Here is a 136,631-nt window from a genome sequence, read left to right on the forward strand (position 1 = left end):
CGACTGAGTGACTGAACTGAACTGAACTGAACCTGGGAAATCCTCGGGTCGTATTTACATTAGTTTTACCAGCACCTGGACATGTGCTGGCACAAAATAGACCCTCAGTTAGTGTTTACTGAATGACCCAACAACAGTGAGTAGTTACACTGCCATTCCGCAGGAGTTAGTAAATACAGTTCAATTCCAATCCATTTGCTAAGGCAAACTAGTCACAGAGGATGGATTTAACCATCAGTAAAAGACTCCAAGAGGAAGATCCCCTGATGTAGGAAAGGGCAACCCACTCCAGTATTCTTGCCTGGAAAATTCCAGGGACAGAGGAGCCTGGTGGGCTACAGTCCATGGGGTGGAAATGAGTCCGACAGGACTGAGCACACAAGACCTTTGCTGCAGATCATCAGTGTGAAAAGACTCCAAGATATCATCTGCACAGGAGGGGCTGATAAGATTTGGGAACACCCAAATCTAATCTCGGCTCCACTGTATATCCACTGAGAGTATTCTTTAAAAAGTTCATCTGATTATACTACACTCACCTGCTTAAACCTTTTCTAGGCTTTCAGCACCCTTGGGATAAAGTCTCCCAACTTTAACTTGGCCTCTAAGTCTCTGAGTCAACTGGGCTTCAAGTTTGGCCTCCATTTCCCCCTTCCCGTCCATACATGTTTTCAGTTCTTCCAACATACCATGATCTTCCCCCAGTCATTGTCCTACTTGCTACTCCTTCTGCCTGGAGCACTCCTCTCTCCCTCCGCCCCCAACTAACTTCTAGTGTTCTTTCTGCACTCAGTTTAACTCTTAACTCCTGGGGAAAACTTCCTTCTCCAACTCCTGAAACAGGAGTTTCTATAACCCTGTAATTATTCATTCAACTTTTGTCTTCCTCCCAAATTGTAAGCTCCACCAGAGAGAAGATGTGCTGTTCTTAACTTGCTTCTTTGTCTCCACTGTCTTCTAGGGTGCCTGACTCATAATAGACACTTGATGAAGGTTGAATGGATGAATGCATTACAGGTAAGCTGGGAGTAGGAGGAATTGTAGGATTCATTAAGAAGTCTGGATTTTATCTTGGGGGTAATGGAAGTCATTAAAAGATTTGGAGCAGAAAAGTAAAACATAAAAGGCTCAATCAGTCCCACTAGGCTGAGATGAAATATTCAGATAATCGAACAATAGAAATTGCACAATGATTACACACGTAAAAAGTGTTAGTCACTCAGTGTTAAAGTGTTAGTTCAATTCTTTGTGACCCCATGGACTATAGCCACCAGACTCCTCTGTCCATGGACTTCTCCAAGCAAGAATACTCGGGGGAAAAAAAAAAAAAGAATACTCGAGTGGATCACCATTCCTTTCTCCAGGGGATCTTCCTGACCCAAGGATCCAACTCAGGTTCCCCATAGTGCAGGCAGATTCTTTACTGTCGAACCACTTTTCACTTTCTTTTTCTTTTCTTTCAGATAATTAGACAATAGAAATTGCACAGAGATAAACACATAAGGAGACCCTAATCTTGCCTGGAAACCCTGAACTGAGTTGGAGTTCATAATTCTTAACTTACCTGTGGGTCTTTTAAAAACCACTCATACAAAAAAAATAAAAAAATAAAAAATAAAAACCACTCATACATGACCCCACTCCATTCCAATTATATCAAGTGCCTCTGGGGTTGGTTGAGGGTCAGATATCTATACATTGTTTTCAAAGTTATTATAAAATATTGATTATATTCTCTGTGCTGTGTGTTACAATCCTGTGACTTATTTATTTTATAACTGATAGTTTGTACCTTTAGGTATCCTTTGCCTCTGGTAACCACTAGTTTTTTCTCTGTACCTGTGAGCCTCTTTCTGTTTTATTTGCCTGTTTTGTTTTTTAGATTCCACGTATAAGTGAAAACATGCAGTACTGGTCTTTCTCTGTGTCTATATATTTTTAAGGCTCGTAAAGTCATTTCAATGTGAAGCCAGAGTTGGAAACTAGTTATAAGGATATTTCAGACAGAGAGCAAAGGCAAAATAGCTAAGTGTTGCTAGACACTTAAGTTCTAGACATAGAGAGACTTGGACTTTATCTTCTAGATTATGGAGAATTTTGAAGTATTTTAAATGGGAAAATGAGAGGCCAGAACATATAATTATTAATTTTTTTCAATCTAGGTGCAAAGAGTCAATAAGCTAATCATATTTTTTGGTTCATAGTGAAATAGGAAGGAAGACTGTAGGGCACAATCTTTAAAAGAATGACATATTATAGCTATGAGGTTAGAGATATGTTGTAGGAAGGGGGACCCCTTCCAGGGCCCCAAGAGTGGGCTCTTGCCTAACACTCGGAAAAGAATTGTCCAAGGACACACACTTGCTGACAAAGCAAGAGACTTTATTGGAAAGGGCCCCCTGGGTGGCGAGCAGTAGGGTAAGGGAGACCAGAACTACTCTGCCTCCTGGCTAGCAGTCTCGGGTTTTATGGTGTTGGGATTAGTTTCTGGATGGTCTTTGGCCAGTCATTCTGAGGCAGGGTCCTTCCAGGTGGTGCATTCATTACTCAGCCAAGATGGATGCCAGCAAGAAGGATTGGAGGAGGTGATCAGACACGTGGTGTCTTCTTTTGACCTTTCCCGAACTCTTCCTATTGGTGGTGGTTTGTTAGTTCCACGTTCCCTACCAGGACCACCTGTCATAAAATAGCTCACACAAATGGTTACTATGGTGCCTGGCCAGGTTTGGTGGTTTCAGTCAGTGTGCTTCCCCTAACAGATAGATGGGCCCCTGCCTGGCCAGCTGATGTTTGTCAAGTGAAGTAAAATTAAAGCTTTGTTCTCACCCAGACACTTCAAGGACAAAGCTAGTGGCAGAAGCTGAGCTCTGCTGAAATGAATAGATAAGATGAGCACTCCTAAGATCAAGGAAACCTTCCCTGTCTACACACTCAGGAAGGCTCCTTGAGGGGTCAGAAAGGGAGGCAGTGCAACCCCATAATAAGTGTGGACATACCCACAGGCCTCTGCAGTGGGATCCATTTTAACAAAAAGTTGCAAATGTATATTGGGGAGAAATCCTAGAACAGATTAGGTGGGAAAAAAGAAACAAGATAATTGACCAAAGGTAAAGAAAAACCTTGGAAGGACTATCTTATATAAAGGATTTTTTTATTTTTTAAAAAATATTTTTATTTATTTATTTGACTGCATCAGGTCTCAGTTTCAGTAGGCCGGATCCTTTAGCCGTGGCATGTGGAACCTAGTTCCCTGACCAGAGACTGGACATGGGAACCTTCACTGGGAGCGCAGAGTCCTAGCCACTGGACCACTATATAAGTCCTGATATAAGGTAAGTCCCTATATAAGAGATTTAAATCATCTCTTGGGCTTTCCTGATGGTCCAGTGGCTAAGACTCTGCACTCCCAACGCAAGGGGCCCATATTTAATCCCTAGTCAGGGAACTAGATCTGGCATACCACAACTAAGTTTCCATATGCTGCAACTGAAGATGGAAGATTTCACGTGCTGTAATTAAGACTCAGTGCAGCCAAATAAATAAAAATTTTTTTAAAATAAATCACCTCTTTACTGCACTCCACCTCATCAGACAGGATGCCCATACATTTCTCTCTGGATGTGTATTACTGCCTTGCTTTTTACTTAAATAAAACAATCTTCTTTTTAGTGTGTTCTCACACTTGTAATGTGTCTCTAATGATGAAGTTTTTACAATTTTTGCCTGCTTGAAACAGTTTTGCTTTCAAACAGGGGAAAGAGCCGGGGCCACTTTGCTTCTAGCCTCTAGCCCTTGGTGGTTTAGTAGCTAGGATTCCTGGTTTTCATTGAGGCTGCTGCTGCTGCTAAGTTGCTTCAGTCGTGTCCGACTGTGCAACTCCATAGACGGCAGCCCACCAGGCTCCCCGGGCCCTGGGATTCTCCAGGCAAGAACACTTTAGTGGAACTGAGATCTCTCTTCAGGACTGCTCACTGTAGTTTCTTCAAGATCAGTTAGAACCAAAGAGGTTCAAGATAACAGAAGATGTAACATCCAGTAGACCTTAGGCCTCATTATACGCTCATTGTGACACCTTTGTTGTTCTTGTCGTTCAGTCGTGTTGGACTTTTTGCAGTCCCATGAACTGCAGCACACCAGGCTTCCTGGTCCTTCACTATCTCCTGGAGTTTGCTCAGACTCATGTCCATTGAGTCAGTGATGCCATCCAACCATCTCACCTTCTGTTGCCCCCTTCTCCTGCCCTCAATTTTTGCCAGCATCAGGGTTTTTTCCATATGTGATACCTTTTAGCATATGCTAAATGACACACCCACCAGTGGCATGACAGCTCTGAGGCCAACCATGAAAGGCCACAAGTGGGTGGTGGCCCGATTCCTAGAAATCTCCGCCCCTTCCCTGAACTAACTGGAATAATCCTCCCACTCAGCCTGTGTTCTGGCTGGGTTTGAGTTCCAGCCTCTGGGTTCAAGTCCCATTTGAGGTGCATGGTTTTTCAGTAGTACACTATTGTGACAGTTAATAAAGAGAAACCTCATTCAAAATGGGGTCTGGAAGTGAGAAGAGGGAGCTCTCATACCCTATCACTTACTATTATCAGCAGGAGGAAGAGTTTCTCCTTGCCCAGCAACAGCTCAGCCAATGACAAGCCACAGCACTCAACTCCCAGCGTCCCTCAATAGACTCTTTGTAACAGGCCCTCTCTATAAAGTAGGGGTCCTCTCCTCTGTAGTTACCTGTGGGTCACCATAGATTGCAGGCCACCATAGATTGCTTGTCCTGAATTGCAATTCTTTGCTGTTTCAGAACAAACCTATTTTGATGGTAAAATAACTATTTTATTGTTTTAGGTTAACACTGTCATCATTTGAGTTCATAAAAGACCCCTCTCCATTTTATTTTTTTTCATATTTTTTCTTCATTCCTAAGCCCTCTCCCTCCCCCTTATAAGCATCACTCTAATGTATTTCTTTGTCCTGGAATATATATACATGTTTGTTTTGTGGATGTGTTTAATTTGCATGTAGAATTTAATTGTGCTCTAAGTGTAATTGTTTTACTTTTATCACACACATGTTAATATTTATCCATGTTACAACAGATATATCTAGTTCATCACTTCTGTTGCACAGGCTTCTCTTAGGGATAGAGAAAACACCTTCCCAATACCAAAAGGCTTTCATTAATATCCTCACACATGTTCCCTTTTTTTTTTTTTCCACATGTTCCCTTTTGTTCCTGGCAATATTTTCTCATGGTGATAGTTCTGAAATAAAAATGTGGTTGAAACTTCCATGGAGATCCAGTGGTTAAGATTCTGCACATCCATGGCCTGAGGCATGTTTCAACCACTGTTAGGGAACTAAGATCCTTGCTTGTGGCACCACCAAAAAAAGACAAAAGTGTGTGTGGGGGGGGCGGGGAGAAACGGAACAATACTTACCTAATTGATAAGGTATTTGTAAATATCAAATGAGTTGCTGCAGGGGAAGTGCCACTATAGCCTGTGAAACCAATTTTATCGATAGACTGTCTTTTTTTTCCCTCTCCTCACAGTAAGCATTACGTTTATTTTAGCTAGTCTTGAGAAAGTGAAAGTGAAAGTGAAGTCACTCAGTAGTGTCAAACTCTTTGTGACCCCATGGACTGTAGCCTGCTAGGCTCCTCCATCCATAGGATTCTCCAGGCAAGAATACTGGAGTGGGTTGCCGTTTCCTTCTCCAGGGGATCTTCCCAACACAGGGATCAGGGATCGAACCAGGGTCTCTCACACTGCAGGGAGACTCTTTACTGTCTGAGACTTGAGAGGAGTGGTGTAAAAATGTGGGTGTTAGGGACTTCCTCAGCGGCCCAGTGGTTAAGACTCCATACTTCCATTGCAGGGAGTGCAGGTTCCTTCCCTGGTGGGGGAACTAACATCCCACATGCCTCATGGTATGGGAAAAAAAAATATGTCTAGTAAGGAGTGGGCAGTCCACCACAGATGGACTCGGTGTTGATTGGGTATCATGAATGAGAAGGCCAGAGGTAATGAGGGTCAGACTAGCAAGGTTTAGAGCAGGAAGTATGGGGCCCTGCCCATTCATCTTCTCAACCTCCGTAGGCTTCATGAGATAAGAGGTCAGGCCTTTATTTATTTATTTATTTATTTATTTTTCATTTATCTTTGTTATCTCTTACAGTGTTTGAAATGTTTGGGGACAACAGAGGATGAGATGGCTGGATGGCATCACCATCTCCATGGACATGAGTTTGAGCAAACTCTGGGAGTTGGTGATGGACAGGGAAGCCTGGCCTGGCCCGCTGCCATCCATGGGGTCAAAAAGAGTCGGACACAACTAAGCGACTGAACTGAACTGAGCTGAACAATGTTTGAAAGAGGCTCAGAGTAGGTACTCACTAAATGCATGTTGATTCCTGGAGAGAATCCAGATTACACCAGCCCGAACTCTAGACAGTAACCCTTTTCCGTGTCCCAGTTGCTGGTAAACCAGTGTGCATTCATCCTCCCAGTTTGTCCATCCACTCCTTCTCTGGGAATCTCCCTCTATCCCCACCCACTGATACCTCTTTTCCCCCCTTACTCTCTAACTCTTCCACTCATCCTTCAACTTTCTACCCAGAGGTCACCTTCTCTGGGTGGTGACCTCTGGGTAGAAAGTCTCCTCAAGAGTAAGCTGGGTACTGTTTCCCTAGTGTTTAGCACTGATAATAACAGTTATGTGAGTAGTGAGTGCTTAGTCATGTCCGATTCTTTGTGACCCCATGGACTGTAGCCCACCAGGCTCCTCCGGTCCTTGGAATTTCCCAGGCAAGAAGGCTGAGTGGGTTGCCATTTCCTTCTCAAGGGGATCTGCCCGACTCAGGGATCGAACCCATGTCTCTTGTGTCTCCTGTCTTGGCAGCCAGATTCTTTACCACTAGCACCACCTGGAAAGCCCCATCAGCTATGTGGCAGACAGTGAATTTTATTCCTTCTATTTAAAAAAAATTTAGGCTGTGGATTTTTATATAACATCTTTTGGGTGGTCTATGAGAGTCATTTACTCCCATTTTACATTCAGGCAGACTGAGGCTAACAGAATTTGCACAACTAGCAAGTGGTGGAACTTGAATTCACACCTAACTCTGTCTGACTTTTAAGACAGCATGCTTTTACTACCCCAGACTGACTGCCTCCATATCATAGGATGTTTACCAGGTTTTCTTCTACTAGATTGCACATTTCTTGTAAAATGCTATTGTGGACACTTCTAGCACATATCTAGCACATAGTAGATGCTCAGGGAATGTCTGTGAAAGGCTGGAAGGCTGGTGGGGGCTGCAAAAAATAGACCCCTGCTTGCTGAATTTTGGCCTAGGAGTCTGGACACTTTTAGACCTTTGACAAGGGTCTTGCCTTCTCTGAGTCAAGACTGGCGGGGAAGGTGCAGAACCAGTACCATAACCCTCTGAGGATTCTTCTCACTCCAGCCCTTACCTTGGCACTGGCGGCTCTGCTGTTGTCATCTGCAAAAAGTGCCAGTGCTCTGGCGGTGTGAACAAGCCCTGGAGAGTGGGGGCTAGATCCAGTCATTGGGCAGCTCACTCCTGCCACCTGGTGGTACTGAGCAAACTTGATCCCTCTTCTTTCAGATCTTAGGATCTAGAAGTCTTGTCTGAAAAAGGGTAGAAGCTACTTGCACACTTCCCTTACCACCAAGGGTCTTTCTTTCTCTGGAATCCCTTCCCATTTGCAGAACACACTGCACTGACTTGGGCGGAGTTAAGACTTTTAAAGATCATAAGATCCAAAAAGATTATGGTCCGGTGTACATCTCTAGTAAAATAGCTTCAGGATACAAGAAAATACTAAGTGCAAGTAAGGATGTGACACAAAATTCTGACTTCTCTTTTGATGACTACTTTAATGCTTTTATTTTTAAAATGACAAATTATCTCAACATTTCCGTTTATTTTAGTGTCCCTGCTTTGCTGCCCTGTGTACTAAGCACTACTGGGTATTGCTAGGTACTAAGTAGCACACCACAGACCCCGCTTCAAAAAAGAGAATCTTCCTAATTTAAGCCTGCGAGCTACTCGAAGGTGAGTGTTTTTGTATTTTACACATATTTGTCTTTCCTGGGACCCCACAGTCCCTGGGAGGTGATAAGTCTGTGTGCACTCAGTTGCTCAGTCATGTCTGACTCTTTGTGACCCCATGAACTGTAGCCCACCAGGATCCTCTGTCCATGGAATTTTCCTGGCAAGAATATTGGATTAGGTTCCCATTTCTTACTCCAAAGAGTCTTTCGGACCCAGGGATCAAACCCAAATCTCTTGTGTCTCCTACATTGGCAGGAAGATTCTTTACCACTGTGCCACCTGGGAAGCCCCAGGATATAATAAAAGATAATAACTAATGATTTTTTTCTTTTAATCTTTAACTGAAATGCAACCTTGGCTGGCCTATTGTCAGGACACTTGGGAGATCATCTCTACTTGGTCACAGTCTATCTGGGTGTTTAATACCTACCTGCCTATCTCTCTGCATCTTTAGCTTTTCTCTTTGCAAGTCAGAACCCTCCCTCCCGACCCCAAGAAACCTGATCTCAGTTCCAAGAAAGGATTTCAAACCCCTAGAACTTTAGAGCTAGAAGGAACCAAGATACTAATAATCCCCACCATTTGTTGAATATGATTTTTTTAAAGTGGATTTTATTAAGAACAGTCATTTTTCAGGGACTTCCCTGGTGGTCCAGTGGTTAAGAATCCGCCTTGCAATGCGGGGGACACCGGTTTGATCCCTGGCCTGGGAAGAGTCCATGTGTCAAGGAGCACCTAAGCCTGGGTACCCCAACTCCTGAGCCTGAGGGTTCTGGAGGCAGCGTGCCACAACTAGAGAGTCTAAGGCCTGCAACTGACACCCAGTGCAGCCAGATAAAGTTTTTTTAAAAAAAAAGAATAGTCATGGGGTGGGGACAAAAAAAAAAGGAAAGAATAGTCATTTGGGGGGAATTTTCCTGGTGGTCCAGTGGTTCAGACTCCAAATTTTCCAGTGCAAGGGGTGTGGGTTTGATCCCTGGTCAGGGACCTAAGATCCCACATTCTGCACAGTGCAGCCAAAAAGTTTTTTTTTTTTTTTTTTTTAAACTGTCATTTTGCTTTTTAAAAACAAATTTTTTGGAGAATTTTTACTTTTTCTTAAAAAATTTTTTTAACAGTAGCCATTTTTAATTTCGCCAAATGTCTTCTTAGCATCTATTAAATTGATGATATGACTTTTCTTATTTAACATGTTAACATGCTCTTTATTAATGACTTTTTAAAAATTTATTTATTTAAATTGGGGGATAATTATACAATATTGTGATGGTTTTTTGCTATACATCAGCATGAATCGGCCATAGGTATACACGTGTCCCCCCCCATCCGGATCCCCCCTCTCTATTAATGCTTTGTATTATTAAAGGCCTATTCTAGCATTCCCAAGATGAATCGGAAAGGAAACTTAGTGCTCGCTGAAGTCAGTGTTTCTCAGTGAGATGTAGCCAAATTTGTTTATTTTCAAGTGAGGAAAATGAGGAAAGTGGGTCATCTATGCTTTCAAACATGGTCCCATGTTTTTTCACCTTTTTTTCTTTTGCTCTACCTAGGTTGTTAAGACAGTAAAGTGCAAGCACTAAGGGTTCTATGTAGCATTTTCTCTATAATATTTCACCCAAGAGTCCACTCAATAAATCCTACCAACTACTAAATTGATGAGTAGGCTTTTATTACTGGAGCTAGAGCAAGAGGATGAAATGGTTAGATAGCGTCACTGACTCAATGGGCAAAAATTCAAGCAAACTCGGGGAGACAGTGAAAGACAGAGGAGCCTGGTGTGCTGGTCCATGGGCTCACAGAGAATTGGACACAACTTAGCCACTGAACAAGAGCAAGAAGTTGCAGGTTAAATAGGTAGATGGAAGATAGTAGCTATACCAAATAGAGGACTTCTAGATAGTCTAGAGGTAAACCATTAAACAAGTGAATAAAGATGGCTTGAAGCATACCCTCCTCAGGTGAGCCTGAGGATATGCCTTCTAACTAGGCCTCAAGACTGAGGAAAGAACTTAATGACTTTTGGCCAGGCTGATGAGCTTTGATTCTTCCTACAATTATCACATTCCCTCATCTTCTTCCACCGTACTATAGCGTTTCAGGAATTTTGCAGCTTCAGATATTTTCCTTAAACCAATGAGATGTCTCAGAAACAGCAGACAATGTATCTCCATCCTCAACTTTTCCAATGCTCTGTCCCATATTGTATCCATGCCCAAATCTGTACCCTTCTTAGCAAAAGACAAACACATAGGATGTAACAATTAGGCTCTTGAACCAGGCAGTCGGCAGAAGAGGGTAAGGCTAAAGAATGGGCTGAGTTGAATATAACAAAAATGATACAGAGAACAAACTAGTGGATACCAGTGGGGAGAGGGAAGCAGGGAGTGGCAATACAGGGGTAGGGGATTAAGAAGTACAAACTATTATGTAGTTTGTGCATGTGTGCTAAGTTGCTTCAGACATGTCAACTCTGTGCGATCCTATGGACTGCAGCCCACCAGGCTCCTTTGTCCATGGGATTCTCTAAGCAAGAATACTTAAGTGTGTTGCCATGCCCTCCTCCAAGGGCTCTTTCCAACCCAGGGATTGAACCCATATCTTTTATGTCTAATCTGCATTGGCAGGTAGGTTCTTTACAACTAGCACCACCTGGGAAGTCCATTAGGTAGTTTACTTACTTATGACGTAAGTTACAAGAATATATTGGGAATATGGCAAATATGTTATAATGACTGTAAGTGTAGTATAACCTTTAAAAACTGTGAATCACTATACTGTACACACAATCAGTTAGCATGCCTGGCTATTAACCGAAAGACTGGTGGTTTGTGCCCACGCAGGGACACATCTCAACCTGGGGCTTCCTTGGTGGCTCAGATGGTAAAGAATCTGCCTACAATGCAAGAGACCTGGGTTTGATCCCTGGGTGGGGAAGGTCCCCTGGAGGAGGGAATGGCTCCCCTTTTCCAGCCACAGGTGCCCAGGTGCCCAGGCTCCTGAAGCTCCTGGAGCTGCACCTCCTTGCCCTCTCTTTATCTCTTGGCTGCCATGACTGAGTCCACTGGATATCACATACTTCTTCTGCAAGGATTTGGAAGTACCTAGAAGATGCTTGGAGGGTAGCACTGAGGGGGAGCATTGCCGTCTTCCCCTACCCCAGTTCTCGAGACCCTGGAAAGAGGGGTCAGGCCTGAAAAACATCCAGAAATGGAATGAGGTGGTGGGTGCTGTCTATCAGGGTTGGATGTCTCAGTCTGTGCCCTAACCTCTGTTACATAAGGCCTGCCTGCTCTGCTATCCAGTATTCTTGGATTCCTAAGGTCTCTTAGATGGCAGGGAAGGCCCAGGGCCAAGGAGACTTCAGAGGAGTAAGGGAGTGGAAGGAGAGAGGGAGTGTGTGTGATCATCCATGTGTGTGTTGAATGTACTTATTTGACTTCTATGTACCCCTCCTTCTAAGACCTGGCCCTTGTGGCTGTCAGTGTTGCCATGAATGCCCATGGGTGTGTGATGGTGGCATGCGGTGTGTGCCTTTGTGTGTCGGGGCAAGGGCTCCCTGTGGTGTGCATGTGTGTTGGGAGGGGGTGATGGTGAGAGCCTGGCTCCCTCTCCTCCTCCCCCATCCTTGCTCCCATCTGGCCTTGATCAGTGGGTCCCTGGGGAGGGAGCCGCGGTTTCGGATACAGGAAAATGTTCCAGGAAGCGGCCACTGTGCTGGGCCCTGCTCCGGCTCCCCCAGCGGAAATTGTTCCAGGAGGGAGGGGGAGAGTGTTGAGATAGGATTAAGGGAGGAGGGGGTGGCTCTTGGCTTCCCTCTCCATTGGATAAAGCAGGATAAATTGATGGGAAGCTCAGGTCAGCCAGGAACCTGGATGCTGCCACCTAAATGTGTAAGAAAACTGAGAATCCGCAAGAGGGTTCCTTTATCTCTTCATAGTGAAGTTTAAGGATTGAGATCTGGTTGGTGCCTGGGAGACGAAGACCCCTTTTCGGGCCCTGCTAGCCTGTACCCAAAGCTGGGGACTAGAACACCTGGGTCTTGTCTGAAAGTGGTGTAGCTTGATGGGGTGGGGGTGGGGGGGGCGTAAGCGTCAGCCCCTTCTCCTCACTGAAGGGGCTTTGAAGCTTGGATCCAGGACTGGGAGGGCTGCCTAATTGGGATAATGGAGGTTAATGGGGCGCCTGGAGGGGGTGGCCACGCTCCTAGATCAAAGAGGCCAGCTCTTCCCAACCACCACAGCTGGAGGTCACAGCTGGAGGGGGAGGGGCAGGGGCTTCGGGCCAGCCAGCAGGGGGTGCTCTGGCCCCTGAATGCCGGTCCTTTCGAGTCTCTGACCCATTCTTCACTTGGAACTTCTTTTGCCTAGAGAGTGCTTGTGGGAAGCGGGGAAAGGGCGGGTAGAAGTCCTGAGACTCAGGCTCCTCTTTGTGTGGGTGGATGGGGAAGAGAAAGGGCACGAAAGGCTGGCAGCCTGGGGTCAACGGGATGTTAGCGCCTTCAGGATCTCGGGCCCTGCAGGGTCCAGAGGAGGACGCCTGGGTTGGGAAAGGACTCCGGTCCCAGGTTCAGGCCACGGAGAGAGGTCTGGGCGTGGCAGCGGGGGGCGCTGACTGGGGCGGAGGGGAAAGGGGCACACAGAGCTCCCCGCCGCCGCCGCCTCCCCCCTTCCCCCGGGTTGGCGCTCCCTCTCGGGCTCTAATCGGCGCGGCGGCCGCAGCGGGCAGAGTCAGCGCCGCCAGTCTCCGGGACGCGACTCCCAGCAATTGTGGTCGGGACCGCAGATATGCAGCTGCCTCCTGCCCGGGCGCCCGGCCCGGCCGGCCCCGCCCGCGCCCCGCCCCTCGCCCCCCTGCCGGCCCGCCCCTCCGCCTCCCAGCCGAGCGCGGGGACACTGAGGCACGGCCGGGAGGCCCCAGGCCTCGCGATCTGCCGGTCCAGAGGCACCCATCCGCGCAGCAGCTGGAGATGGGGCTGAGACCACCAGACTTGCCTCGGCTATACCGCTCGCTCGTCCTCACCCGTCCGGCCGAGAAAGTCAAGCGGTGCTTGCTCGGGGATCCAGCGGGGGGCGTCCGACTGCGGGTGCGTGGGGAAGTATGGCTGAGCCTCAAGGACTCCCATTAACCCGGGCAGTGGAGAAACGAAGGATGAACGGTGGCCTGTGCAGACTCTAAACTTACAGAGAGTTCCTCCTATAGGAGAGGAGAACAGGGGTGGCGGGGTGGGGACAGGTTGAAGGGGGTTGTTGGGGGGTCGGGGGACAGGGATGGGTGAAAAGGAAAATAAAGAGAGGCTAGGGCTGAGTGTGTATTGGGGACCCTTCTGGGAGGCTGGAAGCAGGTCCTCAGATGCAGCATGGCCCTTCACTCTGTGGACCAGGCACAGTGGCTGGCTCTCAAGGGCCACCCTCAGAATTGAATAGGTACCTCTCACATGCTCACATGGCCTGTGTGCACGTGCCCGCACCAACACACTTAGCAAGAGAAGTCATCCTTGATTGCTTGGTCTCCCTCACTTCTCATAGCTGATCTTTCACCATGTTCTCTCTATACCAGCTCCTTAAACATCACCTTTCCATTGACTTTTCCGCATGCCCTCTGCTGCTGCGGGCCACACCTTCTCACCTCTTGCCTGGACTGCCGTGGTCAACTGGTCTTGCCTCTGATTTTGCCCTCCTCCAAACTCTGACAATACTATTAGGCACCATTTATGGAACAGCTACCACTTGGAACAAGTGCCAAGCCCTGTGGTAAGAGTTCCACACGTATTATTCCTAATCCTTATAACAACCCTGGGAGGTTGCTGTATTAAGTTTCCCCATTCTAAAGAAGAAGAATCCAAGGCATCAAAGGTTAAACAGTGTGCCCAACCTTACACCATAGTAAGTGGTTGATCTGCCCAGAACTGCTTGGCTCTAAGTCCCTATTCCATTCTCTCCTGTGCAGCCAGGGTCATCTTTCGAAAATACAAATATTCCCATATGTTGCCCTGAGCATCTGGCTCAGGTCCCTTGCACAGTTGATGAGACCTTCTCCATCAGCCCCTAATCTTCATACTCTAGTTGCACTCAACTTTCAGCTCCTCAAAATGTCATTAATCCCTCAGACTTCTGGGCCTTTGCATACACTCTTCCCCTTGCATATAACACTTTTCCTCTCTTCACCTGATTGACTCCTTTTCATCCTTCAGTTTCTTCTTTTATTTTTCTTTCTTCAGTTTCTTTACCTGTGCATCCCTGCTTCCAGGAAACCTTCCTTGATTCTCCCAACACTGGTTTAGATTCATTTTTTTGGTTCTCTAATAACATCCGGTACTTACTCTCTTAAGATACTTCCCACTCTTTAGGTTGGTTGTAGGTTTGTGTGGCAAAAGACTGGGTCTGTCTCATTTGTGATTGCAAGCCTAAGTCTAGTCCTGCTATGCCTGGTTCAAAGTAGGTGCTTGCTAAGCATTTGTTGAATGAATGAATGTTCCTGGATCTAGTCTGCATTAAAAAAAACTGTTCTCCCAAGAAGAATTTAAGCAGGTCAGAGAAATCAAGGGGAGTGCGGTGGAGTATGTCAAAGATTTTGAAGAACCATTGCCTTGAGTTGTTCAGCCTCATCACTAAGGATAGAAAATGTGATCAGGACTCTATAACCTCAAGTTCTCTTTGTTTAAAGACAGTAATATATGGGACTTCCCTGGTGGTCCAGTGGCTAAGACTTGGTGCTCCCAATTCAGAGGGCCTGGGTTCGATCCCCGGTCAGGGAACTAGATCCCACATACTTCAACTATGATTTTGCATGCCACAACTAAAGATATCTTGCATGCCACAACAGAGATCAAAGATTCCATGTGTACCAACTAAGGCCTGGCACAGTCAAATAAAGAAATATTTTTTTAAAAGACAGTAATATATTTTGTGTATCAGATTCCAGGGTATCATTCTTACACAGAAGCACTTGCTGGTGATAACCAGAGTCTTTTTAAATTTTTAAAAATATTTATTTGACTGCATCAGATCTTAGTTGAGGCCTGTGGAGTCTTTCATTACAGCATGCAGGATCTTAATTTCATAACCAAGGATCGAACTCATGTACCCTGCATTGGAAAGCAGATTCTTAACCATTGGACCACCAAGGAAGTCCCTGGCCAGCGTCTTAATTTTACGCTGAGCCTTTCAAAATGCCTACCCAGTACCGGTTCCTTTACTCCCAGATCATCAGGCCTCTCAGTGTTACCCTTCCCTCTTTGTCTCTTCTCATCCTTGCTCCTTTCTAGCCTTACCAGCATATTTCTTCTGATTCTTGATCTGCCTCCCCTGGAACTGCTGTATTATCTCCTATCCTGGGGCTCAAATGTCAACTAAAGAGATTGAGGCTCAGAGCAGAGAGGAACCAGAGCCAGCAAGAGGAGTCCTGCCTTGTAACCCAGGCACTGGAATCCAGTGGAGAGGGAGGGAACTGAGATATCACAGACGTGTAAATATGTTTATGTGAACCTTAGGGTGGGGAGCTCCTTTTTCAAGCAACCTTCTATAGAGAGGTTGGGGCTTCCCAGGTGGCTCAGTGGCAAAGAATCCACCTGTCAGTGGAGAAGCCCCAGGAGATGTGGGTTCAATCCCTGGGTTGGGAAGATCCCCTGGAGGAGGGCGTGGCAACCCACTCTAGTATTCTTGCCTGGAAAATCCCATGGACAGAGGAGCCTGGCAGGCTGCGTCCATGGGGTCGCAAAGAGCCAGACACAACTGAGCGGCTGAGCACTCATGCACACACATACAGAGGCTGCTGGCTTCCTAAAAGTTTCCCTTCTTCCCTGTATCCTCAGCTTTGCCTCCCACAATGGGATTCTCTTGTCCAAGCTTCCTGAGCCTAAGCTCAGAATGTCAAGGCATTGGGCAATGTCCACATCCCAAGGTCATGAGTGGACCTTCCCCCCACCCAAGGAGCACATTTCTCAGGTCAACAGCCTTATTACTTTTGGAGGACCCTCTCAGATTAGCAGCTATTCTTCAAGGTCTCTGATCTGTATCCCTACCATCTCAGTTCTTCCTCTTTTCCTTTGTCTTTCTGTTTTCCTGACTCCGGGTGCCTTCTTTCCTGTCCCCTGTGTTCTCTGTCACTAGTGTATCCACTGGAGACAAGGGTTGGGCCTGGGTGCATGGGGGTGGGTAGTGGCCAGACTAGGGGCCCGGGACGTGAGCGCAACTTTCCAAGCTTCTCTTCCAGGCCCCTGTGGTTGGGGAGCTCCAGAGAGGGAGAGATGAGTCAGCGGGCCGCAGAGCAGGGGGGGGGGTCTGGGTGGGGGTGGGGATGCCGGGGTTCCCCCAGGGCCAGGGAGTTTACTGGGACCATGTGGGTCTCTGACTTCTGGTGGATATGGAGGATAAAGGATCAGCAAGTCCCCAAAGTTACCCGCGAGTTTCCTACACTAGTAGGAATTGCAGGCAATAATTTGTAGGACTGGCAGTGCCTGCCACATCATCCTTATGTCCAGATTCTTATACGAAGAAGAGTTCCTAAATCCCCTAGATTTCTAGAGCTGTAAGGTTGTGATGATAGACCTGTGTGTGTATATATATGTGATATTTGCCACATATGTAAAAGTGTGTACTGAGAGGCTGTGTGAGTCTCTGTAGGTGACTGGGTCTATAGGCATGTATAGGTGCTAGTGTGTGCATTTTTGTGATTGGAGGTTAGGGTCAGTGTCTTGGTGTGAGCATCATCTGTACAATGTATGTATATATATCAGTGTGTGTCAGTGTGGATGCCTGCAGACTGTATGTATGTTCATAATTCATCGCGTGTGCAAGAGCATATCTGAAAGTGATACAGACTCATTATGTCTGTATCAGAGAACGTATTGATCTGTATCTCAGGACTCTGTTCGCTGTTTGCTGGTGACTCTCTCTAGGGTAGCCAAACCCATGACAACAGCAAAAGAAGAGTTAGGAGTCCCTTTGGATTGGGGCTCTCAGAGGAAGCCCAGGGTGGGCAGAAGGTAGCGGGGTGGAGGAAGCACTTCCCTGAGGAGCAGGGAGATAGAAGTCTCCCACTCTCCCAAGGGTCCACTCACCCCACCCCCACCAACCTTTCCAAAAACGAGCTAAAGAAAACTGAGGCAGGTTCCAGATTCAACCCCCTCTAACCTAGAAATCCCACCCTGCTTCTTCTAGGGAAGGGAGGCAGGGAGGGAAGGGAGCGTCCCTGTGGTTCAGCTCGGTCCTGGGGTTGAAAGATCAGAAAGGCACCATCCCACCCCTTCCTTCAGGGGCGTCCATCTCTGGAGCTCAGTGTCTGGGTGGCCATGGGCGGAGGCTGAGGGGCCCCCAGGGTGGTGGGGGGTGGTGGATAGAAACCAGATGCCTAGGGGGTTTATACTGGAAGGACCAGAGCCGCAGCCTCTACCCGCCCCTGCCACATGGCGCCTCTGCCTGGGCTGCCCCACCCCCTGGGAGGCCGGGCTGAGGGAGGCCTGAGAGAGTGGAGGCAGGTCCTTGGTCAGGGCTCCCAGTTGCTGACCCCAGCCCCTGGGGGCGCTGGGAAGGGCGTGTGTGTCTGGGCCCAGGAATAGCAGGGTCTGGACTGCAGGACTGTCTTAAAAAGGGTGTGGAAGGAGTCAGAGGGGTCCTGGGGAAGGGAGCTGGGAGCTTCAGGCAGCCCCTCTGCCCTGGTTTCAGCACAGACGTTTGGGAGGGGGCTGTGTGTCCAGGCATTATCCTACTGGGGTCGACACGTCAGGGGCCCTGGCTCACATCTTCCGGGGACCCTGCTCCTTGATCTTCCCTAGCACTCCTGCTCCTCCCCCGTAGGATTAGGGATCCAGATCCCCAAAGGAAGTGGAGAAGGCTGACCATACTTGTCTCCCCTTACCCTCCTCAACCCCACACCTCCTCTCCTCCTGCTTCCTTTTCCTTTTCAGTTGCTTCCTTTCCTCCCCAATCTAGTTGGAGCCCCAACCCCTCACTCACCTACCCTCTCTTCTCTGGAGTCTAGACTTTTCTCCTTTGCCTCAATTGCCTGCCTGATCTAAAAGCGGGATGGCTTTCTGCTGGTGATGTAGTAACTTGCCCAAAGCTTCCCCTTTTCCTCACCAACTTCTGAGCTGGGTTTGGGGAAGGGGGCCCAGAAATCCATTTGGCACCTCAGGCTTAGAAACACCCCCCACCAGGGGGAGACTTCGAGGTCATGGGACACCCCACCACGGGCACTTCCTCTTGGGCAGACGGGTGGGGTGGCCCGTGTAATCATCGGACACAATTATGGACTATTTATACTTCATCCCCGCCCCCCACCTGCCTGGCGGCTTTAACCCTCTGCCTCCGCTGGACCTGGCCAGGCCTCTTGCAGTTCTCCCTGTCCTGTTCTTCCGAAGCCATTGTCTCCTCATCTTTGTTTCTCTGGGCCTATTTCTTTTCCTTTTTACTGTTCTGTGTTGTTGTTGTTGTTGTTTTAAGCCACGTTCTGGTCTTGTGTTTTCCTCTCTTCTCTCCCTATTATTTCCCTAGTTTCTCTTCTGATTTTATTGGATTGTTTCATTTGCTCTGTATGCCTCTCAGTCTTTCTGTGTTTCTTCTTTTGCCTTCTTTTCCTTTGTCTGCCAGTCACCTTGCTTCTCTAACCCTCTCCTCAAAAGTTGGGTCTACAGGGTTCTGTTGGAGAAGTCAAATCCTGGGACTGGAAACCCTAACTCCCCCACCATCCTTCCCTAAACATTGACCCTACCTGCTGGTTAAACTGCAGGTAACTCTCCCAGGACTTCCAGCTGCTCCTGCCCCCTCCCCAACTTTGCCTTGAGAAGCTGAGCTGGGAGAGTCTGAGGAGCCTGGAGGTGGGCACCCAGGAAGAGCAAGTGAGGGGACTGACTGGGGAATAAGGAGACCGGGGAAGGACCAGGCTCCATTCCTCTGCTGGGCAGGGCTGGCCCCGGGAGAGGGGTGTGTTGGGGAATAACTTGCAAAACAACCTCGGCTGGCTGGGCCCCTCACTGGGAGAGATGCTGGTTCTTCCACTTGGCTGCGCAGTCCTCTCTCTCCCATAAACTTACCTCAGGGTCCAAGTTTCAATTCATAGACTTTTTTGCATTCCCCTCTTCCAACTGGTTGACTTTCTTTTCTTCCCCATTTTGATGAGAAGTCAAAGTTGGGAAGTCCTGCCTAAGCTCTAACTTCAATTCTTCCTGCTGCAGGGGGAATCGATGTATGACAGTGAGAAAGGGAACCAGGCACCCACTCCCAGGAGAGCATGAGCACTCATGAGAACTACCCATCAAAGGTTGGAGATTGGATGTGTGTGTGGCCAAGAAGGGCCTAGGGCTGGTAACTGGCAAGGAATGATGGTGTCTGGGGTCTGTCTTTGGGGGAAAGGGAATTGATCCAAAGAGGCCAGGCTCAGGCATGGATGAGCTGACCCAGTGACTTTCTACCTCCTACCCTCACTCCTGCCTGCCTTAAATTTTCTCAGATATGCAAGATCTAGCTTCTGCCCCACAAAGGGAGGTAGGCCTAGGTGTCACTTCTCAAGACTGAAACTGAGATACTGGGAGGAAGACTGGGGAGCCCCAAGCCTGTGCCAAGCCCTCCCCACCCTGTCCCTCCCTCCAGGTCTTGCTCTGGAACCTACCCCCCGTGACCCTCAAATACTTGGGCAGCAGAAAGCCTCAACCCCAGAGCACACCCTCCCTCCTGACTTTCACAACACACAGTCTCTCGAGGTGGGTGACTGGGGAAGCAGGCATCTCTGTGGTCAGCTCGGACGTGTGTGGGGGGCGTGCGCGCCTCCAGCCATGTCACTGCGATCATCTGTGTGTGAGTTTGTCTCTGTTCATTCATGACAGTGGCCATGCCCCGGTGGGGAGCCCGGCGCGCGTGGACGTGCCCATGTATTATCGTCCTGTGTTTGTCCATGAGTGTGGATGTCAGTGTGTTCCAGTCTCTCTGTGTGAGTGTCGTCCCCAATCCCCCATCCCCCTCCTGGATCTCTAATTAGTGGTTTGGGGTTTGTTCCTTTTCCCTCCTGTTCCTTCCCTCAGCGGCAGCAGCGGCGGCGGCAGGAGCAGCAGCAAGAGCAGCAGCAGGAGCAGCCGCCGCCGCCGCCACCCGCGGACCCGCAGCCAGGACTCCGGAGTCAGAGTAGGATTCTAGGATCAGAGCCTGAGTGGGAACAGGAGTGCAGCTGGCCTAGGAGAGGAGCGGAGCCCTCCCCGGACCCTCAGGCGACCCCTTGCCAGCACTCCCAGTGCCAGACCTCCAGAGAGGAGAGACTCAAGACACCCAGCCCCTTATCCCCCAGGTACAGGACCCTCGGGAGCTCTGTCTGGGAGGGATTCCCACAGCTGCCTATGGGATGGCTAGGGGCAGGGTGTGGGGCACCTGGGCCCACCCTGCATCTGCCCAGACCCTCAGCACCCCCCGGCATGCCCTGACAACTTGCCCTGTCCCTACCCCCTCCTGCTTCCCTGGGAGCCCCGTTTCTCCTCTCCCGCCCAGATCCCTTCTTTGGGGGAGCTCAGCAAATGGAGCAGGAAATTTGGACCCTCTGCCTCCCTCTCTCGCCCTGCTCATTGGATCCGGAGCCTTCTCCGCTGGGAAAGCTGTAATTAGAGGGTGGATCCCTACAGACAGAGAGCAGCCCCCCCACCCCCACCCCCTAGTCCCTTCTAACTTTAGATCTCTTCTCTCCCATTCTCCCATTCTCCCTCCCTCTCCCTCTCCCTCTCTCCGGCTCAGCTCTCTCCATCTGCCTGGCTCCCTGGGACCCGTTCCCCAGCCTCAGGATGGCGTCCTCCCTGCTTGAGGTAACTGCCCCCTCCTTCCCCCAGGACACCAGCCTCGATCTGAATGGTCCTAATCCCTGTCCACTCCCACCTTCTAACTCACACAGACAGTTGCCGCGGTGCTTGTCACTTCCAGGGGTCAGAGGAGGGGTGAGGGGCAGGGGGCAGGAGAAAGGGGAGGAGAGAGAGCAGGGCAAAGGGTCACGGAGCAGTCAGAGGAGGACAGAGGGGATTAGGTTAGAAGAAGGCATGGACCCCTAAGGTCAGCCAAGCACACCAACTCAGGAGTGGACGAGGGATGGAGAGAGGAAGGGGAGGGGAGTGAAGAGAGAGGAGTGGGAGAGAGATAAGCTGGTAGGCGACAGGGGGAGAGAAATAGGCCAGAGGACTGGCTGAGTGGGCATCGGGTAACAGTGAGTACATGGTTCTTTGGGGGTCCTGGCTCTTGGGACTCACCCTAAGCAGTGTCTTGTCTGGTTTGTAGGTGGGGAGGGGGCTGGGCTTCTGGGCTGGTAGCAGAGGAGGTGGGCAATGAGAGAAGGGAGAAGGCAGTCCATGCATGTGGGGGGGCTGACCAGAGGAACTGGGCCCAGGTCTGAGAGGCAACCAAGGAGGAGGGCCAGGGTCTGAGGCCGCCTGCCCGGCTCACAAATATTTAGCTTTCAGCCAAAGACAAACTCAGCTCTATTTTGGGAGTGGGAGGCTCCAGGGCGGACCAGGCCACTTCCCCTCCAGGCTGGGACCCCAGCATCCCTTGCCTCTGGCACTGAGGATGGAGGGAACTAGGGTACCATGGGGGTCAGGGCTTGGGGGCTTGAGAAACTGCTGACTCTGCCAGGGCTTCTGGAGGGACTCATGGCACATCGTAGTTGGAAAGGTGGACTCACAGTCACTCAGAGGCTGTCTGAATGTCCTGAGTTCTCCGTGTCTCTGTTACCACCTCTGCTTTCTGGCTCCCTCCACAGGAATTTGGGACCAGAGAGCCCTCCCCAAAGATCAATTCCCATCAGTGGCCTTGACCACTGATTCTTGGGCCCCTCTGAAGGCCCCATGTCTGCTCCCAGTACACTAGCTCAGGTCCAAGCTGACTCACTCAGCCCTGCAGGAGAGGTGTGTGTGAGATGGACCAGGAATCTCTTAACACCTGTGTTCACTGGCCTGCATGTACGTGTCAGAATGTACAGTAGCACACCTGCACGTGTGGCTGGCTTTGTGGGAGCACAGGTGTGCGTACAAGCTGGGTCACCCGAGTATCTGTTAGTCCAAGTGGGGGATGGTGTGTGTAAGACTGGTGGATAGCGAACCTGTAACTGAGTTTGAGGGAATGGCATGTGAGACAGTGGGGCAGACACCATGACCTACTTGGGGGTCCTCAAGGGCTGTGTCTACCCTCTGCTGCAAGGAGGCAGATTGCTCACCCCACCATCTCCCCGAGAGACTCTCGACTGAGCCATCACTGAAACGTTGTGCTTGGTCTTGAGGAAGCTGGAGGACTAAGGTGCATGGAAATCCTGGGTCCACCCAAGGCAGGGGCCGTGTCAATGGGCATGGGCTTCATGCCAGAGTTGCCAGCGTGGCACTGGGGCCTGCGGGAGTGGCTGGGCCAGAGGTCTGCTGGAACAACATGGGGTAGCAATTGGCAAGAGGAGCGTGTCCTGGAAACTGGGCTTTCTTGTCCCTCACTCCCTGTAAGCTGGAGATGCCCCTAACACCAAGGCTTCCAGCCTCTGTCTCTTTGATCTATTTTGAGGGGCACCTGGGCCCTCAAGCTTCTTCTTACACCCCCATCAGGAAGTCCTCTTGGACAGTGAGAAGAACTTGGGGGTTCAGAGAGGGAAGCTTGACAGGAGGCTCACCTGGGCTGAGTGAGATTCAGAGGATCATGGAGGAGGGAGAAATGGGGATGGGGGCTAGTGGGGATGGAGACTTGGAAGCTGGAAGAACTAAACAATTTGGGAGGAGGCTGAAAGTGGACAACTGGAAACTGGGACCTCAGTTGGCCAGTCAGCACTCAGATGTCCAAGTGAGCCTTCCAGTGCCAGGTCAGGGGAAAGAGGGCGGGGTCCCCTCCCCATGTGAGAGCGAGAGCTGGGACAGCTCCTTATCTTGTTCCTTCTCCAGAGATTCCCCCTTCAGTACTTAAAGCCTGTTTTGGTGTGGTTGTCGTTGTTTTCAATGGATGTGGGTGGAAGTAGGAGGAAAAACAACTTGAAGGTGGGCTCCAGCCCCTGGCTCCCCCATATGGAGACACAGACACACACATATTTAGAATCCTTAACCAGGATCCTCTCCCTAGTTCTTGGGAGAGCCCAAGCAGCAGGACAAGGAAACTGAGGCTGCGATGAACCTTAGCCAAGTGCCCGGCTCTTGGCCTCCAGAACCTTCTGAGCGGTCTGGTGCCCGGCTCCCCCTTCTCTGCCCCTCTGGGCCCTGGGGCCCTGTGTTCCCCAGGGCGGGGGTCTCCTGTTGGCCTGGGGCTGCTTGCCTTCTCTCACCCCTCCTTCCCGCCCCATGGTTGGGTGGGGTCCCTGGGCTTGGCTGAGGCCCCTGTGGCCACAGTGTGAGGGCCGGGCGGGGGGGACGGCGTCGGCGTTTTTAAAAATAAACCGACCGCAGGGAAACCAACGGAGCCGGGCCAGGCAGGCAGAGGGGGAGGGGGTGGTCAGGGGGGAGAAGGAGGGAGGAGTGGCCTGGTCTGGGGGTTTTCTGGAGCCCAGCACCATGGGGATTTTCTCTTAGGTAGGAAATCTGCCTTCCTCCCCCACCTCCCCCTTTTCTTTCTTCCCCTCCTTTCTTTTCTCTGCTTTCCTGTGCCTTCCTTGCCCAGTCTCTTTCCATCACCTCTCTTTCTTTGTTTATTCTGCTTTCCTCTCTCTCCCTCCTTTTGTCGCTTTTTCCTTCTCTTCTCTTTTACGTCCCTGCCCATTTCTGCCCCTGTGGGCCAGCTCCCGATGTTTTTACTCCCCCCCATCACCCCCCACCACCAGGGGCTTTGAGGTCAGGTTCTCACCCTGCAGGCTCCTCTGCTCTGGTTCTATGGGTCTCTGCCCCTCTCCTTTGCACAATACGTTTCGACCTTTCCTTTCCACTAGGATTTGCCTCCTGCCCCAGCAGCTGCCCTGCCTTACCCACTCTCCGCTTGGGAGGTGAGAGGCTCCAGGAACACCCTGGCTGGGAAGGATGCAGGGCTTCTGCCATGGCCAGATTTGAGGATGCTTTTGATGGTTCAAATTTGGGAGTCCATGGTGTCATCAGAACCTCAGAAAGAGGTCATTGGGCAGGGAGAACAGCAGGCTTCCATTTGGGAGCAGTGCAAGGCTAGCCATTGCACACATAGCCCTCACTGCAAGCCTTTAAACCTCAGATCTACCTTTAGGATTGGTGTCACCGGCACATACTGTGCACTAGGAGCTAGCATGCTGGCCTGGGAACCCTGGATTCTTGGGTTCTTTTTCAGTTTTATTGGGAAGGTACCAGGTACATTTTTGTTGTTGTTGAGGGCCCCTGTCAAGGGACTATACAAGGTCAGCTTCTGACTTGTTTTTGTGGGATTCTCAGTAGTGGATGCCTATGCATGCCAGCCAGAGATTCAGGAGGGCATCATTTCCTTCTGGGATGTCCCAGAGCTGACCCAAGGAGGAGTACCGCGAGCTCCTGAGGGATGGTGGTCTCAGGGGGGCTTGGTCTGGTAGCAGCAGCACGATGGGCATGAAGGGCATTCAGTATTCCTAAAAGACCCCTGTGGCCTGCGTCTACACACATTTCCCCTCATTCACTGTGCTGGAGGGGTCTCTATGTGTTAGGGGACACTGAGGCATAGAGGGAGGGGTGTGGCTGTGAGCCACCATCAGAGCCAATCCAATTCCCTGCCCTGGAGGGGTGTGAGGATTTCGGCTCTCCAAGCCCTCCCAGAGGGGTACCAGCTGGCTCCACAAAGCAGGAGGTGCCTAATGCCCGCTTGAAAGACATTCTTGCCTCAGCCACAGCCCTGGCTTGGCGGCAACCCTGTTCCCTCTCAATGTCCCAGTGTCTCCGCCGTCGCTTCCTCTTGCTCCCTGGCCCAGGGTCCCTGCCAAGAGAAAGAGATTCCTTACCAGGGACATGAGGACACTGCTTTAGGGTGACTAGGCCACTGCCTTAGTCAGGAGATGAAGCAGAGACAGGAAGTGAATAAGGGGTCAAGCTGGGAAAACCTGGAACGGGGGCAGCTACGGTCCCCTAAGACTTTGCTTCTCTCTACGCTCTTTCAGCCTTATCTTTCCTCTCCAATCCCCCCCACCATGGCCTCTGCTCCCAACCACTTCCAGGGGTCAGGATCCCTAATACTCACTGCATCCAGGTGCTGCCTTGATCCCCGGCTCTTCTCATAGCTATTTAAGAAGCATCTCCTGTTCCTCAGAGGCCCTTGCACACCCCCAACATCACAGGGGGTGATGCTTCCTGCCTGCTAGGTTGGGTGTTAGTGGCCCTGTCTTGGTCCTCTGCTCTTTTTCTAGACTTTCTGAGCTCTTCCCTGCGTCCCAGTCCTCACTGCCCACCCCCCTCCCTGACCTTCCTCTTCACCTCTTCCTCACCCCTTTGTTCTTCTGTTCTCCAGGTCTCCAGGGTGTGCAGTCCTTCTGCACATCTCCTTCTCTCCCCCTAAGCAATGCTTCTGTTTCCCCATAGGAGGAAGCTCACTATGGCTCCAGCCCCCTGGCCATGCTGACAGCGGCGTGCAGTAAATTTGGCAGCTCCAGCCCTCTGCGGGACTCCACGACACTGGGCAAAGCAGGCACAAAGAAGCCATACTCCGTGACCAGTGACCTTTCGGCCTCCAAAACCATGGGGGATGCTTACCCAGCCCCCTTCTCAAGCACCAATGGGCTCCTCTCCCCCCCAGGCAGCCCTCCAGCGCCCACCTCGGGCTATGCCAATGACTACCCTCCCTTTTCCCACTCGTTCCCAGGGCCCACGGGCACCCAGGACCCTGGGCTCCTAGTGCCCAAGGGGCACAGCTCTTCTGACTGCCTGCCCAGCGTCTACACCTCTCTGGACATGGCACACCCCTATGGCTCCTGGTACAAGGCAGGCATCCATGCAGGCATCTCACCGGGCCCAGGCAATGCTCCTACCCCTTGGTGGGACATGCATCCTGGGGGCAACTGGCTCGGTGGCGGGCAGGGCCAGGGTGATGGGCTGCAAGGGACACTGCCTGCAGGCCCTGCTCAGCCTCCACTGAACCCCCAGCTGCCCACCTACCCGTCCGACTTTGCCCCCCTTAATCCAGCCCCCTATCCAGCTCCCCACCTCCTGCAGCCAGGGCCCCAGCATGTCTTGCCCCAGGATGTCTATAAACCTAAGGCGGTGGGCAACAGTGGGCAGCTGGAGGGGAGCGGCGGAGCCAAACCCCCCCGGGGTGCAGGCACAGGGGGCAGTGCTGGCTACGGGGGCAGTGGGGCAGGGCGCTCCTCCTGCGACTGCCCCAACTGCCAGGAGCTGGAGCGCCTGGGCGCCGCCGCGGCCGGGCTGCGGAAGAAGCCGATCCACAGTTGCCACATCCCGGGCTGTGGCAAGGTGTACGGCAAGGCCTCCCATCTGAAGGCCCACTTGCGCTGGCACACGGGCGAGAGGCCTTTCGTCTGCAACTGGCTCTTCTGCGGCAAGAGGTTCACCCGTTCGGACGAGCTGGAGCGCCACGTGCGCACTCACACCCGGGAGAAGAAGTTCACCTGCCTACTCTGCTCCAAGCGCTTTACCCGAAGCGACCACCTGAGCAAACATCAACGCACCCACGGCGAGCCAGGTCCGGGACCCCCAGCCAGCGGCCCCAAGGAGCTGGGGGAGGGCCGCAGCGCCGTCGAAGAGGAGGCCAGTCAGACACCCAGACCTTCTGCCTCACCTGCACCCCCAGAAAAAGCCCCTGAAGGCAGCCCGGAGCAGAGCAACCTGCTGGAGATCTGAGCCGGGTGGAGGTCTCCAGCCCACCGGAGGCTGCCTTTCCAGCCTCTCCTGGCTCTGTGGACCACTCCTTGCCCCTCACCCCCTTTACCCCATGCATGTTGCCCTTTGCAACTCTATCCATCTCCCCCTCTTCCCACCCATTCTGGGCTTGGGTATCGCCCTGCATGCCTCCTCGGCTTACTTCCTCCCCTTGCCATGAGACCCTTCTGCAATCTCTCATCTCAGGCCGTCACCTGGTGCCTGATCTCTGCACTCAGGGCTTCAGAAGCTCTTTCCTCACCACTGCTCAGTTTCTCTCTCTGCTCTTACCTCACCAACTCACTTCCCCTCCATCTGGGCTCCCAACACTTCATTTCTCCATCTCACTAACTCCTTTATGTGCATCTTTTCTGCCTCCCAAGCTTATTTACCACTATTCCTTAGCTTTCAGGCTCCAGTCTTCTCAACTTTGTAGTCCACTGCCTTCTATGCTCCAGAGAGTTTTTTTTTTTTTTACACACAGTCATGATGATGATAATGATAATTTATTGCCCCCTGGTGGCCTCTTCATTAGGGACCAGAGTTGGGGGATTGGGGTAAGTGACCTGGCAGGGAGCAGGGTGCCAAGAGGGGGCAGACTGGTGGGGATCTGATCCCAAAGATGGGGTGACCCCAGGGTCAGGGAGGCTGCCCCCAGGCATGTATATTTAACCCCTATGTTCCAAGAGAAATGAATAGTAATAATAATAATTCTATTTATCTAAGTTATGATGACAGGTCAGGTAGAGTGAGCTGGGGAGGGAAGGGGGTCCATTTCTGCTATGGAAATTTTAGCCAAATGCATCTCTGTCTAGAAAAAGTGATAGTGGAGATCTTGTTAATAGAACTTCTATTATCAGGGTCTCAGTTAATGGTGTTTCTCTTAACAGAATCTCTGCTAATAGAGTGAATTAGCTAGATCTCTGTTAATGAGTTGATGGGGTATCTCACAACTAGGGATCCCTAATATTTCCAGCCCTGGCCAGAAGCTGTGAAAACTCAAGCCCTATGGAGGGGAGAACTGGAATGTACTCCAGATTCCTTGACCCCAGAGCAGGTTCTTCCACTGCCCCTCCTGACACCATGACCCCATTAGGCTAATCCCTTGTTGCCATCTTTAACAGAGCTTGCAGCTGCCATCTTAGACATGCTCTTTGGGGAAGCCCATCTAACCCAAGGAGGACATTAGTTTGGAGGTGTCTCTCCTGGAGAAAAAAGGCGGGGAAGGCTTCCTCTGGGATCAGATCAAGAAAATCGAGTATTTGTTGAGTGCCTACTCTGTGCAAGGCACTGTGATAGGCTGGTGCCCAGAAGTCATGAGAAAGAAGAATTTATAGACCTAGGAGGACAGAGGTCCCCAAGCTGACTTGGGGTTGCATCCACAGGCCTGCAACCTGGGACTTCCGATGCTCCCAACTCCACCTCCAGTGACTTTTAAAGCCGCTTCGTGCCTTTGAATGCCTTTCCTGTGACTTTGGATCCTCCTTTTCTATTTCTTGCTCCCTCAAGGCCCCAAGTTAAAGGGTTAAAGCCGCCGGAGCTTGGGGAGAGGGTAATATTGTGGAAGGAAGGGATCAAGCCCTCATGGAGTCTTTTTTTTTTTTTTTTTTTTTAATTTAATAAATAAAAGTTTGATTTTAAATTTTGTCATGCTGAAAAAAGAGGAAAAGGAGGGGAGAAAGGTGAGCCACAAGATTTCTCCTTGGCAACCCGGGGAGTCACCAGGGGCATCCTGTCGTGCCTGTTTGCACGTTACGCCCGGGACTTCGGCTGTCCGGCCTTGCGGCGGAGGTCAGTTTTTGACGGCCCAGAGCTCTCTGCGGAGTTGGGAAGGCAAAGAGGTTTCTTCCCCGGCTCTTCCTCGGGATCGGCACAAGCGGACCTGGCCCGGCAATAGCCGGGACGCGCGCGGGCCCCGTGCAGACTATCGCGCGGCCAGAGCCCTGCGCGGTGCGGCTCCCGCGGGCGGACCCGCCTGGCACGTAACCCGCCCCCGGCCCGGGGCCTGCAATCAGTCTTGCCCGCCACGGAGTTAGAGGCGGAACAAAAGGCACTCTGTGGCGTTCAGCCCCCAGCCACAATAGGGCTTTGTGCGGCCCCCGCCCCCTAGGGCTCCCCCGCCAGGCAGAGGGGCTCACCCGCAGCTCCCCCGGCCTGGGCCCGACTGCGGGCGGCGCCCCAGTCCGCTGGTACCCCTCGGGGGTTCGGGAGAGGCCCGCCGCGCTGCAGCGGGGAGGGGTCGGCGTGTCCCAGGAGGCGATTCGGCCGAGCTCGAGCTGCGGCCCCCTTCCCACCCCGCCCCCGTCCAGGTGCGAAATCTCCTGCCCTCGGGCGGGGCGCGGGGCTTCAAAGGCGCTTTGAAGAAGGATCGGAGTTCCGAGGACTCTCCGGCGGGCCGGGGGCCGCGGCGGAAGAGAGGCTGAAAAGGGGCGGGGGACGCCGAGGCTCGCGGCTGCGAGAGGGGGCGGCCCGAAGTGGACCCCCGGGCTCGGCGCTACCCCGCTGGGCCGGCTCCTCGGGACCCCCCAGGGCCTGGCCTTCTCGCCTGCCGGTCTCCGCCTGTCCGGTGCCAGCTCCCGCCCGCCGCAGCCTCGCGGTCGTCCCCTCCCCGGCCCCTCGGCCCCTTTCATCTTCTCTAGACTCCGCTTGGGGTTTTGCTGGTTTCTGGGAGATAAAAACCGCCTCAAATAGCGGCGGCGCGCTGCCAGGACAAACAGGGCCGGGCGGGCCATGTGCGCCTGGTTACCGGCCCCGGGCCGGGGCGCCGGGCTTCGGCGGGCCCGGGGAAGGGGCGGCGGGCCGAGGTCCAGGCACCCAGGCTCCCGTGATGCCTCCCGCCTCTCAAAGTAGGGGGCCCGTTTTAGAAGTTTCGAGCAGCGGCCGGGGCGCTGCCTCGGTTTCCCGCCCAGGTCGTAGGGAGGGGCCGGCGCGTGGAGACCGCCTGCTGAGCGCTCTGAGCCCCCGGGACTGTGGGTCTCAGTCACTGTGTCGCCGGGGCCACCGCGCCCCCTGGTGAAGTTAGTGGAGAGTGCGCTAGGCCCGGACTAACCTCCCAAGACTCTGCAAATTGTGAAAAATCATTCAACAAACTTATAAATAAGCTGTATGGGCTTTCCTGGTGGCTCGGACAGTAAAGAATCCGCCTGTAATGCGGGAGACCGGGGTTCGATCCCTGGCTTAGGAAGATCCACTCCAGTATTATTGCCAGGAGAATCCGCGTGGACAGAGGAGCCTGGCCGGCTACAGTCCATGGGGTCACAAAGAGTCGGACACGGCTGAGCAACTTAAGCACACACAGGGGAGATGGTGAATGTGTGTGAATACACAGAGCTCCGTTCCTTCTCTCCAGGTCACATGACTGGTGAGAGGCAGGCACCTAACTGATAATTATAAGGCAATCTGTTGGTGAAAATCAGGCTTCATTGAAGGGAGGGGGGAAGTTGCAGGCCCAGGCTGTAGTGAGTTTGGGGGGTTGGATGGTGCCAAGGTTAAGATACAATGAAAATGTTTGTGGGTGGGACTTCCCTGGTGGTCCAGAGGTTAAGAATCTGCCTGCCAGTGTAGGGGACACAGGTTCCATCCCTGGTGCAGGAAGATTCCACATGCAGTACAGCAACTAAGCCCCGTGTTGCCCCAACTCTGAGCCAGTACTCTAGAGCCTGTGTTCCCCAACAGTAGGAGCAATGGCAATGAGCATCCCAAACACAAGGAAAGAGTAACTGTGGCTGCCAGCAACTTGCTAAAGCCCTCACACAGCAAGGAAGACCTGGTGCAGGCAGAAATAAATTAGTTTAAAAAAACTTTGTGAGTGGCATCTCACTGCTCTCCACAGATCTGTCACAGTCACAGACTCCCACTTTTCCATCAATTCTATACTGCTTTCCTGTCTCACAAAGTGCTTTCTCAGCCAATTTCTCCAAACCACCCCCAGTTTTTATAATCTGCTCTTTTACACTTTCTGTGACTTCCCAGGCAACAGTGAACTAATGGGCGGAGAGGTTACTCAAAGTGTCTGTGCTGTATCACCTGGGGACTTTTTGGAACTACAGCTTCAGAGCTCCACCCCAGAATTTGTATTTTAACAAGATTCTCAGATGAGTCCTCTGTTTATTAACCTTCTGGAACCCTTGGTTTTCTGACTTGGGGTATAGCGCTCAAGGGGAACTTTTCATGTAGAAAGAAAGGGCAGACACAGACAAAATATTAAAGCAGAATGCCTCTCCAATGAGGCTGGTTGCTCTTGGGAGTGGGGACTATGCCATATACAGTTCTGTGTGCCCAGAGCCTGGTCCTTGGAATTGGTGTGTGAGTGTGAGAGTGTGTGTTTGTGTGTGTGTGTGCTCAGTCGTGTCCCTCTCTTTTCGACACCATGGGCTGTAGCCCACCAGGCTCCCTTGTCCATGGATTTTTCCAGGAAAGAATACTGGAGTAGGTTGCCATTTTCTTCACAAGGGGATATTCCCCACCCAGGGATCAAACTCTTGTCTCCTGCATTTCCTGCAGGGGGTTTCTTTATCACTGTGCCACCTGGGAAGCCCTGGAATTGCTTATTAATACTTGTTAAACGAATGAACCAATGTTCAGAGTCACCTAGTTTGTGGCAGAATTAGGGCTATTTATCTCCTATATCTTTGCGCTTTACAATTTATTAAATGGCTTTGTTTCCATTTTTTTGTATGGGAAACAACCATGTGTTAGGACCCTCTGCAAGTGAGGGAACTGAGGCTCAAAGAGTTCAGTGATTTTCCAAAGTTACACAGCTTTAGGAAGAGGAGCCTGCAATCTGCATTAGACTCCAATTCTATTAGTAACTCCATTGTTATGAATTAGAATAAGATAAATATCACTTAAAAATTGGAGCATAGTTGATATAAAACATTGTATTAGTTCTAAGTGTACAATTTAGTGATTTGATACTTTTATAGATTATACTCCATAAAAAGTTATCATATAGTATTGACTACTTTCCCTGTGCTATATTGGCTACAATATTATGTTTCAAGTGTACAACATAGTGATTTGGCATTTCTATAGATTATACTCCACACAAAGTAATTATAAAATATTGGCTATATTCCTTGGTATTGCTAAGTCATGTGTGACTCTGCGACCCCACGACTGTAGCCCTCCAGGATCCTCTGTCCATGGAATTTTCAAGGCAAGAATACTGGAGTGGGTTGCCATTTCCCTCTCAAGAGGATCTTCCCTGACCAAGGACTGAACCACAGGTTCTTGCCTCTCCTGCTTGGCAGTCGGATTCTTCACCTGCGAAGCCCTGTGTTGACATTACATCCGCGTAATTTATTTTTTACTTTGTAGTTTGTACCTCTTAATCCCCTTCACCTATTTTTGCCCCTCTCCTCTCCATCTCACTTTTATTCTGAAGTCAGAATTCCCGGTTTTGATACTTTTAAGGTCCAATCTCCCTGGTGCCTCACTTTCCTTTTGGTAGTATAACAGTACCCATCTCATGGAGTTGTCAAGATTAGTCAAGCACTTACCATAAGTACTCAGGAAATACTAGTTTCCCAACTGTTCCCACTTTTCCTTCCAGGAAGCCTAACCCTGTGGCCTTTAAGTTCTGGCGGGCGCAGTACTCTCCCTCCCAAGATCTCCCGCCTGACTTTCCTCCTCCGGGTGAGCGTCCCTCAACTTTCCAGCCAGCTGCCCGTGATAAGAGTCGGTATTTTCCTCTGGGCGATTCACAGTTCTGTTCTGTAAGGGTTTAATTAGGTACTTCCCTGAACGTGGCTTATTTTGGGCTTTTCGAGTGCTGAGAGTGAGTGGGAGACTATGCTGGGGAATTCGGAACTGGGAAAACAGCAGTCTCACAGGAAACAAAACAAAACAAAAAAAACCGCTCCAACTTTTAACTAGCGGTCAGCCCTGCGGACGTGTCGGCGCCGCTCCCTCTCCCGCCGCTAGGCGGCGCGCCAAGACGCCGGAAGTCTATCCCAGAACTGCGCATGCGTCCTTCTTCTCCAGTGCTCTTCCGTTTACTTTCTTTGAGCTTTGCATTGCCGTTTGTCCCAAGCGGCTACCCGTACGCATCCGAATCTAGCCCGGGAACTAAGAGTCGGAGGAGCGGGGCTTTGGGAGTTTGCCGATTCCGGACGTCCTCGGGACCGGCAAGATGTGCTCCCTGGGGTTGTTCCCTCCTCCGCCGCCTAGGGGACAAATCACCCTATACGAGCACAATAACGAACTGGTGACAGGCAGTAGCTGTGAGAGTCCGCCTCCCGACTTCCGGGGCCAGGTGGTCGGGGCGAGGAGGGAGGGGACCTTTAGGCGTGGGGTGTCGGAGGGTTTGTGGGAGCAGAGGCAGCGTGAAGGGAGGGGGCGCGTTGCGGTCCCCAGACTGGAGGATTGGAAACAACCTCTCCCAGGGTGGAGACGAATAGAAGAGATGGAATGTCTTTTAGATCTGGGATTGGAGGATGAGGGATGCTGAGAAGCTGTGGGGCGGGCCTAGCGGGCATGGAGAGAGTGAGGGCGAATCTAGGGGATGTCACTGTGCAGGAGGACTTATGAAAAGTTGGAGACAGTATCTGGGACAACTGGGAAGGCCCAACCTGGGGAGTTTTTTCCCCCGAGGTTTTGCTGGCAAGGAAAAGGAAGAGAAATAGACGTTTATTGAGCGTTTGCGTGGAAGAAAGAGGCTCTGAGTCAGGTGTTCTGCACAAATATTTTAATAATGTGATTTAATAATCACAGCATACCTATGAAATATTATTCTGGTTTTACCGATAAGGGAGATAAGACTTGTTTACCCAGTTCCACAAGGGTTTCTTTTGTGGAAATGGGAAACGGGGGTTCAGTAGAGATCTGGGAAGTAGAACTCACTCACTGTCATACCTCTCATTTCTGGCTATAGTGGATCAATCTTCCTGTCCTAAACCTGACTAAGGATCCCTTGAAGACCCCTGGAAGACTGGACCATGGCACAAGAACTGCCTTCATCCACCACCGGGAGCAAGTGTGGAAGAGATGCATCAACATTTGGTGAGACTTGGCAAAGGGTCTCCTGGGCCAGTGGTCTGCAAATCCTGGAGGCAGTGAGGTCACCACCTCTCTGCCCTGGGCTTCCTGGCTCTCTATAGCTCAGAGCTGTCTGTCATTCAACACATCAAATTATCAGTCCTTTCTGTGGAACTTAAGGCTGTGCAACGGTAGTTCGTTTCATCTCCAGTGACTTGCTTTCCTTTCTGGTTTAATTATGTAAACTTGCTCCCTCATGTCATTATCACTTTCTGAGCCTTCACCTGAAGCTCAGAAAGGATAGGTATAAGGTTGCAGTGAATAATCTCATACATGGGTCATAGATTTTACACGTGTAGGAGTGAAACCTGGATTCAGTTCCTGGCTGTGCCGCTTTTTAGCTGTGTGACCTTGAGCAAGTTACTTAATCACTCTGTCCCTCAATTTCTTCATCTGTAAAATGAAACTTGTCTTACAAGGTTCTCGTGATGATTAAATAAGTAAAACACATATTAATCCCTTTAAGAGTTAGCCATTATTAGTATTATCCTCATCATTGTGTTGGAGAAGGCAATGGCAACCCACTGCAGTACTCTTACCTGGAAAATCCCATGGACAGAGGAGCCTGGTAGGTTACAGTCCATGGGGTTGCTAAGAGTCGGACATGACTGAGCAACTTCACTTTTACTTTCATACATTGGAGAAGGAAATGGCAACCCACTCCAGTGTTCTTGCCTGGAGAATCCCAGGGACAGGGGAGCCTGGTGGGCCGTCCTCTGTGGGGTCGCACAGAGTCGGACACGACTGAAGCGACTTAGCAGCAGCAGCATTGTTTTAAGTAGGGGTTCAAAGGGTGTGTTCATTTGTAATTTCTTTTCTTTTTTTTCATTTGTAATTTCATGAGCTGTTGCCATATAATCCTCTAAGTTGTACATATTTATAGACCCACCAGCAGTGAGATAACTATGCTCCAATAAAAACCTAAAAATGAAACAAAGCCAAAAAAGGTGTATGAGAGTGCCTGTTTTCTAACACTTGTGCTATCAAACTTTGATATTTGATTTTGCATAACAGTTTCATTTGCATGTCTCCTTGAGTGAAGCTTAACATCAGGTCATGGTCTGAAAACCCATTCAGTCCTGGATTCTTTCTCGGTTTCTGCCTCTGTTGAGCTGCTACTTCCCTTCCTGCTGTCTTTCTTTTTTTTTTTTTTTTTTTGACTGCTTTGGGTTCTAGTTGTGCAGGATCTTACATCTTCATTGTGGCATTCGAGATCTTTTAGTTGCGCTGCCGGATCTAGTTCCCTGACCAGGGATTGAACTCCGGCCTCCTGAATTGGGAGTATGGGGTCTTAGCCACTGCATCACCGGGGAAGTTGCTTCCTGCTGTCTTTTATATGAATAGCTGTTTTTTTTTTTTTAAGTTCTGTTTATTTATTTTATTTTTGGCTGCGCTGAGTCTTCAGCAGCTGTGTGGGAGCTATCTCTAGTTGTGGCAAGCAGGGATTACTCTTTGTTGTGGGGTGCTAGGGCTTCTCATTGCAGTGGTTTCTCTTTTCACAGAGCATTGGCCCTAGGCATTCGGACTTCAGTAGTTGTGGTGCACAGGCTTAGTTACTCTGTGGCATGTGGGATCTTCCCAGTGCAGGGGTCAGACCTGTGCCCCCACATTGGCATGTGGATTCTTAACCTCTAGACCAGGAGGGAAGCCCCCTCAGTTCAGTCACTCAGTAGTGTCCAACACTTTGTGACCTATGGACTGCAGCATGCCAGGCTTCCCTGTCCATCACCAACTCCCAGAGCGTGCTCAAACCAAGGCCATCGAGTTGGTGTTGCCATCCAACCATCTCATCCTCTGTCGTCCCCTTCTCCTCCTGCCTTCAGTCTTTTCCAGCATCAGGGTCTTTTCCAATGACTCAGTTCTTCACATCAGGTGGCCAAAGTATTGGAGTTTCAGCTTCAGCATCAGTCCTTCCAATGAATATTCAGGACTGATTTTCTTCAGGATAGACTGGATGAATCTCCTTGCAGTCCAGGGGACTCTCAGGAGTCTTCTCCAACACCACAGTTCAAAAGCATCAGTTCTTCAGCACTTAGTCTTCTTTATGATCCAACTCTCACATCCATACATGACTACTGGAAAAACCATAGGTTTGACTAGACAGACCTTTGTGGGCAAAGTAATGTCTCTTTTTTTATAAGCTGTCTAAGTTTGTCATAGCTTTTCTTCCAAGGAGCAAGTGTCTTTTAATTTCATGGCTGCAGTCACCACCTGCAGTGATTTTGGACCCCAAAGAAATAAAGTCTGTCACTATTTCCATTGTTTCCCCATCTATTTGCCATAAAGTGATGGGACCGGATGCCATGATCTTAGTTTTTTGAATGTTGAGTTTTAAGCCAGCTTTTTCACTCTTCTCTTTCACTTTCATCAAGAGGCTCTTTAATTTTTCTCTTTCTGCCATAAGGGTGGTGTCATCTGCATATCTGAGGTTATTAATATTTTTCCTGGCAATCTTGATTCCAGCTTGTGCTTCATCCAGCCCTGGATTTTGCATGATATATTCTGCATATAAGTTAAATAAACAGGGTGACAGTATACATCCTTATCATACTCCTTTCCCAATATGGAACCAGTCTGTTGTTCCATGTCCAGTTCTAACTGTTGCTTCTTGACCTGCATACAGATTTCTCAGGAGGCAGGTAAGGTGGTCTGGTATTCCCATCTTTTGAAGAATTTTCCAGCTTTTTGTGATCCACTAAGTCAAAGGCTTTGGCATAGTCAATAAAGCAGAAGTAGATGTTTTTCTGGAACTCTTGCTTTTTCTATAATCCAACAGATGTTGCCAATTTGATCTCTGGTTTCCTCTGCCTTTTCTAAATCCAGCTTGAACATCTGGAAGTTCACAGTTCACGTACTGTTGAAGCCTGACTTGGAGAATTTTGAGCATTACTTTGCTAGGATGTGAGATGAGTGTGATTGTGCGGTAGTTTGAACATTCTTTTTCATTGCTTTTCTTGGGATTGGAATGAAAACTGACCTTTTCTAGTCCTGTGGCCACTGCTGAATTTTCCAAATTTGCTGGCATATTGAGTGCAACACTTTCACAGCATCATCTTTTAGGATTTGAAATAGCTTAGCTGGAATTTCTGGAGAAGGCAATGGCAGCCCACTCCAGTACTCTTGCCTGGGAAATCCCATGGAAGGAGGAGCCTGGTATGCTACAGTCCATGGGGTCGCTCAGAGTCGTGCACTACTGAGCGACTTCACTTTCACGCACTGGAGAAGGAAATGGCAACCCACTCCAGTGTTCTTGCCTGGAGAATCCCAGGGACGGGAGCCTGGTGGGCTGCCGTCTATGGGGTCGCACAGAGTCGGACACGACTGACATGACTTAGCAGCAGCAGCAGCTGGAATTTCATCACTTCCACTAGCTTTGTTTGTAGTGATGCTTCCTAAGGCCCTCTTGACTTCACATTCCAGGATGTCTGACTCTAGGTGAGTGATCACACCATCGTAGTTATTTGGGTCATGAAGATCTTTTTTGTATAGTTCTGTGTATTCTTGCCACCTCTTCTTGATATCTTCTGCTTCTGTTAGGTCCATACCATTTCTGTCCTTTATTGTCCCCAATCTTTGCATGAATTGTTCCCTTGGTATCTCTAATTTTCTTGAAGAAGAGATTTCTAGTCTTTCCCATTCTATTGTTTTCCTCTATTTCTTTGCATTGATCACTGAGGAAGGCTTTCTTATCTGTCCTTGCTGTTCTTTGGAACTCTGCATTCAAATTGGTATATCTTTCCCCTTCTCCCTTACCTTTCATTTCTCTTCTTTTCTCAGCTATTTGTAAAGCCTCCTCAGACAATCATTTTGCCTTTTTGCATTTCTTTTTTTTGGGGATGGTCTTGACCACTGCCTCCTGTATAATGTCACAAACCTCCGTCCATAGTTCTTCAGGCACTCTGTCTATCAGATCTAATCCCTTGAATCTATTTGTCACTTCCACTGTATAATCGTAAGGGATTTGATTTAGGTCATACCTGAATGGTCTAGTGGTTTTCTCTACTTTCTTCAATTTAAGTCTGAATTTTGCAATAAGGAGTTCATGATCTGAGCCACAGTCAGCTCCCGGTCGTGTTTTTGCTGACTGTATAGAGCCTCTCCATCTTTGGCTGCAAAGAATATAATCAGTCTGATTTCAGTATTGACCATCTTGTGATGTACATGTGTAGTCTTCTCTTGTGTTGTTGGAAGAGGGTGTTTGCTATGAGCAGTGTGTTCTCTTGGCAAAACTCTGTTAGCCTTTGCCCTGCTTCATTTTGTACTCCAAGGCCAAGTTTGCCTGTTATTCCAGGTATCATTTGACTTCCTACTTTGCATTCCAGTCCCCTTTGATGAAAAGGACATCTTTTTTGGGTGTTAGTTCTAGAAGGTCTTGTAGGTCTTCATAGAACTGTTCAACTTCAGCTTCTTCAGTATTACTTGTTGGGGCATAGACTTGTATTTGTGATATTGAATGGTTTGCCTTGTAAACGAATGGAGATCATTCTGTCATTTTTGAGACTGCACCCAAGTACTGCATTTTGGATTCTTTTGTTGACTATGAGGGCTACTCCATTTCTTCTAAGGGATTCTTGCCCACAGTAGCAGATATAATGGTCATCTGAATTAGATTCGCCCATTCCATTTTAGTTCACTGATTCCTAAAATGTCAATGTTCACTTTTGCCATCTCCTGTTTGACCACTTCCAGTTTACCTTGATTCATCGACTTAACATTCCAGGTTCCAGGTTCTGGACAATGCAATATTGTTCTTTACAGCATCGGACTTTACTTTCATCACCAGTCACATTCACAACTGGGCGTTGTTTTCGCTTTGACAGCAGGGAAACCCTCTGTTGTCTTTTAAATATTGATGTCCTGAACTGGACTTGCACCCACCTTGGTGTTCACTTGTCTGTTCAACACCCTCAGTCAGATATTCTACAGGCTTCACAAACTCAGCACGTTCAAAATCAACCTCTTTGTTTTCCTCTCTATGCCAGTGTCTTTGTTGTGTTTTTCATCTCAAGGAATGCCCTTCCTAGTCATATAAGAATAAGTGGCTTGAATGTAGGCTTTGGGACAGACAGACAGATTGAATCCTGACTCTGCTTTTTCTACCTAGTTCTCCTTTGATAATCAACCTTTCATACTCCCTGTTCTCTCATCTAAACATGCAGATGATGACTACCCCTGTTGTGTAGGGTTTTGATAATAGCTAAGTTAGATGTTGAGTGTGAAGCTGTAGCCCAGGCCTGGCATAGTGTAATCAGTGTTGGATGCTATAATTATCATCTAGGTGTTTCCCTTGATATTCCTCTTTACCTTACTAATGTTGAATTAGTCCTCCAATCCTGTCCGTTCTACTTCCTCAAGCTCTCAGACCTGTCCTCTTTTCTCAACCCCCAGTGGTTCTGTTATAGCCACGCTTTCTGGGAAACAAACTCACTCGGAGGGACAATACAGATAGTGGAGTGCAGTTTATTACACCGGTGGGCCCAAGGCAGAGTCTCCTCTTAGCCAAGGACCCTGACCAGCATTTGTGAAAATCTTTTATACACCATGTATACGTGTCCAAACCCACCACCCCAATCCCTTGATGCTTACAAAGGGAGGGTAAATACAATCACAGTAACGCCATCATTCACGTGTTATGTGTTCAAACAGTTAATAATAAGCCCGCGGTTACATTCCAACCAGTTAATAACTGATAAGCCTGTGCTTACATTCTGATAGATACTGTCCGGAGGCAGGGGTGATTAGTGTCTGTTTTCTCTTAGGTGATGAGTAACCTGGATATGATCTTCAAGGTTCCCCTGTCCGGAGGGGGTCTTATCCTTCCATTGTCGTTCCCACAGGCACTAAGCAGAGAGTTCAGAGTCCACTGGAGAGATGGCTGAGCACGACCAGCACGGACAGGCCTGAGATGGAGTCCAGGCCCTATGAATTCCTTCTTCAGTTCAGGCCACTTTGACCTTTCTTCTAGATTCCTGAAGTAGCTTCTTAACCTATTTCTTTCTCTCCATTCTTGTCTCCCTCTAATCTGCAGCCAGACTGATCTTTCTAAAATGCCAGTGTGATTAGTTTATTCCTTAACTGAAACTCCTTCATTGACTTTCCATTCATTGTCTTTGGGCAAGTCCTGACTCCTTGATCTGCACACAAAGCCCTGACAGACCTCTGAGCCTTAGTTGTCTCATTGAGGAAATGGATAGAATGAAAGGACAAGGGAAAGTGTTTGACATATAGTTGCCACTCATTAAATGGAAGTGCTCTTATTTATTTTTTAAATATTTATTTATGTATTACTTACTCTGCTGCAGCAGGTTTTCGTTGCAGTATGCAGGATCTTATAGTTGCGACAAGTGGGATCTAGTTCCCTGACCAGGGATCAAACCTGGGCCCCCTGCATTGGGAGTGTGAAGTCTTAGCCACTGCGCCACCAGGGAAGTCCCTGATCTTATTCTGAGTATGTGTTGAATGAATGAATGAATGAATGGAGGAACTTAGAGGGGAGAGTGAAGGGATCAAAGCTGTCTAACTCACAGTTCCCTCTCCTCTTCAGGCGTGATGTAGGCCTTTTTGGGGTGCTGAATGAAATTGCAAATTCAGAGGAGGAGGGTAAGTGTGTTTACCTCCAGCCTTCTCTAGTTTTGTGGTTGCCATCTCCCCTCCGTATTCCCCATAATTCATCCCAATACCTGTTGGCCCAGCGCCTTTCCCTTTAGCCCTGTATTCCTGGCCCAGTTGTCTCCACTGGTGCTATCTCCTGTCACCTCTACCTACCCCTCATCCTCAGAGTGGGTGTCCAGATCACTTGTTGGGTGGAAGGGCCTGGAGAGTGCTTCCCTTTGCTCAGCCCTCACCTAGGCGGGTGCCCAGTGAGAGCCCTGTGAACGGTTTAATCACAGCTGCTTCCTCAACCCCACAGTGTTTGAGTGGGTGAAGACGGCATCCAGCTGGGCCCTGGCACTCTGTCGATGGGCCTCCTCCCTCCACGGGTCCCTGTTTCCCCATCTGTCTGTAAGTTTGGCTTCTGCCGCTGGCCTTCCCTGCTGCTGCTCCTCCACTCCTACCATTTTCTTTCTTTCTTTTTTTTTTTAACTCCTACCATTTACTGTGCCTTAGGGTCAGGCTGTGATGGGAAGGCAGAGGGTGGGAATGGTCCAGTTCCCTGTGGGAGCTTTGAGGGGATGAGTGCCCTTTGTCCCAGTGCATCCTCTGTCTGCTTTGTTATTACAGCTTAGGAGCGAAGATCTGATTGCTGAATTTGCTCAAGTCACAAACTGGTGAGTGTACCAGCTCTGGGGCTTTTGTTGGAAGTCCTGAACCTTGAGACTTCTTTTGGGGAGAGGGAAAACAAGGCAGAGACTCCTCCCACCCCTTCCCTGACTGTTCCCCATGTTCTCACTCCTACCTTCCAATAAAGAAAGAAATAAACAAAAAAGAAACAGCAAAAAATGTAACAGTCTCATGTGGAAGGCAGCCTGAGCTCTGGGCCCAGGTGTGGTGAGGTGCAGTTCGGACTCTTCACTGTCACTCCTGCCCCAGGTCCAGCTGCTGCTTGCGGGTCTTTGCATGGCACCCCCACACCAACAAGTTCGCCGTGGCCCTGCTGGATGACTCAGTCCGCGTGTATAATGCCAACAGGTGCGCATGGCACCCTGGGTGGGCTCTGCCTCCTCAGTCTCCGTCTCTCAGTCCCCACTTCCTTCTCCAACTCCCGTGCCCAGGGAGTCCTGCAGTTCCTGAGCCTGGTCCGATGGCTCTTTTCAGAACTGGGGTCAGGGAGGCCCCACAACTGGATGCATCCTCTTTCCAAACCCAGCCTTTATCCTATCCTCTGTCCCACCGTACCCCCAGGCCCTGGATGATCTGCTTTCTTCTCTGGATGTCTGTCCTCAGTTACACTCAGGTCCCCTGTACCTCAGTGTCCCTGCTTTGACTCTGTCCCCTCCCATTTCACCCCAGCACTATAGTCCCCTCCCTGAAGCACCGGCTGCAGCGCAATGTGGCGGCCCTGGCCTGGAAGCCCCTCAGTGCCTCTGTCTTGGCTGTGGCCTGCCAGAGCTGCATTCTCATCTGGACTCTGGATCCCACGTCCTTGTCTACCCGGTGAGTCCCAGCAGTCTCTTACCTTGGCCCAAGACTGTGAGTTGGTGAGGCGGTCTGGGAGGAAAAGTTCTTCGTCCTCACAGCGCTTCCCATGGCTACGGGAGAAGCAGACCTGAGACCAGGGTGGAGGTTCTGCGAAGCAATAATCTAGAGAAAGGGACAGAACTAGGGGCTTCTGGGCTTGTGGGGAGTGTGCACCTGTGGATCATGAAGTGGAAAAACAGTCTTTTTGAGAGGACTGCCAGATTCAAGTTTAACAGAAGGGAGAAAGGCAATTAATGTAGATATGGGATTAATATGGATTTGAGCTGAAACCAGTGAAAATGGAAAAAGAATCCTCACAAGAACTAACTAAATATAAAACCAGAAACTGGTTCTTTAAATTTTGAATAAAGATTTTGGCTCACTTTATTAAGGCAAAAGAGAAAACCAAAGTATACTATTTTCAGAATGGGACAAGAGAGAGAACCATGAATATGGAAGAAAATAGAAGAATTATTAGAGAATATTTTATACATTTAGACCAGCACATTTGAAAATCTAAGGAAATGTTTGATTTTCTACCAAATATGTGTTACCAAAATGGATGAGTTGTACCACTAAAAAAGATGCCAGACTGATGATTTTATGGTAGTTTGTCTAATTGTCAGAGAAAAGATAATCTCCATGTTATTGGAACTAATCCAGATCATCATAGAAAAATTTGGAAGGCCTCCTGATTTGTTTCTTCCTTTTAATAAACTTTATATGGACATAAGTGTAGATTTTTGGAAAAGCTGCAAAGATAGTACAGAGGGTTTGGCTATACCTTCACACCATTTCCCCCATTGTTAACATCTGATACTACCATGTCACATCGGTCAAAACTAAGAAACTGACATTTGAACGTTGTTATTTTTTAACATTATTAACTAAACTCTAGACTTTGTTCACATTTCACCAGTTTTCCATTAATATCCTCTTTCTGTCCCACCCTGATTTGTTTTTTATAAAGTTAATGTGACCCTAAATCTGAAACCTGACAATAGGTAGTATAAGAAAATATTTGAGTACTGATTTTAAAATCCTAAATAAAAGACTACCAAATAGAATCCAAAAGCATATTTTTAAAAAAAAAATTTTAACCTAGTGGAATTTTCCAGAAATTAGAAACTATTTACCATTAGGACATATATTAAAATGATTTATTACATTGGCAAATTAAGGGAGAAAAATGTTTGTATCAATAAATGCCCTTGAATAAGCAGACATCCTGTTAAATGCATAAAGTAAATAGGAATACAAAGAGATGACCTAACATAAAGAATGTGTACTCAATATCAGTGGCTGCCATATTAAACTGTGAAATAGGAAATACTAAAAGTTTTTCCAGTAATGTCAAGATAAAGACAGAGGTATCTTTACCACCTTGTTAATCAACAGTAGTTTTGGATGTTCTTGTGAGTGCAGTAAGACAAAAGGATTTTGGTAAAGTCTTGAGAAAGAAGATAAAATTAATTTTTATTTGGAGATATTATTTTACACCTAGATAAAACAAGAGATTCAACTAAAAGAAACCTGTTTAATCTGGTAAGAAATATAAGTAGTACGGTAATTGGATCCAGGAAACTGAAAAGGTCATAGCTTTCCTTTGTACCAATAAGAAAGTGAAGTCGCTCAGTCGTTTCCAACTCTTTGGGACCCCATGGACTGTAGCCTACCAGGCTCCTCCGTCCATGGGATTTTCCAGGCAAGAATACTGGAGTGGATTGCCATTTCCTTCTCCAGGAGATCTTCCTGACCCAGGAATTGAACCCGGGTCTCCCACATTGTAGGCGGACGCTTTACTGTCTGAGCCACCAGGGAGGTCACTATTTTTTTTTTTTTTTTTCCCCAGGGAAGTCAATATTAAACAAGAATATTAAACAAAAGCTTAATTAATGGCGGGACATGCTGTATTCATTGATAGGAAAATTTAATCATAAAGATGTCAAGTTAAGTGTATTTCCGATTAGCATTCTACTGAATTGTTTGTTTTTGTGAACTGGACAAAGTCGTATTTAGAGTGTTTATGAAAGAATAAATGTGGAAGGGTAGCCACGAGAAGTTTGAAAAGGAAGCACATTGAGAGGAGACTTGCCTCTAGGTATTGAAATGTTTTATGAAGTTACAGTAATACAAAGTTATTGTCATAAGATCAGACAAACAGATCAATGTATCACAACATTCAGGAACAGATCTAGGAATTTATGGAAATTTAATATATGATGAATTTGGCTTGCATTGCAATAGACAAGTTATTATTTCTTTTTTTTTTTGTGGTTTTGACATAATTGGCTATCCATTTAGGAAATTATAGTTTGGCCTTGCTTCACATTTTATATACAAATAAATTCTAAGCTGATAAAAAAACTAAGTATAAAAATACATAATTTAAAGGACTAGAAAAATACATAGGATTTTTTTTTTGCCCGTTCAGAATGACAGTATTATTAAAATTGAGATGTTTGATAACATCCATTATTAGCAAGAGTAGGAAAAATGGCATAGTGTGGTACAAACTTTTCTTTTTTAAAAATTATTTTATTTATGTTGGCTGCACTTGGTCTTTGTTGCTGTGTGTGGGCTTTCTCTAGTTGCAGTGTGCGGGCTTCTCGTTGCAGTGGCTTCTCTTATTGAGGAGCACAGCCTCTAGGGAGCATAGGCTTCAGTAGTTGCGGCACATAGGCTCAGTCATTTCGGCTCCCGGGGTCTAGAGCTCTGGCCCAGTAGTTATGGTGCACTGGCCTGTGGAATCTTCACGGACGAGGGATCGAACTGGTGTCCCCTGCATTGTGAGGCAGATTCTTAACTGGGTCACCAGGGAAGCCCCACAAACTTTTCAGAAAATAATTTGTTGGCATATTTATCTTTTGAAAGGTGCAAGTCTTTTTTACCCACAATTCCATTTTAATACTGTGTTCTACACAAATAATGACATGAGTACATAAAGATATAAAGAATACTTTTGCAGTAGTACTTGTGATAAAAAAAATCACCAACAACTGAAATGTCTGTGGAGGCACGACTGAATAAATTATAGTTCATCTATTCAGTGGAATACAGTGAGGCCACTGAAAAGAATGAGATGGATCTCTGTAAACTGATGTATTGTAAAATTAAGGGAGTAACTTGTAGACTGGTGACCTAAGACCTCATTAGAGCTAAAGGTGGGTATATAGGTGGGAGGAAAAGGGACAGAGTAGCCTGCACTTTTTGGGCCAAGTTTGTCGCTCTGGAGATTCAGAGCTGACTGACACAGCTGGCGTCCTCAGTTAGTTCCCAGCCTAGTCAGGAAGGTCGCCACACACACCATCTTTGTTGAGCAGAAAACGAGGCAGAGCACCGAGGAGGGAAGGTAATTGTGATAAGGAAACAGGTTTGGGAGCATAGGATGAATTCTGAGGAGTGGCAGGTAACTCTAGAAAGATACGAGATTGGAACTGTGAGGTGATGTCATGGGTTACCCTGGCCTCCAGGCAGGATGGTCCTGTGGAGAGAGGGTTCTCATCTAGAGCAGAGCATGCATCTCCCCAGCCCAGCACCAGCTAGCTTTACTTGTCACAAGTTCTTGTCTCTTTCGGACTTCCCTGGTGGCTCAGTGGTAAAGAATCTGCCTGCCAATGCAGCAGACACGGGTTTGATACCTGATCCAGGAAAATTCCCACATTCTTCAGAGCAGCTAAGCTTGGGAGCCACAACTATTGAGCCTGTGCTCTAGAGCCCAGGAACCACAACTACTGAGCCCACGCGCCCTAGAGCCCATGCTCCGCAACAAGAGAAGCCATTGCAACGAGAAGCCCATGTACTGCAACTAGACAAAAGAACCCACACAGCCACAAGGATCCAGCACAGCCAATAAATAAATGAATAATAGTAAAATGAAGTTTCTGTCTCTTTCAGGTTTACTCCCTTTCACCCTTTCTGGACCTCCTGGTAGTGACTGCCTTTGCTTCCTTCTTGTTTTCCTTTAACTTCTGTGATTCTTATTGCTGAACTCAGAGGGGCCACAGGGATTGGGCAGTTATAGCAGGAGGCGGCAGGGATAGAACCACAAGGCTTTCTTCTTGCCGTCTGACCCCACACCGTTCCCCTTCTGCAGACCCTCTTCCGGCTGTGCCCAGGTGCTCTCTCACCCTGGGCACGCACCTGTTACCAGCTTGGCTTGGGCCCCTAGTGGGGGGCGGCTGCTCTCAGCTTCCCCTGTGGACGCTGCCATCCTGGTGAGTTGGTCCCCACGCCTCTTGGGGTCACTTCAGCCACACCCCTCAGACTCAAGGGAAGAGCTGCCTTTGCCTGGTGGTGGGAAGTATGCTGGGGGAGGAGAAGAGTAGTTATCCATTTAGTCTTAAACTTATCCAAGGCGCAGCGCCGGCCCTGCTCCTCAGATGTAAAATTCTGCTCACTGTTTCCTCCTGTTTCAACCCTTTCCCACTTCCTCCCCTCTCTGGTTCTTTATACCTCAGGGAAGGGGGTCTGTGGGGTGTTGGGGATACTGTCTCACTGTCTCCCCCCCTCTCCTAGGTTTGGGATGTCTCAACAGAGACCTGTGTTCCCCTTCCCTGGTTTCGGGGAGGTGGGGTTACGAACCTGCTCTGGTCCCCAGATGGCAGCAAAGTCTTGGCTACCACTCCTTCAGCTGTCTTTCGGTGAGTGGGGAGAGCGGGAGTGGGCAGGAAGGACATGGAGAAAGGCACTAGGCTCCTGGAACTTCCAGCTGCACAGCCTTCTGTCCCCATTCCCATTCCCCCGAACCTGGGACTGACAGGCAGGGAGGTCCGAGCTGTGACACCTGGAACTCTAAGCTGTGGCCCGCTTCTCTCTGGCACAGGGTCTGGGAGGCCCAGATGTGGACTTGCGAGCGGTGGCCTACCCTCTCCGGGCGATGCCAGGTAGGAGGGAGTGTGCGGTGCAGGAGCTGGGGAGGAGGTTGGCTCGACTTCCCCAGGCGTGTCCCCCTACCTCCACTTCTCTTCCTCCTGTGCGTCCTTCCTGTATTCCCATAGACCACCCTTTTCCTGCCCTTTGCTCCCTGACCCCAGACTGGCTGCTGGAGTCCCAGTGGAAACCGCCTGCTATTCACTGTGTTGGGGGAACCGCTTATTTACTCCTTGTCATTCCCAGAACGTTGTGGTGAGTCAGGGGCAACACTTCCGGATGCACAATAGCTGGGGTAGTCGGAGGGAGGAAAGAGCCCTGTGGAGTATGCTGCTCTGAAGGAAAAAGGGAAGGAAAGCAGCTCGGAAGACTTGAGAGGCGTTGATGCTGTGATGGAGAGGAGATGGGGCTGGGGGAGGGGGCCCTTTCCTATACCTAAGAGCACCTGCTCTGACCCACAGGTGAGGGAAAGGGCTATGTTGGAGGCGCCAAGTCTGCTACAATAGTGGCAGATCTGTCTGAGACCACCGTACAGACGCCGGACGGCGAGGAGAGGTAAGCTGGGTGGGTGAGGAAGGGGCGGAGAGACAAAGCTGGGAGGGACCACGCAGAGCCCCTCAACCTGCTGTTCTGACTCGCAGACTTGGGGGAGAGGCTCACTCCATGGTCTGGGACCCAAGCGGGGAGCGGCTGGCTGTGCTCATGAAAGGTGAGAGGTGGAGAGCAAGGCCTCTGCTGAGGCTGCACCATCTTCCCATTCATCAAGTGTATCCACATCCTGGCAGCAGTTCTGCTGTGCCCCTGCCCTGGGATTCGGCCTTCAGAGATCCTTCCTATCCCTCATCCATCTCTTATAGGCAATCCTCGGGTCCAGAATGGGAAACCAGTCATCCTCCTTTTTCGCACTCGAAACAGCCCCGTGTTTGAGCTACTTCCTTGGTAAGTGCTGGGTTCTTCACTGGCCCTCCCATACCAAACCCACGTCCCACTATACCTGCCTCCTGCCTCCAGCTGCCTGCTCACCTTCTCTTCTTCATCTAGTGGCATTATCCAGGGGGAGCCAGGAGCTCAGGCCCAGCTCATCACTTTCCATCCTTCCTTCAACAAAGGAGCTCTGCTCAGCGTGGTGAGTAGGCCAGCTGCTGGGCTGCAGGAGTGGGAGGAGCTGAGAGCCATGGCTGCTGGGTGGCTCTGCCATAAATACCCCTTCTTTGGGTCCAGCCTGATTGACTTTGCTTCCCTCTCTCTGCAGTGCTGGTCCACAGGCCGGATCACCCACATCCCTCTGTACTTTGTCAATGCCCAGTTTCCACGCTTTAGCCCAGTGTTTGGCCGAACCCAAGAGCCCCCAGCCGGGGGTGGAGGCTCTATTCACGATCTACCCCTGTTTACTGAGACATCCCCAACCTCTGCCCCTTGGGACCCTCTCCCAGGGCCACCCCCTGCTCAGCCCCACTCCCCTCACTCCCACTTTCAGTAATAAGTGTCCTTTATTGTTTTCCACTTAATTATGAGACTGTCTTTTCCAGTGACTTGCACTGGGGTACACTGAAGGAAAAAAAAGGCATGGACTTTGGGTTTAGATCTTGGCTCTTTCACTTTTTAGTCACTCCTTGTGAATCTGGTCGTTATTTACCCTTAAGAACTGGATAGTTTTCAAATGATTTGAAAGCAAAACTGAGAAAATACCTAGCACCAGCTGTGGCACATAACAGATGATGCACTTTCCCCAAATTTAAGCAAGCTCCCAGAATAGTGCAGGGCAGTAATAGAACATTATGTGGTCAGTATGAGATGGAAGAAGTTTTATTGGACTAGGGGATCTTGGGCAGGTGTAGGTGCTGGGCGCTGGGCCAAGGTGGCACGGGCCATGCTCAGGGCGCCCTCTCGGGTACGGTGCCCACCAATGAAGCCGCTGGCATGGACAAAGACGCAGCCAGGAATTCCACTGATCTGGTCCAGGGCCTCATCCCGAAGACCCCGCCATGGCTCTGGCAGGGGCAGCCTAAGAGTGAGCAGAAAGAGGGAGTTGGTGGGGGCAAATGGAGGTCGTGAGGAACTGGGAAAGGGGGAGCAGAGGCCTAGGTTAGTGGCTGCCTCCTCTGATGGGGTTGAAACATGCCTGAAGGGCTGCAGGGTGGACCCCTAGGCCCTCACCTGCTCTGGAACGAATGGGGCTCCTTAGGCACACACTGTACCCGCCACTGTCCAGCCTGGTCTGTGTAGATAACAAAGGCGATGGTCCCTGTGGGGGACAGCCCCGATTCCAGCTGATAGAGGTGCTCCTTCCAGGGACAGCCACCCTTTGCCAGTTCTATTATTTCCCCACTTGGGTCCACCTGAAAAGGAAGTGGAGCCGGGACAGAAGGCTCAGGGTAGGAACATAAGCCCAAACAGGCCAGCAGCCTGCCAGTACTCACTAACCAGGGCCACAGTGCCTCCTCCCAGGCGCATACCTGGAACCTCTTTGCCAGGGCCTCTTCCACCAGGGCTCGGGCTGGCAGCCAGCTGTTCTGGTAGAAATCTAGTCTCTGCAGAAACTCCTCTCGAACCAGGTCCATTGCACGCTTGAACCCAGCCTGGGAATGAGAACCATGGTGCTGGCCCGAACTTCTAACTCTGCTAGGGCTCAACAGGCCAAGACCACTCACTTCCTCCCCTGGTCTTCACACACCCCAGTCTCTTCTCCCCAGGGTCTCCTTACCTCAGTGTCTTGGTTTGGCTGGTTCCAGGTGGGATTAAGCCGAGCAACCCTGGCGCTCAGCGTGGTGGTCAGCAGGTACCGAGGCTCTCCCTCCTCCCATTGGGAAATCCCATTGTCCACTGCATCCACCTCCTCCACGAAGTTCTCATACATCTAAGGCAGCAGTAAGAGAAAGGCTCTGGAGGGCACTGACTATTTGCATAAAGCTTTATAGCTCTCAAAATGTATGCATATAGAGTCTTTTTTATTTTTTATTTTTTAGCATACACAGTCTTTAATCTTCACAAGGATCCTGCAAGGATCTCCCAACATTACTTGGACGAGGAGAGAGGGAATTGGGGAATTCAGCAACTTCCTAAATGGCACAGAGCGTACAGCACTGGGGCTGAATTCAGATCACCTGATTTCTGATCCAGTGCTCACTCTACTACAGCTCAAAGCCCAAGCCAAGGCCAGCATATGTGGGGAGGGGGCTGCTGTGTTCTGAACAAGGAAGGTCTTGAGTTCCATGACGGGCTCTGTGGGGTGGATCCTCATGGCTGAGGGCAGGTAAATCTCCAGGTGGGCTGAGCAGGCTATTCACTGATCCACTTAATGAACTACAGGAGGGTCTGGTCAAGCACACCCATCAAGTGGGAGAAGATGAGTACTAGACATCAAGGGCTTGAATGTGGTCCCGGGGAAACTCCTCTGTGCCCAGCACCAACTGGTCTGAACCTCCAACCCGAGGCTCAGTTAAAACTTGGTTGTAATTTTAATGTCCAAAACATACAAACAGCTGAGACTTCCTTGATGGTCCAATGACTAAGATTCTGTTCTTACAATACAAAGGCCCTGGGTTCAATCCCTGGTCAGGGAACTAAGATCCTGCATGCCGCAGCTAAATAAATAAGTAATAAATATTAAAAAAAAAAAAAAAACCAAAACACAAAACAGCTCATATAACTTAACATCAAAACCAAACAACCTAACTGAAATACAGGCAGAACTGAATATCTTCCCAGAGAAGACATACAGATGGCCAAAAGGCTATCAACATTACTGATTATCAGAAAAATGCAAATTAAAACCACAATTGAGATACTACCTCACACTTGTCAGAATGGCTATCATCAAAAATACCACAAGGAACACATTTGATGAGGATGCGGAGAAAAGGGAACCCCTGTACACTGTTGGTGGAAATGTAAATTAGTGCAGTCACTGTGGAATACAATATGGAAGTTCCTTAAGAAGTTAAAAACAGAACTATCGTATGACCCAGCAATTCTACTCCTGAGTATTTATCTGAAAAAAACAAAAATACTAATTCAAAAAGATATATGCACATCAATGTTCACAGCAGCATTATTTGCCATAGTCAAGATATGAAAGCAACCTAAGTGTCCATCAACAGATGAGTGGATAAAGGAAATATAGTATATAACAGAATGTGACTTAGCCATAAAATGAAAAAAATAATGAAAATTTGCCATTTGCAACAACATGGATAGACTTGTAGAGTATTATATTTAGTAAAAATAAGTCACAGACAAATACTGTATGATATCAGTTATATGTGGCATCTAAAACACTAGTGAATATAACAAAAAAAAACAAACTCACAGACAGAACAAATTAGTGGCTGCCATAGGGAAGAGAGGAGGAGCAAGATGGGGTGGGGTTAAGAGGTACAAACTACTATGTGCTAAATAAATAAGCACATCCCTGGTGATCCAGTGGCTAAGACTCCAAGCTCCCAATGCAGGGAGTCTGGGTTCCATCCCTGGTTGGGGAACTAGATCCCACATGCCACAACTAAGATCCAGCACAGCCAAAAAAAAATAAACATTAAACAAAAAAAAAAAAGAACATGCTTAAACAAGCTACAAGAAAATATTTTATAGCACATGGAATATAGCCAATATTCTCTAATAACTGTAAGTGGAGTATAATCTTTAAAAATTGTGAATCACTATGTAGTACACCAGAAACATAATAAAACCTTGGGTATAATTTAGTTCAGTTGCTTAGAAACCCCTCGGCAGTAGAAGGGAAAATTGACCCAGGCAGTCTAAAACCTATTCCAGAAGTTCTAACCTAAACATTCAGGGTACTCTTCCTACCCCCTTCTGATGTCTATGTCAGAAGCTTTCTCTATCTCCTTTATACTTTAATAAAACTTTATTACACACACACACAAAAATAAACATTCACATTTATTCAACTTTTTTGGATCACACTAATGCTGTGTCATAGAGGAGACAGACAAGCCAAGATAGAGAATAACTCAACAGCCCAGCTGCAAAAAACAGAGTTGACTGCATCTGAAGTTTGACTTGTGAACTTCACAGGAGCAGGGTCAAGTAGGTGACCTCAGAATCATGGATCCAACATGCATGTCAGGGCCACTAGCCCTTGTTGCTTGCCCAACCAAAGGCACCTGAACTGCCTGCAGGGGGCGCTGGTGGAACCTGAAGAGGTTTTCACAATCAAACCCTTTCCAGTTTCCCAACTCATTGTGCCTTTGAAAACAGCGGTGCCTGAGATCCGCTGCCCTCCACCTTCAGGGCAGCCAGCACCTTAGTCACATGCTGCCAAACATAAACAGCCTGGGCTACTACCAAGCTGTTGAACAATTGTTTTCTATGTATGTCAGGGCATGCTTTACAGTTTTCAAAGCCCTTCCCCATACATGACCTCATCCATGTCTCACAACCACCCCAGAATGGAGGCAGGAGAGATTACCCACCCCCTGTGAGAAGACGGGTTTGACTGAGCGAGAGGGTGGTGGGCCAGCACAGGTCAGGAACCCTGACCTGAGCGTGGTCTTGAGTGTCACTCTAGCCCACATGGTGGAGATGCACGTGGTGGGCATCTCTGTCCTTGGGTCCCCACCTTGTCATAGAGGGTGCCCACCATGCTGTCCTCTTCGCTAGTGCCCAGCAACTGGGCCAGCAGCTTGTGCCCGAAGTGCAGATAGATGAGTCCCGCACTGCTCAGCTTGGTCTGCCACGGCTTCCCAGGGGACAGGGAGCTCATGGTCTCTGTGAAAGACCTGAGGAGCACAGGGAGGTGGGGCTGACGCCAACCGCCCCAGTTCACCCACAGTGTGTGCACGTGCAGGCACAGTGCGGTGGGGAGGCTGGGGAATACCACGGGAACTGGGAGAAAGCCTGGCTAGGGAGGCTTTGGCTTGTCCTCAGGGGTCAACACGGACTTGAGTTTGGAGTTCCCATGCATCCACTGGGCTTCCCTGGTGGCTCAGATGTCATTTGACAAGGATTAACTCAGTGCTTACAACATGCCCAGACTTTGTTGTAAACATTAGAGATCAAAAAAAACTAAGACTGTCCCTGCCTTCAAGTTTGTCTTCCTAAGGCGGATGGACAGGGACACATGGACACATGGCCACACACACCCCCCCATGCACACTGACATGAACAACCAAAGGAATGCTCCAGCTAGTTATAAACAAGGAAAGGGGGAGGGAGAGGAAGGGGCTCAGGAGAACCTTCAGGTCATTCTTGGAAGATGAATTAGTGGGTGTTTGCCAGACACATAAAGGGGGAAGGAGAAAAGGCATTCCAAGTAGAGGGAACAACATGTATAATGCCTAAGTGAAAGACGTCCATGGAACTGCAAGAAAGCAGCTTGGGATGAGGAATGAGAGGCAAAAGATAAAGCAGGAGCTGGACCAGGGCAGGCCTTGAATGTTACACTTCAGAGTTTGAAGTTTATCTGTAGGTAAGGAGGAGCCACTGAGAGACTTTAAGCAGGCCAGAGCATGTCAGAAAGAGCACTGTGCCAGCCAGCATGGAGAAGAGATACAAGATCACCTGCAATGTTCCGGGTTAGTGAGGAAGACAGGGATTTGAACAGCCTTGGGACAGAGGGTACGGAAATGGTATGATAGTTTTTAGAATAATAGAAACCACAGCTGTAATTTCTAAATACCAGTCCATCAGAATCACCAAGGAAGCACATTTTTTCGTTCTAATGATTTTTATTATTAAATATTAAGTAAACACAAAAATACCTGTAAGATACTCATAAGGTATAAAGACTAGTAACAATAACATCCCAGAAAAGATTCAGGAAGAAGCAAAACTAAATAGTTGATACAAACAGATAAGACATACATGCTAAACTGTACACAAGAGCAAGCAAGGCCATGATGAATACAAAATTCAGGATGTCGCTTACTCTTGGGAAAGTGGGGGATGGGATGGGGAAGAGGCACACAGGTACAGGTGCTAAGGTAATGGTAATGGTCTATTTCCTCCACTGGGAGATCGGTTCATGGGTGTTCATTTTATGTTTTATATTCCAGATATATTAAATATATTGTTTTACATGTTAAATATGGCACAATTTTTTTTAAAGTATATAAAATCATCAGAAAAAAGGAAGCAGTCAATTACATCAAGTGCCACAAACAGGTCAGTTAAGGTGAGAGGGTGAAGGTGACAGGTCAGTTAACCCTCAACCAGCAACCTGAGTCTGGCACTGAGGTCACTGGTGCCCTTTCCAGAAGCATTTCCAGTAGAGAGATTGGAAAAGACCCAGCTGAATGAAAGATAGGATGGATAAAAGGAATGAACTGAAAGAAAAGTGGAGCCAGGATCAGCTCTTCTTTTGAAGAATGCCTGAGAAGTAAGGGTGAGATTAGGTAGTACACACCAGGAGCATTCCCTTCCCACATCACTTAGGAAAAGTAATATGTAAACTTAAATAAAAAAAAGAAAAATAGGGAGGGAAGGAGAGAGAGAAAGAGAGAAACAGACTTAAAACCTCCTCATGATACCCCAGAGATAACCACTTTAAACAGCGTGGTGTATGTGAGGGAGGGGGCTTTGGGTTTTTTTCAGTCCCTTGTTTTCAAGATGGGAGATGCGTAAGCAGAGTTTGTTTCTTCAGGCAAGAAGTAGAAATGCTAAGATACAGAGTCCCAGAGCAGGAAGTGATACATAGGAAATGGGGCAAACAGAAGGGTTTCCTGAATTGGAAAGAGGGAGTTGATTCAGGAGTGAGAAACTGACGAAGTACACACAGGAAAAGCTCAATTTATTTTGAAAGAAAAAAGACAGGATCACTCACTGAGAAAGTCTGATGAGGCAGGGGCTTGAGGAGTGGGAAAAGAATTGGAGAGGTACTGTGGATCTGCCCTCTCCGAGGACAAGAACCATTTCCCAGGGGTAGAGTGTCAATGACTTAGAAGACAACACACACCTGAACTATCACCACCTACCACAATCACGTGGGCCCAGCAGTCTTAGGTAGGGTAGCAAGGGTACATGAATGGATTAGTCCCTGCTGGGGTAATTCAGTGGGGGTAATGATAAGGCTGGTGGGAGAAAAGCCTGACTGAGCCAAAGTAGGAAGTGAATCGGAGGGGCCTGGGGGTGTCCAAGCGAGGCCAAGGCAGATGCGAGGGCTCAGGGATGCACTGCGTGCGGAGTAGGCGGAGCATTGGAAGCATGGGAGACAGTAGTCCCATGGGACTCAAGGATGAGGCGGTTCCCTTCGCTGACAAGAACCACGGCAGTGGCTGGGGCACTGAGGAGAGTTGAAGTCAAGAAAATTAAAGAAACGGTAGTGAGTACTCACCTCTGGTGATGGTCATATCGGTGTCTCTGAGGGTCGTACTCGCCACCCACGTCGACCACGATGTCACAAGCAGCCAGTTTCTCGGGGTCTCGGGTCCGCACAATCTCTGCATCCTGCAGGGGACACAGGAGGTGAGGGGGCTGTCAGGGTCGCACGGGTAGGGAATTAATGTTGGGCTTCCAAGGAGCAGAGGAGAGGAGAGGGATGCTCGGGCGGGACACCTTTAGGAGGACGCGGTCCACCCCGATTTGGCGGCAGCCCCCGGGTCAGTTTGCGCGGCTTGTACCTACCCGGTACTCCGGCAGGAGGCGCAGCAACGCGCACGCCAGCGCCTCATCGCAGTGGAAGGTGCCGTTGTGTGTCCCGATTCGGGGCGGAGCCATGAGGTGGCTGCGGGGTCGTTTGGAAGGTGAGACGGGCTCCAGGTTGAGCTTGAGATGCGGGCTCCGGCGGGGTGGCGGCAGCAACAGCACAGGCAAGAAACCGCGCAGGAAGCGGTGGCCCATGCAGCTTTCTCCACGAGGAGCCAGTAAGGGCGCCGACCCGGAAGGGGAAGCGCCCGCGCAGCCCCACTTCCGGCTGCCAGCTGTTCCTATGGCAACAGGCAGCGCAGAGAGCGCAGGCAGCCCAGCGTTGATTCCAGTTCCTGGCAGATTCCCAAGTGCAGCCCCCAAGATGAGCACTGCTTCACTCCTGCTTATCAGGCTCCAGGCAGGGGCACACCCTCTCACCACCGCCCTCCCACCTCATCACCAGTCCCTTGCCTAATGCAAGAAAAGACCACCACTCTGCCCAGCTGGCTCATTTATTAGCATTAAACACAGACCCTCTTCTTCCCCCATTCCAGGAAACCACGTCCACAAAGTCCCATGGCCCAGAAGCAGGCACCCTCTGCCCCATTTCTGAAACAAGCTCTCAGGCCTTGGCGGTAGCCTGAGCTGCTCCCAGGGTTGTGAGCTGCTGAATCTTCTGGCTCATCATCTCCATAACAGCTGTGGAATAAAAGAAGCGTCAGACGCTGGGCAGGAGCTGAAGGGGAGAGCCCAGAGTTAAGGAAAACTGACAGGTAGACTACTACAGTTAATTAACTTTCAACACAGAGATTCACTATAGAGGGCAAACACAACACCAATTTAGAATCTAAATTGTCAATAATATGAATGTGAAAGTCGCTCAGTCGTGTCTGACTCTTGGCGACCCCATGGACGAGAGCCTACCAGGCTCCTCTGTCCATGGGGATTCTCCAGGCAAGAATACTGGAGTGGGTTGCCATTTCCTTCTTCAAGGGCTTTTCCCAACCCAGGTCTCCCGTATTGCAGGTGGATTCTTTACCGTCTGAGCCACCAGAGAAGCGCATATGAGAATAATATGAGAACCACTGGGATATAAAAACGAACAAAATACAGTTTCAAATGAGTCAGATATACCCAGAAAATAACAATGTGGAAAAGATGTTTGCCTTTAGAACACTGGTTCTTAATCCTGACTGTATATCACACAGGGAGCTTTAAAAAAAAAAACAAACACTCTTCTCTGGAATCTCACCCTGCTGATTCACAGTGATCCTTGAACAATACCCATTTGAACTGTGTGGGTCCACTTACATGTTTTTTTTTCCCCAATACTAAATACTATAGTACTACATGATCTACAATTGGCTGAATCTGCAAACTTGAAACAGAGGATGCAGAGGGGCAGACTATAAATTATATGCAGATTTTCTTCCACTTCACTAAGGTTTAGCACCCCTAACTCCCACAGTGTTCAAGGGTCAACTGTAGTTGGTTTGGAGTGGCCCAGGTTTTCTTTTTAAATTATCTGGGTGATTCTAATATGTAGCCAGGGCTACAACTGCTAGTAGTTGGCTAGTTATGGCTATATTTCTTTGCTGTGTGTTCATTTATGTGCACCTGCTCCCTCATTCCATCCCCATTAAATAGGAACTCAAACACAAAAACACATGATTTCCTTTCTCTAAATTTCTCAAGCACCAAAGGCAGTGGGTATGTTAGACACAGAATCTAAGGAGTAATGCATCAAGATACCAAAAAGAAAACCATGGTTTTAATCCAGCAAAGGGGATACTCCCTCCCATGGTTCACACTGCAATCCATGTTTGTTCTTATGGAGGGAAAAAGGGTCTGAAGAGGTGTCCAAGGCCAAGCTTACCCTGTTTCATGGCGTGCTTCTCCTGCAGAGCTGGCTGGATTTTTTCCATTTGCTTGGTAAGGAAGTCTATCTTCCTCTTGAAGAAGTCCTTGGCATCCTCAGCTGTCTGCAGGGTCAGAGTGAATGAGAGGTAACCCATTCTGCACGCTAGCTCTCCCCTTCAGAGATGCATTCTTATGTTCCCTTCCACTCACCTTCTCTACATAGTAGCCAGTTCCCACATCGATAAGCACATGTTCCACATCATGTAGCTTCCCGGGGACATACATCTGAGAAGCAAGGATTAAGGGAAAACCAGCAGCAGCAGCAGCCCAGTATGAGTCATGATTCCCTGTCAGCTAGTTCAGCTTGACCTCCCAACACCCTCCTTTTCTAAAAAGGAGGCAGGAATTCCCTGGAGGTCCAGTGGCTAGGAGTCACTGCTTTCACTGCTGGGGCTTAGGTTCAATCCCTGGTAGGGGAACTAAGATCCCACAAGCCATGGGACGGAGTGAAAAAAAAAAACAAACAAAAAAATTAAAAGAAATAAGCTACAAGGCCCATCTGAAGGCCTACAAACTCCACATAAGGAGAGACAGGGAAGTTGGTTCCTTATGGAGAAAAATCACATATGCTGATTTTGCTCTGATCCCATCTGCCATCCTGCAAGCAGTTCTTACAATTCTTACCATTATTCCTTCCAGAAAGATTAGATATTAGAGCGATTAGAATGACAGATAGATCATTAGAATGACAGAACAACAATGATTTTTTCCCGCTGCTGTTGAGTAATAAGAGTGAAAAGCCAGCCTCACTTTCTCTTTAACACTTCCAAACACGAATGAGCTAATTCCTTATGGATTTAATGTTGATTATTTAAGTAATCCCTATTAGGCTGCTATTCCTGTGTTTCCTTTTCAGCCTGTCCATTCTCAGGTAGTTTATGGGTGCCCTATTGCCATAACTTGCTCACTCGCGTAAAACATTCAACAGGTAAGACACAATCCAGGTTTCTTAGTAACAACAGTTAGGAATAAGAGCCATAATTAAACTGAAATCGAGGATTAATAAACAGAACCAACCCCTTTGTTTCCATATCCTCTATTCTTCTATTGCTTATGTTTCCTAAGTTATAGTAAAAACGTAAACCACCAGTTCTACCTCCCTACTAGGTTATATCCTCAAAGAGCAAAGGGAAATAATCACACCTCAATTCTAAATACATATACCTGGGTGCTCAAGAAGCACTAGTTAGATGCTGGCCTTGGGTTAGACAGCAGAACTAAGCTTGTGTTAATAGCAGTCTCAAAATCATCTAGGCACTCTGGAATAATCAAAATCTCCCGCCCTTTTTTGAAGGTTAGGTGTGAGGGAGAAAACGAGAGGGCAGGGAAGAGGTTCCTGCGGAAAGGATACAGAACTCGTCAGTGGGACCAGTAATTCTTTCCCTGTGAAAGCAATTAAGACAAACATGTGGGGAAGGTTAGCAGCTCCAACTTTTAGGCGTTAAAGGGAGTTTCAAAACGGCACGGCGCCTGAAAACTATATGAAAAGGACGAAAATAGGGGCAACAGGAACAGAAAAATGTCCTGGACATTTCAACTCTAGATAAGCAACAATACGTAATGGACTGCTCTCTCGTCTCAGGTAAGAAAACTGGATTAGGAGGCGGGAAGAGAAGCCGGCAGGCCACATCTCCCAGGTTCCCTTCGCACGCCTACCCCGTACCCTCGTTGTTTTTCTTCAACACGTTCAGACAGTCCTTGGCTTCCACATACTTGGTCTGAACCACCTTGAGCTGGGCAATGGACGTGGACAAGAACTCCACTTCCTACAGAGAACAGGAACGAGAGTCAGGGTGGGGGCTCGCGGGAGAAGCGGCCACCGCTAGAGAAGGGGCGGGTCCTGGGACGGGGTGGGGGTTTCGCCTGGGAATGGAATTCTCCCCAAGAGGGGAGGAATGGGGGGCAAGAGAGTACGCGTTGGGGGGGAAGGGAAGTGAGGCGGGAAAGGGGTGTTTTAGGACACCATCCCCACCTGGTCCAGCTGGTTCTTGAGCATTTCTAGCTGCGGCAAATTCAACTCGGTGATGTTAACCGACTGCGCCATGTTGGGAAGGAGGGCTTATGAAGCGGAAACCCGCCGGGTGAGCAACGCTCTAGCCGCCTCTGCGTATCTCGATGGCTACGCCTGGAGGCCTCGCAGCGCTAGACATCTCTATGGTTCTTCAACCCAGACGAGAGGGAAGCTCGCGGCGGGGCGGGGCGGGGCGGGGGATGCGGATTCTTCTGCGTGACTCCTCTTGGAATAGAAAGGGTTGCGGCGTTTTCTTTTCACAAAATATCTCAAGCCTCGCATAATCAAGTTCTAACGAACGGGATTCTTATGCTCAAGAAACTTAATCTTACTCAGGCCTTGGGACTTCCCTTGTGGTCCAGTGGTTAAGAATCCGCCTGCCAATGCAAGGGAAACGGGTTCCATCCCTGGTGCGGGAAGATCCTACATGCCAAGGATCAACAAAGCCCCTTGTGCAGCAATTGCTGAGCGCAGCCCCCGCAAGGGGCAGCTACTGAAGCCTGGGCGCCTAGAGCCTGTGGTCTGCAACAAGAGAAGCCACCGAATTAAGCCCACACACCCACTATGAAGTGTAACCCCCACTCCCTGCCACTAGAGAAAACCCGCGCAGCAACGAAGACCCAGCACAGACGCACAGATACAACATAACTACAGGGTGGTATAAACCTGGTGACAACAGGCAAGGAGCCTGGGAAGTTCAAGGAGCAAGGGACAGGGGGGACAGTAGCATTATGAAAGGGATGCTTCGCGCAGATGAAGCTAGAGTCTGGCGGTTGAGAGAACAGGAAGGAGGCACATTATCAACCAGAGCACAGTGGTAGCTTTATTAATCAACACAGTGTTTTACCATGCGCTACAAGTGAAGGATACATGAGTGTAAGATACATAGTTATGAGCTTAACAATCTAGTTGGTGAGAGGAAAACCATACATAAGTAGCAAAACTTCCCAATACGTACGTGTGTGTGTGTGTGTGTTAGTTGTTCAGTCATGTCCAACTCTTTGCGATGCCATGGACTGTAGCCCGCTAGGCTCCTCCAGGCAAGAATACTGGAGTGGGTTGCCATTTCCTTCTCTGGGGGAATCTTCCAGACCCAGGGATTGAATCCAGGTCTCCTGCATTGCAGGCAGATTCTTTAACCATCTGAGCTACAAAAACTCCCCAGAACCTGCTGCTAAAGTGCATGGCACTGACAATTATAATAGCTGAATGTGGGGGAAGGACAATATCCACTTAGGAGAGGGCAGGGCAACTAAGCCAGTAAAGCTAATGTCATTCCCAGGATACCAGAGGCAGGAAGTCAAGATAGATATGAGTGTACCAGGCCAAGACATTCTCAATGGATCTATCTCTACCTTTCCTTGGGCGTTTGTCCCCACTTAGATCATTTTGATGCCCAGCTCTCCTTTAGCTTTGTCTGCTGAGGCCAAGCCAGTTCCATCTTTTTCCTGTGGCTTGCCTTTCTTCCCAATGTTCTCAGACTTGCTCTTGCAAGTTATTCTTATCTATAGTACCACATAGTGGGAAGTGGGCAACAGTCTTATCTTCAAATGTTCTCAGAGAAACTACACAAAACAGGATTTTAATGTATCTTTATTATATTAAAATTAAACCAAAAAGGAAATCTTTCATGTAAAACACTGGGGAAAATCACTTAAAATATTTATCTTCAGGGCCAAACCTAAGTTTGGAGGTAGAATAGTCACATAGCTTCTATCAGCAACAGGAGAGCTCCAAGGGGTCACCGCAGGGAGACAGGCAAGCCATAGGCTACAGGTGCAGCCCCAATAAGGTACTTGAGTCGGGGAGCCTGGCGGGCCTGGCTGACATAGTACAGAAGGGGGGCTCCTGAACCTGCTCTAAGCCAGCCCTGCAACAGAGCCTCTGTGTAGCGGTCAATGTCACGATCGGTCACATCCCAGAGGTTACCTAAGAACAGGGGGCTGGGAAAAGAGAAGGAAGAAATACAAAGTAAGGGCTCAAAAACAGAACCGAGGGCAGCATGATTGGTGGTGGTGAATGAGTTGAGAGGGATTAAACCAATGAGAAAGTCCCTTGGCCCATAGTTCCAGGAGGAGGATAGACGATGACAAAGGGATAAAGGCCCAGGCATGCCAGGGAACTAGGATGGGAGGAAAATGGGGCACAAAAGAGCAAGGATTTAGGTTTCAGACCTGGGAAAGCACTTGGGGTGGGGACTTTGAATAGACTTTGCCCCTCGAGACTCACCAGCCAGCCATGATATACTTGAGCACGATGCCAGCCCCTTCCAGGTTTCCGTGCACAGCCAGGGCCGCGCTGCTGCAGCCGAACAGCAGGGCCACTGCCCGGCAGCTCAGCCGCAGGACAGCCTGCCCGTCCAGGAAGCGGGCGCCGGCGCCATGCCCTGCATAGCTGAGGCAGAAGGAGATGTGATGGAACTGACCTTGCAGGGCCAGGCCAGGCCTCTGCGCTGCCTCCAGAGTTGTCCAGAGTCAGCCAGGGGCTCCGAAGCCCCAGAGCAGACCATGATGATAGCCACCCTCTGGGACTGTCCCTCTCCCCACCACCCTGCCCTGAGCACTCACATGTACAAGTCACGCTCCGTCAGGGCCGCCTGCACCTGTTCCGGGCTCGGCACCTCCCCAACCACCCCTTTCCAGCCAGCTTCACTGCAGGGAAAAGACAGTGAGAAGGGACTTGGCTGGAGGTACAGTGGTTAAGACTGCACTCCCAGTGCAGGGGGGCAGGGGATCGATCCCTTGTCGGGGAGCTAAGATCCCGCACGCTGTGTGGTGCAGCCAGAGTAAGATGGGTCATGTGGCCAAAAGGGCAGAAGGGACATTAGGAAGAAGGTGGGCTGCAACATTTGATTCTAGAGGAAAGGACATTTACCCCTGTGTTGTGTCTACCCTTCCCCACCACCCTTCTTTTGTTGTTTTTTTTTCCCACCACCCTTCTTACTCTTCTCCCCCTGACCTGCTAAAATGGGCTCGGAATTGCTCCTCTGTGTTTGACAGGTTATTGTGAGGGTTCAGGACGTAGAAGGTACTGCGAGGGTCCACTCCTTGGCTCAGCACTGATGAGGCCCCGGACTGATGGAGAGACACCGGTGGTGATCAGCATCCCAGTTTGGTCAGAGCACCGAAGCTCCAACCAACCCAAGTCCCTTTCCATTCTTAAGACCGCCTTCCTCTCTTGCCACGTCTCTCTGCCTTTTCTTGTCCAATTACCCATCACCCCCACCTTCCATTCCCTGAACCCCACACCTCTTTGATGATGGAGTAGCTGAGCAAGAATCGGAAGGAGGGCAGCCGAGTGACAGGCAGGGCCCGGAGGCTGGGCATGCTCTCCCACGGCAGCTTCTGTAGGTCCTGGGCAAAAAGCACTCAGACGTTACTGTCCTGAGGCAGGGGAATGCAGGAGGCAGAAGGGGCATGGTTGAGAGGAGGTGCCCACTGCCCACAGATGTTACCCACGTGGCCCCTGGCTCTTTACCTTGTCCAGCACTAACACGAGATGCCTACTGCTTGTTGCCATCTGACCTTGGAGACGCCCTACTGCCTCACCCAGAAGCTCTTGGGCTCGGGCTGGCCGGGCTGGGCACAGCCCATAAGCCAGGGCCTGCACGTCCTGCGGGGTGAGGGTACTGGCACCGCTGAGCATGATCTGCAGGGGACCAGTGGTCAGTGAGTACAAGAGCTCCCCTCTCCACCTGCAGTGGCAGGTGGGAAAGAGGTAAGGCTAGCTTCATCCTCTTCCCTGATTTCTCTCAACTCACTCTCAGCAGAGTGGGGTCGGGATATTTCCAGCCACATTCCTGTAGTGACTCTTGTAGATGGGAGGCCTCCTGGACAAGGCCAGGGTCCTCACTGGATGGCAGCAACAGCCCCCGCCAGCAGCCCAGCACGTACTTCTCTAGGGAAGTGGTGAGAACCTGGATGCAGAACAGAACCATCAGTGAGAGAGGAAGCCAAGTTTCTTTCCCCACAGGCACCATTTTGGAGACAAGGAAATGGGGTCTTCCAATGAGTGGATGTGTCTTATTTATCTTATGACCAACATAAAAGGCAAGAGAGGAACATTTTTCATTTGCTGAGACTCTAAGGGAGTATTGATAAGATAAGATTTTTAATAAATCACTACATTTGGATAAATACAAACAGGTGGGCAAAAGCTAAGCCAGGAAATGAAATGAAAATTATGGCTGGGAGCCTGATGTGCTGCTGTGTTTAGTTGCTCAGATTTGTCCAACTCTTTGAGACCCCATGGTCTGCAGCCTGCCAGGCTCCTCTGTCTATGGGGATTCTCCAGGCAAGAATACTGGAGTGGGTTGCCATGCCCTCCTCTGGGGAATCTTCCCAAACCAGGGATCGGACCCAGGTCTCCTGCACTGCAGGCGGATTCTTTACTGTCTTAGCCACCACCAGGGAAGGCCAAGAATATAGGAGTGGGTGGCCTATCCCTTCTCCAGGGGGTCTTCCTGACCCAGGAATCGAACCGGGGTCTCCTGCATTGCAGGCAGATTCTTCACCAGCTGAGCTACCTGGGAAGCCCTGGGAGGCTGATATTTGGCCTTAAATTCTTTTTCGTTTTTTTTTTTATTTCTACCACTTTATTGCTACCAACCCATCTCCCTCCACCCTCGTGCACACATGCTCAGTCATGTAATCCCATGGACTGCAGCCCGTCAGGCTCTTCTGTCCATTGACTTTTCCAGGCAAGAATACTGGAGTGGGTTGCCATTTCTTTCTCCAGGTGGCCTTAAATTCCTATTTTGTACTTATCTTTAAACATTTCATTGCTATAACCCCTTTAAGTCTCGGGCTCTTGTTTATTTGGTTTTTGTTTTATTGTTTGTTTGTTTTTTTGGCCACACCACATGTATGTGGAAGTGGTCTTAGTTTCCAGACCAGGGATTGAATCACTACCCCTTGCGCTCTTGTTTAAAGTGATTCCCAAGTAACCCAATTTTTATTTAGGCCTACACTTCCAGAAACAACAGTTAGAACTGGACATGGAAAAACGGACTGGTTCAAAATTGGGAAAGGAGTATGACAAGGCTGTATACTGTCACTCTGCTTATTTAACTTATGTGCAGAGTACATCATGCGAAATGCCAGGCTGGATGAAGCAAAAACTGGGATCAAGATTGCTGGGAGAAATATGAACAACCTGAGAAATGCAGATGATACCACTCTAATGGCAGAAATAGAAGAGGAACTAAAGAACCTCTTGATGAGGGTGTAAGAAGAAACTAAAAAAGCTGGCCTCAGACTCAACATGAAAACAACTAAGATCATGGCATCTGGTCTCATCATTTCAAGGCAAACAGAAGGGGGAAAAGTGGAAAAAATGACAGATTCTTTTCTTGGGCTCTGAAATCACTGCAGACGGTGACAGCAGCTATGAAATTAAAAGACGCTTGCTCCTTGGAAGGAAAGCTATGAGAAACCTAGACTGCGTATTAAAAAGCAGAGATACCACTTTGCTGACAAAGGTCCATACAGTCAAAGCTAAGCTTTTTCCAGTAGTCATGTATGGATGTGAGAGTTGGACCATAAAGAAGGCTGAGTGAGAAGAATTGATGCTTTCGAATTGTGGTTCTGGAGAAGACTCTTGCGAGTCCTTTGGACTGCAAGGAGATCAAACCAGTCAATCCTAAAGGAAATCAACCCTGAATATTCATTGGAAGGACTGATACTCAAGTTGACACTCTAATACTTTGATCACCTGATGTGAACAGCCAATTCATTGGAAAAGACCCTGATGCTGGGAAAGGCTGAAGAACAAAAGGAGAAGCGGGTGACACAGAATGAGATGGTTAGATAGCATCACTGACTCAATGAACATGAATTTGAACAAACTGCAGGAGACAGTAGAGGACAGAAGAGTCTGGCGTGCCACAGTCCATGGGGTCGCAGAGTCTGACACGACTGAAAAACAGCAACACCTCCAGAAAGGACTTGAAGTAGTTTAGCACAGACCTAGGATGGACCCCTGAGAGAGGAGATATTCGAGGGCAGGCCCAACCCCATCCCACACGGGGAACACACACCTCCATCCTATGATCCAGTTCTAGCCGACCTGTCCACCATTCTCGCTTATCAGTACAGCTGCTGTTCTCTTTCTGTTCCTTCTGGATGGCGTCAAACTCTTTCAAGGCCGAACTCACAGAAAGCTTTGGGAGATGGGGTTGTATAAGTTCTGCTTGTCCATGTGACCACCATCTCCATCCCCCAGGCACAGGTAGACCAGAAGCCTGCCCCAGCCCAACTCTGCTCCCTGACCCGAGGAAACCTACCTTGCTCTGGGAAGTGGGGATCTGTACAGTGACTGGGGGTTTGTCTTTTTCCAGCCGGGTCAGCAGGAGGGTGTTGCCCACGGTTCCAGGCTGGAGGGTGGCCAGGGCCAACACACACACGGTCACCCCTGGCACACAGGACATGTCCCGAGTTACTTCAGCTGTTACTTGGAATTCCTTCCACTGTCTTCTGCACTCAGTCCCTGTCCGTCACTCAAGACAACCCCTAGAAGTCCTCCCTGATCGCTGGAGTTCAAAGTGTTCTCCCTTGCTCTAACAAGTCCCTGTAGATAGACCATGTTTTGTGTTTCTTTGTGTCCCTACAGAAACTAACAAAATTGCCTCCTCTGACCTGCTCCCTTCCCCACTTCCCACTCACAGTGAGGCACTCAAATCAGCAGTGAACATGTTTCGTGTTAGCATAGGAAAACTCCAGACAGGAGTTTTCAGGTAGCTCAATTTGCAAGTAACTCAAATTTGAGATTAAAAAAAAAAAAAAAAGACTTCTAGATTTAAGGTTATGTCTATTTGGTGAGAGGAACAAAATGACTAATCAGTGGCAAAGTACGCCCTTCTACTATAAGGATCATAAATCTGTGTGTGAACTAACTAATACCTAAAGATCCTTCACCCAACTCTTTCCTAAGAAGAAGATGCATAAAAGAACAGCAGAGCCAATGATGCCTGCCAACATACCACTGGGAATCAGAGCAAGACGCTCCAGGAAACTGTCCTTCTCAGGCTGGGGGAAGTGGCCAGATCCCAAAGGCCTGAAGGAAAAGAGGCGCTGGATTTGTGCCAGAGGGATGTCTCCAGGCCTTTCCTGGAGGTGCAGCCCCTGCAACTGGTCTGCTATGTCCAGCGATCCTCGGCGCTTCTGGGCCTTGCTGTAGGCAACACAAGTGGAGGTGAGTTCTCCCTCCTTCAAAGTCTGGAGCCTCCCCTCTAGTCTGTTCCAGCACAAGCCTGAGGGATGGGGGGCACTCACCTGAGCTGCCTGTGGAGGTGGGTGAGCAGCTGGTGGCGACAGGTGATGGAGACAGAGTCGGTGACAAGGCAGGCGGTAGCATAGGGATCCCGGTGGCCCAGACACAAGGCCAGGAGGCGGCAGAGGTGGGTGTAGAGCCCAGTAGGAGGGCAGTGACTGACGCCACGGAAAGCACTGCTCAGTGAGTCACAGATGGAATCCAGGGTAGACAGACCTAAAGGAAGGACAAGACATAGATGAATCCCTGACTTCCTGAGAAAATCTTTCCAAGAACCAGTGCCCATCTCCCCTCCCATGTGGAAAACAGCAGCTACCATTTCTGAAGGGCAGTGCGCCAAGCGCGGTGCTGTGCAATTTCCACACAGCCACTCTCTCCATCCTCCCCCAGTTCCATTTGACAGTTACGTAAATTGAAGCTCAGAGAGGCGGGGTGACTAGCACTCAGCTAGTAGAGAGTGTGCTGGGATTCAGACCCATGTTCAAGGCTACTGGATCCAGATGGGGATCCAAAACCAGAACCAAGGACAGAATGGAAAGGTACTGGGATCAAGTGACCAGACCTCGGTGGTCAACATACTTACCGATGGCTATGGGGGCCGAAGGGAGTCTGTGCCGGGGACCCAGATCCATGTCTCTCTCCTTGTCTGGGCCGGGGATGAGCTGCTCCTCTTTGCTGGCATCCCGTCTCAACACCTCACATTCTCCTACGGCTGAATCAGGCCCTGGACCTGGTGTCTTCCCACCTAGGCAGACGACACAACTTTTCTACAGAGTTCCCTCTTCCTGCCATCCCCTTGCTCTCCCTTCTAGGGTCCAGTCCCAGAGCCAGCAAAAAAAGTTTCTTTCTGTTCCATCTTTAGCCCCAGTTATCTCTTGTGTCTTGACCCCAGGGCAACCTCGAAAAAAATGCACCTCTACCTCCCACCCTTGCCCTCACACCTGAGGCTGAGTCTTCCCCATCAGAGCCCCGGAGGATCTCAAAGCTCATTTCCATCTGGTTGTCAGTCAGTTCCTCCTCAGGGATGGTCCTCATCATCTCGGGGCCCAGCTGCTCACAATGTCCTGATGCCACCTTCCTGACCCTCCGGCTTCTGCCACTGAGGCCAGGTGCATTGCCTGATGTGGCCACTGAGTTAGTCTTCACACTCGGGCCCTTCCTGGCCCGGCCCCGGCCCCGGGAAGCAGTGCCCTGTCTCTTGGACCCCTCTGCAAGCTGTGCCTCAACTGAGACAGGGTCTTCCAAGTCACTGTCGTCACTGAAGTTCACCTAGAATGGTGGGAAAGGGAAAAGGGCCAGGGGGCCTTCAGTGACAAGACATGGTCTGCCAGGAGGTGGCGCTGTGGAGGTGCCATCACCGAGGCCCTTGAGAAAGAATTAAGAATTAACCTCCTGCATAATCAGCCATACTCAATCAGGGGCAGTAACTCCGGTGCAGAGGGAGGAAGAGGGAGAAGGAACAGAAGATCCAGAGGAAGGATGAAAAGGGAAAGGAACAGACTAGAACTAAGAAAAGGCCCTTCTGTCTGAAACAAATGAGGTTTTGAACTAGGTCTCCTTATGGAAGATATAAGGGGTCCTGTGATAGGTAACAGGAGAGCTACAGCTCCCACCCAGCCCTGGGAAGCTATTCCATAGAAACACCTGCCCTGCAGAACTCTTCTCCAAGACCACCCTCACCCAATACCAGTACCACCTAGCTACAGTCCCACCTCACCTTGAGGCGTGTCTGGACCCTCCGTTGTACCCTGGGGGCCTTGGGAACCTCAGGCTTGGTCTTTGTAAGGAAGACTTCCTCAAATACGGTGAAGGGTACCCCAGGGCCGGCCTGCCTGACCCGGCCTGGGGGCTTAGGTGTACAGGGTGGTCCTCCACCTTCCAGACCTTTCAGAGAGGTATGTGAGAGGGGCAGGGTAGCAGAGCCCACTTGCTGGCGTCCTCGTCTGGACTGTCCCGACTGTTTTTGGTTCTGAGGCTTAGAGGGTTCTGAGCCTGTGGGGTTCTTTATTGCTGGTGGCTGCCAGCCCCAGGAGCTTGCAAAAAGTTGGGCAGTGCAGCAGCTGAGGCCGGTCAGCTTTGCAAGGGCCCGGACCAAGAGCAGGCTGGCTCGCCAGGGCTCCAGGTGGGGTATCCGCGCCACCACAAACTTCAACCCTGACTCCAGGACCTTTCCCAGGCTCTTGTTTGATGGCTGGCTCAGCCCCTCCAGTGCCAGCTGTGTATATGCCTGAGCCAAGATCTCATCAAAGAGGCCTGGGACAGGGGAGGGAGGCGCTGTGTGATTCAGGGAAGCCTGCAGAGCTTGGGCGAGGCGACCACTGGCTGCAGGGCAACGCTTCAGCACCACCTGCAGCAGATCCAGCCCCTGGGCCTCATGGCCCATGGCCAGTCTCACCCCTGCCGTGACCAATGCCCAGCGCAGACAGACCACTGAGAGGACAGGGTTGGCACAGAGCGAGCAATCACAGGTGGGCAAGTGGGTGAGGAAGCTGGGGGTGGGCTGGGGCTTGGTTTTCAGGATCGGGGAGGAGTTAGCAGAAGGTGCTACAGGGCCAGGATCCTTGGCCACGGTGGCCACCAGCTCCAGGGCAGGGCCTTTTAGAATGAGCTCTTCCTCTGGGAGCTCTGGAGGATGGGGCACCTGGGCCTGCTGCTTCCCCTTCTGCAGGTGGACCTTCTTCACAGAGTCTGGGTGCTGCGCTGGTCCGAGAAACTCTGAGCAGAGAGTGGAACGAATAAGCATTACAAAACTAGGAGAAATGACTCCAGTGTGTCCTGAGCTACCCCAGTGGCTGATGCCCTCATCTGCATTATTTTAATACTTACTAATGGCTCATATATATTACTGTACTAGCACACTAGATATTGGCACAGCTTACTGTTTTTTTAAATATTTACTTATTTGTTCATCTGTGCCAGGTCTTAGTCACGGCGGGATCTTATTTGCGGCATGTGGCATCTTTTAGTTGTGGCGTGTGAACTCTTAGCTGTGGCAGGTAGGCTCTAGTTCCCCTGACCAGGGATGGAATCTGGGCCCTTTGCATTGGGAGAGTGGAGTCTTAGCCACTGGACCACCAGAGAAGTCCCATAGCTTACTGGTTTTTGATGAAATCCTAACTGCTTCTTCCCTTCTAGCAATGGATCACCACAACCCACAGAGCCCCCATATCTGCAGCTCACAAGGCTGGATGGTTCAGGCTGGCAGGCCGGCATCCAGAAGCCCAAGTCTTAATCCTGGCTCCTGCCCCTGACTAGCCCCATGATCCTGGCCCAAAACACTGAATTTCTCAACTTTTCTGAATTTATAAATGGAAAAACTCGACATTCCCATTTGACTTCCCAGGGTTTTGTATGGGCCCAATGAAATACTACTGATAAAAGTAGTTGATAAGAAAAAAAAGCACCACAAGTACAGTATTTTATTATTAGCCCTAAGCCCTTCTGAGGATGCTACACTTGCGCTGCCCGATACAGTAACCACACACGTGGCTGTTGAACATGGGAAGTGTGGTGAGTACCCAAGGCACTGAATATTCAATTTTATTTAAATTAAAATATATTAGCGCTGCAAACTAAGAAGCAGGTAGGGTTAGTCCTGGACAGGCCATCTGAAGGAGTGAGGACACCAATGGTCTGACTGAAGTGAAGGGAGCTTTGCCCTAGGACCAGAAGTCAGTCCATGATTTAGAAGGGAACCAAACCTTGACATGTAAAGCTGTGTTAGTGTGTACGTCACCCTCACCACCACCCATGGGCGCAGGGGCCTGGCTGCTCACCTGTGCAAGACTCGAGCAAGAACAGAACTTGATGTAGGTCCGACTGACAGAGGTCCATGTCGTTGCGTGCCAGCTCCAGCTCCCCCTTCAGCACCAGGAAGAGGGCGCACCTGGTTGGGAGAGGTGATGACAGATCCATCAGTGGAATTCCTTGTTTCCCTGGAGGGTCTCTTTCCGCCCTTTCCCGGGTGGAGCCATCATAGTCTTTTCCAGCCTCCAGAAAGCCTTTACTTCCTAAAGCTGACTTTAGGCACTCCCTGGGGAAACCCTCTGTGCTCAAACCAGCCCATCCTGGTGCCTAAAGACAGGATTTCCCAAATCGAATTCCTCACTGAAGAGATTTAGGGAATCACTGTATACTGGACCTCCCTTTTGGAGATTTATAAAGTGTATTAGCATACTGGAGGATATGATAAGTCCTATAGGAGACCCCACTGACAGAGGAGCCTGGGGAGCTACAGTCCACAGGGTCGCAAAAGAGTCGACATGACTTAGCAACTCAATGACAATCACAATAGGAAATAAAAACATCTAATCTTGATTAATTCAGCATTTCCCACTTATTTGCCATGGAATGCATTCTTCCACCAAGCCCTCCAAACATAACATGTTAATCTGTTGTACCAGTTTGGGAACCCACGGTCAAGGTCGTAGGCACTCAGGTTTGGGAATCACCAGGTTCTGGGGCCCTGTACTCACTGGCGTGGTATCTGCAGCTTTGTTGTAAGTTTCAGGGCCTCCAAGCAAAAGGCTTTGGCTTCGCTCACACTACCAAGGCGGCCCAGGCGGGAGACCAGCTTCTCCGAGCAGCTCAGCACCTCAGAAAGAACCTGCCATTTTTGTACCAGATTTTCACCTGCAGCAAAGGAGACGAGATCATCATCATGTGGAACCAGGATCCACAGTCTGAATCTTCTGGAGACAAAACCACCAGCCCTACCAACTAGTCTGCTCAGTCCCACACTGGCTCCCCTCCTCAGGCTTACCATAGTCCAGAAATGGCGTGTCCACAGCTGTTTTCTGAACTGAGAGCACATCGCTGCCCATGAGCAGGAGAATGATACTTCGGAGAAGCTTATGGGAGTCGATGAGTGCTATCTCAGGTGTCTGCCAGCCTGGGCAAGCGTGGGGGGAAGGTGGGAGGGACAAGAAGGGAGGTGATGTGGCCAGAGTTTCCACCACCTTCAAATACTAAGACAGCAAATGCAAAGCAGGCTCTCACCCTCTCCTTCTGTGCTTAAGGCAGACAGAAATAATCAGTCACAGAACTCCTTCCCTCTAAGACCAGTCTCAGAATCCTTGTCAGTTCAGGGCAGTCACTGAGCAATCAATTAGAGTCAGCAAGTGAACTGAAACTCATGTGCTATCCCAAGCCTATTCTGGACAGCTTCTAGGCAGGCTCGTCCATGCAGTTGGACAGCAGAGGGGACAGCGGACAAACCACGCACACCCAGCAAGGAGGCCCAGCCACCCGCTTCTTTCACCTTGGGCATACAGCTGCTCCCACAGCGGGGCCAACAGGCTGTCTGACGAGAGGCTCAGGTAGACCGCCACCAGCTGCAGGGCCTGGACGCGCAGCAAGTACCAGGCCTTGGATGCCCTCTGGAGGGCAGGGTCCTGAAGCACAGACAGCAGCAGAGCAGCGCCCTCAGCCACCTAGGGATAGAGGGTAGGGTTGCAGAGGAGAGCAGTGAGTGAGGTCGGATCAGCAATTCAGAGCTTGGGATGCCCCTAGAGATCATGAGGCCCAACCCCCTACTTTTCAGATGTTAAAAGCTGGAGAGCAAACTAGAGTCACAAAGGAAACAAGATACCCAGTCACACAGCTCATGTGTGAGAAATCCCAGCCTTTCAGATCCCTCAACTGGTTGAGGGTTGACAGTGTCATCCCAATTTCTAGTCACCGGACAGACTTTGCCCCTTGTCCCCGAGAGAGCTAGAAAAGGAGGAAAATGGTGGAATGGCTCCTAGAGAAGCACTGGTGAATGATCCTTGGGAGAAGGTAAGGTGAGGAGATGGCTCTGCTTCTCAGGGCCAAGAATGTTCTCCCCAACTCCAGAGAAACCTCAGGAGCCAGACAGATATCTGGAGAATCCTAAAATCCTTCCAAATCTCAGGACCTTCGGAGATCAAGAAAGTGAGAAGCACCTTCTGGCAGGCACAGTAGAGTCGACTTCGCAGGAGGTCACAGGTCAGGGAGAGGAGCAGGTATGTGTCTGTGGTGCGATCCAGAAGCTTCAGGCTCGACTCTGCCTCTTCCAGGTGCACCTGAGGAAGCATCGGGGTTTCTGTGAGCACGCCGGTGACGAGGCAGCCAGACTGTTCAAACTGAAGTGGATTAAAGTATTCGCAAGCAAAATGTCGAATACATCTAGTTACATATTAAATTATCTCAAACATTATAATCCATGGACAGAGAAGCCTGGTGAGCGACAGCCTATGGGGTTGCAAAGAGTTGGACACGACTGAGCAACTAACACACACACACAGGTAGGAATTATTCTCTTACTAAAATGCTCATTTAGTACCTTTCAGTTAACCACTAAGCTAGAGAGAGAAAGCTGGAAAAGCAGTAAGCAGGCCCTTCCATCCAACAGCTTGCAGTGCAGTGAGGCGGGGCATACCTATCTCATCACGATACAATGCCATCAGTGGTGTGGGGACACAGGAAAAGTGGCTGATTTTGCCCGTGAGGAAGAGGACATTTAACATGCTTTACGAAGGAGGAGGCCGTTTAGCTAGGCCTTGAAAAGAAAGTACATGTTTGCTGAACAAAAAAAAGGAAAAAAATGGGAGAAAAGCAACTATACCCCAATTAAAAAAAAAAAAAATGGGGATGAGGGTGCATTTAGGGTGGAGGGATTAACATAGGCAAAGGCAGTAAGGCCCATACAAGGAATATAGTGGTACAGATGGGGTTCATGGTAGCGAGTGGCCAGAAAAAGAGTGAACCAGTGTACAGAAGGCGTGCAATTCAGAGTAAAGGATCTGGGCCATATCCCTCAGGTAATGGAAAAGTCCACAAAATCCTTTAAGCAGGAAAGAGGTAGTAAGATCAGATCTGTGCCTGAAACCATCATGCTAGAACATGGAGTAGAAAAGGGAGGAACTGGAGGCCAAGAGACTGGTTAGGACACATTGTAACAGCCCTCAGTGAACAAGCTGGAACACCAGAAACCATTGGGAAATACAGGATTAGTAAACGGCCTACTGCCGTTCTGTCTTACTGGGCTATGTAAGACAGTGAACAATTGGGAGATGGAGGGAGATGCCTCCTCTTCCCACAGCAGCCTCCCAACCACCCTTTACGATCCTTCAGCCAAATGTGGTGCATAAGGCAGAGAAGCTGCCCCTTTGGTGTCTCATCTTCTCAGAGAAGAGAAGCCAGTCCCCAAAGCCAGGTCCACAAGCTGGGGTGGCTGGCACTTGTACCTGGGCATAGCTGGGACAACCGAGGGTCAGGAGGAGCTGGGTGACTTGGCAGGAAGAGCCGGCTGCCTTCGCATGGTCCTTCACTCTCTGTGAGACGATCTGGACAAGCAGGAGGACCTCCAGAGCCTGCAGGGGCTGGTAGGCCGGGAGCAACGCGTTTACCCAGCTTGTACTCAAGCCTTCGTTCTCACCCCCTCCTCTCCAGACCTGTGGTCTAATCTGAGGGCCTGGCTGGAATGCGGCCACCCAGACAGAGTAACCATTGGCCATCCCTAAGGAGCCAGAGAGGAGGGCAGCCGGGGGTGTGTGCAAGCCATCCTGCCCCCTCGCTTCTATTCTAAAGCCTGCATGCCAGCCATCAGCAATAGCCAGGATTTACTGAGCACTTACTATGTGCCAGCCACCGTACCAGCTCACTTTATCTTCATAACAATTCTAACCCTAATTTTACAGATGAGGAAACTGAAACTTATGTAGGATTAAGCTGCTTGTCTAAGCCCACATAACTGATATGTGGCAGAGGTAAGATTCGAATCTAGGGTTCAGGCAGCCTCCCCAGGCTCCTCCCACTAGGAAAGTAGCCTAATACCCATAGTACAAAGATCCTTTTTGTTTTTTCATAGGTTACTAATGTGGGGTCCAGAGAAGAACTTCAGGAAGTCCTTGACACCTCCCAGCACTGCATATAAAAATGTAAAATTGTGTCTACAGGTGTTTGTGTATTTTTTCCTGAGTATACACGTCTCAAATCTTCTGATAATTAGGACTTCCCTGATGGTCTAGTGGCTAAGATTCTGTGTTCCCAATGCAGGGAGCCTGTGTTTGATCCCTGGTCAGGGAACTATGTCCACGTGCCACAACTAAGAGTTCATATGCCACAGCTAAAGTCTTGGGCAGCCAAATAAATAAATAAAAATAAATATTTTTAAAAATTATCTGATAATTACTAATAATTACAGCTATCATTTGAGTATTCCATTTACACATACCATCTTCCATGCATTATCTTATTGAATGCTAACAAGGCTGAGTTAATATTATTATTACCCTCATTTTATCTTATTTTTATTTATTTTTTTGGCTGCACCATGTTACATGTAGGATGTTAATTCCATGACCAGAGATCCAACCCACATTCCCCTGCAATGGAAGAGTGGAATCTTAGCCACTGGACCACCAGGGAAGTCCTGTTACTCTCCATTTAGAAATAAGGAAACAAGGTCTTGGAAGGTTAAGCAACTTGCCTAAGGCCTTGGGTTTAGACTTGGGGAGGTTGGTGATAGAGTGTACACTGGGTGACATGACTTCCCAGCCGGGACACAGGCCAAAGAAGGTGAAGGAGCTGAGTCTCCGGTCTGTGTCAACACACTGTCCCATTACCTTTGCCACCAGCTGATAGAGGGCCGCTAGGATCTGCAGGGAGGCTGCTGTTTGCTGGAGACACCGTACAGCGGGGACCTGGCCCTTAGTAAGCACCTCCTTCCACAGGGCCAGGGCTTGGTCCAGGCATTTGGACTGTGCTGTAAATCAGAAGAAAGGGACCAGCCATTCTCTCAGTGTGGACCATCTGGGGAAATGTGGTCATCTTTCCCATAACAGCTTCTGCCTTGTGCCCACCTCCCACCCACAGGGAGCCTCTCCCACAGCTAGGGGACCCATCCTTTTCTTAGGAGGCCATCGAGGAGGCCACATCCGACCTCACTATGTTCATGGCCCTCACCAGCATCCGCAGCCAGGTTGAAGGCAATGTTACTGTATAGGAATCGATCTTCCTGGAGTTTATCTTCATAATTCAGGTCATTGACTTCAAACTCCTCCAGGTTACAAGGGGCCTGGGCTCTCCGATCCCGCTCGATACCCTGGATGAGACGATCAGGGTGAAAAGCAGGGTTGGTACTAGCTTATTGGGCTTCCTAGGTGGCTCAGTGGTAAAGAATCCACCTGTGATTCAGAAGGGGGTTAATCCCTGGGTTGGGAAGATGAAGATCCCCCGGAGAAGAAACTGGCAATTCCCAGTATTCTTGCCTGGGAAATCTCATGGACAGAGAAGCCTGGTGGGGTCACAAAGAGTCAGACACGACTTAATGACTGAACAACAGCTGGCTTGCTGGGGTCCAGGGAAAATAATCCCTGTACCCAGTCCTGCTCAGCCCAGAGCAACCGCACTCACCTCCTGCATTTTGGCCTCCAGGGTACAGATGTAGAGCCACAGCAGGGCCTGGGCTTTATCATCCAAAAGCCGATCCTTATCCTGGGCCTCAGGTTTCACAGATTCCAGAAGCTGCAGAGCTTCCCGGATGGCATCAAGGGCAGTGCTGTCAAGAGAAGATGCATTTAAGCCAGGCTTAGCCATGAGATCTGGCCGCAGTGTCCTGGGAAGGGCCTTCTGCAGCAAGCTGGCCTCACCCTTCAAGAGTCCCCACGACCACAAACTACAGGGGGCGCTCAGGGACGTGGAGAGGGAAACAAACTCCGAAAAGGGAGGACCCAGGGCCAGAAGCAGGAGTGGCCTCCCCTGCCCTTCCTCCTCACCAGTCAGTCTGCCGGGCAAAGTTGTGATAGCAGAGCACCTGAGCCAGTTCCACCAGGTGGGTGGCTCGGGCCCAGGCCCCAGCTGGTGTCTCCTCGGGGCTCAGCTCCAGCAGGTCACAGATGACGTTGAACCGCTCCTGCCCCGTGTTGGCCCGCATGGCCTTGTAGGCCTGCAGCTCCTCCCTGAGCAAGCGGGCCAGGGTGTCCGGGTCCCAGCCACTCAGGCTGTCTCGCAGCGTCCTGAGAGAGGGCAGGCTTAGCACCCAGGAGACCTGGCCCCACGCCAAGGAGTCCCCGCCTTGGTTTGCTGAGCTCACTTTCCAGGGGTGAAAGCAAGAACATCGCCTGTCACTGCTGTCCCCCCAGAATCCAGCCCCGGGCCTGCACATACTCAGTACTCAATCAATCACAGTGAATGGGAGGGGACAGTGCCTTTCTCAGATATGAGAATGAGCGTGACCTTGAGTGCCAAAGCAGTCGTGGCCAGGAGACTGGGTCGTCCCCTTCCCCACCAACTCACTTCAGCTGTAGCTCCTTGTCTCCAGCTCTGGCAGCATCCATCTTGACCCGAACCCAGAAGGTGACTGGCTCAGTCATGTGTTCGGGGCCACAGGGCTGCAGGGCTGCCAGCCACAAAGTCACCATCTTGCAGCCCTGGGCCTGTTTACCCAGTTTCTTTAAACTCTCTATGTGTAGCCGGAAGCACCTGTGCAACTGGCCAGAGGAAGAAAACAGACCCAACTGAAGATGGGTACAAGGAGTACGTACCGTGGGAGAGTATGTGCGTGCATGCCCACGGTCGTCCTGCCCCCAGACTCACCCCACGGCAGGAGACACCTAAGTACTAAATATCCTGGGTGCTCTCAACTTGAGGCGTCGACCCATCCCACCCACATATCCATCGCCCACACCCCTGAAAACCTGTTCCTCCTCCTGACTCTCCCCCTGCTCTCAGCAAATTGCCACCTTCTCCTGAGTTGGAAAGGCGAGACCATCCTGACCTCTTCTTCCCCCTCTCACAGCCAGTCACTCTCCAGTTAGTCCTTGACTTCTTGCACCCCCCCACTTCTGTCCATCCCCCAGGAAGCTGCCTCAGTCCAGACGCTTGCCCTTTTCTGCCTGATCTGCCGGAGCCACCTGGGTGCCCAGGATTGTCCTGGCCCTTCAATCATTCACTACAGCAATGCTGAGAAACCCAAGATGCCACATCTTGGGTTGTGGCCTTGAGAAACCCAAGGCCTCCACATCAATCTTTGAGAGGCTCATCAGATGAAACCCAAGGCCCTCTATGACCTGTCTCGCCTGCCAATCCAGCCAGCCCATCATTTCATGGGTATATTCTTGTTTTATGATAGTGGTTCTCACTCTGGTTGCCCAAAGGAACCCCTTAAGGAACTTAAAAAAAAAAAAAATCCAGATGTCTGGGCTCCAATGCCAGAGAGTCTGAGGAAATTAGCTTGGGACAGGCTTCAGAATTTTTTTTTTTCAGCTTACCCAATTCTAACGTCTAGCTAGGATGAAAAGCACTAGCTGGGGATAAGGCTAAATATAAAAAGTGAGTCAATCAAAAAAAGTAAATAACAGTACAGGTGAGGTCTGGGAAACACCACCCCAGATACCAGTGCCAACACGCAGCTCCTGACTCTCTACCCCACCGTCCTGGCCAGGCCCTTGCATGCCACTCGAGTCCCCTCCTCCCTCTCAACATCACCTCCCTCCTACCCGCGTACCTTCTCAGGTGGCATCTCAGCATAGGTGCCCGGCTTCGCTGAGCCCAGGTGCTGACAGAGGGACTCGGAGATGGCACAGGCTTCGGCATAGAGCTTGTGACTGTAGAAGCTGTAGGCCAGGTTACTGGTGTAAGAGGCTGCAGGGGAAAGAGAGGACAGAGGACCGCAGGAATGGCTCCATGCCCTCTGCTGTTGGAGGGGCGGTAGAGAGATGTTCAACCTGTGTGGTCAGCTCAGCAGCCCCCAGATTAGACAGCAACGCCCACTGCTAGGGAGTGAGAACAGGGCCGGTCTCCCCTTCCGGGTTCCAAGTCAGCCTTTGCCCTCCCTTCTGGAAGGCAACTTCACATCACCCAGCCCCTCTGTACCTTTTTTTTTTAAAAGAAATACTTATTTATTTGGCTGTGTCAGGTCTTAGTTGCCAGCTGTGGGCTCTTCACTGCATCATGTGGGATCTTTAGTTGCGGTGCACAGACTCTGTAGCTGTGGTTTGAGGGCTCACTAGTTGTAGTGCGCAGATCTAGTTGATCTGCGGTGTACAGATCTAGTTACTCTGGGATCCTAGTTCTCTGACCAGGGATTGAACCCAGATCACCAGCATTGCGAGGCGAATTCTTTACCACTGGACGACCGGGGAAGTCCCACCTCTGCCCTTGTTTTACGAGCCAAGTCCTCATTCCCATACAGGGCCCATCCCTCCTCACACACTGATCTGTCTTTACCTTGCTCCAAAGGTCAGCATTTTGAGGGGCACACTCTGGCCTGTCCCTCACCTCCCTCTTCTTCCCTCAGTCCACTGAAGCCTCACTAGCCTCCCTGCTAGTCCTTGAACACACACCACCTCCCTCCTGCCATAGGCCCCTGGCACTGGCTGCTTCCACTGCCAGGGATGTACTTTCCCAGGTGCCTACTTGGCCAACTCCCTCCCACACTCCAGGTTGTTCTCACGTCACCCTCTTCATGAGACCAACCCTGACCACCTATTTAAATGAATGGTAACTTGCCCCCTCATCTACTCTGAGCTCCTAATTCCCTTTCTTCTCCTGTTCCACTTTTGTTTCTCTCCATATTTCTGATCATTTTCTAACAAGTTGTACTTCAGTTATTCTACTCTTTATGATCTTTCTCCCCCAACCAGAATGTGGCTCCATGACAGCAGAGCTCTTTGTTTACTGACATACCTAAGAACTCAAAACAGTGCTTAGCAGCACACAGTAGGTACTCAATAAATATTCACTGAATGAATACACTCTTCCTAAATTCGAGTTTAGGCAGCTTCCTGGCTATCAACATAGATGGCTGGAAGAAAATAAAGTAGGTCTTCAATATTCTGTGGGAAGAATCTTCATACGGTTAATTTTTGTCACTCCTTTTATTTTTTCACTTCTGTGGCTAGGTTCAACCTGAAAATACGAATATGAAAAATTTCCAAAACCTTCTAGTGACTGAACTCTTTGGGTTTACATAATTTAAACTAAAGGACCATGCTTTTTGTAAATTAAGGGGGAAATTTATTATGAAATACAAAAAACAGGCAAAACTAACCGATGCTGTTAGGTTGTTAGTGGTTACTGTTGGGGTGAGTGGACCAGAAGGAGGAACAGAGGGCTCTTCAGGGGGTTTAAATCATACTCTTTGAGTTGACCTAAATGCTGATTACAAAGTATGTTCCCTTTGCAGAAGTTCATCAGACTGTTTGCTTATGACTTTAGTATTTTTCCCTATGTTTATTTCAATTAAAAAGGGTGGGAAGAAAAAAAAAAAGGTGGGGAAATATATATGCCTGTTGGCTAATATATACATATTACATAGTATATACACATATAGTACATATACATAGTGTATCTCTAGCAGGATGCATAAGAAATTGACCATATTAGCTGCATCTGCAAAGTGGGATTGGGTTACTAGGATTAGGAAGAACAGAGGGACTTTTCACTGTCTTCCCTTTTGTGCAATTTGAATTTTGAATCATGTGAATGTTTTGCCTAGTTTTAAAAAATGTAAGTTATGACCATTCTACATGGGCTTCCCTAGTGGCTCAGTTGGTAAAGAATCTGCTTGCATTGCAGGAAACCTGGGTTCTATCCCCAGGTCAAGAAGATCCCCTGGAGAAGGAAATGGCAACCTACTCCAGTAGTCTTGCCTGGAGAATTCCATGGACAGAGGAGCCGGACAGGCTGCAGTCCGTGGAACTGCAAAGAGTCGGACATGACTGTGCGACTAACTTTCACTTTCAAATGTTCATGAAACACATGCCAAGTCAGATTTCAAAGTCAATGAGAAAAAAAATTCACATCTGTTCTGGCAAATTAGTCTCATCACTTCTCTACTGATATTAAATACAGAGTAATGGATATTATAAACATTTTTTCACTGCCTCCAAAAACCACAGGGAATCCCAAAGAGGTCAGAACTATCCAGCAAGTGCTACTAGCTTGCTTAACAAGTGATGACTCTCCCAAGAACCCTGCATCTGACACCCATGGTACTAACCAGTCATCCCCAGGTAGTCAGTCAGCTCTCGGCCAGACAGGCCCTGTAAGGCCTCCAGCATCCAGATAACAGTAGATCTGCAACTGTCTGCTAGCCGGGCCAAGTCAGCCAAATTAGCTTCCTGAAGGGACAAGAAAGGTGAGAGGAGACAGGAGACATAAGAGGTCCAAGATGATGTCCACCCCACTCCATGCCCAAAGCAACTTCAAAGCTCTACCAAGGACAGTCAAGCAACCCCAGATCCTAGGACCTGTCCAGGTTTTTTGATTCCAGATGGTACCTGACAGCCTTGGGCAAAGTCATAAACCACCGCAGTGTAGAGGTGAAGTCCCTGAAAGTGTATCTGAACCAAAGCCTGCAGCTGCTTGGAGGAGTCCCCACAGACCTGAGGAAGGAAGGGAAAGGTTGGTTTGAGGGGCAGGGAGCTCCAAGCTGAAGCCTGGCCCAGAGCCCTGGAGAACTGACACAGCCTGGGGAGTAGGAAGAAGGACATCAGAATGGACCCCTGCCAGCATATACTAGGCTGCTTGCTGGCTGGCCAGGCACGGTCCAGAGAGCAGCTTACCAAGGCAGAACCCAGGGTCTCCAGATCTTACCAAAGACCCTAGCCCGATAGAGAGGCCACAGAACCACATTCCCACCCGACCTCTGGGTCCTGAACTCACACCATCCTGCAGCTGCTGGATGAGGGAACAGTAGCTGCCAAGAAAAGCAAAGAGGCTCAGAATGGCATCAAGTCCATACTGCCCCTTGGTGCCTCGCTCCAGGACTGAGAGGAAGAACTGGCAGCTGTCACACAATGCCCGCAGTGGGGGTGATGGTGCCTCCAAGCTGTTCTTCAGGACAGCTGATGCCTTGATCAGAAGCTTGGCCACTGCCTGGGGTCCTCCTTCCCCAGCCAGCAACTGTTCAACTGCCAGCTGGCATAGCTGGAGGCTGGGGGCCAGACTGGTGTTCCTTAGGTAATCGTGGGCCTTCTCCACTGTACTTGTGGCCCTGGTGTGGTGGTGGTTCCAGCAGAGGCGACGACAGTGTTCCAGGGTGAGCTCCAAGAGACAGAGGGCCCTCTGGGGGGAAAGAGGACCAGGAGAGGCTCCTTCACCCACCAAAGCTGTGATCACATGCCTGGAGAGCAGGTCATCTAGGAAATCAGCATCTGCTTCATTCAGACCATGCCCACTGGCTTCAAATAGCTGATGGGCAGCTACCACTCGACAGGCTGTTGGAGAAGCAAAGTGGGGAATCTCACAAGGGATACTTTCATCCTCCAAGAGTACTAGAAAGCTCAAGGCCTTTAACCGAGCTGAGAACGCAGCTCTCCGCTCCATCAGGCCTTCTGCCCCCTTCCAAAGCAGAGAAAAGCTGCCCCGAGCCACAGCCTCATAGTCCTGAGGAGCAGCTTGGCGAGGACATTGCACCAAGCAGGCATGGAGGGGCTGAGCGAGTCGGAGAGTGGCTTCTGGGTCTCCCTGTGCAGCAACATTCCGCAGAAAGATGAAGAGAATTCGTTCCAGGTAGAGGGGTGGGCGCTGGGGTGTAGACATCAAGTAGCCACCGCAAGCCAGCTCCGCTAGCTCCAACAGGCTTCCCAAGTGCTTAGGGCAAGCCAGCTTGACAGTCAGCTGCTGGTTGCAAGCCCTCAGGATGGCATCACAAGCTTGTCTCCTCTCGGAATCAGACCGGCAGCTGGGAAGCTTGGTCAGGAACTCCTAGGAGAGGAAGATGTGAATGAGGCTAACGAAGAAGAAAGAGATGAGGAAAAGAAATAGAAACAGGACTGTCCAAGAGAGGATTTCCTACTCATCTGTCTCTTCAAATAAGTTAAAAAACAAAACAGCTTAGCTTGGTAAGCCAGGTGTGTCCACAGTAAAACAGCGCACCCACCTTCAAGTCAGGCAGCAGCTCTTCAGTCTCCTTTGGACTGCTTAGCAGGGTCCCAAAGTTGACTCCTTTGAAGCTCCTCATGGTGCCGGAGGGCTGGGGGAAAGGAGACGGATTAGGGAAGGCAGAGAAGATCTGTAAAGGAGCTAAATGAAGGGCGGGAGAACGGCTTGAAGGTGCGGAAGATGGAGGGCAAAGAAAGCCCTCAGAAATCCTGTCGGAAAAAAAGCCCATGCCAGGACGCCGGGCTCCCATTATAAACCGACGCTTCTGCTATGCCTTCCTCCCAGCCTATCCCCGGCCTCACTACCCTTCCTACCAATCAACGCCCCACAGCAGAGGCCTCCATCGAGTTCTCCGGCGCCCACCAGGATGCTCCGAGGACTCCCGACTTTCCTTAGTAGAGCCGCCCGGCCTATCCCTCAAGTCAGCACTGGGGCTGCATTCACCTCGGCGCATACACCCGTTCACGAGTACCTCCAGGCCTTACCGTCCTAGAGATCATTCTTCTTTCCAGGGCCAGGACTTAGCCACCAGACTGAGTACTCCGCAAGAATCCAAAATGTAACCTTCCTTTTCCGCGCCAGCCCCTCCTTTCAAATATCCCCCAGCGACCAATCAGCAAGAGTTGCGTAACGCCGGTAGGTCGCGAGGCGTTCTGGGAGTTGTAGTTTACCCGCCGCGTGTAGTTTACCCGTCGTCACGTGATGCCTGCGGAAGGGATCCCGCTGCTCTGGACGTTACGACCTCTTGGGGGCGCGGATTTCCCCACCTTTTCCAGTTGGGGCTGACCTCTTCAGTTTCCTGCGGCTTATCTGCAGTCGTGAAGGCCAGCCTCTGCCTTTGTCACCTCCCCTTTATCGTCAGAGCTCGGAAAGAGTTTAAATTTCCAGAGAAGAGAAGTAAAGTAGACAACAAGAAGAACTTACTTGGAAACTCTCAATTTGGGTTACTAGCAAAAAAAAAAAAAAAAAAAAAAAAGGGCGTAACCTTTCAAGGAATTCTTTAAAACCGTAGTTTTCCGAGGGGTGCTGACGCAAGTACCGTAGCGAGTTCCAGCTCTCTCTGCCTTCCAGCCTTGCTCCCTCCATCAGTTGGATTGTTTGAGAAAGACAGAATTTTCTTGATGGGGGTGGAGGGTAGATGGGTAGGGTAGGGGCTGTGAGTGAAGAACTGGGAAAATTCATTCTGTGGAATATTTCACAGGTTTTAATGGCTTGCGTTCGGTGAGTACAAACTACGTCCCCAAACATGCACTTGATTGCCTCTCTTCCCTTCCTCCTCTAAAGAATTCAGTTCACAACTGTGTATTCCAGTTTACTCTATTGGATAACTCATCCTTCTCTGTTACTGGTTTTCTTCATCACGTCAACCGCTTTTAAGAGCTGAGAATCTAGCCGGGAAGACTATTTAAAACGAACAAATCAAAACAAAAGAATGACTTGAGAATCTCAGCGTTGAAATGGTAATATTACTGCAGGGGTTCAATGTGTGTTGCAGAAGTTACCTATCTCTTATAGAGTGAGGGAACCAGCAGAGAGGAGAGGTCCATAAATGATTAATGATACATCAGTTCTCTCAATATTTATTTCCTCTTGCTTACACCTTAACCCTGACAATGTTTTAGAATTTTTCCCCTCTTCAAGAGAAGAAAACATCCTTTTTTATGCACCTTCTACTTCTAACAAGAAGGAAGTTCTTTAGAGATCAAAAAGTGTTGACCATTGTCAATTTGAGTCACATAATTCAGAATCCCTGTATAAAGAGACAGTAATGGGATGGTGGAAGGAGCTTTCAAGTTGAGCCTGGACAGAGGAGCAAGGTTCTAATCCCAGCTCAATTTATTATTAATCTGTGAAATAGGGTAGTAATATCAAGCCTCACTCTCTCTCAGGGGTTCTGCCAGCCTCAAACAGAAAAGCCTTGAAATGCTTTCCAAAGGCCCAACAAGGCTTAGCAGCCATTAAAAGCATATCTTATATATATATATAGACATATAAAGATGTCATAGATATATGAATGATTGTTATAGTCTTCTTGTGGATTTCAATTTTTTATTTATTTATTTTTAAATATTTTATTATTTGACTGCATCCAGTAAGATGAGATGGTTGGATGGCATCACCAACTCCATGGACATGAGTTTGAGCAAGCTCCAGGAGTTGGTGATGGACAGGGAAGCCTGGCGTGCTGCAGTCCATGGGGTCGCAAAGAGTTGAACACGACTAGGCGACTGAACTGAACTGAACTGAGTCTTAGTTGCAAAACGGGGGACTTTTCATTGCTTGGGCTTAGTTGCTCCTCAGCATGTGGAATCTTAGTTCCCCAACCAAGACCAGCGATTGAACTTGAGTCCCCTGCATCGCAAGGTGGATTCTTAACCACTGGACCACTAGGGACGTCCCTCAATTGTTTTTACACTTGATCTTAGCCAAAAGGCTGAGAAGCGATCCCTCAATTGTTTTTGTATTTAATAAATTTATTTTTAATTGGAGGATAATTTTTTACAATATTGTGTCAGTTTCTGCCATACATCAACATGAACCAGCCATAGGCATACATATATCCCTTCCCTCTTGAACCTCCCTCCCACCTCCCACCCCATCCCACCCCTGTAGGTTATCACAGAGCACCTGGTTTGTGCTCTGTCTCAGCAAATTCCCACTGGTTATCTATCTATTATCTATTACATGGTAATGTATGTGTTTTAATGTTACTCCTTACCCCACTCTGTCCACAAGTCTGTTCTCTACGTCTGCCCTGCAGATAGGTTCGTCAGTACCATCCCCTCAATTGTTTTTAAAAAGAGGAAAATACGGTATACTTTAATAAATAAAAAAACAAGTTGGAGAACAGCATTAATGGTATGATTCATTTTTATTAAAAAAATTAAATATATGCCCTAGACTACAAACATTTGACACTGGTATGAAGGGGGGCATAAGGCAGCCTATCATTTTTTATATGTCTATATGTAATTTGTAATATATTTATATATCAATATATGTATTTTAACACGTGGACATGTATTTACATTCACATATTTACATTAAATATATCTGTATTTGCCTTTGACTCTTTTACAATTAGCGCATATTTATTGTTAAAAAATCACTAAAGTGAATGTGACATAATTTGGATGACATTAGGCCTGATCCCAAGCATGACAAACTTTCACTTGTCTTTTAATTCTATTCTGTGGTTCTGTGGGGAAGTGGTGGCAAAAAATAATAAACGGACAGGGAGAACCACAGGATTGGGGTTAGGGGAAGAGTGTATTGGGAAGTGGAACCCAGACCCAGTGGAAGGATCATGGCCATCAGCTGGGAGCAGCCCTCTCCCCTGCCTGAGCAGGGGCTGAATTTCCAGGAAGAGGTCACTCTCCAGCCTCAGAACTCAGTACTGTCTTCATGCCCCAGTCCTCCTGCCTTCTTGTTCATTGGCTCCTGGTTCCTTGGGCTGTTTCTGTTCTCAGGATTACTTAAAAGCTCCAAATAAAATAATTATATATCCAGCTGGATGGAAAGGCAGAAAATCAGGAAATTCTCTTAGGGAAAAATGGTGGTGTATATCAAATCTGACACCAAGCTGACCTTCCCACTTGAGGAAGAGGAAATGAGTTCAAGTGGAACACACTGACACCCTCCTCAGCTACTCACACACCCCAAAGCAGAAGGCCTCTCAGATAGCCTGATCCTGCTCTCTGGGCCAGGACCAAGCATAAACACTGCTGGGAATCACCCAACCACAGGGATGCGTTGGAAAGTTGTTCACCCCCTTACAGCCCCATCCACTCATTCTCACACCCAAATCTGGGTAGGCTCAGCTGGACTGAAAAAGTTAAAAAATAAAATATGAAAGCAAACACTTAGTAGTACTTACACTGGAGGCCAATTGCTGTTCCAAGCGCTTAATTTAACCCTCACAAGCACCCTCAGGGTAGATACTATACCATCATCCCCATTTTATAGATGAGGAAACTGAGGCACAAATGTGAACCCAGACAGTTGGGCTCTGGCTCTAAGCTCTTCACCAGTTAGTTCCCTGCACTGCCTCTCAGCAAGGCATCATGAGCACTGCTTGGCAGGCACCGTGCACCTGGTGAATCAATCCCTCATTTGCCTCATATGGGCAAATATCCAGATGTGGGCCAGGTAGCCATGGCTAAGTGCTCCCACTCTCATGCCTTTCTCCAGGGACAGGGCTTGGGAGAAAGGAGCAGGGCTAGAGGGGGAAAGTCAAGTAGGTGAAGGCCCAGGGGAGAGAGTCAGTACATGCCATAGAAGGGGCACTGGGTGGGCAGCAGGAGGCAAGTTTTAGCCTTGGCTTTGCTACATGCCCTTTAAGTGGATTTTCCTCTCGGATAAAAAAAAAACTTTCACCAGCACCTAGGAATACAATGCATGGTATATAGTAGGTACTCAATGAAATGTTTGGAGAAGGCAATAGCACCCCACTCCAGTACTCTTGCCTGGAAAATCCCATGGATGGAGGAGCCTGGTAGGCTGCGGTCCATGGGGTCGCTAAGTCGGACACGACTGAGTGACTTCACTTTCACTTTTTACTTTCATGCGTTGGAGAAGGAAATGGCAACCCACTCCAGTGTTCTGACCTGGACATTCCCAGGGACGGGGGAACCTGGTGGGCTGCCGTCTATGGGGTCGCACAGAGTCGGACAAGACTGAAGCGATTTAGCAGCAGTAGCAGCAATAAAATGTTTACAGCTAAATGGACAATCTTAGATACCTGCCAGCTTGTCACACCCAATGAGTCTGCCAGGAAGAACCCTCCCCACTCTATCATCTACCAGCTCCTTTGAAGAGAACTCAGCAGGGACAAAGCTGAAGGAACTTCACTAGTCTGTCTCCTCTACCTCCCTATTTCCTTTTCACTCAGGAACATGCTGCCCACCTCATGCTTCCATCAGTAAATACTCTCATTCAAAACAACAAATCATTAACTAACCTCTGGATTCCAGTCTAATAGACTTCCCAAACGGGCTACTCTTGAAAAGCCTGAAAAAAAAAAAAAAGAAAAGCCCGAAGTTAGTTAGCCTGTCTCCTCTCCATTTACTGAGCACAGCCATGGGCCAAGCACCCACTTGTGTGTATATATGGGGGAGACAAGGGCATATAAGACACAATTTCTTCCTGTCCTCAAGGATGGAGAGTCTACAAATAACTATAAAATACAGGCAGAAAGGGGAAGTGGAGTTATTGCAACAGACTCTGGTTTAGACTTAAGATGGGGGAAGGAAAAGATATCTGCTTCTTTCATACTTAACCTCAGCGTATATTCCCTGCAGCTGGGTGGGGGAATGTGTTTTTTCCTTCTCTGAGCAGGGACCTGAGACCACTACTCTTCCCTCCCCTTGGCCTCACCCCGCAGGGACCCATCCATCAGCATTCCTCCCTCAGTGGGTGATGCTATCTCCCCACACAGGTTTGGACTTGCAGGTCCTGGAAAGTTTTGCTTCTTCCTGTCTGGGAATTCGTCTGGGACCCAAGGAAAGGTCATCAACCTCTTTTCTAGGACAGGTAGGGCCCTCAAGCCCACCTTAAGCACATTCCAGGACACACCCTGAGCAGAGCCTCCCTCCATCCCCACCCTGCTTAACTGCTGGCTCTGCTCCCTCTGAGAAGCCCAGGTTTGGGTGGGAGGAGGAAAGGCAGATACAATCAGAGGTGAGGCAGGGAGGGGCTCACAGAACTAGAGTTCCTGGTACTGGTACTATTTCCTGCCCTGATGGCTCCCTCACCCTCACTCACTCAGGGTGGGGAAGAATCTGGTACAGACAAGATCATGGTCTGTCAGCCATTCACTGCTCTCTCCTCTGCAGCCCTTCACTTGGGTTTCATGCAAGCATACAGGCCCTGATGGGACCAGGTGATGTGGACAAGGGGTGCATTTGTGGCCAGAGAGGCAGAAGGCAAGCGGCATGCATGTGCTGAGCTGCAAGCCTATTCATGCAGCAAGCCTCTGGATTTGCCACAAGGGGTGGTCACAGAAGCAGCTTGAGCCCCTGGAATCTTTGCTCAGGGGCTTGGACATCCACTCCATAGGCTCCAGAGATTGTCTCACCCTGGATGTGGAGTAAGGTTTTTGCTTGGCAAATGGGGAGGGTGCCTGTCCCCAGGGTAACAAGATATGGAGGACCTCGGTGCCTCAGGCTTTTCCCACCCATTTTTGTTGAAAGGCAATTCCACAGCTCTCAGTTTAAGGTGGAGGCAGTCTTAGAGAGGGCTTCCCTGGTGGCTCAGTAGTAAAGAATCTGCTTGCCAATGCAGGAGATGCGGGTTCAATCGCTGGGTCAGGAAGATCCCATGGAGAGGGCAATGGCAACCCACTTCAGTATTCTTACCTGGCAAATCCCATGGACAGAGGAGCCTGGTGGGCTACAGTCCATGGGGTCACAAAGAGTCAGACACAACTTAGCGACTAAACAAGTCTTAGTGAAGCTAGAAAAACGTTCCACTGGTAAACCCACCTCTCCTCACAACCTCCAGGTGCCCCCTTATAAGAACTCCTGAGGTGGGTACAGGTGAGGATGAGTAAATGAGATCAATGATCAATTAAAATTGTTTATTTTAAAGTGGAAAGGGGGAAGGGAGTGACACAGAGGCAACTTTTGGCATCTTCTTTCCAGGCCATCACCCCATGTGCTTCCCAACCCAAAGCACTGGCACGAGGAGTCCCCGGACAGGCTGAGGGGCCAGAGAGCCACAAGGTCACAGAGAGATCTGTTCAGTCCTGGAGAGGTGGGGTTCAAGGGTCCATCCCAGCTCCCTGGTCCTGGAACAGGGTCAGAGCTCAGGAGTGTAGGGCTCCCCAGTGGGTGAGGGCACCCGCAGCTCAGCATCATGCCTGACCACGGTGAAGAGTCCCACCACCGCCAGCAGAGCCATCACCATGACGGCGGAGCAGATGCTGAACATATTCCGAGTGCCCGTTTTGCGATCGCTGTCATGGAGGACCAGGAGCCCCAGGCAGGCCAGTAAATGCAGGGGCACCCGGAACCAGTTGAGGACACCAGCTTGCTCAGTCTCAGGGATCACCTTTCTCCGCAGGAAGCTCATGCTGGGGAAGTACAGTCCACAGGCCAATTCGATAAGGAGGAAGGCTATGAAAGATTCCACTGGACTCTCCTGGCCTGGGCTGGTAGAGAAAGTCAACATGAAGAGGGAGAAGACGACGATGAGGACAGCGAGGGAGAGTAGATGCATGGGCTGAAGGTGGTACCTCTTGGAGGTAGCGATGCGGTACAGGGAAGAGCCGAGCAGGCTGGCTGCCATGAAGCTGGAGAAGATGATGCCCAGCGGAGCCCCATGTGGGTCCAGCACAGGCGTCCAGAGGAAGACAAAGATGAAGATGACACTCTCAAACAGGGCCTGGATGGTGCCTAGCAGCAGCACACGACGGTCCGACAGGAGGCAGCGCAGGCCCCCAGCACAGGTCCTAGAGAAGGCACGCTGCCGATCATAGTTCTCTCCCCAGTTACGAAGGGCCAAGGCCCCAGCCAGAGCCAAGAGAGGGATGGCGGCCACAAAGGGGGCTACAGGCCCCAGGCCCATCCAGCAGGCCACAGCCTCAGCTGCCACACCTGCCGCTACAGCCAGCACATGGTTCCAGAAGGCAGCTCGGGCAAAGGTAGCCGGGATCCACTCGGCGGGGAAGTCATGCCGTTCCAGGTGCTCATGGATATACCAGGCCTCAAAGGCTGAGAAGAGCAGGGCTGTAGACAACCCACCTAGTGCTCGGCCCACCAGCAGCACAAAGTAGTCCCGAGAGAGTTTGGTTAAGCAGCAGAGAGAGTAAGTGAGGGAGAAGAGGACACAAGATTTCTTGCGACCCAACCAATCCACCAGGGAGGAAGCCACCAGTCCAAAGAGGACGGTGGAGGCAAGGCCGCAGACATAGAGGATGGCAATCTGTGCCTCCAGGAAGTGGTAATGCTGATAGAGTTTGTAGAGGTAGGGGGCCTGGAGCCAGTCAGCTGCCAGGGCCAGGAAGTAGACCTGATAGAAGTCCAGTTGAAACCGAAGGAAAGAGGGATTGCTGCAGGCCCTTCCAGAGGGCTTAGCCCGGCATCTTGACAGCTCCAACCCCAGGCAGGAGGCCAGGAGGACCACAAAAGCAAGGTAAGCAGTCACCAGCATGGCCGGCCCCCGGACGACCTGGGAAGAGAAAGGGGCTTCAGAGTCACATCCATTGCCCCGGTAGCGCTGTCAAGGGGCTGCCTGTCTAAGCAGAAGGCGGATCCACCCAACCCCCCTGCCAACAGCACTCCCCCAACCCCTCGATTCCACTCCCCCAGAGCTCAGACCGGAGGGACCAGTTGGGTGGGTGGTAGGAGTGGCAGGCCAGAGCGGTCTCCAAGGACACTGTGGGGCAGGGAGTGGTGTGAGAGGAGAGAAGGCTGAGCCTTCGCCCCGCCCTTGCCTGGCATAGCACAGAGGGAGTACCTAGTCCCAGCCCCGCAAGTTCAGGGGCTGCTGCCCTCCCCGACAACAGCGTTTACACACTGTACTTCCTTCTGTTACCTCCCATCCTCTTTGGGGAGCCTGTTTTTGCCCTCGAGGTCTCGTCATCTGTCCCAGGCATCCCTACCACCAGCGCAGGCCTCTCGAGTTGCTTCAGGTCACGCGCGTGCATCTCAGATTTCCCCCTCTTTCGGATCAGGGCACCCCCGCCGGCGCCCCTAGCCCCCGCCACACACGCTCGCGCCTTGCCCAGACCCTGGTCTCACCTGCTGCCCCGGTCTGCGGGGACGCTCCGGACACGTCCGGCTCCAGGCCGCCCGGCCGCCCTTCCCGCTCTACCTCCAGCTCTGGCTCCGGCTCGGGTTCCACCAGCGCGCCCGCCCCTCACAGCCTGCTTCCGGGAGCCAGCCGGGGAGGCCTCTGGCCGCCGCCATGATGGCCCCATCACGTGACGGGGGCGCGGCGTTCAAACCCCGCCCCTGCTCCACCTCTAGCCGCGACTCGGTGACAACCTCCGGACGCCGGCGGGGCCCAGACTGGAGGCGGTGGTAGTCGCGGTTTCTGCTCCTGGTTCACTCCCATCCGTGGCCTTCCCGTGACACTCGCTTCTTCGACTCCCGGATACCTACCGAGCCCCCTGGAAATAAAGACCCGTTTTCAGTCTTCCTCGTAACCCAGTGTCGTGGGTTTCGGAGCGCTGCTGTGCCTAAGACAATGCCAGGAGTTCCGCAGAATCGGGGGTTTGATCTTCTTAAGGAACATTGTCTCCCTAAGCCGAGACTGGCTTCTCGATTTTCTCTTCTCCCACAATAGTGACTTCCTGGCCTGAAGTCAGTATGTCTCAGACACCTGAGGGAGGCAGTGTGGTGTAAAGGACTTGGACTTGGCTTGCAGACCGCTAAGGCTCAAATCCCACCCCTGTCATTTACCAGCTGTGTCGCCTCGGGCAAGCCATATGACTTCTCAGTGTCCCAGTTTCTTGGTCTGCATCATAGAAGAGCAGCGCCCAACTGAAAAAGGCTAAAGTTCAGTGGCGGTCAAGAGTTAAGAACTTCAGCCTTGGAGGTGGACGCCCACCCTCTGCTACTTACCAGCTGTGGTATCTGGGAAAGGTTATTTAACCTCTTTCCAGCTTTAGTATTGTCTCCTCAGAACCCTCCAATGGGGAACTTCCCTGGTGGTCCAGTGGCTAAAACTCCTCCTTCTGATGCAAGGGGCCTGGGTTCCATCCCTGGTCAGGAAACTAGATCCCACATGGTGAAAGGAAGATCCCACCTGCCATAATTAAGACTCAAGGAAGCCAAATAAGTAAATAAATATTTTAAAACAAAGAAACAAAAAAAAACACCCTCCAATGGCTTCTTATCTCACTAAGCGAAAAAGCCAGAATCATAATAGCCTACAAAATCCTTTGTCCTCTTTTCCACTGCCACTTCTCTGACCTCATCTCTTACTATATTCCCTCCTGTGCCTTCTACTCCATCTACACCGGCTATCACTAGGGCCTTTGCACACTGTGCCCTGTGAAGGTCTGGTTCTCCCAGATATCCACATAGTTCCCTCCTTCAGCTCCTACAATTCTCTGTTCAAGTGTCATCTTATCAGAGAGGCCGTCCTTGCTCATACTGTTTGAAAAGGCAGCACCACCTCTGCCACAGTAACCTACCTGCTTCCCTTCCAACCCTCTATTCTCCTTTGCTGCCTTTTCTTCATAGCACTTAATACTATCTGGCATACTGTATATTTCACTTACTGTTTCTTCTCCCTACAAATTTCTGCTTTGTTCACTTCTATTTCCAGTACTTGAAACATTGAATGGTACATAAAAGGCATTCCATAAATATCAGATGAATAAATAAATTAGTAAGATAATACATGTAAATTATTCTAAAAAAGTGCTGGTCTTTATTAGCTGGTAACTTATCAGTTTTTTTTTTAAGATTATTTATTTATTTTTGGCTGGACTGAGTCTTTATTGTTGCATGGGCTTTCTCTAGTTGCAGCCAGTGGGGTGGGGACTACTCTAGTTGTGGTGTGAGGGTCTCTTTTTGCAGAGCATGGGCTCTAGGGCACGTGGGGTTCAGTAGTTGTGGCATGTGGGCTTATTTGCCCCTTGGCATATGGAATCTTCCCAGACCGGGGATTGAACCTGTGTACCCTGCATTGGCTTGTGGATTCTTTAACCACTGGACCACCAGGGAAGTCCATCAGTTATTATGTGTTATATCTAAGCTCTGTTTTAGGAAGTCCTGGGCCAACTGCTATAGATGAACTGTTTAACTGTCACAACAACTCGTTAGGTAGGTACTTCAGAATTGGAAAGGTTAAGTAACACGACAGGACTCACATGGTAAGAGGTAGAGTCAGAACCGGGACCCAGATCTTCCCAATTCCACACTCGTGATTTCTGAGAAGATGAAATGTGTTCACTCACTTGCACAGGTGATTAGTAAGTGTTGGTTTTCTTTATACTAAAGAAGGGTGGGAGAGTCTGGAATTATATCTTGAGAAATACTTTCTTATGATAAACAGCTGAGATTTATATTCCACAACTTCCAAAGTGCCTTTATCCCTAACTGACAAACTTCTAGAGAACAGAAAAGGGTATCGGTCCCCATGCTTCGTCTAGAAGCACAAAGCTCAAAAATCATGATTTCCCAAGGTCACTCAGTGAGTGAGGGCATGGGGGAATCCGAATGCCCTCCATCCTGGTCCTGGACTGAAAATCCTTCATCTCCTGACATCCAGTCTCTCAGTTCCTGGTGATCTTTTCTTTGAGGAAGGAGGTCACCCTGAATGATAGCAGGGAGTGGGACAGGATGGCCTTACATGCCTTGTCTTCTGTTTTCCAGGATGGAGGCCAGTGCTCTCCATTACTGAGTTGCATTTTTGTCAGAAGCACCTAAGAAAGACTTCGGGAAGGTTACATTATTTTGGATTATTTTTATCATAGGACTTACTCAAAATACGTTTTCTCTTTAAGGTTCCCCTGGCCCCTCAGAGCTGTGAAGCACAGCTGAGAAAGATCCTTTACATGGGACATGTGCCAGCAGAGCCGCAGAGGACTAGAGGGGATAGAGAATCTCCTGGGAGGGCAAATCCACCTCTACGACCCACTTCTAGTAGAGGGCTAGGAGGACCAGGGTCTGTATGTGGGGAGTTACAGGGGAAGTCTGGCTTTCAGAGCAGGCAGGGAGGATGCTCTGGGAATTACTAGGAACCATGCTTACAAGAACAGCATCATTTAAAACTTTTATTATGAAAATGTTCAAATATACTTAAAGGTAGAGAGGTTCTATGAAACCTTATATACTTAATTTAACAATATTGATTTTTGTCCCTTTGTTCCTTCTCCTCCTTTCTTTTTTTATTTGCCAAAATACTTAAATACATCGCTTCATTCCATGCTTCAGTATGCATCTCTAGGAAATCAGGACCTTTTCTTACATAACCTCAAGGCCATTTTCACATTTAACGAAATCAACACTTATTCCTTGGCATTGTAAGTACTCAGTTCATAATTAAATGTTTTCAACAGTCTAAAAATGTCTTTTTACAACTGGGGGGTCCCCATCAGGAATCTAACAAGGTCCACTTATTCTATGTAGTAGCTATCTTTGTACGCCCCCTCTCATTGACCCTCCTGTTCAGCCATTGACTAGTCGAAGAAACCAGGTCAGATTTCCTTTAGAATGTCCCACATTCTGGATATTTTGTTTTACTTCCTTGTTGTGCCATTTAATTTGTTCTCCACCCCCTATATTTCCTATTAAATGGAGGTTAGCCGTAGGGTTTGATTAGAATCATGTTCAGTTTTTTTGTTTGTTCCTTTGTTTGGCAAGAGTCCTTCACAGGTGGTGCTGAGTGCTTCAGATTGCATCATACCAGGAGGTACAGGCTATGTGGTTGTGCCCTTTTTAGTGATGCTAAGATTCATCAGTGGGGTCAGGTAGTTACAGCTTCAATACTCCATTGTAAAGTTCTGCATCAACCACCATCCTTAGCTTCATCCATTGAAGAGTCTTGCTCTGATCAATTATTTCATTAGGGTTTGCAAAACGGTGATTTTCCTAATTCCATTTTTCTTCTACATTAGCTGGAGTTCTTCTGTAAAAAAGAAATTTTCTTCACCACTTAGAGCTATCTGACCACCCTGAAATATAGTTTACGCAGGACAGGTAGCATAAATGCATAATTCTTTTTCTTTTTAGTTGCCAATTTTCAGAATATGAAGATTGGAAAGAAAAAAGGTTTGGACTTAGAGCTGAGTAAGGATAAGATGGCCTGGACAGTGGGCAGGGGACAAAGGGACTGTTTGGTAGCTATGTCCAGCCCTTGCTCACTCCAGGACATGGGCTGTTTGGGGGACAATGGAAGACTTGGTGTCCTGGCCCTTGGACAGCAATGAGATGGGTATGACGTAGGCCTGTGTGCAGGACGCTGTGGGACCCAGAGAGATGGGGAGAGACAGACAGAAAGCCAGAGACTGGGGAGGCAGAAGAGAGAGGAATTGAAAAACAGAAGAACAGAATTGGGAAACAGAATTGGACCCAGAAAGACAGGAACAAAGACAGAGAGACAAAGAAGGGAAATAGAAATGGAAAAGATCTAGAATGACTTGCTCCCAGAAGCAGAATAGGACAGAAAAGGAGAGAAATAGGAGGTGAGTCAAAAGACCAAGGAAAAGATCTTAATTTATCTACTTAAAAAATAATTGTAACATATAGTGGAACTATATGTAACTTTGTCCTGTTTTTTTAAAAAAAGACCAAGGAAGAAAACAAACATGAAGATACAAAATGAGACAGGGAAAGGGGAAATAAAAAGACATGTATGTTAAGTAGATTTTAAATTAGATGGGGAAAAGAAGGGACAGAGTGGGAGAAACCAGATGTAAAGATACAAGTTAGGTGGAGATAGAGTGTCCAGGTGATAGAAAAAAGGAAACAGAAGTGGAGAGAGTGGTATAGAAAGCTAGAAGAAAGGATAAGCAGAAGGGTATACAGAGATAGAAAGGAAAGAACAAAGGGTCCCAGAGAAGGAGGCAGAGAAAGAGAAGACTGAAGCAGATCAGTGTCAGATAACTTGGAGAATATGATGGGATGCTTAGGGGCTCCCAGCTTAAGATCCAATCCCAGGCAGATACCAGCATCTATTAGCTCCATCTTCCTCTTTGTGGCTTCTCCAACTCCCCAGCCCCACTCCCAGTGATAGGGGACTATGACTAGCTACTTGTGGATGGAATCATTGGGAACCTGAGTCAAGGGATCCCAGCTTCCATCACCCCTTGCCAGATAAGCGTGAATGTAACAGATAGGATTATTGCTGGAAGATTGAGGTCATGAGGCTGGGCAAGCCCTTAGAGATTTGAAAGATAAGACATCCAGGTGGAGAGCACCAGGTTCCTAGAAGTAAAGGACCATAAAGGATGTCATGATATCTTAGGGGAGGGAGGAACCAAGAATCCTCTGTTCAGCCTCTTCTTCCGGTCCAAGAGCCACTGCCCTTCCTCCAGGCTCATGATGAGAGGTAAAGGGTTCAGAGACTCTTGGGTTATTCAGGGATATGGGTGAAGGTCCACAGGGCAGAAAAAGTGATCCCTGGATGAAGACGCCATCTTATCCACGCAAGAGAAGATGAGCCAAGAAGGGTCTCCTGGGGAGGTCAACTAGAGGGGGAAATTGTCAACTTGCTCACCTTCAGGGACCACAGGAAAGGCCCTGAGAAGAACATTTTCCATTGCAGAAGTTGCAGAAGAGGAGGTTCTGGAACCAGTGAGAGCGTATCTAGAAACTAGCTTCAAAACAGATGCCTGGCTCTCACTCCCAGGACTGAGGAGGAGGCCGGGGGGCTCTGAGCAGCCTGCCCTACTCCCTGCCTGGGAGAGGGTCCAGCTGATCTTCTGCCTGCAGAAGTGCTCCAGGAGATGGGCACTCTCCCAGGGGGCAACCACCCCCTAGACAATCAGACAGTGCCGAGAGGTGCGCTGTCCCCTAAAGCAGCAGCTGCAGCGGCCAGGGGAGCCTGGAGGACCCCAGGCAGCCCCTCGACCACAGCCACAGCCGTCACTGCAGCCCAAGCAGGAGCTGGAACAGGTGGCTCGACCCCTGGAGCAAGGGTACATGGGGCAGGGAGAGGGGCGGCAGCAGGCCAGGGGCTGGCCAGAGCACTGGCTGCAGGCACTGTGGGGGTAAGTCAAGGGAGGACAGGCGGGGCAGGGGGGGCAGGAGCAGGTGCAGGGTGGGCCCGGGAGGCCGGGACAGGAGGGGCAGGGAGCCGTGTAGGAAGGATAGGCGGAGCAGCAGGCGGGAAGGGGACAGGCTGGGCAGGGGCCGGCACAGGCAGAGGGCAGGCAGGACGGACAAGGGGAGGCAGCTGGTGGGCAGTGTCCAGAGGGTGCAGGTGGCTGTTGATGGCTGGCTTTCTTGTTCCGAGGCCCCAGACGTAGGCCCAGAGAGAAGTCCATTCAGCGCGGCGGGGAGCGGCCAGGCCGGGGGTTGGGTGAAGGGGAGGGGAGGGGTGGGGTCAGAGGGGGAACTCTGGGGAGCAGGGGTGGGGGCAGGATTAAACCTAAGACGCTGCTGAGCCGCTCTGAGCCGGCAGGAGCTCAGACCTCCCCAGCTAGCCCTCCCCTTCCCTGCTTGCCGGCTCCCCTCCCCTCCACAGAGAACCTTCCGTGGGCACCGGATTAGACCAAGTCCTCTAACCGTGATGTGCACTCTTCACGCCTCTGTCCTTTGTTTACTCTTCCTTCTGCTTGGAGTGCCCTTTCTCTTTTGTCCACCTGGCAAGATCTTTTTCGTCTCTGAAGACTTCCCCTTTATTCACTCAAAAAGTATTTCTTGAGCTCCGGGCACCTGACACCTGCCCATCACTCTCCAGCCCTGATGGCCAGAATGACTGCTTCAGGCTTCCAAACAGTCCCCAGAGGAGACACAGGGCAACAGCACAAGCAGATGCTCTGAGACTCTGCCTGGGATGTTGGTGGGAGCTGGCGGGGCTGGGGGAGCCCTAGGTTCTGGGAGTTTCCACACAGGGCAAGTCCCAGGTGTGGGGGGGAGCAGGGGGAGGAGGGCCTGGCTGCCTCTGGGAGCCTGACAAGCAGCCTGGACAATTATTATTGGAGGACCCGTCATGCAGCAGGTACTGGTCATGTTACAGAGCAAGACAGTGAGGTTTCCTCTTATGGAGTGGCCTTTAAAGTGAGGGGCGGGGCTGGGTGGGGACAAAAAGCAAACAGGTAAACAAATAAATACTTTAGCTTGTCTCGGAGCATGGAATGGCTGTGAAAAAAACCCCAGAATGATGTGATACAGAGTGACTCAGAGAGGTGGATCCTTCAGAAGGAGCAGCTAGACGGCCACCACACAGTCAGCTCCAAGGGTCCTTAAGGGTTTGGGAGGAGATAAAAGTCCTGGCAGATCACAGGAGAGCAGCCTGAGGCTGACTGGAACCCAGATAGCTGGACTGTGAGGAACACAATAGCTGAGAAGAGGGTAAGGAGGCCTGGAAAAATTTGTGATAGAAAATTCAGTGGCCAGGGTTTCCCTGGTGGTCCAGTGGCTTAGACTCTGCGCTCCCAATGTAGGGGACCTGGGTTCGATCCCTGGTCAGGGAACTAAATCCCACATCTCAGCTAAGAGTTTGCATGCCTCAAGTAAGAATGCACAGGCCACAACTAAGACCTGGTGGAACCAAATAAATAAATAAATACTTAAAGAAAATTCAGCGGTCAGGGACAGTGCCACTGAGAAGTGACATTTTAGCAAGGGCCTGAAGAAAGTGAGGGAGATAGCCATGAGATGGCTAATGGAAGAACATTCCAGAGAGGGGGACAGCAAGTACAAAAAGCAAAGAGGAGAGTTGTATGGCACAGGTAGAGAGCCAGGTAGAAGCCCTGGGAACCACAGCAGTGACTTGGATCTTATTCCAAGGAAAAGAGAAAACCACTGAGAGTTTTAGGCAAGAAAGGAGTATGGGTCTTGATTTTACACCTGCTCCTGATTAGACTTCCAGTGTAACTGGTACAACCATTTTGGAACACAGTTTGGGATTATCTGATAAAAATTGAGATTGCCTGCACATACACTTTACTCTTAGCTTTATAGCCTAGAAAAACTCTTGCATGTATATATTGGGAAATATATACAAAAATGTTCTTAGTAGCATTATGATAGCCCAAACTGGAAACAACTCAAACTTTCACCAACAGCAGAATTTAAAAAATACATATTGTGGTATATTCATGCAACGGAATACTCTGCAACAATGAAAAAGACAGTTATGTGCAACAATTTGTATCTCTCTCACAAACAAGTTGAACAAAATAAGTCAGACAGGAAAGGGTAATACAGTGTCATTCTGTTTATATAAACCTCAAAAACAGGCAAAATTAAGTAATATTATAAAGGGATGCATACATAGGTGCTAATTCTATAGAGAAAAATAAGGAAATACTTATCCCAAAAGTCAGGATGGTGGTTACTTCTTCAGAGAGGAAGAGGATGATGGGAGAGTCACACGAGAACCTCTGGAGCAGGAAATACTCAATTTCTTGAGCTGGATGGCAGTTGAGTAGGTATTCACTTTACTCCAATTTATTCTGTACACTGTTCATAATATATTTCTATACTCTTTTGTAAAGAGAAAATAGAAATACTGTTTCTTTTCTTTTTTAAAGTTTATTTATTTTAATTGGAGGATAGTTGCTGTACAATAGTGTGATTTTTTTTGCCATATATCAGTATGAATCAGCCATAGGTGTGTATATGTGTGTCCCTGGACCCCCCTCCACCCACCTCCCTCCCACCCTATCCCTGTAGGTTGTCACAGAGCACCAGCTTTGTGTGGCCTCCTTCATACATCAAGCTCTCACTGATCATCTATTTTACATATGGTAATATATATGTTTCAGTGCTATTCTCTCAAATCATCCCTCCTTCTCCTTCTCCCACTGAGTCCAAAAGTCTGTTCTTTACATCTGTGTCTCCTTTGTACTACTTCATTCTCTACTCCATGCCACCTTGTTCATATCATTCTGCTGAAGTTAGATCCTGCCTAGTTCACACACCTATCTCTCCCACCAGACCTTGAGTCAGCAACCTTTCAGATCGCTGGTCGGGCACCAATCGGTGCCTGTCATAGAGCAGATGTTCAGTAACTATTTTCTGAATTGGGTTGACTTGAACTGAATTTTCCAAGTCTCATCTCATGGAGAGGTGGGCAGCTGCAGAAGAGGAAGCCTGTGGTGGTGAGAGCTCAGGACCACCAAGACCTAGGTTCCCATCTTAGCTCTGCTACATCCTAGCTGTGTGATATTGAGCAAGCTGCTTAACCTCTCTGGTTCTCAGTTCCCTCCTCTGTGAAATGGGATGAGAACTGCTACTTCTCTGGACTGCTGTGTGGATTAAGCGAGTAATATACATGCCAAGCATAACGCCTGGTGCTCAATAAAGGATAGCTTCCCAACTCCCTCCCCCAAGCCTCACATCTTTTCTTCAAAGGAATCCACTAGAAAGGGCAGTCAGACATCAAAGATGGTCCCTGAAGGTGGTCCCACATCCGCGGGGCCCCTTGGGGCTAAGGCAGAGATGTAGTCTGGAGGAGAGCTGGCAGACAGGGAGCTCCCCCTGTAAGTGAAGTGGGAAAGCTGGCAGAGGAGGCAGGACACCAGGGTTCTGGGAGTTTCCATCTAGGGGAAGTCCCAGATGTGGGCGTGAAGGTGCCAGGTCAGCCCCACCCAACACCCTGGCCCCAGGGGGTGTGGACACAGGGAGGAAAAATGGGTCATGGGAGCAGGTCTAGAACTTAACCCCATTTGGTCCCATGACCTCTGTGGCAGTTCTGGAGGAGGAACAGCCACAAAGAAGCCTATTCCGTCCTCAAAGCACCCTCCATCCCTTTTCTTCACAAAGGAAGAAGCTTGGAACCTTGGTGTCTAAGCTGGAGGAGCTGGAAGCCCCCCAGTGGACAGAAGAGAGATAAAACCCTGTAATCTGGGATGGGATGGAGGTTCTGTGCCAAACAGACTGCTCCACCCACCCACATGGAGACTGGCAGACACCTGGAGCTCTTAGCTCACATGCTCCAGGCAACCTTGGAGGCAGACCTGCTCCTTGTTCCAGGGAGCGGGACAGGTCAGGGCTGGATCCCAGAAGGGGAGGGTGCACCACCGAACAGCTCAGAGTAGACAGGTTTTCTGTCTGGTGAGGCTATAGCAGGGTAAACTCGAGAGTCCCTCAACCTCAGCGTGGGGCCTTGTTTTCTGTATGAAATCTGGGGCCTAAGCCTGTGGATTGCTCCTCTCTATCTGTGACTGTTTCCCTTTCTGGACAAAGAGATGAAGAAATGGAATCTTTCCAGGGCAGGAGTACCAGATGTCCTAGGGTCCTAGAGTGCTTTGGCCATTAGGAGGGCTCACCATCCCTCCCTTGTGGTGTATCAAAGCCCAGCAGAGGACCAGGAATGAAGGGCCCCTGTTCTTTCTGGCAGAGCAGGGTGGTTGGGAGCCAGGACCCTGATTCCTGGGCCTTTGCACATACTCTTCTGCTGCCCTCCCTTCTCTCCCTTCTCCTCACTTCCTCCCCTCCCCAAAGTCTTTCCTGATTTCCTTGAATACTTGGGCCCAAGGAGATTCCTACGGATTCCTAGGGCCTAGCACAGTGCTTGGCATACAGTGGGTATTTAATAAAGATTTGTTGAATTAATGAATGGTGCATGTTCAAGGAAGAAATTCCTAGAGTTGTTTAGGCTAGTCCTAAAATTCTGTGTTGCAAAGTCAAGGCCTTATTCTGTGGGGATCTGGGCATCTCTGATGCTGGTAAGACCTTCCACACACAAAGTCATTCACTGGGAGAACCAACAAAGTGGCAAGCAGCAAAATAGGCCTGATACCAGGGGTAGAATTGAGAAGCACTCAGGGCAAGGCTGGCACCAGCCTTGGCACAGAGCAGGCTTTGGGGAGGAGGTGGGAGGGGAGGGGAGGACGGGAAAGACACGTGTTGTACAAAACATGTTTTCATCATGCTCTCCCTGGGTGCCCTGCTCTCCAAGCCCCGATGGCACTTCCGTGCTTTAATGATGTCCTTGGGGGTTGTAACAGAGCTTTCTCCTCCCTTTCAAACCCCCTCCCCACCCCCACCCCCAGACATCTGCCAGCTACCTCTGAGCATGGTGTGGGACCTCCACCCAGTAGCAGACTGGGCTTGGGCAGATTACCTATTCAGTGTCCTGATGCTGCTGGGGAGAAGGCAAGGGTGAAAATTAGGGGTGGGCTATATGGCAAATCGAAGGAAATGGCAACCCACTCCAGTGTTCTTGCCTGGAGAATCCCAGGGATGGGGGAGCCTGGTGGGCTGCCGTCTCAGGGGTCACACAGAGTCGGACACGACTGAAGTGACTTAGCAGCAGGCTGGAAGTTTGGATCCATTTTCTCTCCTTTCTGTGATGTAAGGAGCGAAGGAAGCCTGGTTCTAGGGCCCCCAAGATATCATTTCTCAAGTTGCTAGGGTGATCAAGTGGAGCACCCACAAACAAGGCAAAGCCTAGAACTAGGGATGACCTGAGAGAAGGAGAAAAGAGGGGCGCTCTCTCCACCAGTGTCCAGAGTGGGACGCCCTCTTCTCACACTTCCTCCTGGAGTCACTGGACAGAGCACAGACTGCAGTGCAAGACGGAGAGAAGAAACCGAACCCCTCACAATACCCCTTTTCTCTGCTGCCCAATCTGCCAGTTTGGTTTGACTTCCAAACCGCGGCAGCCCACAGACCCCAGTAATGGGTCCTGGGGAGGGGCGGGGGCGGGGGCGAGGCAATCCCTAGGGGAGGGGCCGGCGCAGGGCGGGTCTTCCTGGGCATCGCCCCCTGGCTGCTGTCTTCGGCTGGGGACCGTAGAGGCCAGAAGGGCGGAGCCACAGTTTCCAAGACGGATGGATGGACAAACACCCACCAGAGACAAAGACACAGGCAGACGGACAGACAAACCAAGACAATGAGGAAGGCAGAGACAGATGGAATTCCAGACCACTCCCTTTTTCCAGGCTATCCAAGAGTTTTGTGTCCCCCCCTCCCCGCCACCCCCCGCGCCCCATTAGCTTCCCTGGCCCCATTCGCTGTCCTGGCTGCGTAGTCTCAGAGCTCTACCTCTGGGGGGCCAGCCCCTAAGCCCCTCTAAGAAGGGTAAGGGGAAGAGTTGGGAGAGCGCTACCCAGCAGGGAGAGCGTTCCGGGGGTGGGTGGCGCCTGCTTCTGTGTCAGGATGCCCGGCCAGGGGCCAGGGAGGGAGTGGTGCCCTCGCCCGGTTCATGAGGACAGGCGACTCATTCACTGTAAACCAAGTACAGATGTGCTGGGAGGGGGAGGGGGAATCAGGGCCACATTCACAAACCGCAGTTGGGTCCGCCCTCCTTCTGCCAGCCGCCACCATCACCAGGGCAGGAGGGGTTAACTTTGCAGCCTCCTGGCAGGATCCCTGCCACACAGGCTGAGTGCCATCCCACCCCAGCCTGAACGCCTGGGTCCAACTCCCCAACACCCGCCCCTCCCACACTGCTGAGAGCTGCTCCCAGGGTAACCAAGAAAAGTCAACAGCAGCCAGGCCACCTGGGGACGGGACCCTGGAGTATCTATTCCCAGCTCTTCCCACCCCCAGAGTGAAAGGGAGAGCCTGTCAGCACCCCATCAGCAGCTCCTGTTCTCCTGAGAGAGCCACAGCAGGCCCCCTCATCCCCCTCCCCTTCATCTGACTCTGGCTACCAAAAGTGGCCTTTCCTCCTGGGAGGGAAGATACCTGGTCCTCAGGGTAGAAGTATGGACAAGGTAATTCCAGTACGGAAAATGTGACGTGACCAAGTCAGTGTCCCCAGTGCCAGCTACTTGGGACTGTTGCTGGGAAGGTCCTTTGGGTGCATCTCTCCCGCCCGGCCCAGCCCTCCCTCCTACTGCTGCCCTTCTCCACTCTCTCACTCCCACCCTAGTCCCTGTAGGAGGGTTGGGGCTCTGTACACAGAGTTTGGACTTCACACTCCCTCCTCTTCTCTGGCTCTGTCCTCAGTAGGATGGATGCTGACACCCTGGGGGTTCCGACTCTAGGGCTGAGAGTCTGTGGTGGTCACCTTGAAGTTGGAGGAATGTCCCCATCAGACACTGACATTCACACTGGGTACGCGGGCGCGCGCGCGCACACACACACACACACACACACACACACACAGACCTAGCGTCAACAACATTCGTGGCGCATCCACCAGGCCGGCAGGCAGGCAGGCAGGCGCTAGTTAAGGCAGACACACACCCTCGGCTTGGGCTTTCTCTCTCACACCCAGCGCAAGGCTCCTCCCACCCCCAGCTACAGTTCCCCGGCCCTCCTCCCCAGCCTCTCCCCTCCAGACCCAAGCCTAAAGGTGGGGAAGGCCTTGGCAGCCCGCCGGGGACTCAGCAGCCCTAGCTCCCACAGCTTACTCAAGGCTGAGAAAGGAGGAGGTCTTTAAGCCCAAGCCTCAGTATCCCTACAACCTCCACTAGTTAAACCAGTTTGCTCCTGGGACCTAAGGATCGGCTGGGGTAGGCATGGGGAAGAACAGTCTACTTTGACACGCAGGTGAAGGCTAAGCGCAGGGTGAAGATAGTGGCTTCTGCTCTGGCGGATCCCTGCGCGGTCAAGCCACCCCTGGGAGGACGTGGAGACAGCCCTCACTGCCAGTCCTGAGGAGGTACAGAGACTGGCCTCCGGGAACCACAGCCCGGCCAGAGGACTCAACCAGTCCGCCGCGCCCCCCCCAACCCCGCCCGCCCCCCGCAAATGGCAGGAAGGGGAAAAGTGCCAGAGAGAAAGGGTGGCATCATGGGCCCAGGACACTGACCTCTTCTGCCAGCCTTGCCCGGCCTCCCGGGGACGGAGCCACGGAAGCCCAGCAAATGGGAGGGGCAGAGACCCAGGCGTCCCGGGCCGCCCCGCCCAGCCCCCGCCCCCCAGCCCCAGGGCACCGAGGAGGGAGCCGGGCAGGGGCAGGCGGCAGGGTAGGGAGGAGCGAGGGCGGGAGGGGGAGGAGGGAGCCGGGCTGGGAGGGAGGTGGGGGGGGGGTGGGGAGGGAGAAAAAGAAAGAAAATATTTTCCGTGTCCCCGCCTGCAGAGTCAGTGTGCGGTTTGGGAGAAAATGTGTCGGATATTTTGGGGCGGTCACGTGGGCGGGCGGGCTCCGAGAGGCCCCGGGACCGTCCCAGCCTAGAGTCCGTGCCCCCCCAGAAACCCCCATCACCGCGAGCCCCTGCCACTGCGACGCTCCATCCCCGCGACCGCCCGACGCCGGGACCTCGGGGCTCGGCGGCCTCCCTTCCCCCTCCCTCCCCCTCCAGGTGAGTCAGGCGGGGAAGCAGGCTCCGCCGCCGCGGACGCCCGGGTCCTCCTCGGGAGAGGTGGGCTGGGGGCGGGGGCCCCGGGAGCCACGCGGGCTCGGTTCCTCCCCGCGCGGGTCTGGCTATCCGCAGGGGTGGAGGGGGGCTTCCTGGCCCCGACTTGGGGGTCAGCCCTGAGGTGGAAAGGGATTGGGGAAGACAGGCTGGGCTGGGCTGGGCTGTATTCACCCTTCATTGCGGTGAGTATTCTGGGAGAGCTTTGGGAGAAAAGTCTTCAGCCAGGGGGCTTCTATCCTTATTTTTGTGCCCAGAGTGTGAGGGGAGATAGGGTCCTCTCCTGCGGGGAAAGTCCACCATCCGCCTCCCCTCAGACTTCCCCTGGGGAATCTGAGGGGAGGATTTTTGGTCCACGCTGATCCAAGTTCCTCCTTCCCTAGTGGAATGGCACCACTTGGACATCAGAAGGGCCAGAGGCAAATGATTCTGTCCCTTTGAGTCCGGAAGTTTGGAGAGACAAGTGGATAGGATAGGGGTCTGTATAGCTGAACCGCAGTGAAGTTGAACCGCCTTGAACCGCAGTGCAGGAGTCCCTCTCTCCTGTCTGCAACCTTGGGTGTGAGTCCTGGCTCCCGCCAGCCAAGGTGGGGGCTCCTCCGGAGTATTCTTGAGGGGAGCCTGAAGGGAACAAAGGCAGAGCAGGGAGACTGGGGCAGGGAACCAGGAGTTCCAGCCCCAGAGCCTTACTGGCGCTGCCTCCGTTTCCAGCTCTTACAGCCCATTCCCTCCTCGACCTGACCCAGTCTGTAGGAGGGAATCTCTGCAGGTGGCCAGAGGGTAAGAGTATGCTGGGGGCGGGGGAGGGGGGCAAGTAGCCTGAGGAGGGGTCTGTGGGGCAAGAAGCTGAGATGGTCCTGCCCCTTCAGGGCCCACATCTAGGGCAGTTATGGTACCAGTCCTGAAGTCTGAGGTTTGTACCCTTACCATCACTGCTCGGATGCTGACTTAGGGTTGAGGACCACAGGTAGTGTCTCATTTCCTGGAGGCAAGAAGAGAGAGGACAGGGGAGCGGGCAAGAGGCAGTGTGGGAGGGGTCCTGGAGCTTGGGTATCCCAAATAGACACCCACTCTCGCACACACATATGCACACACATGCTGTGGCTTGGAGCCTAGTAGGCAGCACAGGGCACACACCCCCATCCCGGCACACCCCTACCCCTGGCTCAGAAAGCCACCCAACTGGCACCTCCAGTTCCCCCCTCTGCCCCACCCTCCCCGTGCCCTCCGATGCCCACACACATTCCACTGGCATTGCCTGCCTGCCTCCTGGGTACTGCCCCTCCCTGGGGCCAGTGAGGTAGAGGGAGGGCACACGGGGATGGGAGGTGGAGACTCAAGGGTCTGGACTCCCCCAAGGGTGGCAGGAGGCCAGGGAAACCCAGCCTGCCATTGCCTCCTGGGGAGCAAGCTGGGGGCCCAGGCCAGAGCAGAGGATGCCTGGGTCCTCCGCCCAGACTGGGGATGGGGTCATGGAAAAAGGTGGTCGTGTTTATACAGAGGGGAGGGGGGCAGCGGGTGGAGAGCCGCCGACAAGAGCAGCTTTGTTCCAGGCTCTGGAGCGGGGCAAGGCAGCAGAGAGACACCCCCGCCTCCATCCGGCAGCCCCCTTCATCCATGCCCTCCCCTCAACTCCACCTCAACTTGAAGAGAAGCAGCTTTGTAAGGGCCGGCTTTCCCCTGGTCAGCCCCCTCCACCTGAGGTGGCATCTTGGGAGGAAAGAAGTCCGTTCTCCCTTCCTCAGGTCCCCCTGAAGTACCATGGCCTCTGGGTTCCTACTTTAGGATTTCCTTTTACACTGTGTACCACTGTCTTCAGTTCCTTGGTCCCTTCCTCTGCCGAAGACTTAGGACCCTCCCCTTCTCTTCCCAGCCAAGGCAGAGAAACCAAGGTTCGGAACTGGGATGAATCTCTTTCCCCTTCCTGTCTTCACTCAACTCTCAAGTTCCTTCTCTGAGGCAAAATAAGAGGAAGTTCCCAGGAGAGCTGGGCTGTCCTTGACTCACTCACAGCTTCACTCCTCCACAAGGACTAGGAGCCTGAGCATCCTTCTCTGGGACCCTCAAAGTCCTCCTGCTTTGCCCTCAGGTCTCTGTTTCCCACCCACAGGTGAGAAGCAAAGACAGAGAGTGCTGGACCACACAGCCAAGTTACCAGCCTAAGCCAGTCTGGGGAAGATGGGGGGACCTCTAGGAGCTTCTCACCCTTGGCATTGGAGGGGTTAATCCACCTGGAATGTGGCCCAGCCTGTTAAGCTGTGGCCCAGGGGCCTCAGGGGCCTGGACTCCTGGCTCTACCTTGGCTTAACCTGGGAAGAGGACTGCAGGGAATAGGGTAAGGTGAAGGAGATGAACCCTGGGGGCTCAGAGCTCAGGGTTTTAGGACTTGGGGAGACGCTGGGTTGAAGAGTCAGGGTGCTGGGGATCTGAGTGGTGGCAAGTGAGGGGCCGTGGCTGCTTTATGCATTGGGACTGAGTGATGGCTGGTGGCTTGGGGTCTGAGTTCCTGTAACTGCCATGACAATTTACCTTCAGGAACTTGAAAGCCAAGGCAGATGAGAGATAAAAAAGAAAGGGAAAAAATGAAAAAACAGAGGTACAAAGATGGAAAGATATTGATCTTAGAAGCAAAGACTGACGGAAGGAGATGTAAAATACCCATTATCTACCTCTGGGCCTGCCTACCCTGAGGACTCCCTGTTTCCCTTGCTTCCGTCCTCGCTCTCTGACCTTCTTCATCTAGTCCATTATGGTTCTGGCTGGTAGAGGAGGCACCTAGGCTGAGATGACTCTCCTTTCCCACTCCCTAACTACCGAGACAGGTGGGCGGTTCTGGCGCTCCTAGAAAAGCCAACAACCTTCCCCTTATCAGAGCATCAAGAGAGAAGCCACCTGCCTAACCTAGGATTCTCACTTCCTCTTTCCCCCATCCCTGTCGCCCTGCCCTGGGCTCAGGGGTCAGGCTATATTAGAGGAAAGGGGGATGTCGAGAGGGCTTGCTATATACAGAGGGCTCCAAGAAGAGAGAGGACATGGAGAAGCAAAGTAAACTGAGGATAGAGAGAGGAGCTTCCTAGAATCATGCCTGGCACAGAGCGGGGCTTCCATCAACCTCCATGGATGTGAAGAGAGGTTAGGAAGTGAGGCATAATTGGAGACAGAGACAGACTAGGAGGGGAAACTCGGAGAGGGAGCACTGAGGAAGATGGAAAGAAAGGAATGTAAATTAAAGGAGGTATGGCGGAAGAGAAGGAACAAGGAAAGAGAACATGAGACACACAAAGCATTTAGTATGTGTCCTATATTATTCTAGACACTTTACATATGCTAAATTATTTAATCCTCATCATAACCTTATGAAGTGGGCCTTATTATTCACAGCTGGCAAAAGAGGGAACTGAGGCCCAGAGAGATTAAGTAACGCTAATACATCAGAGGTCCTGCAGCTCGGAAGTGGTAGGGATCAATTCAGATAGTCTGGCTCCAGGATCTGTGTTCCAGAGAGGTGTAACATTTTTTTTATAAAAGTGTTAAAACAGATATGGTCACTTTCTCCATAGTGGTAGAGAGTTTGAATCTTGGCTCTACCATTTACAGCCATGTGACCTTTAATCAGTCCTTTAACCTCAGTTTTCTCATCTGTGAAATGGGAATCATAATTCCTACTTCGCAGGATTGATATGAGTGTTAAATCAATAGTTCAGCCCATCATGGTGTTCAATGGTCTCCTAGCTTAGGAGTCCTTTCTGCTGTGAGTCTGGAGGCTATCATTCACCTTGTAAACTCAGTTTGCCCTTTCTGGGAGAGTTTCTCTGAGCCTGCATCAGCTCCCACCCTGTGTCCCCCACTGTGTGCAGAGGGCCCTGAGCAGTACAAACTGGCAGCAAGGAGAGAAAAAACTAGCTGGGTGAGGGTCATGGGGCTTGGAATGTCAAAGTGATCATTCTCTCATCCCTCCTTTTCCTTTCTTTCTCCTTAGGACTCTTGGAGACCCAGTGAGCAGGCCAGGCAGGGCGGGCACGGAGCCTCCCAGGCCAGGGCAGTGGGCATGGGCGGGGGCTGTGGCTGAAGAAGTCCCCCGCCCACAGCAGACCCCAGGGGACTCAGCCTCCCACACTGCAGCGGCCATGGCCACCAATAAGGAGCGACTCTTTGTGCCTGGTGCCCTGGGGCCTGGCTCTGGCTACCCAGGGGCTGGCTTCCCCTTCGCCTTCCCAGGGGCACTCAGGGGGTCTCCACCTTTCGAGATGCTGAGCCCTAGCTTCCGGGGCTTGGGCCAGCCTGACCTCCCCAAGGAGATGGCCTCTCTGTGTGAGTCTCAGGGATTGTGGGGGATGAGGGCAAGTGGAAACAGGAGGGCATTGGTGGGGGATGAGAGAGAAAACTGGTGTCCCCGTTAGGAAGGCAGGCAGGCTTAGGGCTTTGATCTAAAGGAGTAGCTATGAGGCGGTTTGGATATGGAGCAAACAAATATCTTCGTGAATGAGAGTTCTCCTGTACAGCTAGGATGGGAGAGTGGCATGCCTAAAATTTGGGACTCTGAAATTGCCTCCTGAGCGAGTCAACTAGCAGGGAGAACCTCTTTGTATGGGCAGCCAAGGGTGGGTCTGGGGAAGTCTGAGGCTGCTGCCTGCCTGCAGTGGCGGGTGTGGGGAGCCAGGCTGTGAAGTGAAGGAGCCTGGGAGGAAAATCTTCTGACTCTTGGATCGAGAGGTGAAATTGTCCTGAATTAGGGGAGGGCTGCAAAAAAGAGGAACGGAACTTAGTGCCAGGTACCCGGAGATGTCTGGGGTCAGGAAACTTCCCTCTTGCTTCTGGTTAAGTGAAAGTCACTCAGTGTCTATGTCCAACTCTTTGTGACCCCATGGAATTCTCCAGGCCAGAATACTGGAGTGGATAGCCATTCCCTTCTCCAGGGGATCTTCCCAACTCAGGGATTGAACCCGGGTCTCCCACATGGCAGGCGGATCCTTTACCAGCAGAGCCACCAGGGAAGCCCCTTGCTTCTGGGAAGGGTGGAAATAGCTGCAAGGAAGGTAGCTCTTGTCTCATAAGTAATCCAGGGAAGTGGAGGGGGGTCCCAGCAGCATCCTCTCCTCCAGCCATGTGGGCTGTGGACTCCTCTCTCTCTCTCTCTCTCTCTCTCTGGTCTGGTCCGGTGCCCACATGCTGTGCAGATCCCTGCTTGTCCCTCAGGCCTGCCCTCTTTGGGTGAAGCTGACAGCAGCAAGCTGAGGCCTCTCCTCTTGCCTCTGGGTCCCCTCTCCTTCCTCTTGGTAGTGGATCCTTCTCGCCAGGTTCATTTCAGGCTTGGGTGCCCAGGAGCTGGAGGGCTAGGATGCTGGCCTCCATGCGATAGAGGGTCAGTGTGGGAGCCAGTGTAGAGAAGGTCCCACCGGGAAAGGAGGGGAGGTGATAGAGAGAGGGGCAGCTCCAAAGAGAGAAACAGAGAGGGAAAAGAAAAGACCAAAAGATAAAGATACATCTCTTATAGCTCCACAAGCTCAGAGAGAAGTGGCGAGAAGGGACCTGTGTTCAGGAGCTGGCACTTGGAGGGTTGTGTGTGTGTGTGTGTGTGTGTGAAGGGGTGATTAGACAGGACTGGGGCTGGCAGCTCTGCTGGAAAGAGCAAGCTCACCTAGAGAAGGCGTATGTGTATGTGTGTGTGTGTGCGTGTGTGTAAGGCCATATGCAGTTGTATGCACAGTGTGGCCCTGAGACGCTGCTCACACACAGAATTCCAGGGTTGCAACAAAGAGTCAGTGTGAGGAGTGAGGTGGTATTTCATGGGCTGCTGACGGTGTGTCTGGGGTTTGGTGAGGCCTGCTGGTGGCCTGTCTGTAGTCCAACAGGGGTTATTTGGGTGGCATGCAGGTGAAGGAGAGAGCACAAAGCCCCCCTTTTTATAAACCTCAGCTGGGCTTCCCCTACCTCATTTGCACCCCATGAATCTGTCCCAGGGTCTTGGAGGTGGGAGGGAACCACCCTCCCACATGAATGCCCTTCTTGCAAAGAGCAGTACAACTCAGTCCCTTGGGACTTGATTTTCCCAAGTTTCCGAGGCAACTAAGGGAGTAGGGGTAGAAGGCAGAGGAGAGAGACTGTGTCGGGGAGAGAGCGGAGAGCCAGGAACCAGCCCCCAGCGAAGTTCTCCATGTGCCCCTGTGCCCTGGACATGGGGAGAGCAAGGTCAGGGTTCAAAGTGAGGTCAAGGCAGGGGAAGGGGTCAGACTAAGCTCTATCCCTAAAGGCTGCCCTGAAGGAGCAGGGGGGCTGAAAGAAGAAATCCAAGGGAGGAGCCAGAACCTTGGCTGGTAGCTGGGGAGGGTGCGGCTGGCAGCGGGGGACAGGCCTGGGCAGAGAGGTGGCGGTGGGGAGGGGAGGAGGGGAAGGCCTGGGTCCAGACAGCTACCTGGGGCTCACAGCGCCTAGTGGTGGAGGAAAGGGAGGCAGCTTGGGAGAGTCTGAGAGACCTCCCACAGCGGGCTGCAGGGCCTGAAGGGGGAAAGTGTCCCTTTCCTCGGTGACTGGGCCATCTAATGGAAGGAGACTGGAGGCCTGAGTCCAAGCCACGCTCACCTGGTGGCTGGCTCTCTTTCCTCAGCCTCTGTTGCTGGTCTGTGGGAGGGAGGGTGGTCTGTAAAGGACTCTGGAACTTGGCCCTGGGGCTGGCTCCTGGATCCTACTGCTGGGTCCCCAGCACCTTGGAGACACTAATGTTGAGAAGGGCAATCTTGCTTCACCTCTTGGGGTGCCGCGGGGGCCTGAGTGAGTAAGGCACCTCAGAACTGCCTGTTGGAAGAGGGGAGGGGAAGGGAACACGTGTTGCCAAGGCAAGCACAGGCCTGCATGTGTGGAAAAGTGGAGGGGGGTGTGTGTGTATACACATGCGCAAAGGTTTGGGTGTGCTTGCTCACTCATACACATGAAACCCTGGTGTCTGTGTTGCTGTGTATCTCAGTGTTGTGACCACTGCTGTGGTCTATGTTTGTTTTATCAAGACTGCAGGGAACAGAGAGTGATGGAAGGGAAAGAAGCCCTGCCCTGCCCACCTCCCCGCTTTAGAAGATAGCTGGTGTCCTGACAACCCAGCCCTGCTTGTCCTCTGAATTTGGTGACAGTGTCTCTGGCTGCACCATACCAAGTCACATGGAGAAACTGAGGACAGGTTGGCACAGGAAGGAAAAGAGTTCTACTTAAAAGAAAATGATAAAGAGAGACTCAGAGACCTAAACAAGATGAGAGGGAAATATACAGGCTGGAAGGCACAGACACAGAGAGAACCCAGACTCCGGGAGAGGCCAGGGGCCTTGTTAAGCGGGCGGGCCTGGTGGTGAGCAGGCGGCAGCGAGGCCTCCTCCAGGAAAAAACCCCAGCCTCTGCCTCCTTCCCCTCCCCTCCTGGTCTCTCCTGCTCAGGCTCGAGCTCCAGCTCCAGGCCGACACAAACGGGGCTTTGATTGCAACAGGAAACCTCTCTGGCGGGGGGAGCTGGGCAAGCCGCCGCCGCTGGGGCCCAGGCTGCACCCCCCTCTCCTGGCCCCCCTACCCGGCCCCAGCCCCCATCCTGCCCAGCGCTGCTTACCGCCCTGCTTCAGCCCGGTCGGTCCTCATTCACACCTCCCCTTCCCTCGGGTCCACTGCTGCCCCCACCTCTGGAGACCCCTCCCATTCATTGCCCTTCAGGTGGGACTCCTAAGTTAGGACTTACCCTTGGGGTGGGGCCTTCTCTGCTTTGAAATGCCCCCTCTTCAGTTTTTTGAGGGAAGGTTTTGGAAGAAAAGGAGAATTTAGCGTGAGGAATTCAGAGCCAGTTATCCTCAAGGCCCTTCCAGAAGGTGGCAGGAGGGGAGCAAAGGAGAGATGCAGAAGGAGCTAGCTGTCCCTCCCCCCCACAGTCCCTTGATGGCCAAATGCATCCTTGCCAGGGTGGTCGAGGCTCTGAGGGGTGAACATGCCAGGCTCAGTGTGGATGACTTCATTAGTGGGGGAGGGGGTACACTCTTCCTTGCCTCTGGGACCATGCTTTGTGGGGCTCCAGCTGGGAGGGGTGCGCTTTGGTGGCAGGGATCATAGGGAAGGGGGTGAGTCAGGCAGCAGCCCCCCCTTATACTCCCACCAGGCTGGTGGAGAACATCTGGTTCCCATGAAATGCTAGAAGGCTAATGGGTCTAATTGCTGCAATAAGGGCTGGGGGGACTTTGGGGAAAAGAGGGGGCACTAGATTCCCCCATCCTTTTACCTTCTCCTCAAGGCTAAGACTGTCTAGAATGGGGGGTTGGGGTTGGGGGTTAGGGTGGGCCTGACACCACATTGCCTAGTCCCTTCTAAGGCCCCCGCTCCCTGCAATGCCTGGGAAACACACACAGATGGCGTGATGAGGAGTGGGGTCTATCTGGTGAATAGAAAGGGGGGCTATTGAGGACTCATGACTTCTAGGAGCCCTCCCCCCACACCTCCTGTGCCCCACTCCCAACCCCCCTCCCTGTGGCCTGGCCACTTCTGGTTCTAATTACCAACCAGGCAGGCCTGACTTAATTGGGACCTTTCAGATTTCTGAGGGGGAAGGGTGGGGTGGGGGGGACTGACAGCCTGGAGTTGACTAATCAGGGCTTTCCCCCCTTGTTTTGGGGGTACTCCTCATTTTGCACTTAACTGATGTTTTTTGCCCCTGGCCAGGTTCTGAATCAGAAATCTGTCACCCCTTTTTTCTCTTCGTGGGGAATGGCTGGATCCAGAGATGGTGTATTTGGGATTGAGGGCAAGAACTGGGAGCTCAGGCAGGCTGCATTGGAAAAGACCAATGCATTCCCTCTTCATCCCTGCTTCCAGCCCCCCAGTCGGCCCTGCCACCCCAGACCCCCCCATCCGCCAACCAGGCCCTCCTTCCCAGCCCAGCCCCCTTCAGGCCCCGGCAGTCACCCCGGCCCCTCCTCCGCGCCTGTCTTCCCTTCCCTGCCTACTCTGGCACCCCTTCCTGCTCTTTATTCTTCCAAACTGGCGCCCCACTCCAGAGGCACCCCAGTGCGCCCCCCACCCGGTACAACAGATTCTTAGAAAAGCGTGCCCCGCCCTGGCCCAGCCACCGCCGCCGGGCGGGGGAATGGGCCGGGCCGGGCGCCGCTCCTGCTCCCCCGGCGCTCCCCGTGTGAGCGGCGCTGACAGAGCCGGCTGGGCCGGCCCGCCGGGCGGCCGGGCGGCGGGCGGGGCGCGGAGGAGGGGGCGGTTTCCGGGAGTCGCCGCCGCTGGCGCTGTCCCGGGGCCAGGGTCCCCGAGTCGGCTCGGCCCGGCCCGGCGAGGGCAAACTCTTGACGTGGCCAAACCCCCGCCCCCTCACCCCCGTCTCCGCCGGGCGAGGGCGCTCAGTGCCCGGAAGGGGCCCGCGAGGAAGGAGTGGGGCGGCCCTCGGAGATCCGAAGGGCACCAAGTGTGGCACTAAAGGGGAGAAGGGGCGGTTTGCCATTGGTGGGGGCATCGAATGGCTTTGAGAACAGTTACCGACCAGACTCGCAGTTATTGCCGAGAGGGGCCCTGGGCACTTGGGGGCGACTGGCACTCTGGGGGAGGGGAGCTGGCACTCAGGAGGGCAGTGTGGTCTGAGACGCAGTCGGCGCGGTGGGAGCAGTCTTGCGCCCTACAAGTGATGTCAGTTTCGAGGAAGGGGCGCTGGGAGAGGCAGTTGAGGAGCTCCGGGAATGTCAGCCCCGGGACGGGCCTTGGGGACTCCGAGGGAGGCGGCCCGGGCCGCGACGGAGGGAGGACCGCTCGGGCTAGGAGGGGTAGACTCCGGCCGCGCAGGAGGGGCGGGGGGGGACTCCGCGGCGGCGCTGGCTAAGGCCTGGGCGGGGTGGGGCGGGGCCGGGTCAGGGGGAGGTGAGCGCGCCCGGCCACCCGCCCCGAGGGGGGTTCCCGGAGAGTTCACGGCGGGAGCGCGCTCCGGCCCTCGGACCGGGGGTGGGGAGGACGGGAAGGAAGGAGCAGGCCGCGCGCGCCCAGCCGCAGGAATGTACTGTTCGGCCCTGCGGCGCGCGCGCGGAGGGAGAGGGAGGAGCCAGGCCTGGGAATGAGGGGGTGGAGGTAGTGCAGGTCTCTGGGCTCTGGAGAACTGCCGCGCTCAGGGGACCTCCATGTTCCCCTCTCCCCAGTCCTCCGTGACACCCCTGCCTGTATAGACTTGTGTAAAAAAAAAAAAAAAACGACTGTTGGGGGGAGGGGGAAACTCGAAAGGAAATGCGTGTGCTCGGCTCCTCCACTCCTTCCCCCATCCCTGATCGGGGCACGCGCCTGAGTGCAAAAGCTTGCAAAGCCTCCCGGCTGTAGAGAGAATCCTTGCAAGCATTCTCTTGAGCCAGGTGTGTCTGCAAAAACGTGTGTGTACACCTCTGATTTTGCGCGTGCAGACATGCATGTGCACTATTGCATATTTGCAAATGCCTGGTGCCTGCCAAGATAAATGCATGCACGGATGTGTGTCTAAGCAAGCAAGCGCGCGGTGGTGCGAGTGTGTGTGTGTGTGTATGTGTATGTGTGCGCTCCACTCCCAGCTCTGCTCATCTTGGTGCCCGGCCCCCTTAGCTCTCCAAGCCCCACCCCCCACCCCTCTGGGCTTCGCTTTTACAAAAGGTCTCCCCAGTGCTAGCAGCCGAGGCGCCCAGAGTGAGCTAGACCGCGGCTGGAGCGGCAGACCCGGCTCTGCGCCCCGCCCAGTCCCTTTCCCCTGCTGGGGATCCCCCTCTTCCCCGCCCACCCCTTACCCCCCATGCAGCCCGGCGCCCTACGCTAGCCCTCCCCCTCCCCCCCTCCAGGAGCGGGGCGCCGCTGGGGGAGGAGGGGGAATCGGCTGCGGGTTCTCGGTGTTCCCAGCACCCAGCTTCCCTCCAAGCCGGGTCGCGATGTACGACTGCATGGAAACATTTGCCCCGGGTCCGCGACGGCTGTACGGGGCAGGCGGACCCGGGGCTGGCTTGCTGCGCAGAGCCGCCGGCAGCTCCTGTTTCGCCGGACTCGAGTCTTTTGCCTGGCCGCAACCCGCCAGTCTGCAGTGTAGGTACCCGAGCCTGGGCGTGGGGTGTGGGGTGCAGGACAGGCAGCGGCTCTAGCTCTCCATGTGTAAAAGGTGGACCTGGGGTGCAAGCGGGCATTCTGACCGTTTCCATGTGAGGGTCGGGTGTGTAGGAAAGAGAAGTACTGGCCCTTTAAAAGTGGGGGCCTCAGCGACTCCTTTGGGTGTGGGCAGTAGTGTTTGGAGTGTGTGTGTGGTTTCGATGGTGGGTGTATAGCTAGGACCTGTGGTTGATGCCCCTCCAGGGTTCCCGGAGATAGGGAGAGGCCGAGGTGCGTTGGTAGTTTGTGTCGGCAGGTTCGTGGCCCCCTAGGGCTATGGCACCCAGGACCGTGGGTGGCGTTTGAAAAGTCCATGTGGGAAGTTGCGAGTGTAAAAAAATATATATCGTTTGCGGAACGTGGGCATCCCTGGAGTGTGCAGCGCCTAGCTTAGGCGGTGCGAGTGTGGGTGCAGGGGTCTCTCCACGCAGCATCACCCTCCGCCTGCGTTGGCAGGTCCGCATGGCCCCGTGTGGAATTGTTTGTGGCGTGAGGCCGGGAGGGCGTGTGCCCTGCGTGGCTGCGGGGGCGGTTTTGGAAAGGGCTGTGTTGGAGCGTGCATCCTCCGGGTGTGCTGTGTGCGGGGTGGAAGGGGTTGTGCACACTAAGGCGGCCAGATTGGGTTCTGGCGCCCCCCTCCCCCACTGAGAAAAGAAATGTTAGGAAATGTGTAAAGAGTTGTGTGCACTTTTTCCTATGGCTCCAGCCCACAACTTCAGTAGGAAGGGAAAAGTTTCAAGCAAAGTTTGTGTATGGTGAGGAGGGGCCTGGAGGTGGCAGCGGCCGGGGAAGCAGGACTCTTGGGTTCCCAAATACACATCTTTCCCTCTCTGTGAAATGGGAGATGCCAGGCCTGGGGCCCTGGAACCCCTTTCCAGAGCGGTAATAAAAAGCCGGGGACTGGGAGGCAGTAAAAATGAAGTCCAGATGAGAGGCGGCTTTGAAGCCCGGGCCCAAGTGCCTGGCGGGGGTTGGGGGGTGGGGTGGGGAGGAGCTGGGAGGGGAGCCTGGAACACCCCCGAATTTCCCTGGGGCTGGGACGGCGCTCCAGCCCGGGGATGCGGGACTGGGGGGCACTCTGGGAAGGGGCGGGCGGCGGGCGCTCGGGGAGTGTGCGCGCGGGGTCACTGAGCCCCCGCCAACGCGCCTCGCTCCTTGGCACACGGCAGCGCTGTTTACGAGATCGGGGTTTTTTTTTTTTTTTTTTTTTTGGGTCTTTTGGTTGCAGGGCAGAGCTGCACAGATTTAACAACTGGGAAACTGGAAGAGGGAGGTGGCAAATAGGAGACCGAACTGTGGGGTGGGGTGGGGCAAGAAAGAAGAAAAGTGTAGCATTTAAAGGGCGGGGAAAACATGAACTAGTGCCTTGCACCAAACCAAATCCTTGTGAATTCTTAACTTTCCGCTCATGGTCGGATAGGATGGGGATTTGGGGTATGTTGGGAAGTATACATACTGAGATGGAAAGAATCTTCCAGGAAGGGCTTTTGCTGGGGACCGGGCAAGGACCTGGTTTTTTTCAGGCCCAGAGAAGCCCATGGGACTTGGCTGGCAAGTCAGTTTGGACCAACAGTTTTGGCTTCTAGGGCCTTGGGGGGGCTTCGGGCCTGCTCCACACACTTTCAGAGAGAAAGTAGTGTAGACCTATGTGTCTAGACCAGGGAAGGAAAGAAGTTCTTTGGTGCGTCTGCGAGTGCTTGGCAACTCCAGCATTCTGGTGCTGCGTTGGCAGGCCATGGTGTCTGTCTGGTGGCAGAGCTTCTTGCTTGCAACTGTGAAGCGAATGCTGGATGTTGTGTCTGCCTTGTGCATCCACCTCCACAGTGTGGCCGGAGTGCATGTGCCTCTGTGCCTACCTGGGTGTTCTGTGCCAGGGTTCCCGTTGGGGTACGGGAGCTGGTTGGTATTGTGCCTGTTTTTGTGCCCTGTGTGTTGTTGATGTGTGAGAGTGTCTCCAAGGAGGTGTGTGTCGTCAGATTGTGAGTCTGGGCTTCTCAGCCCTGGGCCTCGCAGCTGGGAGTGTTTACAGCCGGTTATAAAGAGTTTGTTTGAAGCTCCGCTCAGCCTGGCCAGGAATTTCCTCAATTTCAGCAATTTGGGCTTTAAAAGGAGAAAAACCCAGAGCCCACCCCCCTCCTCCGCAGCAGGGGCCCCTGCTTAGCCCGGCCAGGCATCGTCATGGTGGGGTCTCTGCCCAGGGCTGAGAAAGGAATCTGAGCAGAGCTGACCCACTTAGCCTTCCTGTGCCCTTCGCTCCATATTGACCAGAGCCGCTGGGTTGCACTTTAGGGTTCAAGGGTGAGGGTGTGTCTGAGGGGTACCGAGAAGGGACCACAGTACCATGAGTACGAGAAAAGCTGCCTCTGGCCTGTCTCCCCGCCACCCCCACTCTCGTGATTGGCTGGCACAGGCCCATGCCAGTCTGACCGCACCCAGGCCCTTTCGCAAGAGAGGAAATGAGGCAGCGCTCTGCGGGCAGGGAGGGCGTCAGTGCGGGTAAGCACCACCCCACGCACTGGCCTGTGGGCAGCATATGTGCCCTCAGACACTGGGACCATCCTGAGAGAAAGGCATTCCAGCCCACCCCCCATCTCTCAGCACCAGCACCCCCTCCCCACCACCCCGTCTCCCGCCCGGTCCTGAATAGACTCCAGGCACCCTCCTAGCCTCCACTCCTCGCTCTCCTTTTTCATTGGGGAATCTCACTCTAGCTGGATTCTTATGCTAATTGAGTGTCTGTGTGTGTTGGGGGGCGGGGAGGGCTTCCCTCCTGTGGAGAGGGTGGAGCTAGTCCGGAACCCCAGCATCCTGGCATCCCAGGCCTTTCTGTCCTTCTGGCAGGCTGGGTGGACTTCTGACCAGATGGGCTACAGCAGGTTAGAAGGAAGAAGGTGTTCATGAGGTGGGTGCAAGCAAGGGACACTCGTTAGGGAGGGCTTTAGGGTTTTCTTGCATTAACTTAGGCCTTCCAGGTTTGGGCAACTGGTCCTACAGGTTGAATAATTTATAGATTTTTTTTTTTTTCCACCCTCTAAAGACCAACCACACACTCAAAAGAGGTTTACTCAGCAGCCTCCTAAACAGAGGGTGTCCTCCCCACAAACTCTCTGCGTGGCATGGACTGAGATCTTTTTTGAGGAGTATGTGGCTTTTGCAGGGGAGGTTTAGGAGTGAAGACATAGCTCAGAGAGAGTCCAGAGGGACTCCCCTCCCCTATCAACCCCAGTTACAACCCACTGTCACCTGACTTCTGGTTTGCTACACCCCCAACAACTTCTAGACCTGAGAATCTGAGCAAATACCTGTCTCCCTTTCCTAACGTCTCTCACTCCTGGCCTGGCCTCTAACTGGCATGCAGACCTGAGATCTTCCGCTGCCCCCCACTCCCTACTCCCCCCACGCCCTCCCCACCCCCATAACTGGCAATGTGGCACTGGGCTGGCCCCATCCCTCCATAGGCCTCCATTTCTTCAGGTGTAAAATAAGGCTTTTGCATGTGCCCTAACCTACTTTCCCAATCCCTGCGTCCCATTTGCTCCACTGTCTCAGTGGTTTCTAGGGACAAGGACATTGGTGGTGATTTTGGGGATGGTTTGAGGGGGGACTGGAGAAGGAAATGGCAACCCCATTCAGTATTCTTGCCTGGAAAATTCCATGGACAGAGGAGCCGGCGTGCTACAGTCCATGGGGGTGCAAAGAGTTGGACACGACTTGAGAGTGCACGCACACACACACTCTGTGGGGAAAAGATCCAGGACTGTCTACCCTTCTCTGCTTGAGAGAAGATGGGGTTCTCTTCTACCTTCTGAGTCTCCTGCGGGTGATTTAGCCAGGTGCTAGCCACAGGTGGCCTGGAATTGCCTCTTCACCCCTAGATCTGTGGCCTCTTGAGCAGGAGAAGGGTAGGAAGGAGTCTACTGACAGGGACCCAAGGTGAGAAGGAGTGACTAGAGAGTTCAGAACCACAAGCCAATACCCCTTTACACACCCACTTTGTCGCTGGGCAAACTGAGGCCCAGAGAATTTAACTTCCTGGATGGCCTGGACCCAGAATTTGGAGAATTGAGCAGTTGTATAGGACATTATTATAGGGGGAGATGGCCAGGTTGGGAGGGAATAGTAGTCATTTGAGGGTTTCTGGAAGAGTTTACTCTGGGGCTGTATGGGTTGTTGGAACTTTAAATCAGTGTGGTGGCGATGGTGTCAATGCTGAGCCAGAGGAAGAACTAGGAATGTGGAGTGTGTATCTGATGAGGATACCTAGAGATCTGAGGGGGCTTCTCCCCTGACCCTCACATCACTGCTTCTCCCCAGCGGTGGAGACGCAGAGCACTAGCTCAGAGGAGATGGTGCCAAGCTCACCCTCGCCCCCTCCACCTCCCCGGGTCTACAAGCCGTGCTTCGTGTGCAATGACAAGTCCTCTGGCTACCACTATGGGGTCAGCTCTTGTGAAGGCTGCAAGGTGTGTATGGGGTGGATGTGGGTGCGTTGGGCATCCCGAGTTGACTGGGTGAGATCAGAGACTGTGTGGGTGGGTATCCCTCTGGGGTGGGAGGGATGCTGCTTTGCACAGATGTGGTTGAGCCTGGGACCACCAGCAAGGCCTGCAAGAGGCTGATACTCCCAGTATCCTGCTTCACTGACCCTCCCCCCTTACCCCCAACCCCAGGGCTTCTTCCGTCGCAGCATCCAGAAGAACATGGTGTACACATGTCACCGCGACAAAAACTGTATCATCAACAAGGTGACCCGGAATCGTTGCCAGTACTGCCGGCTACAGAAATGCTTTGAAGTTGGCATGTCCAAGGAAGGTAGGCCCTTAGGCCTGCCTGGGCAGGAGCACTCCTGTGCTAGCCTGTGGCTGCCACCCTCTTCCCACTGGCCACCCCCACTTCCCTGACCTCTGTGATCAGCCTCCAGCCGCCCTGGAGTGCTGCCTCCTCCTGGACCAGTCCTATTTGATTAGTTCCATTCACCCAGGAGACCCCACCCCTCCCCATTCCCCTTTCTCAGAGCTTAACCCTTTCTCTGAATGAGGGAATGGGGGTTACCATTGCACATTCCTTGCTTTATGGGCAAGTTGGGGGCCTTGCCTGTCCCCTCCCCTGCTCCCAGCACTGAGCCTGAGGTGGATCTGGGGTGCCCCCCCTCCCCTGCGCCATTGTGCTGCCAAGGCTATAAGTGGATATCCTGCCGCCTGCATATCCTGCCCCCCCCCCCCCCAGCTCCTGCAGGGTGACAGGAAGGGCAGGATGGAGCCGAATGGCCTGGGGAGGGAGCAGGGGCTGCAGGCCCTGGGTGGGGCTGGGGAGAGCCAGCCTGGGAATGGGAACTAGTGTAGAAGACAGGGAACCCAAGGCCCTGCCCTACGGTCCCAGGGAATGGATGCTCTCGAGTGTATTTGAGTTCGCATGGGAGGGAGATTCTGAGGGTCCTGACCCTCTCCTGATCTGCCTCTACCCCCAAGCCGTAAGGAATGATCGCAACAAGAAGAAGAAAGAGGTGAAGGAAGAAGGGTCGCTTGACAGCTATGAGCTGAGCCCCCAGTTAGAAGAGCTCATCACCAAGGTCAGCAAGGCCCATCAGGAGACCTTCCCCTCGCTCTGCCAGCTGGGCAAGTACACCACGGTGAGGAGTGGGCAGGGCCCCAGTGAGGGCAGGGGACCACTGACTTTGGAGAACGGGTAGGGATGGTGTTGGAGGCCGTGGTCTGGTGCTGACAACAATAACATCTGGATGCAGAAGGGAGAGCCAGGGGTTTTGGCAAAGGGAAGACAACCCCCATGACGAGCCTTAGTTTGTTTTCTAACCTGCTGTTGCTGCAGAACTCCAGTGCAGACCACCGGGTGCAACTGGATCTGGGGCTGTGGGACAAGTTCAGTGAGCTGGCCACCAAGTGCATCATCAAGATCGTGGAGTTTGCCAAGCGGTTACCTGGCTTCACCGGGCTCAGCATTGCTGACCAGATCACTCTGCTCAAGGCCGCCTGCCTGGACATCCTGGTAAGTTAAACCCTGGGCCCTGTCTTCCATCATAGCCTGACACTCAGAAGAGACCATGGAGTTGGTCCACACAAAGATTTCGTTCTCTCTCTTCCCCTCTCCAATCTGGGACTCCCCCAGATATCCTCGAAACCCAAGCTCTATTTTGTCTTAATCTTTGCTCCTGAGATCTGATCTTAGACTTCTGAATGTCTTGCCTTCTGACTTCTGTTCTCTTCCCCCAACTTCAGACCCTCCATCTGTCCGCCTTCCTTCTTCTGCCTGCTTTAGGTGGCCCTTCTTTAGGACCTAACTTTCTTGCTTTCTACCTTCACCTCATCCTGTTTTCCCTCCCACCCTACGCACTCCTTCCTGGAGTCAGCACTAACCCTGCCCCCCACCTCCAGATGCTGCGGATCTGTACAAGGTACACCCCAGAGCAGGACACTATGACCTTCTCCGATGGGCTGACCCTGAACCGGACTCAGATGCACAATGCCGGCTTCGGGCCCCTCACAGACCTCGTCTTTGCCTTCGCTGGGCAGCTCCTCCCGCTGGAGATGGACGACACAGAGACAGGCCTGCTCAGTGCCATCTGCCTCATCTGCGGAGGTGCGGGGGCGCCCCCTGGCGCCGACTCAGATTACTTTCCCACTGCACCCCACACCTGATCTCCAGCCTGGCTGGAGACCTTGGTCCCACCCCGGACTCAGCTCCAGTTACAGACTGCCCAGCAGCCTGGAACAAGCAACGAGAAGAGGGGGAGAGCTGGGACGGGGGGCAGGGAGCTGACATAGGGGTCTGTGCTTAGTCACTCAGTCGTGTCTGACTCTTTGCGACCCTATGGACTGTAGCCCGCCAGGCTCCTCTGTCCATGGGGATTCCCCAGGCCAGAATACTGGAGTGGGTTGCCATGCCCTCCTCCAAGGGATCTTCCCGACCCAGGGATCAAACCCAGGTCTCCCGCATTGCAGACAGATTCTTTACCGACTGAGCCACCAGGGAAGCCCTGGGCAGAAGTGATTTACCAGAGAAAACCTCTTGCCAGAGGGGGGATGGTATAGGGATTGGAGCAGGGGAGATGGCCTGAATGGGGCTCACGGTCAGGGTTTGGGGCCTGGAGGGCCACAGGGATCAGCCACTTGCCTCTGTCTTCCGCATCTCCCTCACTCACCTGTGCTTGTCCCCACAGACCGCATGGACCTGGAGGAGCCTGAGAAAGTGGACAAGCTGCAGGAACCGCTGCTGGAAGCCCTGAGGCTCTATGCCCGGCGCCGGCGGCCCAGTCAGCCCTACATGTTCCCCAGGATGCTCATGAAGATCACTGACCTCCGGGGCATCAGCACCAAGGGTTAGTCGGGGACGAGCCTCCCTCTGTCTTCTCGGGGCTCCCGGTCCCCCAGGTCAGGCAGAGACGAGGGCAGAGTGGGTTAGAATCAGGCAGCCTGCACTCGCGTCTTCGCTCTGCTACATGCTAGTAGGAACACTTGGTGCAAAATACCTTTCTTTTTGTACCTTGTTTTTCTGTTTGTGAGGATGAAACAAGTTAACACACAACAGGCTTACAACTGTGCTGAGTTATAAAGTTCAGTAACTCCTGCCCTGGACAGAGGAGATGTTTTCATCATCACAGGAAGGTTGATTGGACCGTGTTGGTTCAGGAGGATGCCTGGCAGACAGTGTTTGATAAATGTTAGTCCTAGTGATAAATGTTATTAAGAACAGCCCTAAGAACAGCTGGCAGGCTATGGGCTTATGGAGGGGGTCCACGGTGTGTGGCTGGAAGGTGGGCACTGTGTGATCTTGGAGGAGACAGCCTGAAAGGAATGGTGGGCAGTGGGCTTGGCAGAGAAGATAGGCAGAGTCTCCAGGCAGAGGTGTGGTCCCCAGGAGCTCTAGAGTAGAAAGAGGGTGAGAAAGAGGCAGACAGAGGTAACAGGCCTGTGCTGGGAGCCCGAGAGGGCAGTCAGGCAGAGTTAGGGAGGCCGCTGTAGGGGCTGTACCTAAGTCTGAACCTCCTTGTTCCTCCACTGCAGGAGCAGAAAGGGCCATTACCCTGAAGATGGAGATTCCAGGCCCGATGCCTCCCCTGATCCGAGAAATGCTGGAGAACCCCGAAATGTTTGAGGACGACTCCTCGCAGCCTGGCCCTCACCCCAAGGCCTCCAGCGAGGATGAGGTTCCCGGGGGCCAGGGCAGAGGGGGCCGCAGCCCCCATCCTGACCAGGGTCCCTGACTTCCCCTGCCTTGGGGGTTGGGGCTCCAGGCAGCAGACTGACCATCTCCCAGACACCGCCAGTGACTGGGGGAGGACCTGCTCTGCCCTCTCCCCACCCCTTCCAATGAGCTCCTTGTTTTTGCCAAAGTTTCCAGGGGTGCCTCTGTGTTCATCCCCATCTTGCTCTAACCGGCTCCCTCTCCAGTCCTGGGGGCCTGCCCTGTTCCCTCCAGGAGAGAGGGCAGAGGGGTGAGCCTGGGTTTGAACTTTGAAATCTTAGCACTGCCCCTCAGACACCAGGGTCCAGGCTCCCAGGGCAGGAGGAAGACCCTTCATTCCACAGCCCCTTCCTCTGCTGGGTGCTTAGGCCTCTGGGAGCAAACAGGAACACTAGAGACCAAAAAGGGGGCTGTAGGAGGAGGGCTGAGCCCACCCTCTGCCCGTCCTTGGTGCCTAATGCTGCGTGAGGCACCTGCTGGGTGCCTCCTGCCCGTAGTGCCCCATCCTCATGCCAGCTCAGAGTGGAGCAGCCCGGGCCCTGCATTTCTGCTAGGGGGTCAGAGGGTGAAAGGGACAGATGTGGATCGCTCCACACCTCTTCACTGGGGCCTCCGTTACAAGCCCCTCCCCAGCCCTGCCACGTGCCTTGGGCCCCCCTGCCCCTCATCTCAGCCACGGGGCAGGGACCCTCCTACACTACAGAGGGGCCAGGGGATCCCTCTCCCCTTAGTGCCTTCCCCCTTGACCTCCCAGAGCAGCTTGGCCCATGGAGAGGTGGGGTGGGCACTGCTTAGCTGATCCCGCCCTGACCCAGAGGAAGCCTCTATTTATTTATTAGCTTTTGTTTACACCCTGGAATTGACCCCTTCCTCCAGAGGACTTGGGAGGGGGAGCCCAGGGCCCCTGTGACCCCTCCCTTCCTCCAATCCCCAGTTTGTATTTAGCTGCCAAATAAGATTCCCACTGGCTCCCCTTTTTCTCTGGGGGGTCCGGGTGCTGTCCCCTCCCCTCTGTTTACATTTCTCCTCCACCCCCGCCCCCGCCCGGCTGTATCGCATATTGCTGAGTTTTCTATTTTTGCAAAATAAAGTGATGGAAACTCATGGGATGTGGCTCCCTGGGGTTAGGGGGTGGGGGAAGCAACCAGGTGACCTAGAGAGGGACTGGATGAGGAGTGTGGATCATGCAGGCTTCTTAGGGCAACTGGGAAGTAGGATGAGATTCAGAGTGGGTGTGGTGGGAGGCAGACCCGAAGGGAGTCCACAAGGGCCCATCCTGAACGTCTGGGCCTCCCACGTTCACCAGGCATGGGTGCTTAGATTGGACTTTGTGAACCTCCAGGAAGGTGCTGGGCCTCCGAGGTCTTTAAGCTGTCCCCACCCCCAGTTCTGTAGACGTGCACATCTGCCCTTCTCTGGGGAGGGGGTCATTGCCGTTTCATTTGGTTCTCAGGAGGGTCCCTGGCCCCAGAAGAAAAGAAGCACGGTGTACATCTCAGTTACAGTGTGTCTGTTTTACACCAACCCCTCACTCCATGAGCCGCCCCCCACCCTGCGACCCCAGGATCACCTTCTGAGTCAATCGTCTACCCTTTCTAAGCCCACCTTTCTCTCCATGACCCTGCGTGCCCTCCACGACCCCACTCTTACCTTCCTTCTGTCCTAATTCCTCTCCTTGCCTCTGCATGCCGTAGCCCCTGCAGCACCCCAACCTCAGCCCCACTGCCTCTGACCTCTGCCGCTGCACCCCTGGACTCTCCTCAGACCCCTGTGACTCCCCATCAACGCCCACCCCTCCCTTCTTCCCTGGGATAGGGCCCTGCCTACCTGTGCTTGGCTTTCTTTACTGAGGACCTGTGCACATGGGGGAGAGAGGCTGAGGATGTGGGAGCAGGGGACGAGAGAAGAGGGGAAAAGCAGAAGAAGAAAGTGAAAGAAGCTCTAGAGGAAACCACAGGGCCTGTAGGGAAGGAGGGGTCATTGCTGTGGCAACCCTGGTTGTGGGGGAAGGGCAAGAGGTTTGAGAGCCAGAGGCTGGCTGAAGCCCACCCAGAGGAGGACCTCCTTCTCCCCAGTTGCTCCTCTGGCAGCTACAGCCCTCCCACCCACTTGATGTTCACTGAACGCCTCCCAGGAGATGGGCTCTGTGGTCCCTGCCCAGTAGAGGAGACAGACCTACGAACAGACATCACGTCCAGTTCCTTCTTAAAACTCCCTGTGGTCAACTGCGGGCCTCAACCTCTTTTCCCGGCAGCCTCAGCCTTGCCCTACTCCAGCTGCCATGCAGGTTGCTCGTTTTTGCCCAGCTTACCTCTGCCACCCCCATCCCAGGCTCCACCACTGTTTGACTCCTTGGACCCCCAACCTCATCCTTTGAGCCTGGCCCTGTGCCAGTGTCTCCCAACTTTCCAGCATCTGGGTCTTGAAGTTTTCATTCTCCCACTTCTATTACTTCTCACCCATCAATTCTCACTCTTATCCAGCCCCTAGTAAGTGCCATATTCTCCACTAAACAACTGATACAAATAATCTCATTTCATTCTCACAACAATCATATGAGTTTCCCTTGACAGATGAAACAGCCACAGGAAGGGTAAGTAAATAACTTAGAGCTGCACTACTGGTAAGTGACAGAGCCAGGGATTTGAACTTGGGCAGTCTGGCTCCAGAGTCAATGCAGTTAAGCACCCACTCTAAGACAGTGTCTTAGAGTGGGTGCTAGGTTTTCAGAAAGAACAATAGTCACTAACTTCCCCTCCTACAGTACTTACTGCCTCCATATTTCTTCCTTCTCGTCATGTTCCCATATGAGGAAGTAGAGAGATCATCAATTTGGGAGGCAGGCAGACTTGGATTTAAATCCAGACCAGTTAGTTTACTAACTATGTGATCTCAGGCAAAATTCTTTACCTTGTACTTCTAAGCCTCTACGTCTGTAAAATTAGGGGGCTGGGGGAAGTTTCACACCTATGTCATGAGGTTCTTGTGAGGATGAATTATAACATTATGATGATATATCCAGCGCACAATAGGTACTCAGTAGATGAGCTTCCTTCTTCGAGATCCCTGTGTCACCAACTCCCTTGACCCATATGCACCCTTATCTGCTCCGTCGTCTCCTAGATCTGTCACCCCCCACCACCCCCAAGACTCCCCCACCCCGGGGTGTGTCACTTCCTCCTCTGCAGCCTCCCAGATCAGTACACAAAGGCTGCTGCTACTGCCGGAGGAAGGGCTGCTCCGCACGCAAGTACGCACCTGTGAGTACCAGGGCACCAGCCCTTCTGCCTCCTCTCGCTACCCAGCCAGGCCCCACCTGGTCCCAGCCTCCTGGGAAGAAGGCTGTGGCCTGAAGACACCCAGGGTTCAGCTGAGTCTTGAGAAGGGCTCTGAAATCTCTGCATTCCCAAGATTTCCTGTTCCTTTCCCCTCATCCAGTTTCACAAACCCTCCCTCCCCTCACCCATCTCTCCTGGGTTGGTTTCCCGAGTGGGACTGGAGACAGGAAAAGGAGGTAGGGGATGTATGAGCGCCATCATTTGTGTGTCAAGGACTATGTGTCAAGGACTAATACAAGGTAAGTTTCCCCCCATATTACTCCCCAGCTGCCGCGCCTGCTGCCTAATGCCTTGTGCTCCCCTCAGGCCTCCTCCCCTTGGGCAGATCCCACACTCCCTAGACACAGTGACTCAGTGGCTCAGTTCTGTCTCCTTGTGATGCTGAGTGGGCAGCAGAGGTTCCTCCTGACTTGGGAGTTCTGGATGGGTGGGGAAGATGCTCTCTTTCTCAGTGACTGAGGGGGCAATAGGGTATAGGAGTCAGGATTAAGTTCGGGAAAATGGACAACCCAGACGGAGCGAAGGGAAGATCAAAGAAGACCCCAAGGAAAGAGAAAGGGGATGAGGGAGAGCCCGTGGGGACTGGTGCAGAGAAGGTGAAACTTTCCATGAAGATGGGGCCTGGGCTGGAGGGGAGGAAAGCAGCGCACAAAGTGAGAGGCCTGGTCGGCGTCAGTTCCTGCCTCTGTTCAAGTTCGCTGGGGACCCTGGGCACGTCACTCACCACTTCTGGGATTCAGGTTTCCATCTGCAAAAAGACGGGGTTGAAATGGATTTTTCCATTCTATGTTTAGGATCAGAGGGGGAACGGAAGTAAAATGAAGAACTATAAAGAAGTGGAGAAGAGAAAAGCAGACTAGAGGTGTAATCAGATTTCTGAATAGGAAGGGGAGAGAGAAAGGGAAAGACAGATTAAGATACAATTGGTGGCAAGTCCTGCATCCCAAGGAGGGGAGAAGGGGGTTGGGGGGACATGTCCAGGGCCCCATTTAGGGGAGATGAGCAACTCCTGGGGAACCAGTGTGGCCCAGAGCCCCACCTGTGAGAGATGAGTCAAAACTTGTGCTGTAGCATCCCCAGCCTGGGCAACCACAGGCGAGCCGAGCCAGCAAGTCTGAGGTTAAACGGAGGATGAGCCCTGGGCTGGTCTCTCTCCCAGAGGGTGGAGGCTCTGTTAAATATATATCTACTACGCCTGAGGTCACAGGTGGTGGGGAGCAGGACGGGGGCAGTCAGCGGCTTGACACCCCACCCCTTCCCCACACCCCATGTCGAATGTCTGGTACTGAGTCTCAGCCCAGGCTGAGAAGGATGTTGATGCTTCCTGAAGGAGTGAGCCGGCATTTCAAATGATGGTTGTGTGAACTGTTGCAGCCCTTCAGGAGGTCATGTCAGTTATGTCTGCACTGCTCACCAGGATTACAAATGATTCCTATTTATTAACCCTAAAAATCCTCTTCCAGGGTTTATCCTATTAATACAACATGCACACCTGTGAAATGATAAATCCAAGAATTTTCACTGCAGTATTGTTTATAATAGTGAACAATTAGAAACAACATAAATTCTCATCACAAAGACTAAATACAACATGACATATCCATGCAATGGAAATCTATACAGAACAAGGGAATTCTTTATTTCTTGGGTAGTGGGAACTCCAAGAAAAGTAGTGAAACTGAGGAAGATGCAAAACTGGGTGCAAAGTATTCTAGCATTTGTGGAATTCTATCATTTGATTCTATCACTTGAAGACTATATGTATGTTCATGTTAGTTTGTATATACACTAAAAATCTCTTGAAAGATGACAAGCAACAAAAAATACTAATAAATGATGGTTATTTGCTTGGTGTAAGTGTGGAAACTGAGGTGGACTGGGAATAGGAGAGGGACATTTCTCACGATCTTAACTTTTTTATTTTTAACATTGTGTTAAAATACACATCAAATCGATCATTTAACCCATTTTAAGTGTATAATTTAAAAAAAAGTGTATAATTCAGTGGCATTAGGTACATTCACAATGTTGTGTAACCATCACTGTTATCTAGTTCCAGAACTTTCTCTTCACTCCAAAAGGAAACTGTCCATTAAGCAGTCATTTCTCATCCTCCTCTCCTCCCCAACCGTCAGCAGTCACTAAGCTACTTTCTGTCTCTATGGAGCTGTCTAGTTGGGCTAGTTCATATAAATGGAGGTGTATAATGTGTGCTTGTCCGTGACTAGTTTTGTTCATTGAACATCATGTTTTCAAGGTTCATCCATGTTGTAGCATGTATTAATGCTTCATTCTTTTTTATGGCCAAATAATATTTTGTTGTATGGATATGCCATATTTTATCCATTCATCAGGTGGGCATTTCTGGTGGGTTTTTCTGCCTTTCAGCTATGGTAAATGGTACTGCGATGAAGAGTCCCGCACAAGTCTGTGTTTGCTTAAATATCTGTTTTCAGTTCTTTTAGGGATATCCTTAGGGGTAGAATTGCCAAGTGCCAGGGTGATTCTGTGCTTTAACTTCATGAAGAATCACCAAACTGTTTTCCACAGTTGCTGTACCATTTTACATTCCTACCAGCAATGTGTGAAGGTTCCATTTTCTCTGCATCCTCATCTACACTTATTTTCTATGTTTTTTTTTTAAACTCTAGCCATCTTAGTGGGTGTGAAGTGGTATCTCACTGTGGTTTTGATTTGCATTTCCCTGAAGGCTAATCATGTTGAGCATTCTTTAATCTGTTGTTCGTCACTTATCAATCTTCTTTAAAGAAACATCTAAGTTCCTTGCTTATTTTAAAAGTAGGTTGTTTTTCTCTTTGTTGTTGGGGTGTAAGAGTTCTTTACATATTCTGGATACTTGACAGATACATGGGGGAGGGTTGTAAAAAAAAAAAAAAGCACAAAAGTTTAAAATTCTGAAGTTCAGTTTATCTATCTCCTTCTTTTGTTGCTTGCGCTTTTGATGTCATAGCTAAGAATCCATTGTCAAGTCCAAAAATTTGAAGATTTACCCCTATATTTTTTCCTAGGCATTTATAGTTTATGAACTTATACTTAGGTCTTTGGTCTATTTCCAGTTAATTTTTGTGTATGTTGTGAGGTAGAAGTCCAACTTTATTCTTTTAAATGTGGATATTCAGTCATTCTAGCACCTTTTGATGAAGACTTCTTTCTGTATTGAATGGTTTGGCATCTTTGTTGAAAATCAATTGGCCATAAAGGGATGGACTTGTATATTTCTTTCTTTTATTTATTTAATGCTTTTGGCTGTGCTGGGTCTTCATTGCTTTGCAAGGGGTCTCTCTAGTTGCTTCAAGCAGGGGCTACTCTGTTGTAGTGCATGGACTTATTGCGGTGGCTTCTCTTGTTGCGGGCACAGGCTTTAGTTGCATGGGCCTCAGGAGTTGCAGCACACTGGCTTGGTGGTTGCAGCTTGTGGGCTCTAGAGCTCAAGCACAATAGTTGTGGTACATGGGCTTAGTTGTCCCACGGCATGTGGAATCTTCCTGGATCATGGATCGAACTTGTGTCCCCAGCCAAATTCTTAACCAGTGGATCACCAGGCAAGTCTAGATTTGTATATTTCTGAACTCTCAATTCTATTCCATTGATCTCTTTGCCTGTCCTTATGCCAATACTATGGGCTTCTCAGGTGGATCAGTGGGTAAAGAATATGCCTGCAGTGCAGGAGATACAGGAGACGTGGGTTTGATCCTGTGTTGGGAAGATCCCCTGGAGAAGGGCATGACAACACACTCCAGTATTCTCGCCTAGAGTGTCCCATGGACAGAGGAGCCTGGCGGGCTATAGTCCATAGGGTCACAAAGAGTTGGACGCTACTGAGCACCCATGCACGCATGCCAATACCACACTGTCTTGATTACAGCAGCTTTGTAGTAAGTTCTGAAAGTGAGAAATGTGAGTCTTCCAATTTTGTTCTTCTTTTTCAAGAATGTTTTGGCTATTCATGCAATGCTATATGAACGTTAGCATCAGCTTTTGCATTTCTATAAAAATGGCCATTGGGATTAACTTTTTGATTTCTGAAACATGATATTGAATTGCCTATTCAAATTTTAATTAGTAAGTTTCTGTTTTGTTTCGGCAGTGCTAGGTTTTCATTGCATTGCGCAGGCTCTTTGTTGAGGCAAGTAGGCAAGTAGGTGTTTCTCTACTTGCGATGCACAGGGGCTTCTCTAGTTGCAGCGTGTGGGTTTAGTGACCCTGTGGCATGTGGGATCTTAGTTCTCCAATCAGGGATCAAACTTGCATCCCCTGCATTGGAAGGCAGATTCTTAACCACTGGACCACCAGGGAAGTCCCAATTAATAAGTTTTTAAAATTCTCAAATTTGCCTGGTCTTCCCTACAGGTCATTCCAGGAATTACCCTGACTTCAAGCTCTTTCTCCAAAAACCTAGATCCCTTTTGTGCAATGTACAGTAAAGAGAAAAATTTACCAACTCTGGCCTTCCTTTCTTAATTATCTCAGACTTTTTTTTTTTTTTTTAATTTCAGACTTTTAGACAGCTCTTCTTAAGGTCTAATAGTGATTCTCTTGCTGTCATGTTGGTCAATTACAGCTGATTTCCCTGCCTTTTTCACATACTCCCTCATCTGCTCCAGCATTCTTTCCTGTCATTCCTAATCCCTGACTTCCCACCCCCCTCCCCTTATTTAGAGCCCCTGGCCCTCTTCCTTTAGAATCCAGGGTTATGAAAGCTACAAGGACTGTCAGATTATTTTTTTTTCAGCTCACTTACTTTAGGTTGTGGAAACTAAGGCTCAGAGAGAAAGTCTGACTTGACACCAGCCAGTGAGTGACTGAGACTGGACCAGACCTGGTCCATTTCCTCTGTTTTGTTCTCTTTCCACTATAGCTTGGAATTGGTGAATAGATCTGTGTGCAGACCTTTGTGTATCCATGTCCCCCTCCAGACTCTGGCTTAGGCCATTTTGCCCACTCTGGCCTCATAGTCTGCACACAGGAGGGACAGGTCTTTTCCAAGGCTCCTACCCCAGCCTGGGACTTGCCCTTTCCTGCCATTTTGAAGAAACTGCTGGATCCACAGGGGGAAGTGAAACTATGGGGGGAGATAAAGAGTCGGGGTAGAGTTTTGAGAGGAACAACCACAGGCTAAGTTTAGAGGACCAAGAGTTTGGGGGCCCTTCCTGAGGACCCACGTGACCCCCTTTATATCCTATTACAGACCATGGTGGCTTTGTCAGTGGTCCTTGTTTTCCTGCTGGCCCTGAGCAGAGGTGAAAGTGAGTTGGACGCCAAGAGCTCATCCCCACAGGAGGCCACAGTGTGGAGGGATCCCAATCTGTCCCTGCCAGGGTCCTGCCAGCCAGCTCCCTCCTGCCAAAAGTGCATCCTCTCACACCCGAGCTGTGCATGGTGCAAGCAACTGGTAAAGATGGGCCTGTGGCCTCTGAACCGTGTCTCTGTGTGTGTGTGTGTGTGTGCAACCTGGATATACAAGTATGATTGTGTGGGCACATGTGTGACTTTCTGGGTACACTCTGTAGTCCTGTATATGACTGAGTTTGTGCACATATGACTTCTGTCTCTGATTGTATGTGTGTGGGCACACACATGTATGCAAGACTCCTCTGCATATATGTTTGTCTGCATCTGTGTATCTGTGTATATATGGAGAAGACTTGTGACCTTAAACTTGGAGGAAGCATGTTTTTGCTGAACTCTTGTTTGTGTATAGTGAGAGGGATCTTTTGTGGGTATACCCATGAAAACGTGTATTTGTCAACTTGGGGCTGTCAAAATACCATAGACTGGGGGGCTTAAGTGACAGGAATTTATTTCACAAATTGATTGAGGATGTGAAATTCCAGATCAAGGTGGTAGCTGATTCAGTTCCTAGTGAGACCTCTCTTCCTGGCTTGCCAATGGGCTGCAGACAAGCGCTCTGGTGTTTCTTCTTATAGGGATCTAATCAATAGATCATGAGGGCTCTACTTGCATGACCTCATCTAACCTTAATTTATCCTCTAAGGCCCCAACTCCACATACTATCATGTTGGGGGTCAGTCCACTGCAGAAAGTGTGTGATTGGGTTTCTGGATGTGGGTTGGGGGTGAAGGTATGTTCCTGGGTATGCAGCAGGGTAGGCTGGGAGGGTAGGCTGGAAGGAGCTGGAAGCTGTGGGCTTTGGGGCAAAGGCTTGAGCTACCTAAGTGGCAAGAAGGATGGCGGGGGTGGGGGTGGGGTTGGCGTGGAGAGGGTGTCTCCCTGGCTGGTCAAACAAAGCTGTTCTTTGTTCAGGCCTTAGAGAGACAGGGCTCTGGTGCAGCAGAGCCCAAGGGGTGCCTGAGCTGGGGGGATGGGGCAGAACTGTCTCACAGGAAATGGGGAGTTAGATGAGATAAGAAATGCGGGCACACTGAAGGGAAGACAGAGCTCCAGGGCTGAGTGGGTCCAGGAGAAAGGCACGGAGTGAATCTGGGAGGCCTGGAAGGGGAAGACAGAGTCAGCGGGAGGCAGAGAGCAGAGGTGCCAGGCCAGAGGAGCCAGGCAGGGACTCTAGGGCCAGCTGGGTATGTGTCAGTCTCCTCCAGTCCCCAGAACAGAGTCTGGCACCTGGGCCAGCTGAGAAGCTGCTCTAACCATTTCCTTCCCCTGTAGCTCCCCAGGCAGTCCTGGGGTACCAGACACACTGGGGGAAGGGGGTATCCTCTTCTGTCCCTATCGTTTCCCTTCCCAGGAACTGTCTTAATCTGACCCCCTTCCCATTTCGGCCTGAGTTTGCAGGGGAGGTTGGACTAGGAGAACAGGTTCTTCGTTTTTTAATGGTAGTGAGGTCCCTAAGATCTCAGCAGGAACTCTGCCCTGCTGGGGGAGGTGAGAGGTAGGTATCTGGCGGAAAGGGGGATAAGGGTAGGAGAAGGGGGATGCTGCAGGAAGTGGGCTCTGGACAAGGAAGAAAGTTCGAGGTTGAGGGTAGCTGTGGAAGGAAGGGAGGGGCGGGGATTGGGGGTGGGTGCGGGGCTCAGGGAGTTGCCACACACGGGAGGGCGTGGAAGTGGCCAGGATGGCAGGGTGGTTCTGGGAGCCGGGCTGAGGGTTTCGGGGGGTCAGGGATCCCCACGCACCTCCCCTTGCCGCGCAGAACTTCACGGCGTCCGGGGAGGCGGAGGCGCGGCGCTGTGCTCGGCGAGAAGAGCTGCTGGCCCGGGGCTGCCTCCCGGAGGAACTGGAGGAGCCCCGCGGCCGGCAGGAGGTGCTGCAGGACGACCCGCTCAGCCAGGGCACCCGCGGCGAGGGGGCCACCCAGCTGGCGCCGCAGCGGGTCCGGGTCACACTGCGGCCGGGTGAGTTAGGGGGTGGTGGGCAGTCAGGCCGGGGGCTGGGATTCCACCGCACCCGCTGACCTCCCCACCAACTCCACCCGCAGGGGAGCCCCAGCAGCTCCCGGTCCGCTTCCTTCGAGCGGAGGGATACCCCGTGGACCTGTACTACCTTATGGACCTGAGCTACTCCATGAAGGACGACCTGGAGCGCGTGCGACAGCTCGGGCATGCGCTGCTGGTGCGGTTGCAGGAGGTCACCCACTCCGTGCGCATCGGTAAGCCCCGCGGAGCCCTGCCCGCCCCTGCCTGCCCTCTGCCTCTAACCAGCCGCACCCCAGCCTCTGCCAATGTCTAGGACACACAAGGGCCTCACCTGCCCTCTCCTGTCCACACACTCCCCCCCCCCGCCCCTCCAAGAAAGTAATCGGGAAGATTCCCTGGAGAAGGGATAGGCTACCCACGCCAGTATTCCTGGGCTTCCCTGGTGGCTCAGACAAAAAGAATCCGCCTGTAATGAGGAAGACCTGGGTTCGATCCCTGGGTTGGGAAGATCCCCTGGAGGAGGGCATGGCTACCCACTTATTATTCTTGCCTGGAGAATCCCTTGGACAGAGGAGCCTGGCAGCCTCCAGTCTACAGGGTCGCAGAGTCGGACACCACTGAGTGACTAAACATAGGACAAGAAAGTAAAGGGAGGGTTTATTTAAGTGAAAGTATGCTCTCAAGGGGAGAGAGAGCAGGCAGACTCAGGTGAGAGGCTGCCCTGAGTTCTCTGTTGTTGTTTTTTCCCTGCAAGCCGATTACCTGGGGCGTAGAAATGAAGGGGCAGAACACTTGTGCCCTCTCCTGGTTCTAACAGACCTGGCCAGGCCACGGGTTCCTGATATCTATCCCTAGAGACATCTTCTAGGTCAGAGCTAGGGGAGGTTTAAGAGTCAGTCCTGTAGGGCCCCTCGTTTTACTGGAAGGGTAACTGAGGCCCCGAATCTGGGGAGACTGTGTTCAGACAGCTCCCAGGGTCAGATGTGCCCTAGATGTACCCCCTGGACACTCCCCTGATGCCACGTCTCCTGGCCAAGGTATAAATGCACCATCCCTGGTACACCTTCTGCTCTCATCCCTTCTGTTCACCATCCCCTGCTTCATCTTCTGCTGCTGCTACTACGCTGCACACTCGAGCCTTCTTTACCCTCAGCAAACCCCTGCCTGCCACCACCATGTTCTCCTCTTCATATCCTTCCCCCACTTCCCTTTGTCCCTGCTGGGTCCTGGGTCCCTGGCCCTTTAGGAGCACCCTCTCCCAGTAGCTCCTCTGGTGTTGGTGGTATAGTGTTGAG

General features: G+C 51.1%; 9 protein-coding genes across 19 annotated transcripts in view; 4 read left to right on the top strand and 5 right to left on the bottom strand.

Moving 5' to 3' along the window:
* Positions 1 to 19,696: 19,696 nt before the first annotated feature.
* On the top strand, positions 19,697 to 28,423 carry SP7 (Sp7 transcription factor). Of its 4 annotated transcripts, none has more exons than XM_061122420.1 (4): positions 19,697 to 19,777; positions 20,096 to 20,355; positions 20,793 to 20,860; positions 25,508 to 28,423. In XM_061122420.1, the coding sequence occupies exons 3-4, from the start codon at positions 20,840 to 20,842 to the stop codon at positions 26,780 to 26,782; spliced, it is 1,296 nt and encodes a 431-aa protein (XP_060978403.1). In that variant the 5' UTR covers positions 19,697 to 19,777; positions 20,096 to 20,355; positions 20,793 to 20,839; the 3' UTR covers positions 26,783 to 28,423. The 4 variants fall into 4 exon arrangements, with proteins under 4 accessions (XP_060978403.1, XP_060978430.1, XP_060978411.1 ...); XM_061122428.1 differs by lacking the exon at positions 19,697 to 19,777 and adding an exon at positions 19,785 to 19,871; XM_061122438.1 differs by lacking the exon at positions 19,697 to 19,777 and adding an exon at positions 19,962 to 20,004.
* A 4,376-nt stretch (positions 28,424 to 32,799) lies between these two features.
* On the top strand, positions 32,800 to 48,410 carry AAAS (aladin WD repeat nucleoporin). Its single transcript, XM_061126935.1, has 16 exons — positions 32,800 to 33,056; positions 33,675 to 33,802; positions 40,383 to 40,438; positions 40,749 to 40,840; positions 41,060 to 41,106; positions 41,369 to 41,467; positions 41,789 to 41,932; positions 46,053 to 46,173; positions 46,475 to 46,599; positions 46,782 to 46,842; positions 46,993 to 47,083; positions 47,290 to 47,383; positions 47,470 to 47,537; positions 47,686 to 47,767; positions 47,870 to 47,954; positions 48,081 to 48,410. Exons 1-16 carry the CDS (start codon positions 32,934 to 32,936, stop codon positions 48,306 to 48,308), a joined length of 1,644 nt encoding a protein of 547 aa, XP_060982918.1. The 5' UTR covers positions 32,800 to 32,933; the 3' UTR covers positions 48,309 to 48,410.
* Positions 48,411 to 48,616: 206 nt separating this feature from the next.
* MYG1 (MYG1 exonuclease) lies at positions 48,617 to 55,681 on the bottom strand. Its single transcript, XM_061126946.1, has 7 exons — positions 55,412 to 55,681; positions 55,122 to 55,234; positions 52,410 to 52,569; positions 49,533 to 49,685; positions 49,285 to 49,407; positions 48,986 to 49,167; positions 48,617 to 48,833 (listed from the first exon to the last, which is right to left on the bottom strand). Exons 1-7 carry the CDS (start codon positions 55,625 to 55,627, stop codon positions 48,635 to 48,637), a joined length of 1,146 nt encoding a protein of 381 aa, XP_060982929.1. The 5' UTR covers positions 55,628 to 55,681; the 3' UTR covers positions 48,617 to 48,634.
* Positions 55,682 to 55,910: 229 nt separating this feature from the next.
* On the bottom strand, positions 55,911 to 59,440 carry PFDN5 (prefoldin subunit 5). The gene is made up of 6 exons (XM_061126958.1): positions 59,307 to 59,440; positions 58,998 to 59,100; positions 58,686 to 58,717; positions 57,485 to 57,559; positions 57,291 to 57,396; positions 55,911 to 56,113 (listed from the first exon to the last, which is right to left on the bottom strand). Exons 1-6 carry the CDS (start codon positions 59,376 to 59,378, stop codon positions 56,037 to 56,039), a joined length of 465 nt encoding a protein of 154 aa, XP_060982941.1. The 5' UTR covers positions 59,379 to 59,440; the 3' UTR covers positions 55,911 to 56,036.
* A 1,482-nt stretch (positions 59,441 to 60,922) lies between these two features.
* ESPL1 (extra spindle pole bodies like 1, separase) lies at positions 60,923 to 83,048 on the bottom strand. Its single transcript, XM_061126970.1, has 31 exons — positions 82,952 to 83,048; positions 82,465 to 82,557; positions 81,246 to 82,289; positions 80,861 to 80,965; positions 80,581 to 80,701; positions 78,085 to 78,221; positions 76,875 to 77,068; positions 76,355 to 76,594; positions 75,993 to 76,137; positions 75,543 to 75,681; positions 75,203 to 75,342; positions 73,823 to 73,957; positions 72,539 to 72,658; positions 71,875 to 72,046; positions 71,377 to 71,505; positions 71,090 to 71,246; positions 70,391 to 70,500; positions 68,332 to 69,329; positions 67,556 to 67,883; positions 67,198 to 67,359; positions 66,617 to 66,830; positions 66,325 to 66,515; positions 65,629 to 65,756; positions 65,383 to 65,505; positions 63,106 to 63,261; positions 62,823 to 62,993; positions 62,594 to 62,698; positions 62,304 to 62,419; positions 61,913 to 61,996; positions 61,575 to 61,739; positions 60,923 to 61,288 (listed from the first exon to the last, which is right to left on the bottom strand). The coding sequence occupies exons 1-31, from the start codon at positions 82,964 to 82,966 to the stop codon at positions 61,087 to 61,089; spliced, it is 6,339 nt and encodes a 2,112-aa protein (XP_060982953.1). The 5' UTR covers positions 82,967 to 83,048; the 3' UTR covers positions 60,923 to 61,086.
* Positions 83,049 to 89,029: 5,981 nt separating this feature from the next.
* On the bottom strand, positions 89,030 to 91,402 carry MFSD5 (major facilitator superfamily domain containing 5). Of its 2 annotated transcripts, XM_061126992.1 has the most exons (3): positions 91,208 to 91,402; positions 89,701 to 90,635; positions 89,030 to 89,616 (listed from the first exon to the last, which is right to left on the bottom strand). In XM_061126992.1, the coding sequence occupies exons 2-3, from the start codon at positions 90,615 to 90,617 to the stop codon at positions 89,265 to 89,267; spliced, it is 1,269 nt and encodes a 422-aa protein (XP_060982975.1). In that variant the 5' UTR covers positions 90,618 to 90,635; positions 91,208 to 91,402; the 3' UTR covers positions 89,030 to 89,264. The 2 variants fall into 2 exon arrangements, with proteins under 2 accessions (XP_060982975.1, XP_060982966.1); XM_061126983.1 differs by having other exon boundaries at positions 89,030 to 90,635; positions 91,208 to 91,401.
* A 5,495-nt stretch (positions 91,403 to 96,897) lies between these two features.
* LOC133041616 (keratin-associated protein 5-5) lies at positions 96,898 to 97,407 on the bottom strand. The gene has a single exon (XM_061122460.1). It carries the CDS (start codon positions 97,405 to 97,407, stop codon positions 96,898 to 96,900), a length of 510 nt encoding a protein of 169 aa, XP_060978443.1.
* Positions 97,408 to 105,102: 7,695 nt separating this feature from the next.
* RARG (retinoic acid receptor gamma) lies at positions 105,103 to 125,787 on the top strand. Of its 5 annotated transcripts, none has more exons than XM_061127004.1 (9): positions 105,103 to 105,291; positions 109,325 to 109,656; positions 120,762 to 120,910; positions 121,118 to 121,259; positions 121,916 to 122,076; positions 122,274 to 122,450; positions 122,837 to 123,041; positions 123,622 to 123,780; positions 124,466 to 125,787. In XM_061127004.1, exons 2-9 carry the CDS (start codon positions 109,473 to 109,475, stop codon positions 124,663 to 124,665), a joined length of 1,377 nt encoding a protein of 458 aa, XP_060982987.1. In that variant the 5' UTR covers positions 105,103 to 105,291; positions 109,325 to 109,472; the 3' UTR covers positions 124,666 to 125,787. The 5 variants fall into 5 exon arrangements, with proteins under 5 accessions (XP_060982987.1, XP_060983025.1, XP_060982996.1 ...); XM_061127013.1 differs by lacking the exon at positions 105,103 to 105,291 and adding an exon at positions 107,665 to 107,680; XM_061127042.1 differs by lacking the exon at positions 109,325 to 109,656 and having other exon boundaries at positions 105,275 to 105,291; positions 124,466 to 125,745.
* Positions 125,788 to 127,798: 2,011 nt separating this feature from the next.
* The window catches only part of ITGB7 (integrin subunit beta 7), a 14,416-nt gene continuing 5,583 nt past the window's right edge, over positions 127,799 to 136,631 (top strand). The window contains exons 1-4 of one of the 3 annotated variants that reach the window (XM_061127065.1): positions 127,799 to 127,906; positions 133,194 to 133,397; positions 135,114 to 135,315; positions 135,399 to 135,569. In XM_061127065.1, coding sequence (XP_060983048.1) covers positions 133,197 to 133,397; positions 135,114 to 135,315; positions 135,399 to 135,569 — 574 coding nt within the window. In that variant the 5' untranslated portion in view covers positions 127,799 to 127,906; positions 133,194 to 133,196. Of the gene's footprint in view, positions 127,907 to 127,931; positions 128,224 to 133,193; positions 133,398 to 135,113; positions 135,316 to 135,398; positions 135,570 to 136,631 lie in introns of those variants that run through there. The other 2 variants (XM_061127056.1, XM_061127074.1) reach the window with 2 other exon arrangements.

The sequence above is a fragment of the Dama dama genome, chromosome 3 (assembly GCF_033118175.1).
Source record: "Dama dama isolate Ldn47 chromosome 3, ASM3311817v1, whole genome shotgun sequence".
In the NCBI taxonomy this organism is placed as follows: Eukaryota; Metazoa; Chordata; class Mammalia; order Artiodactyla; family Cervidae; genus Dama; species Dama dama.

Bases quoted from the DNA above. Each gene is read 5' to 3' on its own strand.
- PFDN5 (XM_061126958.1), bottom strand. From the start codon at position 59,378: ATGGCGCAGTCGGTTAACATCACCGAGTTGAATTTGCCGCAGCTAGAA. The intron at 57,560-58,685 runs GTATCCTTTCCG...CTTGCTTCTCAG, and splicing joins TGGTCCCACTGACGAGTTCT to ATGTATGTCCCCGGGAAGCT. The intron at 57,397-57,484 runs GTGAGTGGAAGG...CTGACCCTGCAG, and splicing joins CTGGCTACTATGTAGAGAAG to ACAGCTGAGGATGCCAAGGA.
- AAAS (XM_061126935.1), top strand. From the start codon at position 32,934: ATGTGCTCCCTGGGGTTGTTCCCTCCTCCGCCGCCTAGGGGACAAATC. The intron at 47,084-47,289 runs GTGAGTCAGGGG...TCTGACCCACAG, and splicing joins GTCATTCCCAGAACGTTGTG to GTGAGGGAAAGGGCTATGTT. The intron at 47,538-47,685 runs GTGAGAGGTGGA...CATCTCTTATAG, and splicing joins GCTGGCTGTGCTCATGAAAG to GCAATCCTCGGGTCCAGAAT.
- MYG1 (XM_061126946.1), bottom strand. From the start codon at position 55,627: ATGGGCCACCGCTTCCTGCGCGGTTTCTTGCCTGTGCTGTTGCTGCCG. The intron at 52,570-55,121 runs GTGAGTACTCAC...TGTGCTCCTCAG, and splicing joins CGATATGACCATCACCAGAG to GTCTTTCACAGAGACCATGA. The intron at 49,686-52,409 runs GTGGGGACCCAA...CTGCTGCCTTAG, and splicing joins TGGGCACCCTCTATGACAAG to ATGTATGAGAACTTCGTGGA.
- SP7 (XM_061122420.1), top strand. From the start codon at position 20,840: ATGGCGTCCTCCCTGCTTGAG. The intron at 20,861-25,507 runs GTAACTGCCCCC...GTTTCCCCATAG, and splicing joins TGGCGTCCTCCCTGCTTGAG to GAGGAAGCTCACTATGGCTC.
- ESPL1 (XM_061126970.1), bottom strand. The intron at 77,069-78,084 runs GTACGCGGGTAG...TCCTCTGGCCAG, and splicing joins CTGAGATGCCACCTGAGAAG to TTGCACAGGTGCTTCCGGCT. The intron at 76,138-76,354 runs GTGAGGAGGAAG...TTCTCTTGACAG, and splicing joins TTTGCCCGGCAGACTGACTG to CACTGCCCTTGATGCCATCC.
- LOC133041616 (XM_061122460.1), bottom strand. From the start codon at position 97,407: ATGGACTTCTCTCTGGGCCTACGTCTGGGGCCTCGGAACAAGAAAGCC.
- RARG (XM_061127004.1), top strand. From the start codon at position 109,473: ATGGCCACCAATAAGGAGCGACTCTTTGTGCCTGGTGCCCTGGGGCCT. The intron at 120,911-121,117 runs GTGTGTATGGGG...CCCCAACCCCAG, and splicing joins GCTCTTGTGAAGGCTGCAAG to GGCTTCTTCCGTCGCAGCAT. The intron at 123,781-124,465 runs GTTAGTCGGGGA...CCTCCACTGCAG, and splicing joins CCGGGGCATCAGCACCAAGG to GAGCAGAAAGGGCCATTACC.
- MFSD5 (XM_061126983.1), bottom strand. From the start codon at position 90,617: ATGCTGGTGACTGCTTACCTTGCTTTTGTGGTCCTCCTGGCCTCCTGC.